The 144,179-nt window shown below is 42.4% G+C and overlaps 2 protein-coding genes across 11 annotated transcripts; both read left to right on the top strand.

The window, feature by feature from the left end:
• Nucleotides 1-1,032: 1,032 nt before the first annotated feature.
• Nucleotides 1,033-10,214, top strand: LOC128410264 (cytochrome c oxidase subunit 7A2, mitochondrial). The gene is made up of 4 exons (XM_053381289.1): nt 1,033-1,161; nt 2,655-2,744; nt 8,558-8,642; nt 9,987-10,214. Exons 1-4 carry the CDS (start codon nt 1,144-1,146, stop codon nt 10,043-10,045), a joined length of 252 nt encoding a protein of 83 aa, XP_053237264.1. The 5' UTR covers nt 1,033-1,143; the 3' UTR covers nt 10,046-10,214.
• A 13,977-nt stretch (nt 10,215-24,191) lies between these two features.
• Nucleotides 24,192-139,572, top strand: COL12A1 (collagen type XII alpha 1 chain). 10 transcript variants are annotated; one of them, XM_053381285.1, is made up of 67 exons: nt 28,245-28,531; nt 34,115-34,219; nt 42,051-42,167; nt 43,235-43,378; nt 44,000-44,056; nt 45,602-45,865; nt 46,888-47,052; nt 47,383-47,556; nt 47,668-47,958; nt 49,004-49,606; nt 50,373-50,648; nt 51,710-51,982; nt 52,700-52,972; nt 66,089-66,358; nt 67,853-68,119; nt 70,136-70,328; nt 71,616-71,737; nt 75,291-75,440; nt 75,595-75,714; nt 76,490-76,654; nt 76,797-76,943; nt 77,638-77,780; nt 78,204-78,333; nt 79,323-79,468; nt 79,754-79,883; nt 81,278-81,417; nt 82,454-82,583; nt 84,246-84,382; nt 87,182-87,314; nt 87,431-87,457; nt 88,357-88,499; nt 89,583-89,712; nt 91,950-92,089; nt 92,915-93,044; nt 94,570-94,712; nt 97,653-97,782; nt 98,012-98,154; nt 101,562-101,691; nt 102,094-102,213; nt 102,388-102,534; nt 103,048-103,164; nt 104,092-104,238; nt 104,964-105,038; nt 105,459-105,598; nt 106,567-106,690; nt 107,492-107,635; nt 108,233-108,397; nt 108,858-108,896; nt 109,021-109,159; nt 110,545-110,687; nt 111,856-111,965; nt 115,135-115,284; nt 116,220-116,297; nt 117,906-117,992; nt 119,368-119,421; nt 121,147-121,242; nt 121,809-121,862; nt 122,477-122,530; nt 123,760-123,813; nt 126,811-126,882; nt 132,171-132,206; nt 132,303-132,369; nt 133,896-134,084; nt 134,409-134,477; nt 135,360-135,530; nt 135,902-135,920; nt 138,506-138,594. In XM_053381285.1, the coding sequence occupies exons 2-66, from the start codon at nt 34,150-34,152 to the stop codon at nt 135,904-135,906; spliced, it is 9,192 nt and encodes a 3,063-aa protein (XP_053237260.1). In that variant the 5' UTR covers nt 28,245-28,531; nt 34,115-34,149; the 3' UTR covers nt 135,907-135,920; nt 138,506-138,594. The 10 variants fall into 10 exon arrangements, with proteins under 10 accessions (XP_053237256.1, XP_053237257.1, XP_053237260.1 ...); XM_053381286.1 differs by lacking the exon at nt 138,506-138,594 and adding an exon at nt 136,780-137,428; XM_053381281.1 differs by lacking the exons at nt 28,245-28,531; nt 135,902-135,920 and adding an exon at nt 24,192-24,216 and having other exon boundaries at nt 138,506-139,572.
• Nucleotides 139,573-144,179: the final 4,607 nt, after the last annotated feature.

Raw genomic sequence — 144,179 nt, 5'->3', positions numbered from 1 at the left:
TTCTGCCCATCCACCTCCTTCTGGGGGCTCTTCTTGCACCCTTAAAAGTTGCCCGCCAGGCAGCAAATCAGCAGAGGAACCAGCAGCGGCAGCTACAAAGCAAGTCCTTCGCCTCGTCAGTTTCCAGCAGTCAAGCGGCGCTTGCGGGTGGGGATGCTGCGGAAGGTTTAAGGGGCGGTGGCCGTTTTCTTGCATTTATGGGAATTATAATAACCGCCCTTGGAAGGTTGCAACTTCTGTGCAGTGTTTTTAAAAGGAAAGCAAAACCTCTCTTTAACAAACGTGCTAGGGAAGAACGCTATACCCACCCTATCCCTATAAAACAGCTACTCAAGAGGGGAAAGGGGGGCATAGCCATTTTCTGGTCAAGTCCTGAAGAAGAAGGGACCGGGAGGGGAGGAGAGTTGGGCCGGCATCTTTTTGCAGTTGAACCTGACCCTTCTCTTCAAAAGCGCAGTGGCGTAGCGTGGGGGTTCCGGGGGGGGGGCAGCCGCACCGGGCGCAACATCTGGGGGTTAGGGTTAGGGGGCGCAAATCCACGGGTTAGGGGGGCGCAAATCCATGGGTTGGGGGGGCAAATTACTTGCCTTGCCCCGGGTGCTGACAACCCACGCTACGCCACTGCAAAAGCGCCTCCCTCCCGGCTTCGGGAGAACTTGGCTGCCCTGCCCAGGGATGCGCTTAGGAGCCGGGCAAATCAAGCAAGGCGGCGGGACACTGCAGTTCACCCGCCAGCCCGCTTGTGGCGCTCTAGGTTTCCCTCTGGCTCACGACTCCGCAGCCTTCTCTGTCTCTCAGTGACAAGGGGGTTCATAGACTTTACAAATAAAGACGGCACCCGTCCTGGTTATATATGATACTTCCGATCTCAAACTGATCTGCCTTTCGCCGCTATGGAGATTTTTTTAAAAAAAGAATATTTAACCATAGAGGTGCCAACGGCTAGAAAGACTGGAACGACGGCTTGTTGATTAATACCGGAAGTTCTCGCTTTGGATGCGCGCGCGGTCGCCATGGTCGCTTAGGGATTGTGACGTCAGGCGGCGTCGAGCGGCGTCTCGCTTCCTGTTTCCGGTGCCCTTGTTCCTACGTTGAAGGCGACGGCGTAGACGAGGAGGAAGGTGAAGAGGAAGAGCTGCCAAGATGCTTCGGAACCTTTTGGTATGGCCGGAGGAGGAGGAGGAGGGTCTGGCCTGTGACTTGGGTGGCTTTTGCTGTTGGGAAAGTAGCCGCGGAAGCAGCGAGATAGACGAGTGAAGGGAGGCCCCTTTTATTGCATTTCCTGCGGTTGTGAACTGCCTTTTTCAAGGTTGCAAATTCCACGCAGTGTTAAAAGCGAAAAATGAAAACACAGCGTAGCAAATATGCAGCAAAAGTGAACCCGCACCCTCAGCAATTCCCACAAAAACAGCTATAATAAAATAGTATTTTTGTTTGTCGAAATGGCTGCTTAAAACTAAACTACGCCTATTTAAAAAGGAACCATACTTGAGTTAAGGTATCGGGGTTTGGAGGGGGGGTCGGGGGGGTCATATTGTGACTGGTTTGGGCCTTGTAAATGGTCAGGGGGCGGGATCTGGAAAACCTCTTTTAAGAAGGCTGGGGAGGGTGCCATGGAGGATGGGTTGAAGGGGAAATTTGCCAATATCAGGTTTCAGAAGTCTGCCCAATTTGGGGCAGTTATTTCCTCCACGGTGGCTGTCACACATTAATGGAGGAGAGGGCATCTGGGGAGGCGTTGGTGGGCTAAGGTGGCTTCCAGGAGGAGATGAGGCATTTTATTTCCATGGGTCTTAAGTTCACATATTGGGATCCAAGCCAATGTATTTTACTTTATATTTTCATTGGTTGGTAATGTTTGCCATGTCAAAGTCCTTTGATTTTCAAAGATAGGTGTTGGTCTATGGTCTCCCAGTTTGGTGGTTTGGGTATTGTTCACCTGGTGCACCAACTTCCTTTTTTACATGGTGCAGATTAAGAAGGGGAAATTGGGTTGGGAAAAGCAGGATTTCAACAAAGTAGCTGTTAGCTTTTGGCAGAAGCAACAGGTTTTTTGTTGGTATCTTAAAGAGGCATGTGACACAAGCTTGTGTTCCTTTCATCAGATTTATGTAGATTTACTGTATTTTCAGTTGGTAGAAATGTGGGGTGAAACAGTGGGGCCTAATGGCCATGCAATGAAAGAGGCAGCAATGCTCAGCACAGGTTAAATATATACAATAATAGCTGTTTTTACACATAATAGCAAAACATGATTAAGCTTTATGTAAGCAAGCCCTTGAACAATACACTCCCCACATCCAGCACTGACATATAAGATCAAACACTTCCTTTCATTCTTAACTAACTACAGTTTGGTAGGTTCAGAACAAAAATTATAGTGTTAAGTATGGCTTATTAAAACTAGCTAGGGTTGTTAGCCATAGTCTGAAGTAGGCTTGCCTCATTAAGCTATATCTAACATTTTCGTTTCAGAGAAAACTGTGATTATCATTCTGTGTACACTAGTGTGGTCACTAACTACATTTGGTCTAAACCACTAGTGTTTAGTTTACTTGCTTCCCAAGTAATTGTGCATATGAGTGTACCCTTAACAAAAGAAGCACTACTTCTAATAATAATTTAAAAAGAAATATTGTTTGTTTGTTTTGCAGACTCTTCGGCAAATTTCTCAGAAATCCATAAGCACTGCCTCCCGCAGGCAGGTTACAAACAAGGTTCCGGAATTACAGAAACATTTCCAGGTATGGTTGCATGCATACTTTGAGAACAAATGACAATGTAATGGAACCTCTTAATATTGTTTTTATCTATCTATCTATATAAATATATATGATTTTTTTTACGATGGATATACTTTACGTAGCACCACTAATGGCATTTAGCGTGCAAGCCATCTTTCTTTTTTTGATCTTTTAAGACCACACAGTCTGATTGCTTTGTGATAGCTGCTTATTTTCTCAGTAGTGCTAAATTATCTGAAATCCAATAGCATGCTTGTATGAATGAATTTATGCTTACGAATTCAATTAAGTTACATGTGAAAGATACAGCAATAGCTGTTGAAGACAAATCAGGATTTTAGCTTCTGGGAGTATCTTAAAAAATATAGGCAATGTCCTACCTGGCTAGCAAATTGTGACTAGTTAATAAATAATCTATGTGGTGCTGGGTATCATAAGTTAGAACTCAAACCTTTTTGTGTGTTCTATAGACAGCTGTACTAACAGTCTTTGATCATTCTCGGTTGTCATGCTGAACAGTACAGGGTAGAGGTGGGGAACCTGCAGCCCTCCAGATGGCATGACTGATGGTCAGGGTGGGCAGGAATCTGGATGGCTACAGATTTCTATCCCTAATGTAAGAAGACACTATTCTGCTTGCTATGAGTAAAAAATGTGCTGTAATATTTTTACTTGATAGTTTGTTTTATCATCTAGGTAGTCTGATTCATGACTTGGTTTTTCCAAAGTTGTGATTTCAGCTGTGTTGTCCTTAATGTTAATAATCAAATACTTTTCATAAAATAGTTTTTCTTGGCCCCCTCCCCCTGCATCCCAAGCCATGCCCACTAAAGCATCAGCCCATCTAAGTTGAGTAGTTCAAAATGGGACATCTTTTCAAAAGTGGTGGGTACATTGTGTTGGCATTTGACTAGTCAAAAATTGTTCAAGAATTTTAAAGGAATAAGTTATTTGATCAACCCCCTAACCAGTAAAACCCTAGCAAAGCATGCTAATTACAAAAAAGTATTTTCCTTCATTATTTTATTCTAGAAGACTTCAGAGTCTAGTCCCTCTCTCAGTCTTTGCAAAATAACAGCAAATTTCACACTGAATGTCATCTCCCTTGGCATGTGAAATGTGGCTAAACTTTTGCAGAAGGATTAAGCAAAGAGTGGTATGCCTTGATAAAACAGGTTCTTCCTTTCCTTGTGGCCATTGTGGAATCTGCTGGCTGATTACTTTACTTGCTCCCTGAGGGTGGCAGTGGCCCCACAAACTTTGCACTGCCTGAAAAGTGGCCTTGGGCAGTGACAGGTGGTCATTTAACTGAGAGGGAGAAAGTTGGTCTCTAATCTTGCTGGCTGATCTGTGTGCTAACTGGAAAATCAGAATCACAAGTAAGCAGTGTCACCATTGTCTATGAAATGATGTCTTCCATGACCCTTTAAGGCAGTATATTGCAGTGTGCATACATGCCTTCGTCCACAGTGCTGACGTTCACTGCACCGCTGCTGTCCTGTGCTACAGTGCTCACATTCCCTGCACTATGTAGGCTGCTGACTCAATCCTTATTGACTCTAGCTAATTTGCTGACCCTAATTTATGATTATGTATGCACATGCTTTGTGTTTCCTCTTTACTGTTGTGCTCCCATTTAGAGATGCCAGCAGTTTAGCAAATGGCCAGAGAACCAGGACATGTTGCTTAACTGGAAAGGATGAGGACAAAAATTCTTTATAGAGAGAATGCAGGTGATACCTGCTCCTAAAATTTATTCAGTAGATTTATAGCCTGTTTTCTGATTTGAGTTCTTACAACAGTTAATAGCATTTATGAAACACAGTAGGTGCACCTAAACTCACATGCTCACAAAACAACCAACCCCACTGAGCAGGAGCCAGCACCAAGCATTTTCCACAGAGTAGATGGGGTTGGGACAGTTTGACTGGAGCATACCCTCATAGTGGCTGAATGAGAGATCTGTGAGTGACACAAGCTCTGATAAGGGTTGAGGAGGGAACAGTTCCTTGCTTTCACGGTTGCTGGTTGATTAACCAGTTCTGCACTCAATGTATTGCCACTTACATAAGGGCATTCTTGACCCTTTAGAAAGTTTGATCATATTTGACTAGGGTTAATAATAATAATAATAATAATAATAATAATAATTTATTTATTTATACCCCGCCCTCCCCAGCCAAGGCCGGGCTCAGAGCGGCTTACAAGCAATAATAAAAACAAGATGAATGATTACAACTTAAAAACAAAAATAAAATACAACATTAAAATAACGGAACATTAAAATATTAAAATGTAGCCTCATCGCAGGAGGAGAAGGAAAAGAAAAAAGAAAGAGAGGGAGGGAGGGAATCAAATTGGCTCCAAGCCAAAGGCCAGGCGGAACAACTCTGTCTTACAGGCCCTGCGGAAAGAAATCAGATCCTGCAGGGCCCTGGTCTCATGAGGCAGAGCGTTCCACCAGGCCGGAGCCAGAGTTGAAAAGGCCCTGGCTCTGGTTGAAGCCAATCTAACTTCCTTAGGGCCTGGGACCACTAGGGTGTTGTTATTTATGGACCCTGAGGCTCTCCGTGGGGCATACCAGGAGAGGCGGTCCCGTAGGTACGAGGGTCCTAGGCCGTGAAGGGCTTTAAAGGTCAAAAGCAGCACCTTAAATCTGACCCTGTACTCCACCGGGAGCCAATGCAGCTTGAAAAGCACTGGGTGAATATGCTCCCATGGCAGAGACCCCGTGAGGAGCCTCGCTGCAGCATTCTGTACCCGCTGGAGTTTCTGGGACAGCTTCAAGGGCAGCCCCGCATAGAGCAAATTACAGTAGTCAAGCCTGGAGATGACCGTCGCATGGATCACTGTGGCCAGGTCGGGGCGGGAAAGGTAAGGGACCAACTGCTTGATGCGGCGAAGGTGGAAAAATGTCGCCTTGGCTGTTGCTGTAACTTGCGCCTCCATGGAAAGGGAGGCATCAAGGATTACACCCAAACTCTTAACGGAAGGCAATGGCACTAATTGGGCCCCCGCAAGAGAAGGGAGTGGTCCCTCATCCCCATGCCATCCCGACCTAGCCATAGGACCTCTGTCTTCAAAGGATTTAGTTTCAATCGGCTCCCACGAAACCATCCAGCCACAGCTTCCAAGCATCTGGTCAGTGTGTTCGGGGCCGAGTCGGTGTGGCCATCCATCAGCAGATAGAGCTGAGTGTCATCAGCATATTGGTAACAGCCCAGCCCAAAGCTCCGGATAATCTGGGCAAGGGGGCGCATAAAAAAGCATCGGGGAGAGAATTGCGCCCTACGGCACTCCACACACCAAGGAGTGGCGCGACGACATTTCCCTCCCTAGTTCCACCCTCTGTCCCCGACCAGAGATAAAAGAGCACAACCAGTTATGAGCTATGCCCTGTATCCCCACATCTGTGAGGCGGTGGTCCAGAAGATCATGATCGACCATGTCAAAGGCTGCTGACAAATCTAAAAGGATCAGCAGTCCTGACCCGCCTCGATCCAGTTGTCTACGGAGATCATCTGTTAGGGCAACCAGAGCCGTCTCCGTCCCAAAACCAGGACGGAAACTGGACTGAAATGGATCTAATGCCAATGTTTCCTCCAGAAACCTACCAAGCTGTTCAGCAACCGCTCTCTCAATTACCTTACCCAGGTATGGAAGATTTGAAACTGGGCAGTAATTGGATAGGTCTAAGGGATCTAATGAAGTTTTCTTTAAGAGTGGACACACCACTGCTTCCTTCAGATCCCCTGGGAATGTCCCCGTGTCAAGGGACAAATTGATAATTTCAACCAGGGGGGTCCGCACAACATCTGGACACTCCCTAATCAGCCAAGACGGGCACGGATCAAGGAGGCAGGTGGTGGGCCTGGCAACTTGGAGGAATCTATCCACATCAGTAGGGAGTATCCGATCGATATGGTCCAACACTGGACCTGAAGTCAGTCGAGGGGGCTCCAGTTCAGTCACTGTATCCAAATTGGCAGGGAGGTCACGGCGGTGCAACAGGACTTTCTCCACAAAAAAGCTCGCGAATGCCTCACAGCTGTGGGTCAAATTTGTGCTTAAATTTGGTTGTCCTCCTAAGGACGTTATTGACCTAATTATTCTAAAAAGTTGTGCCGGGCGAGAGCTAGCGGAAGCAATGGAAGCTGCAAAGTAAGATTTCTTAGCAGCTTTCGTAGCCATCTCATAGGCTTTCATAAGCGTCCTATAAGATGTTCTTGAGGCTCCATCACGAGTCCGTCGCCATACTCGCTCTAGCCGTCTGAGATCCCGCTTCATTTTCCGGAGCTCCTCAGTAAACCAAGGTGCCCGGTTTCGACGGGGTCGCAGAGGGCGCTTAGGCGCAATCTCATCAATGGCTGCCACGAGCCGGTTATTCCAGTCCTCAACAAGGTCATCTAATGAGTCGCCAGGAGGAGCAGGGTTCCGCAAGGCTTGTCGGAATCTATCAGGATCCATCAGTTTTCACGAACGAGCCCAAATAGGTTCGCCACCCGAGCCGGGGAGCAGCGGGAAGTCAATCTTGGCTTTCAGAGCGTAGTGATCAGACCATGGCACTTCCACAGCGGGGAACATGATCACATCTATGCCAGCCCCAAAGATCAGATCCAGCGTGTGGCCTGCTTGATGAGTGGGGCCCAAAACAAACTGGGAGAGCCCTAGTGTTGCCATGGAAGTCACTAGGTCCAGAGCCTGTGAGGAGGGAGCGGCATCGGCATGGACGTTGAAGTCTCCCAAAACCAGTAGGTTTGGGAACTCCAAGGCCCAGCCCGCCACCACCTCCAGCAGGTCTGACAGGGTGGCTGCAGGTATGCTGGGTGGTCGGTACACCAGCCCGACAGCCAAGCTCTCCTTGGTGCCCCACACGAGACCAACACATTCAATGCTGGAGATCGCCGGTGATGGCAGAGCTCTGAAAGAGCAATAATAAAAAGAATATTGTAACTAATCAGTTGAACGGTGTCCCAATACACTCTAAATTTAGGCTGCAGTCTAATGGGCTGCATACTTGGGACTTAAGATTTATTGAACTTGGTGGGATGTTTATGTAAACAAGCACAGGAATGGGCTGCAAATTGGCTGCTCATTAGAGCTAGTTGATTTATTCTTCCACTCCTTATTCTTCCACTCCTTGCCTTTCCTCTCTGGTTGCTTCCTTGCAGCTCATCTTAGCCTGCCTGTCCTGAGGAAGTATTGTATCTCTCCCCACCCCCCGAAATATTTAGGGTGTAAGGCTTATCCTTAGGAGAATACAGATGTGGGGGTTCACCTCTTCTGCTTTCCACCTCCACTCCACCCCATCCGGGAATCAACACAAGGTTTGGCTGCTTCTTCCTCCCCACCTTTCTCTGTCTAGGTAGCAGTTCCCAGGACCTTAGCCCATTTGCTTCACATGGTTCTATCCTTATTTCAGACATCATTATATATTGGTTTGTTGTGATGTTGAGCTGGTGATATACTGTGATGCTGAAAACCAGTTATCGCCCAGCCCTACTGCTCATATGACATATATAGCTGAACAGTAGAGTCTCTTTTTACAGTATATGGTAGCATGCTTTCAACAGAAAGTATTGGTGAACTTTCAATATCAGGTAGATGTTCCAAATTACAGTATTTAGCCTTGAATAACTGGCAACGATGCAGGAAATAACTTTTTGTACTTTTTGCCTGGACTTGAGTAAACAGAGCAGGAGTTAGCTTTCTAACATTGTAACTCTAGCAGAATAGGTTTCAATTTTAAAAAATAAAGCCTAAAAGAGATGAGTCTTAACACATGAATTCTGCATCTTTGTCGTTGCTATTAGGAAGATAATGGCATTCCAGTGTACCTAAAAGGTGGAACAATGGATGCAATGCTGTATCGAACCACCATGATCCTTTCCGTTTTTGGTAAGACTTTAACAGAGAAGCAGCAGAGCTGTCATAGATGTCTCTGGTTATGTGTTCATATTTCTAAGAGAGAAAGTACCACTCCTCTGCATAAATCTAAAACAGGAACTTGGGAACTTGGAAATTCTGTGCTGTATGTTACCGTGTTATTAAAAACATGCTTAGGAAAACCAGTATAAAAGCACAAGAGATACCAGACTGCTGTTTGTGAATATTCTCCACATTATTTTCTCCTCTTTCTGTTGTGAACATCACTTGAGTCTATAAGAGCTCTGTCTTAAAGGAACCCAGATCCCCACTCTGTTCAGTAGGCAAATTTGGATGAGCGTTTGCATTCAAGCTTGCATGTTTTCCTATGCCACTTTCCCATAATGCCTACTTTACTTAGCTATTTGACTGAGTGGGTTTCTGACGCCTTTGAGAATGCAGTCTTTACAATCATTTGTTGGGAACCTTTTTAAAGCCCAAAAACATGAGGCAGAAACTTCTGAATGGAAGCTCAGGTTAAAATGCAGCTGCCAGGAAAATGATGGGGGACCTGTGCCCCTCCATATGTTGTTGGACTACAGCTTCAGTAATCATTGACCTTGGCCAGAACTGATGGGGCCTAGAGTACAGTGATATATGGAGAGCTGCAGGTTCCTGATCCCTGTATTGAAAACAGCATGCTGGAAGCACTTTAATTTACCAGAATTTCTGAAAGCTCAAGAGTTTAAGATGGCAATTTTTATCATAAAACTTACGGCATTTTTAGAGTTTTGCCCAATAATAATAATTTATTTGTACCTCACCCATCTGACTGGGTTGCCCAAGCCATTTGGGCGGTTTCCAACATATATGACAACATAATAAAGCATTAAACCTTAAGAAACTTCCCTGTACAGGGCTGCCTTCAGATGTGTGTTCTACAGGATGGGTGCTACTACAGAGAAGACCCTCTGCCTGGTTCTCTGTAGCTTCACTTCTCTAAGTGAAGGAACCCTCAGTGCTGGATCTCAGTGTCCGGGCTGAACGCTGGGGTTGAAGACGCTCCTTCAGGTATACAGAGCCAAGGTCATTTAGGGCTTTAAAGGTCATCAGCAACACTTTGAATTGTGCTCAGAAATGTCATAATCCTCCCTTTATGTACTTAATTGGTCTGGCGATATAAAAGAAATGGGAAAACGGGCTCCTTTTAGCCTGAAGAAACTTAACATATATTGTGTCATTTTCTGTCAGTCTAATAAGATTAGAGCAAAAGAGTGGCATGAATACTTTAAAAAAAAGAGAGCTTATGCTAATAAATTGCCATCATCTAAAGCATTTGTGCTTGAACTGACCTAATGTTGTGTGTCTTCTCTTCAGGAACAGGCTATCTCCTTTATGTGCTCTTCAATGCAGCAATGCCCAAGAAAAACAATTGACCCCAGTTTACAGGATGCATCTTGGAGTAACACCTCTCCACACCATTCCAAAACACTCTTCAGGGACCTACTTTGTCCTTGTCATAAATGATGTCTGTGTTGGGGATCAATATTTATTGAGTTGAAATGTTCTATGCTGTGACCAATAAAGTAGTTTTACATTCCTGTGTGCTCGAATCTGTTGAAAGTTTATTTGCTGAATTTAATGTGTTTTTTGTGAAGCCTGCAGTTTAATCTCAAGCAGAAATAATAGGCTCAAGTTTGAATTTGTAGGGCTTGCTAATTTGCCATCCTTTTTGTCTTCAGGATCAAAAATAGCTAAACATGGATTAGGTAAATGTCATACTATAAACACAGTCTTAATATCATGGAACAAAATTCATCTCCTATAGCTCTTCACAGTTTAGCCAATTGAAGTTTATTTCACCAATAAGGACTCACTTATTTCCCTGAGTACTCGCACTATGATGTGATTTGCATAAAGCAATGTCTAAGCTAAGCACTTGGATTCTTCCTACAGACCATTACTTTTGCAATGAAAGGTGGGCTATATAAATTATTTCTAATCACGCTGTGAGCCAATTTTGAGGCAAAATGCAACCTAGCCATATGTGCCTTTAATCAGAAGTCTTGCTATGTTCAGTGAGCCTTACTCTTGAGTAAGGGTTCTGCAGGAACTTGGCAATGCTTATTAACTGCCTTTAGAAGAGCATGGAAGCTACAGTTAGTAGGAGGAAGATACCTTCCCTGTGTCACAATCAACTGAAGTATCACCACATGATGTCACTGTTGAATTTCTGTTTAAATACCGTTCCTCTAAATACATTTTCTTAAACCATTTAAAGTTATTAAACGATACAGTCATGTTTAAAGGTCCTGTTTTCTCACCTGCAATGGGACCATGCCAAATGTTGTTTTCTAATAAACTATAAAATTAGGTAATTGTTGTGAAGCCTAATTGAGAAAATGTTTTCTGTATTTGTCTGTTTTTCCAGCTGCTTTAATAGTGCTGTTATTATTTTCTTTCATGTGTGACATATATGAGAGAATGGATTTCGCCTGCATAACTCCTACTGAGTCAGATACCTGAAATTATGCTCAGACACATCACTGGCTGTGAAATCAGACAGTACATAAATAATTGTTGTGGTGAGACTCCTTTATGACTCAGTCGAAAGTCTCTCTCCTGTGTTACACATCATTTCGTGTGTATGCTTGTACACCGTTTTCTAGAAAGTCTCTTGCTTTTGTTAAGCTAGTCTGATTTTTTTTCTTTTGCAGAGGACAGAGGAGAGAGTCTAATGCACTTCAAATTGTAGATCGAGGGCCATGGGGAGAAGAATGACTTGAATCTAGGCTTAGAACTCAGTCCTGTTCATATCTGTTCAGAAGGAGGTCCTGTGGAATTCAATGGGGCTTACTCCCAGCTAAGAAGTTTGCAGCCTTAGTCATACAATACAGCAGAGCCACTGAAACCAATGTGATTTAAATCATTGTCTAAGGCAGCACCGCTTACCTGAGAGCATAGGAGCCAACTCCTAGGGGCCGAGATCTTTTCAGCCCCCACTAATAAAATATTTGAGGGGGCTGTCCCCCCCCCAAAGTTGATGAGCATTGTCATTCAAATGATGTCCATGCACCATGTCGTGTGAGCAATTATGCAGGGGGGAGCTTACTTTCCCCCCCGCCCCATGCAAGTTAGCACCCCTGCCTGAGAGTAAGTTCCCTTGCATGCAATAAAACTTATTTCTCACTATAAAAGCTATAGGTGGTTATGTTTTAAAAAATACATTTTAAAGATGCCCTGTCCCAAGCCGAATGAAGCCAAACCAAAAACAACCCTGGACCTAATTGCCCATAATATATCCATTTCTGTCAAAGGCGGGGAAAGCTATAGCTATTTTTAGATTTCCTAATATGGAATGGGGGGAAATGAAGCCCTGAATTAGGGCCTAAAGCAATAAATTGAGCAAATCTTGTTGGTGCACGCCCCTTGTACATATCAACTGAAGGAGCAGTTATGCAGCTTAGGAGCCATCTTTGTCCATGGTGGTCTCTATAGCAAAGACCACCAGCTTTTTAACTGGTAGCCCAATGCTGATAGGTGTTTTTCTGCCCCTCTCGTAATACTAGAATTCAGGACCAGCCAAAACTGGCTGGCAGCAGATTCTGGTCTGATAACAGGAAAGTACTTCTGTCTGTCTGTCTGTCTGCTTGTGACATTAGTATGCCTTTGCATATAACAAAAATAACAAGTGAAATTCAAAGTCACCAATTTTTCAAGAAGCCTCTTGGGTTCCACCCACTTTTTTCTTTAAGTCCGCATCTCCTCACTTTGTTTTCAGTTTGGTCTGGGACCGGGTGATTTTTGCCTCGGGTTTTACTCTGGGAAAGACCCCTGAAACCCCATGTTTTCCAAGTCATTCTTCTTGTAAGTAGTAGTCTGCTTTTGGTGTTATCCCTACCTTCAGCTCCACCCACCCATGGCAGAGAGTCAGCAAATTGTGAAGATAGGCAGGTGTGTTTTGTGCATATATCATACGATCAATAATTTCATGTGAGCACTAAACTAAAGGGGATGTAGAAAAAAAGATGGAACCTGCAAGAATGCGGGTCAGGTCAGCCACGCTGAGAACTGGAAGTGCAATGCTCAGAAACTGGAAATGATCCTTGAGGGGTAGGCGGCAAATAAAGGAGGTGAGATCAGATGGCCTCCAAAAACACTTCCAGGGAAAGTATGAGGAATCATATTTTCAGAGCAGTTTAGGAAGCGGAGATCTTGTCAAACCCAATTCAGTGGTAAACATCAGGTTTTAACTGGAGCAAGAAGTGTGAGGGGGAAAGCTCTCAGACCTGGCATAAGAGATTGACACAGAATATGATGATGGCATGGGTCAAACGAAAGTGTGGGTGGGCCCTTTGTTTTTTCACTAAATTCCCCCAATACATTTATCCTTTCCTCATGTGAGTAAGTTAGGGTTAAGGTGGCATTCTTCTGCACTTACCTAGAGGTAAACTCCACTGGGCACAGCGGGATTTAATTCTGTAGAAATATTCATAGGATTGCACTGCCCAGTTCATTGAATGCAGTGGATCAGACTAAACCATAAAAAGTGCACCTTTTAAAATTGAGATGTTGAAGCAACACTAGAATGGCATTGCAGGCAAATATGTTGCAGCACAAATGACTATTATTGCTTGTTAGGGTACCACCTGCTTAAATCAAATTAGGAAACTAGATGGAAAAAAAGTTTCAGCTGACCTGAGTTTTCCCTTTCTTCAAGTTCCATGGTCTGTCTGATTCTTCAGAAAAGTGTTATCTTTTGACTGTCTCGTCACAAGATGCTGTGCTGTCTTGTCTCTACGATGCATGGAATTTTGTTTTTGGTTCAAAAATGGTTGTTTAGCAATATGGTTTTGAATATTCACAGCTTCGGAATTCCACTGGTGGATTTTATTTATTTATTTTATTTATTTTTGCTGATGGAGCAAATCTGCCAGCACATCAAGTCAGGTCAGATCTCCTTGTGTGTTAAAACCTCAACATGTTTGGAGGACACAAAAACCAGATGACAAGGAAGAAACAGGTAAGAACGTGTTCTTTATGTGAAATAAGATCAAGGTTGTTCAGAGATTATGTGTAAGGTGATCAGAGAGAGAAAAATTTTACGAGGAGCATGGGTGTTTGAAGTTGGAAATAGAGGAGTAAAGAATTATGGGTGGAACATCTATGGGTATAGCTAACTCACTCAGACAAAAGTCATGGTCATTTAAACTTTATGGATGCCAAGCAGTTGTGAGTTAAGGTATGTACATCCAGTTTTACTTGTATAACAGACTGCATTCTTACACAAATACATAAGAACTCTTGCACTGTGAAAGCTATAGAAATACAGCTTTAGTTGTATGGTGTATGGTTGTATGGTTTAGTGTGATGGGAAAAGAGAGAAAACTGTGTACTTAGCATATTAAGTGAAGTGGAAAATGCCCCTCCCATTACAAAAAATATATATCTCAGTATGGAATAAGTAGAGGTTGCACAAAAGAGTAAATGGTGTCACTAACACTATTTATGATATTTAGATGTGTGGCCTGCCCCACCCCAAAGACTCAGTGGATCACAAATCCTAGAATGTAAAGTTGAAGGGACCCAGAGAGTCGTCTAATCCAATTGTCTGCAAAGCAGGAATCTGAACTAAAGCATCCATGACAAATGGCCATCCAACCTTTGCTTAAAAACCTCCAAGGAAGAAGACTCCATAATCTCCCGCAGGAGCCCATTTCACTGTTGAACAGCTCTAACTGTCAGAAAGTTCTTCCTGTCGAAATCTCCTTTCTTGTAACTTGAAGCCATTGGATCGAATCCTATCCTCCGGAGCAGGAGAAAACAAGCTTGCTCCATGTGACAGCCCTTGAGATGTTTGAAGATGGCTATCATATCTTGGTCTCCTCTTTTCCAGGCTAAAAATATCCAACTCCCTCAACCATTCCTCATAAAACTTGGTTTCCAGACTCTTGGTTATCCTCCTCTGCACATGCTCCAGCTTGGCAAAATCCTTAAATTGTGGCACCCAAATAGGACACGGTATTCCAGGTGTGGTCTGACCAAGGCAGAATAGAGCAGTACTGCTGCTTCCCTTGATCAGGACACTATACTTTTGTTGATGCAGCCTAGAATAGCATTAGCTTTTTTTTGCTGCTGTATCACACTATTGACTCATGTTAAGCTTGTGGTCTACTAAGACCCCTCAATCCTAACGGTTACCTCATCCAGACCACATTTCACCAGCTTCTCTGCAAGCATGTCATGGGGGACAAAGACCAGTATCAGCAAAATAATAAGATTTCATCTAATTTGAAGACTTTCCGCCAAAGGCCATCTTAAGCAGGCACTTAAAATTCTTCTGAAAAGTGCTGTAGCTAGAAGGATTTGCAATGCATGTCTGTGACATATTCTCTTTTCCTTCTAGGCTTTCTTTCAGCCGTTGAGCTTTAGGATGGAGAACCTGTAAGATTACAGCCAGATCCTGTTGGATTACAACTTCCATCACCCCTGACCATCAGCCATGCTGGCTAGGGCTGAGGAGAGTTGCAGTCCAACAGCACCTGCAGTTCCCCACCCCTGCTTCTGCAGACTACAGACTGGCGTGTTGTTAGCAGTTGTCACTCTCCGTGCAATGAGCTAAGAAACTCTTTTAAAAAAGCATAATAATTAGGAGCACATTAGAAAATGGAGCATACACTGCATAGCCGCAACTAATCCAGGTAGGTGTGACTCAAAAGGCAGATGTTACAAAAGCTATATATAGTTTCGGAATGTTGTGGACGGTATCCAAAGAACTACTTAGGTTCATACAAAGGCCCAGTAAAATGTTTTCCTTTTTTGTGCCTCCCCATATGTCACATTATTGTCTGTTTTTGAAAATCACGTCAGTTTCAGAAGTCCATTTGCCGTGTGGCAGGGGGAGAGGGTTAAGGTTTTGAGAAAAGCAAATTTAAAGTCAATTTGGACTCATCATACTAGTTTCATAGTTCTTTGGATCCTAGCCCATAAATCCAGTTTGATACTGAAATCCATAGGGTGAAAAATTGGACGACTTCTTCTTCTTCTTCTGTCACAGCAACAGCAGTGTTTAATTCCCATGTCCTGCCTCAGAAAATCCAAACTTTTTCTAGGGTATGAAACTGAGAAAGAGCAGCAGTCAAGGCATGTGACTTTTTTAAAAACAACATCCAAAAACAAAATGGTGGTTCCAGTGTGGTATAGTGCTTGGAACAGGACATGAGAGATGGAGTACGCATGTGCATTCAGCTGCCTAACTGCACCTGCGTGACCCAGGAGTTCACAGCTGCGGAGATAGTTGATCCGTTGTTTGGAGAGGTCACTTCCTGGTTTGCATGGAGAAACTGTTTTCAACGGAGCCCAGCAACAGGAACACACAGCTGTATTGAGGCAGCACCGGGTGTTGAATTTTTTTGCCCCTAACAATTTTGCACCAGGGCAACCACCCTGTAGACTCCCTCACGCTATGCCATTGCTTAGATACAGAGTTTCTATAGTGGAACTTTATTTATGAGATGCTCCCACTGGAGGAAGATGGGGAATGAGCTTCTCCAGCAGGTCAGTGTGCATCCCCAAAAGCGGCTCCAGGGGGTTGCAAGACTCTCCAGAGCAGTGTAGGAGGTAATGTGAAGGCTGATTAGGAACAGCTAATTGTCTACCCCTCGCCATTGTCCAGCAGGAGCTTATACATATTGAAGGAGTCCCTCTGTTCTGGATCCAATCCAATTTAAGTTCATTTTCAAAACTGTTTAAAACTCCCTAATGCTTCCCTGTCAAGTTGACTCATGTTGTGATTTCTGCCCCTCCTGTTATAATTTAAGCATTGGAAATGTTGCTCTTTTTTAAATGGAAAGATTGACCTTGTATTTCATCTTATCTATAGCTGTTTTATTTATAAATGGAAATGCATGACTAAAATATTTTACTGATCTGTGCTCAATGGAAAAAATGAGTATTGGAGGAGCCATGCTGGCGGCTGTCATTTTTCTCAGTGCTCTCTCTCATTTAATGTCATGAATTGGACACACTGCAAAATATTGTTTGAAGTCATCTCATCTCCATAGTACGGATGTTCTTATCTTTATAAAAGATACAATCTAGCTCAACGGGAAGTTAATGCTTTTGATGGAAGGAACTGCTGCACAACTCTCCATGGCTCCTGCATAGCTCATCCCGTTGGCCAATTTGAAAGGTCCCTTGTGGCTTCAAAAATGTGACATCATGAACCTAAATTTACACGGTGCTATAATCACATAGCAAAGCTAGGGTTGCAGCAGCGAGCATGTAAGCTTAGAAGCTTTCATGCCATATTTGGGTGTCTAAATTAATAAAAAGCTCTCCCCTATTGTGTGCTAAGTTCACACTCTTCCATTCACCGGGCAGCAGGCTTTCACAAAGCCATCCTTAGAATGCCATCCTGTGCTCCAAATGTGCTGGTTGGGGAGCTTTTGGATTTTGAAGCCACCAGCAGCCGTATATCTTGAGATACTCCCCAGTGTTGATGTCAGGGATATAGGGGCTTTATGCTGGTGTAACTGGCCTGTCAGCAGGGTGGGAGAACCAGGTGGCTTGGCCTGAGTTCTTGACATAAAATGCAAAGGTACTTAAACGATATACAATGGTACCTCTGGTTACAAACTTAATTCGTTCCGGAGGTCCGTTCTTAACCTGAAACTGTCCTTAACCTGAAGCACCACTTTAGCTAATGGGGCCTCCTGTGCTACCGCCGCATGATTTCTGTTCTCATCCTGAGGTAAAGTTCTTAACCCAACGTACTACTTCCGGGTTAGCGGAGTCTGTAACCCAAAGTGTTTGTAACCTGAGGTGTTTGTAACCCAAGGTACCACTATATCTTGTCCCCAACCCCCCCCCCCAAAAGCAGCAGCTGCTGCTGCAGTTCTCAAATTCCAGGAAAGGAGAGGTGAGCCCCTTTGGCCTCTTCCCTTTTGTGTTGACCCGCTTAGCTGCTTTGGGGTGATATGATTTGTCCCCCAGACCTCTGTTCAAGATTCCCCCCAGCCTGGATCCCTCCACCATCTCTTTCCTTGGCTAGAGACCACAACCCATCCAGACGCACCACAGATTACATTTCATGGTGGTGAAGGCAGGGGTAGCAGCACTGCACTATTAAGTGGAACCATTTTGGAAAACCAAGGACACGTTAGCTAGAGCATGTGCGTGAATGTTGGCACTACGATAACGGAGGTTCTCTAGGCAGCATGCCGTGTTGACGAACCCATTCTCCAGGAGGTTCCAAACTTAAACGTAATTTAATGCAGAGCAAGTTGCTGGTCTTACTTAAGTGGGAGGTGGCGGGGGGTGGGGTGGGGTGGGGAGAAGGAGAGCAAACCAGGATCTGCATCCATGGTGTTCTGTTCAGCTTCAGTGGAAAAATAGCATGGGTTGCATTCAGTGAAATTGTGTGAGGGAAATAACTTCTGCTTGGGCAATGGAACTCCACCCTCCGCCCATGGTGCTCTCACATTTTAACAGTGCCCAACACAATGCTAAAATTATATGCCCCCTGCCTCTCTTGCTTTGTTCTACAGCATTTTTGTGGCACCCCCTGCAGCGCAGCACCCAATGCGGCCGAACCGGATGCACTACCCTAAAACCGTCTCTGCACATGCACCCATAGCAGCTCCAGAGGGCTGAAATAATAATAATAATAATAATAATAATAATAATAATAATAATAATAGATTGCTTATTTGTACCCTGCCCAATGATGGATCTTCTCAATTTTGTGCCCCCTTCACTCAGTGCCGTGTTTGGGGAAACCACTTGCACGGCCTTAAATGCAGCTCAGGTCCAGTGTGTTTATCCAAAATGACTTTCCAACTATAGGTAGCTAAATGATGGAAAACAAATTCCTAAGGTAATTGCACTGAATAAGTAAGGAAGCACCACTGAGTTGAATCGGACTTGGTTCTAGGTAAGTGAGTAAAGGATTGAAGCCAAAGTCTGAAGTAACTGGCAAACCTTCTAGGCAAACTGATTTTGTAAAAGAGCTTTATATAGATTTTCATACATTTTTCATTCTGGGCATGCTGCGAAGTTAATTAAGTGTTAACTGTGTGTTTCATTGACACATACATCCAACTTTAAAATTTAAGCCTATTTTCTTAAACCATTGTGTTCATTTTAGAAGATTCAGAAAGGTAAGTCAGAGCCAATGCAAGTTATTTAATTACATGAAAACAAATGTTCACCTACAGACAAGTAAGTATTCATGAACATTGTCTTTTCTATTAGTGGAACTGTTTTGCCATGTTTTGTTTCCCAGGCTTTTGATTTATTAGTACGTTGGCGTATTCCTTTCAGAGCATTATGTAAAGGAAAGATCAGATTAAAAAGCCAGAATGGTATAATAAATTGTCACTAAGGGAAATAATTTTCCACTTTAAAAGAAAAAGAAGAGAGAACATCTACAACCCCCATGACTGTTAGTCTGTTAGTGTTCCAGCATCCTGTTTAAAAGATTAGGCTAATGCTGGAAGTTTGAACTTCATTATTCAGCATGTATATCTGAAGGAGCATCTCCACCCCCATCGTTCAGCCCGGGCACTGAGATCCAGCGCTGAGGGCCTTCTGGCAGTTCCCTCACTGTGAGAAACAAAGCTACAGGGAACCAGGCAGAGGGCCTTTTCGGCAGTGGCACCCTCCCTGTGGAACACTCTCCCATCAGATGTCAAAGAGACAAACAGCTATATGACATTCAGGAGACCAGAAGGCAGCCCTCTATCTGGAAGTTTTTAATGTCTGATGTTTCATTATGTTTTTGTATTCCATTGGAAGTCGCCCAGAGTGGTTAGGGCAACTCAATCAGATGGGTGGGACATAAGTAATACATCATCATCATCAATTCGCATTGGTTATTTTATGCAAATAGGGTAAAGAGTGCTGACACCTTATAGCAGGCACGTCCAACAGGTAGATCATGATCTACCGGTAGATCACTGGACGTCTGTGGTAGATCACTGGCTCCCTCTAAAGAAGCCCAATAACTTTGGCTCCCGTAAAAAAAGCTAAACATTTTAGCCCTGCAGCCCATAAAAAGAAGCTCAACAACTTTGACCTGAACCCACAAAAAGGGGGTAAATCACTGTCAGTTTTTAACTCTGCAAGTAGATCACAGTCTCTTGGGAGTTGGCTACCCCTGCCTTATAGGAATAAAATGTAAATATCTAAATGGCCCATGATGCAGTTGTCCTGATTGCTTTTTTAAGCTGCTAAAAAAAAAGCACCAAAAAGCATAGTTTGTTTCATTCCTTTTTTGTATTGCAAGAAAGTGTCTGGAAAGTGTCAATTAAAAAGACCTGAACATGGCAGCCATGGAAAAGGTGGGCTTCTCTCCTTGTCTGGGATACGTAGAGTGATAAAAAGTTTGTGATCACATAACATGCTACACCTTTCCAGGACATCACCTACAAAATCATAGTAAACTTGGATCAGGGGGGAGGAAAAACCACGATCAGGAGGACACTTCCCACCAGACTGGGACTGGTAGGGTGGAAGACAAGGAAAGCAGTAGTAAGTTTAAAGCCAAAGACAATGGCAGGTAGATTCAGCTAATTTTACTTTTGTCCCCATCTTCCTCATTGTTGAGTTCTATAAAGACAATGAGGAGGAGGAAGGAGCTGACAGTCACTGCCACTCTCTGGGCATCTTGCAAGAAGGCAGGCCAGTGGGAGCTGGCTGTGGGGAAACTGAGGTGCAGCAGTGCTCTGTTTGCTCTCTAGGAGACCAGCCTCCCCTGGTATTCCACTATGAGAAGGCACAGAATTTGTGTCGGTGTGAATATTCCTAATTGGCATGCCTATATGTTGGCCTGCCAAGCCAAACACTCCACTCATCATGGACGGTGGCCTGCCAGGAACAATCCTCCCCCCACCCCTGTTTTTGTCGTTCCAGGCAGGAATCACAAACAGAAGGCTTATCGAGCTCCTGATCAGCTGCTGGACACTGCCCCTGGCTACATTCTGCTCCATAGGGGAGATCACACATTGCTCAGGCCTGACAGATGAGAAAATACCCGTGGTTCCAAGCTACACGGCCAACTTGCACATGTCACCCTGAAAAAAGTTTTTAAGAAACATTGGAAAAGATGCTGTGAGAATAACTATCTTTCACTGGATTCAATTCCAGAGGCTTTTTCCTCCGTGAAGAAAAACATTCTTTTAAGTTTATCAAAATAGAAAATTAAGCATGTGGATATGTTAGATGTTACATCTAGATAAAAGTTCTCTGCCTGTCTTGTTTACTGAATAAGAAGAAAAATGTTGGAGCCACATGTTCCTTCCTAGAGAATCTTACAATACTTTATAAATGCATTTATTTGGAAGTAAGACGCATAGAGTTTAAGCAAATGACTTCTGCATAGGTGGATTAAGATTGCAAACTAACATCATTATCCAAAATTCAGGCAGACCAGAATATGCTGGTAAATGTTTGCGCATTTCAGGAATGCCTTCTGAATAGCACATTGTGTACTCAGCACGTAGGCACACAGTAAACAGAACAAAATAGTTTTCAGTAACGTCAAATATGTTTCATTAGACTAGAATTTCAGCATATTAAATGCAAAAAACCAACGTTTTGCTACAAATAGCCTTCGTTGCACATTTGATTGTGCTAAAATAGCCACAGGTGGGTTTACCTGGTCAAGTGGCTAAAGGATGTGGGAAATGAAAACCCAGGATAATGATGGGCTCCTAGAACATACATAGAAAGGCCGAGTTTGGGATTAACAGCAAACACACAGTAACAGCCTGGTAAAATACACAGCATATTCAGAAGTTTCTGTTCCTCACTTTTACTCATGCAACAAGGCAGCTATACTCAGGTGAGGGCTTTGCTGACTGATGGGTTTAGTTGATGCTACCTACTTGGGACAGACCCAATTGAAAGTCTAAACAAAGTCCTCTGAAATAATTTTTTGTATTAGGTACATATCAATGTTTACTTAGCACTGCCAATGTATGCAGTGTTTTACAGAGAAACATAAGCAGCTAAAAAGTTGTGATTTTTCCTTATCATGAAAGTGAAAAAATTGGAAGTTTGAAGTGCTTTTGAGTCATTTATAAATCATATTAACTTTCACCCTGAACATGCCTCTTGTGAAACAGTGTGGTGTAGATCTTAGGCAAGCATGGCAATATGGTTCATTCATTTGTTCTTTTAATAGCCTGGGAAAATCCATTCAAATGCTGCATATCAGAAACACATGTTTGAGAAGGTACCTAGATCCCTGTGCTTTAAGACTCCTGAAATGTAGTCAGACTATCACAGTCTTTTCTTTCTTTCTGAAGCTCTTTCCTCACTTAAGAGTGCTGCTTCCTTCTCCCAACTAATAATGTCCAAAGCAACCATCAATGCTTTGGGATTAACATGCTGGTTTATTTCAGGCTAAAGGCCTGTGCGTGGTTGTGCAATGCAGATCTACGTGTGTCCACCCATGGTTATCAATGTATCTTCAGATTGTGACACATTGCACAGTGATCTAGACAAGGTATTTTAAGCATTCTGAAGACTGGTTCAGCACACAGAAATGCACTGAAGTAATTTTCTTGGGTTGACTTGGGTGGGTGGGGAGAATAGTTGTGCGAACCACCCATAAAGCATGGTGTTGGTAAATCATAGCAATGGCAAGTATAGGAATGACTACAGAGCAGCCAGGTAGTCTGCAGAGTGCTTTGCAAAGGGCTTTGCAACGATTGACAATCAGGTGATGGTCAAGTCTTGTGAAGTCATTTCCCACAGGGCTTTGCAGGCACCACCAATCAGTTGACAGCCAAACAGGGAGGCTTGGTGGGTCCATGGGCTAATTCATGGGTAGACAAACTAAGGCCCAGGGGCCAGATCCGGCCCAATCACCTTCTAAATCCGGCCCACGGATGGTCCAGGAATCAGCGCCTTTTTACATGAGTAGAATGGGCTCTTTTATTTAAAATGCATCTCTGGGTTATTTGTGGGGCATAGGAATTTGTTCATTCCCCCCCCAAAAAAAATATAACCCCCCCCCAAGGTGTGAGGGACATTGGACCGGCTCCCTGCTGAAAAAGTTTGCTGACCCCTAATTAGTACGTCTTTGGGTAAGCTCAAAATTGTTGGAGCAAGCTCAGAAGGTTCCGATGTTGGGACAGTCTAAGTCCCCATGATGGATATATGATCTGATAGATTCCAGGTCAACGAAATAACTCAGGTTGCCTTGCAAATAGATATCTAGGCTGTTGGGAATAATGAGGTAGGCAATATATTTTTTGGGGGGGGCGTCCCCTGGAGCACAGGCTCTTGAATCAGTAGCTTGTTGGCATCCATCTGTCTCAAGAGACAATGGAGTGCACTTCTGGAGGTGAAGTCAAAGCAGACAATGAGACCCATCCCACCCCCTTGGCCTTGCCAATGTGGTTCAAAGGAAAGCAGAATTATACATTTGGCACCAGCTTGGCTGCAGGAGTTGCCGGAAAGAGGCACACAAGACACCAACTGCCTTAGGGGCTCCAATCTGTTCCAAACAAAAACATCATTCTACTAAGTCGATGCCCTCAGTAATATAGTTAGGAATATAGTGTGACAACCTATATGGTGTTTTTTTACACCCCCCCCCAAGCTGTAAAAGCTGCCAATGTAGGTGTACTGCATTGTACTGCAACCATCCTGAGATTTGGCATGATAGTTCATGCCCTCACAGGAGTCTATGGTACGTGTCAATGTCATCCAATTCTACCCCCGTTAACTTGGAGACTTTTCTTTAAGTTCTTGCCGTGTAGTGAGGGGGGTGGCGGAAGGAAATGCAGCTTTGATGCTGTTGCGCCAGGCAACAGCACCCCAAACCTAGCTGTTAGGTAAAGGCAAAGGGACCCCTGACCATTAGGTCCAGTCGTGGCCGACTCTGGGGTTGCAGCGCTCATCTCACTTTATTGGCCAAGGGAGCCGGCGTACAGCTTCCAGGTCATGTGGCCAGCATGACTAAACCACTTCTGGCAAACCAGAGCAGCGCACAGAAACACCATTTACCTTCCCACTGAAGAGGTACCTATTTATCTACTTCACTTTGACGTGCTTTCGAACTGCTAGGTTGGCAGGAGCAGGGACTGAGCAACGGGAGCTCACCCCGTTGCGGGGATTCGAACCGCCGACCTTCTGATCGGCAAGTCCTAGGCTCTGTGGTTTAGACCACAGCGACCCCCGCGTCCCAACCTAGCTGTTAGCAACCCGTTATTGCCAGATGGAAAGCTGAATGGATACGGCAAGATTTCCTGTTGATTGTAATAACAACAGTGGCCACTAGGGAGGGCTATTGGACAACAAATGGACCTTGCTCCGCTTTTCCCCTCCTACGCAGAATTCCGCGCAGAGGAGGGTTAAAGGGAAGCCCTTCTAAACGGTCCCTGGCAAAAAGGAAGCCCATTTCTGGTGCCTGAGTGGGAGCTCTCTGGATGTGGCAGTTCTGGGCAGCTGGGACCTCTCGATCTCGGAAGGGCGGCTTAGCTTTCCCTCGGCCAGCAGAGCGCGGTGGGCGCAGCAGATGCAGCAGCAGCAATACTGGAGATAATCTTGAGCCTTAACCCGCGCGGAGCAAAGGACCGAGGGCGGCGAGCAGCGCGTACGTGGTTGCTTTGAATGTCCAGGCGGGAGTCGGAAGGATCGGGGAGTCTGCGCCAGGAGACGAGGCTTGCTCGGCCCGGGCTCCCCTCTTTTTGCGTTTCTTCCCCTCTTTCCCCCTCCTGCACCCCTCTCTCCCGGGTCCGCCCGACTTGCAGGCGCTTCCGACGGGTCGCTCCTGAATGCCGCGGGGGGCGCGAAGAAAGGCGTCTTTTTTGATGCTGCGCCTCCTCGCCTCGGCGCCGCCTGTAGTACTGCGACGCGGCCCGGCGCTTGGGTGAGGGGCTGGGAATCAGAATAAGGCACACCTGCGCGGGGGCGGAGGCAGGCGCGCAGCGGAGCCTCCGGGCCCACTTTTTCCTGCTCGCCCCGCGCTTCCCGTCTTCTTTCCAAACCCAGGTAAGGTTGGGGGGGGCACTGGCTCGGGAGAAGGAGCCTCGCCTGATGCGTCGTTGGGACCGAGAGAAAGCACGGGCAGGGTAGCGGGAAACGGGCCTCGTTTCTCCCAGGTGCAAGGGAGGCGTATCTACACCATCCTGCGCGACTGGCTTTTGTAGTCGTTTAGTCGTGTCCGACTCTTCGTGACCCCATGGACCAGAGCACGCCAGACACTCCTGTCTTCCACTGCCTCCTGCAGTTTGGTCAGACTCATGCTGGTAGCTTCGAGATCACTGTCCAACCATCTCGTCCTCTGTCGTCCCCTTCTCCTTGTGCCCTCCATCTTTCCCAACTTCAGGGTCTTTTCCAGGGAGTCTTCTCTTCTCACGAGGCGGCCAAAGTATTGGAGCCTCAGCTTCGGGATCTGTCCTTCCAGTGAGCACTCAGGGCTGATTTCCTTCAGAATGGAGAGGTTTGATCTTCTTGCAGTCCATGGGACTCTCAAGAGTCTCCTCCAGCACCATAATTCAAAAGCGACTGGCTATAGGTAGGCAAAGGGCAGCAGCACCGCGAGGTGAGATGCTGCTGTGCGTCAGAGCCTTTGAGGGAGAGCTTCGGAGTGCCTGGCTGTCCACCTATCGTTTTTCTTCCAGGATCTCTTTCCCTTTCTCGCCCACTTTCCCTTTTCTGTAGCTGGATGCACGTTGCGGTTCAGGACTCGGCCCGCGCATCAAGGTGGACTTATTCTGAGATGTGCGCTGCGCCACCAGAGACATACAGAATTCTTTCGCTTCCCGGGTAGATTCTGGACACGAGCTTGGCCAAGATGAGTTGCGCCTGTGTCTCACGGAAGGGGATTATTTCAATTTTTTCGGCAGTGTTGCGAGGATTATAAACACCCCTTCTCCTATGGGATTTAGTGCAAATGCGCGCCATACATTGAAAGCGCTTCCATGATTGTTTTGGGGGCGAGGTCATGCGCCTCACACGTGCATCGAATGTGCTTTAACTATATGGTGTGGAATGGATCTGCCGCTGTGCGGAGCGACACCCTTTGCTGGGCTCTTGCGCTTCTCTGTTTTTAGCCTAAGGAGCGTGAGGAAGATAAACGCGTGCATTTCCCATCTTTCCAGGGCTGAGGCGGTAGACCCGTGTCTGGGCTGCACCAGGTGGAGGCCTAACTGATGGAATGCTTGTCCATCATCAAGTCAATGGATGGATCCCTGCACACAGAACGCTAGAGGCCCGGGAGAAGTGGTCTAGTGTTCCCCGCTCCCTTGCGCCCTCGTTTTCTATGAGCAGGGAGCAGGTCTCAGTCAGGCTGAGCCCTCAGCTCGCAGTCTGAAAAAAGCCAGGAGAGCTAGACCTTCAGAGAAGGCACAGGCCCGTAGACGAGCTTGTAGATGACTGTTCTGCAGCGTTCTCAAAAAGCATAGCTGTTCACTTTGGTTTTTTCACGGGCCGACGAGGCAATTGCTGGCGCTCCCTCTTCCCGTGCGGTCCTAATCATGGCTTTTCTACCCCGAAAGCGAAGAGCGGCTGCGTTAAAGGTTCTTCAGTGGAGCAGCCTAACCGCAGGCCGCTGGGTCCTGCCTAGGCGTCCTCTTGGTGGAAATAGGAGGTGGTGGATACAGTCCACTTTCCCCGTTGCCTCTCCGGGGATAAATCCTAGGGCACAAGCGGGCGGAAGCCACGGAGTTCCCAAAGCGCCGCTCGACTCGCTTCGGCTCTTCCTTTCTCACTGCATTGTTCTAGCAGGGAGACACAGTGGCAACCTTTCTTCTCTCTTCAACCTTTCCTTTCAGTGGCACATTGTATATGTCTAGGGATACTTTGGGCAGGGGCCAAACTAGGCTTTATTTCACCCGGGTCAAAGACCCAGTTTCGGCCGCGCTCTCGCGCACAGGCCGCCCCCCTGGAGGCTTCACAATGCGGACGGGTCGTAGCTCAGCGGCAGAGCATCTGTTCTGCAGGACCCAGATTCAATCCCCAGCATTTCCAGGTCGGCCTGGGAAATGTCCCCTGTCGGAACCCACAGAGAGCAGCTGCCAGTTAGTGGACGCAATACTGAACCAGACGGACTGATTCGGTCTGAGGCACCTTTTTTTTGAGGACGAGACTTTTTTGGTTTTTCTAATGCTTTGCTGTGGAAGGAAAGACCCCCTTCCCCGAATGGGCTGTAAAAATCGCACGAAGGGCTGTCAAGTAGTAGTAGTGTTTTTATTATTTGTACCCCGCCCATCTGACTGGGTTGCCCAGTGTGCTTTGCTGAGCTGATGACTGGAAGCGCTCTCGGAAGGCTTCCCCCCCCCCCCAACTTCCACGAATGTCGGGCTTCGCGCAGCTCCTCTCGTCAGGCTCTGTCCCGCCTTTCCCGCCCAAAATCGCGGGCTGCCCGGCCGGCCCACGTGCCGGCGAGCAGAAGCGCGCTCTCCCTCCGAGGAAAGGCGCGGGAGGCGAGGCGCCACATTCCAGGGTCTGAGGAAATGATGGCTGGTCAAACTTGGACGTTGCATTCCTGCTACTCCTTCCTTCTCCTTCCGCCTCAAACTAAACTAAATGAAGATTTAAGTCGGGTGGAAGCCCCGCTCCCTCCCCAGTGGGACTTGCGAGTCGACAGGAATCCAAGTACTTCAGCTGCAGCGCGCCAGTTTCAGCCAAAGAAATGCACTGGGCAGCCGCTTCCTGAGTTGTGTTTCTTTATTTTTTATAGGTGATGACTTCAAGGGTGGGTGAGTGCAGGGCGACCTTGCAGTAGAAGGATTAGTATACACTGGTTAGAAATGGGTGAGCAACGTGTGAAAGAGGGCGGCGTCAAAACCGGAGATGAGAAAACCCCCTGCGTTTTGGTCTCTCCTCAGGGCGTCCCTCAACGTTTCATTTCCCCGCCTGAGAACAGCATGCTCCGGGTTCCCAGCAAATTTCACACTCGAGTCGTGTGAGGGTTTTGTCCCCCTCTCTCCCCGATAGCAGGGAATGCAATCCTGTGCGCTTGGGACGGCCCGCTCACCAAGTGCAGATGACTGCTTTTCACTCAATTTCGCACCCGCGAGTTTGCAGAACTTTTGAATGCCCAAGGAGACTTTGGACTTTCTAGAAAGGCGCGTGTCTCACACCCCTTGACTCCCGAATGCGTGATCTCCACACACGAAATAATCCCCTCGCGCAAAATAATAATAATAATAAATGCTCCCAAGAAATTCAGGGTCACTTCAATTTCCCGCAAGCATTTCCACTTCAAACTTCTCTCAGTGAAGACCACATCTTTCCTCTTGTGGATTCAGGGACATCCCCTCCCCCCCCGCCAGCCTCCCGGGTGCGAGCTAAGCGCCGGAGGTCCCCAGCGGCTGGCTGCTTCGCTGTCCTGGGCTCCCATCCGGCCCCCGCCTCAGCCAGAAGCCACTGCCTCGCGGCTGCTGCTGCTTGGCTGGGGCGCGGAGGAGCCCAGAGAGCAGCAGCAGCTACGTGTGTTCTTGGCTGGGCGGCCGCTGCCCCCTCCCCGCCCCCGCCCCCCGCGCCTGCCTGCCTGCCTCCCCCTCCTTGCCCCCCTCCCGCGAGCCCTTCCGCGGTGGGGGCTGCGGCTGCGCTCGCGCGGGACTCCTCATGCCTCAGGAATGCGGCGAGGTATGCGCCCCTTTCCAAGCAGGCGAGCGGGCGCTGCTCGCTCTTCCCTACTAGCGAGGAGAGGGGAGAGGAGAGGAGCGCCTAGCTCATCCCGTGGCAGCCGTCCACCTTTTCCCGCCGCCGTTTCGTAACCGCTTACGAGAGGGGAGCGCGGAGTTGGGAGCAGCCCTCTCTTAAGGAGCGCGCTTGGCGAGAGGCTCTTCCCACTCGGAGAAGGCGAGGCTTGCCGGACGGAGCGACCCCTCGCAGCCCAGCAGCCGCCGCTCCTCTCGACGCCGCCACCGCTCCTGCCTCTGGCCGCGCCCTGCCTCAAGGTGCCCAGGACCTTTTCCCTCCGCTGCTGCCGCCGGCTCCGTCGCCGCCGCCCTCCCCGCCAGCCCAGGTCTGTGCGCGCGCGGCGGAGAGGGAGCCCTTTCTCGCCTCGTGCCGGCCGAGCCCTTGCAGCAGCAGCAGCCCGCGCGCGAAGGCGCCCCAGGCGAGAGGCGCTGCTGGTGCGCCGGGGCTGGAGGCGCGGGGGGCGAGCCAGAGCGCGCGGGCTCCCTGCGGTGGAAGCGTGGATTTTATAGGGCGCGCGCGCGGGGGGCGATGTCCTCGGATTTGATGGCAGGAGGTCGTCGAGGGTCTCCGGTCAGCTTTCCCCCTAAAGGGCAGATGATTCAGGAGGGAGGGAATCAAAGACGAGCGTGGCATCCGACGGCTTCTCATCAGCTCTTGCTTCTGCAGTTCTGGGCTCTGAAAAGGCTGCACACGCAAATAGTTACTGGTTTGCTGCCTTTTTCATTCCGTTGGCGATTGCTTAGAATAGTGGCGTTTAAAAAGAAAGGCGCGCACCGTTTGTCCCTGGGGATCTTTAGTTCCTGCGCCCCATTTTTATCAAGCTGAGTGGGAGTTGGGGGTGGGCAAGGAATCCCCCTCGACGTGGGCAAGGGAAATCCCTGGTCGCAACTGCTTCACACTGGCTGGGCGTCGGAAGCTCTTTCTCTGCCTCTCTGTCTCTCTCTCTCGCCCTCATACCGCGCCTTCTCTGGCTGTGTAACAGCTCCTTATATGTAAGTTTCTCCTTTCCAGTTGGTAGTTTTGTTGTGGGGGCAATCGCTCACGTTTGCAGGTTTGGACTCGAGTTTTTGTGTGTGCAAGATTGCGTTTTGTTTTCATTGTGTGCGAAATGATTCTCTGGCCGGGGATCGACGCGTCTGAAAGAGATCTGCTTCTGCTGCTTCTTTTTTCTCAAGGTCCGGGTGACTGCAAATAAACTGAAATAAATTCAGAGCGGCGGCGTTTCGTGGCTGCTGCCAACTCAAGAAAGGCAGCTCATAAATTGTGCAGTGGAAAGCAGAAAAGTCAGCGAAACTGTTGCTAAGCGATCGGATCAGCGTTTTGGCCAAACTAAAAAGAGAAACGTTTTAGAAGGGTGTTGGTGGTGGGAACTCCAGTCTGGAAGGAGCGGCCGGGGCGGGTTGGGGGCGCTGGGAATATATCTCCTTATAATGCTTTGGCTCCGCTCGGGTTCTTTGGGGGGCGAGTAGCTGCGTTGCTGCTTCTGCCCGGCAGGTGGCGCTGGAAGCTCAGAAAACACACCCCGGACAGAAGCCGCGTCCTCCTTCGAGCTCGCTGCTTTAAATGCCTCCTGGGTGCGCACCGGCCGAGGAGCAGACGCGCTCACGAGTGGAGCGCTGGAGAAGAGAGCGTGCGCGTGCATGTATGCAGGTAGGCAGCGAGAAGAGCAACGAACAAGCTCGCTCACGTTGGCTGGCTGCTACAGAAGCGAGAGATTGTCGGTTGCATTAGCACCGCCTGTGTGTATATTGGGGTGGGGGTATATTTATATATATTTAAAAGCATCCGTTGAGCAGGCGCTTCTGCTGCCTGTGCGCTTCTGTTGAGCGTCAGGTCTCGGGCAGGAACTGGGAAGGTATTGTCGAGTCTTGTCAGTTTCGCAGAGCGATTAAACGTACCTTCTGGCTGTGTATGTTTAAGAGAACAAAACAAAACATCTCTTTCCATAGCCCAGAAACTATTTCTTCCTCCTGAGCTGTTAATCGCCTAATGGTTTACGCCAACTGTTTTGCTTTGTGGTTTGGTCTTGGCAGCGCTATAAGTGATTCAAGTCTATTGCTTAATTACTCGCGCCTTTCCTTCTCGCGGGAATGGGTAAACGAAAAGCTGAAGCTAAAAGTTGCTGTTGGGTATTTCCTCTTTTTTAAAAAATACACCAGATCTCGGATGCTTCGTTTATACGGGTTACAAACGTCTCCGCTTCTCATTTTGGGCTATGTAAGAGCCTTTTAGTCTAGACTTGTGTGCGAAAGTTTCAGGGGTTGATACCGCTCAACACCCCACCCCACCCCCTTATTGCTTCAGAGTGAAGACAAGGATGCTCTGAAAACTCTGCAAGACCATTAAACTTGACTAGATTTGCCTATCAGGACAATGAACTTTGGCTCAAGGCCCAGTAGGAAGGCTACAGTTAAATGCAGAATTAGGCACACTGCCAACCTGATCCTATGGATGGGACTTACTCTCAAGTAAGTGTGCACTGGACTGCAGCATTGATCACTGTGGATTTAGAGTCTGTGCTGGATCTTCCAATCTCCCAGGTCTTAAGCAAGTAGATTTTTAAAAACCACCCATATAGCTTTTTTCCAGAGAGGAAATACAAAAATATCCTTGATGCTAAAATAAATATTTTACTGCTGCTTTTAAACATTTATAATGTGGTAAATGTGTTACGGGTGCCACCCAGCCTACAATAGATCGATAAATCAAGTATTGACAAGGAAAAGCATCACTTAACTCCCCCATACCCCCCAAAAAAACCCCTTCTTAGTATACAGTATGTTCTGCCTCAGTGCAAAATTCTGAGTTCTGAAACCGGTATAAATTACACAAATGTAATATTTGCATAGATTTTCTTACTTTGAAAATATGTTTTGCTGGATGCAGGGAAGAGCAATGCAGTGTACCTTGGCTACTAGACATCCTCTTAAGGCTTTCTCTCCCTTCTCCTCAGGAGATTTTATCAGACCATGGGACCCACAGTTTTGCGTCTGTGTTTTCAGCCAAAACAACACCCCGCCAACCACTTTTTTCTTTTGGTTAAAAGTGAAATCTGAGATTTGTAAAGCTTCTGAATTCCACGCCCTTTGCTGAATTCCGCACATTTCTCTTGCTTGCTTGGAATACACTCAGAATGCTCCGTTAACAATAAGTAGGGCTAGTTAATGAGTTCTTTCAGAACTGTTCAAAGGAATAAGTAGAGTTAAGTGGTTTGTAGATTTGCAGCCAACTGCATATTTCTAGACCAAATACATCTTCTGTTGCTCACCTCCATCCTGTGTTTTTAGAGTTCTCTTCCTTTCTCTGCATCTGTGTGAACAAAAAACCCCCGATCAAGCTGCTGCGTCAGAGGGGTGCTAGACCTAGGCGTTGGGTTTCATTGGTATGTTACATCCCCTTGTGTATAATTTGTTTCAGACCTTACTGCAGGCAGGCGAGGGGGACAGGATCAAGGAGCTGCATATTTGTAGGCAGAGTGTTTTTATTGCAGTTTCCAAATTACCCTAGACTTCTAAAGTCATCCTTAAGTGCTTCAACAGTTACGAAAAAGGAGCCAAATAAAATTCCCAGCTGAATTGGAGCCAGTGAAGGGGAAGGCTGGGAGAGAGATGAAACGTCTGAATTAGCAGTTGCTGGAACTCACGGCTGGCCTCTACATTTGCTCTGGGTCAGGGGCAGGAAGGAGGATACAGATGGAATCCCCCACCACTTCCAAGACCACGGATTTCATGCATGCCAGTTGAAGTGCTTTCGGTTATCTCTCCTATTGTTGGTGTGCATGTGTGAAGGGCAAAAAATGCTTCTTGCTCGTGTCTGTTTTTTTAGAAAATCTATAGATGACCATGCCAGGAAGTTGCATGCCAGTTTTTCTGGGATATTGGTGTCAGTTGCAAAGCACTTCTTTAAAAAAGCAGAAGTTGTGTATGCTTGGGAGGATGTGTCTTCCATTTAATAGCCTCTTTGGTCACTTTCTTTTAACAGGCGTTGCATTTTATAAGCTAGACATTTTTGCCCACACACTTCTGCCTCCCTAAGAATGAATTACCCTCCAGCCAGTCTAGTGGGCAAAGTTTTTGAAAGAGAAGGGAAGTGGAAGGGAGAAGGAAAAACAAACAAGCACCAAATCCTGCTTTCAGGCTCCCTTGCCTCCTAAGGATATGCTCCAGCCCTCCTATACCGCTCCCTAACGGATGCCTGTCTTTCTCAACACTGAGGGCTACAGAATCTCTACATTTCTCTGGAGATAATTTGTCAGGAGGCTTGGGGTTGTGGTGGGAAAAACCAGAAGTGGGCATGGCCAGAGCCAAAACTGGGTGTTGCCTACCTTTCTCTCCTTTTTGTCTCATTCTTTCTCTTTCTTTCTGATACTTCCTTCTCTCTCTGTCTCTCCATCTTCCTACCACCTACAAGGCTGCCAAAGAGGGACAGGTTGCTCTTGCCAAAAAGCCTAAACTTACTACTTAAAGAAGACTTTCTTTCCTCACTCAGTCTGTTTCAGCTTCACTCCATATTTCCCTCCTCCTCTCCTTCCTGGCTCTCCTCACCTGCATGAAATCTGGCCCTTGAGCCATACATTGCGGGTCTTCTGCAGCATCCACTGCAGTGCTACTGAGGTTCCCCTGATGCACCCCAAACTGGTTGTGCTCCCCTAAATCCACCACTGCACAGCTGGAAACCAATTCATGTAACTTTCAGCAGATCTTCTCCCTTCTGCCACTTTCTGGTCACTTCAAATACTTATTTTTACAAAAGACTGCGTGAAATTGACATGGATGATGGTTTTGCACTGCCAGTAGTAGATCAGATGGGATGAACAGGCAAGTTGGAAGGACTGGAATTTTCCCCACCCCACCCCACTGCCAATGCAAATTGAAGATATGGCATCCTAATCTAGATGGGAACTGAAGCCTGGGGATAGAGGGGTTACCTACTCCCTCCAGAGCCCTGCTACAGCATGCCAAAGGCCCTTCTAGTCCAATGTCTTGTTTTCACAGTGGCCAACCAGATGTCTATAGGAAGATGGAGGACCCGAGGGCAACAGCACTCTCCTCAATAGTGATTCCCAGAGCTGGTATTCAAAGGCATACATAGCCATCTTGGATTGTTTCCCCTGCCCCCAGTTCTAGTGAAAATTCCCTGCACTTATGGGCATCGATACATAGCTAATATATCTAGTTTGGCTCTAGCTGGCAAGACATTATGGATATTTAAAGGGAACATAGTATGTATGGTGGCAGTGTGCATGAAGCAGGGGAAAACCCCAGCTGATCATTAAAGCACTTTCAAATAGAGATGTGATCCATATCTTATGTATAAAGGTAAAGGGACCCCTGACCATTAGGTCCAGTCGTGGCCAACTCTGGGGTTGCGGCACTCATCTTGCTTTCTTGGCCGAGGGAGCCGGCGTACAGCTTCTGGGTCATGTGGCCAGCATGACTAAGCTGCTTCTGGCAAACCAGAGCAGCTCACGGAAACGCCGTTTACCTTCCCGCCGGAGTAGTACCTATTTATCTACTTGTACTTTGAGGTGCTTTTGAACTGCTAGGTTGGCAGGAGCTGGGACTGAGCAACGGGAGCTCACCCCATCGTGGGGATTCAAACCGCCAACCTTCTGATCGGCAAGTCCTAGGCTCTGTGGTTTAACCCACAGCGCCACCCGCGTCCCATCTTATGTATAACACTGGGTTAAAAAAAAAAGAGCTAAGAGGGAACAGAGGTGTATAGTAGCTGCTCAGTGCTCAGCAGCTTCCCTTCTGGTGCTATGTGATTTCTTCTCTTCATCCATTTAAACTACTGAAAGAAATGTATGCTGATTCTCTTCCTTCTTTTTCTTCCAATAGATTCATTCATGTGGTTGTGATCCAAATCGACAGCAATGAAGACGAGGCTTCCTGCAGCAGTTGCTGCCCTGTGTGCTCTTCTCCTCTGTGTGACAGAGGCTGAAGGTAAGTCATCCCTTCCTTTATTCCTTGGAAAAAAAGTGATGGTGCAGAATTAAAGAAGGAAACTATTTCTCTCTACGTGTGAGTGCTTCACCAAACCCCCTTTCCTCTCTCTCCCTTCCTCCCTCCATCCCTTTCCTTCCTTTCTGTGGTTTGTTTACTTCCAGAGAGCAACTCCAGCTGAGTAGCTCCACTCTCCTTCCTCTTCTCTGTTGTCTTCCCAGTGTGCTGTCCACACGGGATGTCTCCTTGCAACCAGAAGCTGGCCTCTGCCCTCCCGTGGCCTCCTTTCCTCTTTCCCTCCCTCCGGGGAGAAGGAGGACACCTGTACAAACTTGAACCTTCTCCTTAATAAGCCAGAGAAACCCTGGAGCGTTCACACACGCCCTCCTGATGCTTAATTGCTTTGCTTTGTACTGTGAATACATAATAGACACATGCACAGTTTCTCCCCCTTTCTCTTCTTAAAAAACAAACCCTTTATAAAATAAAGTACTCCAACAGAATCTGGCTACCTGTGCATCTTTGTCTGAATGGTGGTGGGGCTAAATGAGTGAGGAAGGTGGGAAGTCTTTCCTAATGAGTCAAACATGTGGGGCATTGCACTTGCTCCTGTGTAGGGAGCAATAACCAGATCCTTAGAATTAACATGACATTCCTGCCATTCTTTCTCACACAGAGGAGACTGGCTTTCAGCAAGGCACCTCAAAACTGTTTTGCTGCCTGGGATAAAGCTATTACAGGTTTTTCCAAACTTGTAGTCCAGCAACAGCTGGTGACCCAATTCCTGTCATCCCTAGCCAGCAGGACCAGTGGTTAGGGATGATGGGAATTGTAATCCAAAAACAGCTGGAGATCCAAGTTTGGGAAACTCTGGGCTATTGTTCCCCAGTGCCGGTAATGGCTGTTTACTGCAGGTGCTGCAGAGAATCGTTCCCAAGTCTCTTGAGGTCATGCCAAAGTGCCTGGCCAGGCAGCTGCTGGTGCCAGGAACTCAGAAAGCATGCAAATAGTCACACTCATTCTGGTGGTCCAGGAGGGCCTTGGGCATATGAGGGAGGGTGTGTGCATGTCATTCTGATGTCTCTCTCACACTGCCACCTGAGGCAAGTGGCTCCTTGAGGCTAAGGACAGTGCTGGTTGTGGTCCTCACAGTAAGTTTTGTCAGATTAGTAACTTGGAATCTTCATGCCAGAGCCTCAGAGGTCTTAGTCCTGGTTTAGAACGTGTGCTCATAAAGGAGAAAGAAAATCTGTAACCTGGGATTTCCCTTTCTCATCTCAGGCAGTGCTGAATGACCCCTGGCATATCCACTGTCCCAGGAGTGGGACTAACCTCTGGCTCTCCATATGGTGGAAGTCCAGCAACATCTGGAGTGCCATAGGTTTCTCATCCCCATGCTGCCATCACACACAACATCACACATAACATACTTTAAATAGGTGAAGGGTTTTCCCTTCTCTCCTTTCAACCTCTCAGATTATTAGTATTATTATTATTCCTTTTCAGTGGCAACACCAGTGGTGAACAGTCTACCTAAAGCTGGGATAGGGAACTTAGAGCCCTTCAGATTTTGCTGGATTCCCAACTCCCAACAGCCCAAGGTACACGGCCAATGGTCAAAGATGACGGGAGTTGTAATCCAACAACAAATCCATGCTTTGCTGCTGTGAAGGAGGGGATATTCAGATCAAACATGTGCACAGCAAACCATTGCTGACTGGGGAAATAGAAACAGAGCAAAGAAAACCTCTCCTTAATTTATCCATGAGCTCATCCATCACATTCTTCCACTCAAAACTCTTCATTGAGATTTGTTAACCACACAATTAGCATTGTACTGGGCAGCACTGAATGCTCATAAATTTTCATACAAGAGTAAAAATGTAGTCTGGTAACTTGTATGGACCCTCTTGATTCTTACACGTATATGAGAATTTTTGCATATCTGTTCTTAATCTGCATAGCTGACGAAAAAAACCTATGTACTGTTGCTGCTGCAGCCAGAGGGAGGTAGTAGCTAATATTGCCAGCACTGTGGATTTGTGCTGATGGGACTTTTCCAGTATCTTATTCTGTATAGATTGTAATTTGCTGCATCCAGTTTTGGAAGCTTCAAGTCTGTTTAAACTTTGGTCATCTCTGTTGTTGGCAACTGCACCCTTCTCTCTAGCCTTGCCTTGTCACATTTCGGTGCCATCACCACTATCCAAAACTCTGCTGCTTCTGTTTTCTCCCTACTATTAGATTCCACCCCCTGCATACACCCTGGGGCCTGGACCTTTCCTTTTCTTCTGTGTTCTTATGCTATGAAGTGCCATGTTCATTGATGATGCTCAAAAAATGACACGAATGAAATTTCCAGGATGCAGCCTCTAGCAATCTATGTGCAGCATATTTATCCTGGCAGTGCCCATAAATAGTGTTTAAAGAAAAAAATACTTTAGGTTAAGAAGAGACTTAGGGTAAACTGCATTTAGGCAATATGTTTACAAATCCTGGTGAGGGGCACATGTGGCCTCTCATTGTGGATGTGTTTCAAGACAAGCCTTTGATCCACTGGAGCAGATTTCAGACCTTTTGCATGCTCCATTCTTTCTTAATATTCCATGGAGGAGGGTGGTGGCCGTGCTGTGCCACTTCCCCATTTGATCTGTTGCGGGAGGTCCTGCTGGAGACTTCAGCTCCATAACATTATCCTGGCTACAGCCGAAGACACAAAGTAAAGGACTACTTGTGGACATAGCACCTCGATGCTGTCATGGCATGCAAGAGTACAAACTGAATGCATGCAACTTGGGAGTAGCGTGTGCCGCTCTGATGGGATATGCATCAAGTATGTATGAGGGTAACATTTATCTATCTCGTTCAAGTTGCTTGGGAGCCTTTGGAAATCTGTGTTGAAGGATAAGATGTGGTTTAACTGAATGTGTCGAAATCCAAACCAACATTCCAATCCATACATGACCTCAAATGTCTGACTTGTACTTATGGTTGGTTCTAACCTAAGGCCACAATTCCCAATCACTGACCACAGAAGTCATTGAGACTAGTTCAGTATAGGTGGTTTGACCTTTTTTTTTTTTTGCATGCAGATCTGAAATGATTACTGCTTTTCAGCTTCTAGCTGGCTCCTGTTTTTATTATAGGTTGCAACAAAACCAAAATATTGGTATCTCATAAAACAACACAGACATTGGGTTTTTTGCCCTGCTACAGACTGGTTTTAAAACAGTTCTTTCCCTCAAAGGAAACCTAGAAACTGTAATTCTTGGTGGGGAGGGACCGTGTCTGTTAAATGGGTATAAAACTGAAAGAAGCTTGCTGTTTTAGATGTATCTCCTAGCAGCCCAAAGCACTGTAATTTGATAAAAACGTGTAAACCCTCCCAGCTAAATCCAGACTGGTTTACTTGTTTCTACAAGGCAGTAATTAATTTTGAAATGTTTTCAGCACCCTCCCCCCCCCCCCCCGTTCTAGAATTACAGTTCTTTCTACCCCCAATGCAGAACCAACGTCTGGGTTATTCAGGCGAGCATGACAATATCCTTCTATGCAGTTCTGTGCCTTTTGGTGCACACTAGGACCTGCAGATGGGGATACTCATCTAGCATTAGAACATCAGCTGAACAGACACTGAACAGACTTTCAGAGAGGTGATAAATTTAAGGTAAGCCTCCATGAGTGGGTCTCTGACTGCTGGCCCTCCCCCCCCACCTCCCCAGCTGTCTATGCTTTAGGGGAGCATGTCTAAAGCTGTGCTCTTCATGTGTAGGTTGTTTCCTCTTTGATTTAGAGCTCTGATCATATGGAGTATAGAACCAGAAGGTGGAGGCACTTACCTGACTTCCCAGCAGGTGAGTTGTGGCTGCTGCCTACCTGCGGGGGGGAGGGGCAAGATGGTGGTGAGGTTGGGGAATGGCAGATGTGCTGGCTGAACCACCAAGGTAGTACATTACCTTTCTTGATGCCTTCCCCTCTTCCTCCTGGTAAGTAGCAGCAACTCACCTGCTGGGGGAATCATAGAATTGCAGTGTTGGAAGGGACCCCCCCAATGTTCATTTAGTCCCACCCCCTACAGTGCAGGAATGGTGCCTATAGGTGTCCCTGGGTGGTCTCGAACCACCAACTTTCTGATTAACAGCCAGAGGCAAGGACCCATTGCGTTACTGGGGGCATGTTAAGAAGTAAGCCAGTATACAACTACTTAGCAGCTATATAGCAAATTACCTCTTCCTTATTCCTTAAATATTAAATAAAAAAACACACATACACACACGACATGGGCATAGTCCACTATACATTTCTGTCATGGCTTGGTAGCTTGAGTCTAGCCTTCCTTTAAATATTGCTTTCCTATCTCGTTAGATATTCACAGGGAGTAGCCAGATAGTGTCACCTGTAAAAATGCTGTCTTTTGATTAATTTTTATTGCATTTGATACCCAAACCAATGTGAGAAATAGACAACCTCATGAAGGGCTTGTGTTCCTCATCTTAACTAGTCAGCGTATGTTTACAATGCTAACAGTTGTGTGAACTTGATCAATATAAAGACAACCTATTGCTTATGTTTATTTTTGTGAGAGAAATATGCGGAAAACAATATAAATCATACCCCTGTTCTTGGCTTTACCACAATACTTTCAGTGGTATAGAATAATTTGTGAGAGAACTGAACCTGGGAACAAGTTTCCTTGATTTCTGTGGGACTTGTTTCAGAGTAGACACGTGCAGGATTGCATTGTGGGCTCCTTTTTTCAGTGTATTTTATACACTGGTACAGCTATTTGACTAGAAACAATCACACAGTCAGGAAGGACTCAGAAGACTCTTCACAACGTAATAAAAAAGTAATTAAATTGGCTCATAGAATACTACATTTTATTAGTATATTACTTACTTTTGCTATTTTGAAGTCTGATTTCCTCAGTCATCCATAGTAGTGAAGTTAAAAGACAGGTTTGGATCCAATCAATCACTTTATGCATGATGAAGGGCTTGTGCATGTCTAGTGGGCTTCTGAGAAACAGAAGCAGACTACCTATGCTGCATCAGAAACTGCTTTAGAAACACCACTCTGTTTCAAAAGTGGCTAGGTATGATGCATAGGGGAATGCTGTTTGAGAAATAGAAGATCTTTTAGTTGCACAGAAATAGTTGCATGGTACTTTGGATCCTAGCCAGAGGCTGCAAGCCTGCCTTTTTGTAAGAAACCAATAGGTTCTAGATTCATTGACAAGAAGTATTTTTATTTTTTTTAAAAAAGTGTGCCCTTTGTCCAAATCTAGCAGAAGTATAGATTGCAATCCCATCACACTTCACTTTCAAGTAAGCCCTATTGAGCTTGGTTATTGAACTTTGAATTTCGTTGGAATAAACTCATGTATGATCAAGTCTGGAATAAACTCATGTATGATCCATACTCCTATGGAAGTAAATAATAATTGCGCCGTTGAATTTGCTACAAACAAACAGATGATCTCATATGAGAGTTAAAAGTGATGTTCACACTCTATATATATATATATGCCAAGTGCCACATCTGAGTTTTCACGAAGCAAATTACAGTCTTTTGAAATGTTAAAGACTTTTCCCCACAGTTAGTTTTTTCAGTTTATCTGGAATCCGGTCATTTGGATATCATCAAGGTGGGCTGCTGCTGTCCCTCAGCAGTTACAGCCTAAGACCTCTGCTGCTTCAGGTCAATTTACCTTCAAGGTTGGTGGTGCTATTTTTTTCCCATGTACTGATTATTTAAAAAAGAGCATGCTCAGGTCAGTTGTCTCTGCCTTTGCATTAAATTTGTCCTGAGCCATTGCTATGGAAACAATATTTTATAATGGTATTCTTTAAATTGTTGTGCATCCTACTATTAACATCTATTGCATGACTTTGGTACAGTATATAAATGTATGCTTTAAGTTTTGACTGCAGAAGTGTGACTGGCTTAAACAGAATGAAGAGTCAATTGTACATGCAGATTAATATTCTAATCTCACTGCCTGTGTATGGACAATAGGAAAAATAACATGTATTCTAGTTACTACTATATCTACTACAGCAACAGCACAAAGCCATATTATCCCATTTTCATTGGAAATGACCATACATTAAAAGACATTCAATATTTATTCAAGACCTCAAGCTCCCCCACATTTAATTGTATGAAATTTTATTATGCATTTTTAAAACTGTGAATCACTTGCAATGCACACTGATGAAGTGCTTCTGTGGTCAATGTAACTGCAGTGTCATAGGTGATGAGTGAATTATCTCCCTGGAAGTAGTTAACATTTTGTCACTGATTGCTCAGAGGCCCACTTTTCAGTATGTTGGGGTTTTTTTTTAATTTAAATAGGCCAAATTAAGTAAAAATGGACATCTTCCAAGAAAACCACAAGATATGGCTCATTCACAATGCTTGCCAAACAATCTGAGGTATTAAAGGAAAGTACAGCTGAATTTCATCTGCCTTTGTTAGACTTGTTTAAATAGTTATTTATAGAACGCCTACCATGCACTGACAGTGAATCAGTAAAATCCTGCATGACTCAGCATGAACAGTTTAACCATGAGAATATCATTATAAAATATTACTATGAAACGTCTTTGCGTAATGATCCTTGTACATGGAAGCTTCCGTCCATTGTGGGAAGCTAAACCAAAATAAAAAAATTGACTTTTCATATACATACATGCATGATGCTGCAAGATAGCATATGTAAACTATTCCTTTCTGTACTGTTCCGTTCATCGTCTCATTAGCTCCCACAAATTTATTTGCAGTCATTCGTTTGGACCACTGATGACCTTTTCCTTGTTTCCTCCCCCTCCCATACATTCTGTAAATAAATGTCTATAAATATACCTTGATGTTGTCTTTCCATAATTAACCATTGTTGTGTAAACGCCATACTGGCATTTTGTGTTAAAATGCCATTCTTTAGTATGGATACACCTGCTGCAAAGGGGACATGATAAAAGATAAACAAAAAGTTTACACCTCAGGAATAGTATAGCAAAGGTGGTGTAAACAGAAAATGTGTTTTTTTTAAAAAAAGTTATACATAATAGTTTAAATGTGATAGGTAATAATTTCTAATTTGTTAACCCCTTCATTCCCAATTTTATGTATAAGCAGATTCAAGATAAGCCACTCGGGCAGCTTTTTGGAACTGAGGGGTTAAACTCCAAGAACAAATATATGCATATATGGTATAAATTGAGCTCTGAACTGCTCAAATCTTTACCACATTCCAAAATACATATTTCTCTTTTTCTCTGCCAAGCTTTTATTTTATAAAAAAAAGTTTCAAATGTGCAGAGACCATTTTTAAAAAGACCGATAAATTCTTTGATGTCTTATTGAAAGGGATTATTGTGTTAATGTCAAGTGATCTCATGGTGTTGTAAGCAGGTTGTGATTTGGCATGCTTCTACGAATTGCACCCAGCATGTTAAAAACATTCTTTTAATTGTTATGTGAAATGTTTGCATATGTGGTTATTATCTGTGAACTCATTGTACATGTATCCAAATGTGTTTTCTATTGTGCTTGATTTTGCTGGCCATTCTTGAATGACTTGGCAATTCAAGAAACAAATGTTCTGTGCTGTCCTCTGTAATGTGTATTCTCTTTGATGTGTTTTGTCATATTCCATCAGCTTGTGTCCTTCCTTTGCCAACAGCATATCCTTATATGTGTTGGAAACAAATTTATGCAAAGACATATCTTAGCAAGCTTTGCTTAACATACATTTTTTAAAAATTTAACAAAATGTTCATTTGTTCAACATTTAAACACACTCTTGCTTGGTGTAAATCTTTTGCAGTTAATCCGCCGTCAGACTTGAATTTTAAAATTATAGATGAACATAATGTTCAAATGTCATGGACAAGACCATCTGATGCAATAGAAGGTTACAGGATAACAGTGACACCTGAAGCTGGTAAGTTTTGGCCTTCTAATAAGCTGAAACCTCAAATAATGCAGTCTTGCTCTATTTCATTCATTTTGCCTAGCTGATTTTTTTTTTTGGGGGGGTATGTCCAAATATAATATGAAAATACATACCAGGGGCAGCTTTAATTTGTCCTAAATGATTCCTGGTAATCATGTTCAGCATGGTTTCCTGGCAGGTGCACTAATTCTAGAGGGTGGAGGCATCATCCGCCCTCTTAATATTCCTTAAAGGTAAAGGGACCCCTGACCATTAGGTCCAGTTGTGACCGACTCTGGGGTTGCGGCGCTCATCTCGCTTTACTGGCTGAGGGAGCCGGCGTACAGCTTCTGGGTCATGTGGCCAGCATGACTAAGCCGCTTCTGGCAAACCAGAGCAGCACACGGAAACGCCGTTTACCTTCCCACTGGAGCGGTACCTATTTATCTACTTGCACTTTGACGTGCTTTCGAACTGCTAGGTTGGCAGGAGCAGGGAGCGAGCAATGGGAGCTCACCCCTTCAGGGGGATTCGAACTGCCGACCTTCTGATTGGCAAGTCCTAGGCTCTGTGGTTTAACCCACAGCCCCACCCGCATTCCTTAGCACAAGCCTAAGCCCCCACTAGCGAAATCACCTAGCCAAGTGCAGCATCAAACGCAGGCTCCTCCTAAGCATGAGACAAGGGGAGCAGCAGCTATTGAAGCTGTGAGGCGCTGGGCAAGGCCTCCTCCTGATCATGTTCCCACCGTGGCAGCGCCAGTCCCCAGTTTGGGAAACCCTGCTGAATGCGATAGAATGTGGCAGGGGTAACTGCCATTAGAGTAGCTGGGTAGTAGGCAGAAGGGCCATGACAGCTTTACCTCTGTGGCCACACTCTGATATCAGTGCAATTCAGCCACTTTCTGCTGGGCCACTGTACTATGGACATGCTACTATAGCTATTTCAGGAAAAGAAGTGACCGTGTAGTTTCTAAATTTCTTTCATTGTTAAATAGGTAAAAGCTCTCTTTTATTGTTTTGAATGAAACTTTGCAACTATGACGTGTTTATTGTTCTACATATATTGTGTTGCAGATGGACCTACTAGAGAATTTACCCTAGCACATAGCGCTACCCAAACTTTATTAACAGACCTTACACCTGATACTGAATACATTGTAACGATAAGTTCATATGATGACAGAGAAGAGAGCATATCTGTCTCTGGACAACTTACAAGTAAGTTCGCATTATTGATTTAGATGTATCCAGAGAGTCACAAAGGTCTCCCTCGGGAGGTAGTGGACTCTCCTTCCTTGGAGCTTTTTAAGCAGAGGTTGGATGGCCATCTGTCATCAATGCTTTAACTGAGATACCTGCATTGCAAGGAGCTAGACTTGATGACCCTTGAGTCCTTCCAGCTCTACAGTTCTATGGTTCTATGACCCTGGTATTATTTGGGCACAGTTTCCTGTCCCCATATGCTTCTGTCATGTAATGAGCAACAGTCACCTGAAGCATCCATCATTCCCCCCGCCTCCATAATAATATTTCAAAAACCTGAAGGCATGCAAGAAAACTGTCACTTGCAATGAGGTTATCAGATAAATGGGGTTATCAGTATGTTGGCTGAACCCACCCTTGCTATGACTTTGCTAGGCTTTCTCCACATGTTGACTTTTGTAGTAAATGTGCCCCCATCTGTTCTGAATTTGAAGGAGAATAATGGGATGTGAATCACTGGAGAAGCCCAAATGTTTTTTGGCCCTATTTACATACTCTCCCAGCACATCCTTAGATTCTGACAGTTTATCAGTGATATGGGATACTTCTTAATCCTATGTTATTTTGTTGTTCCAGTTCAAACAGGTGGTTTAGTAACAACAGAAAAGAAAATCGAAGAAGTTCAGTTACAGAGTAAGTGACTTTGCCCATTTAAAATCACTTAAAATGACATTAGGAACATGAGACAGTTCTTTCTAAGTCAGCACCACCAGTTGCCCATTGAGCTGTGCAAATTCTTCCTTTCCCTTTTCTCAATAGGTATGTCTACTGGACAGGGAAAAGAGTGTTTAGTTGCACCCTGTCCCAATCACTGTATTACAGACACTAGTCTGTATCACTCCTTGTGCTGACTGCTAGGTCTGGTAGTTAAGGAGGAAAACATTTATTTATTTATTTATTTGTTGGTTTGCTTGCTTGCTTACTTATTTTTGCAAGCTTTTGTTTCCTTAAACTCTTAAACTATCCATTTTCCTTTTCTCTTTTGATCTTCCTTTCTCCATTTATGGACAAAAGTGAATTTAGCCTGGTGAGCTATCAGCCTTTGTTTTATTCCTCAAGCTTTCCAACCATTTAAATTTTGGTTCAGAGTGTGGGAATTAGACTCTAGTTCCCATTTGCAGAGTATGCGGAAGACAGTCCTGGGTCGTTTGAACCTTTAAATTAATTCTCTTTTCCCCCTCCTATAAAAACTACACAAGACACTCTCTTTAAATATATAGAGTATTTACGTTTAAATAACACGTAACTTTTACTTAGTGTAGTTGCAGTTGCAGATTAAAATACACAATGCAGATGGGTGATACTTAAGTTGCTAAAACATTTTATATAGATTAAACCACTGATGGCCAAACTTGGCCCTACAGCTGTTTTGGGACTACAACTCCCATCATCCCTAACTAACGAGCAGTGGTCAGGGATGATGGGAATTGTAGTCCCAAAACAGCTGGAGGGCCAAATTTGGCCATCACTGGATTAAACTGTTACAGACTAACTAACTCTGAGGCAGACAGCAGCAGAACAGTTCATACCTGCTGCTCTGACTGTTAAGATTGCTCCTACTAACTGCCATAACTGTACCAACTGCCATAACTGCCACAGAGTGTATGATGTCATAGAGTTCTACTGCTCTTGCCATTAACTCTTTACATATGCATTTTGGATACTAACATTCCACACAGAGGACTTCATTACGGTTGCTGTAAATCAGGCATCCCCAAACTCGGCCCTCCAGCTGTTTTGGGACTACAGTTCTCATCGTCCCTGACCACTGGTCCTGTTAGCTAGGGATGATGGGAGTTGTAGTCCTAAAACAGCTGGAGGGCCGAGTTTGGGGATGCCTGCTGTAAATGAACAAGAATCTGATTCTAACTGTGAAGTGCCAACAAACAATTTTATTTTTAGTCATATATTGCCTGTATAGTAAGGGGCTTTATACATATTATAGGTTGGATCCAGAGATCCTGTGGGTGGAGTTTCACTTATGGAATCTCCTGCTTGTGGAAGGAGAGGAAATATGTGGATTCTTCCTCTGAAAATCTATCCCTTCTAGTCAGTGTGGGATGTGGTGCAGGAGTCAATGAAAATTGTCTCATATTTCTTTGTAGTGCATTACTTATGCTACATTACTTTTGTGGGTGTATGGCAATGGTCATTAATTTTGATAAAATTATATTTCAGGATGTTCCCTCAGTGCTGTTACAGATCTAGTTTTTCTTGTGGATGGCTCTTGGAGTGTGGGCAGAAATAACTTTAAATACATCTTGGATTTCATCGTTACCCTTGTGTCGGCCTTTGATATTGGAGAAGATAAGACAAGAGTTGGAATAGTTCAGTACAGCACTGATACAAGGACTGAGTTCAACTTAAATCAGTATTTCAAAAAGAGAGATCTCATTGAGGCAATAAAAGGAATACCATACAAAGGAGGCAATACAATGACAGGTATGGACTTTTAAATATTATAGTAATCAGGGATGTGCACCATTCTCAAAATTCACCTTGTATCAGTAATGTTGGAAAGCAACCTGATCTGTTTTGGATGCTCTCATTGTTTTTCTGATTTGACTTGTTATTTGGGTCCAAATTAGTTCTGTTAAATCTGAAGCTCACATTCCCTCCAATTGACTATAAGAGGAATCTAGAAACTGATGGATGAAAATTGCAGGCAATAGATCTGCCAAGCAATAGGCAGACCCAACCAGGTTTTTTGTATGCAGGGAACCCTTAAAATATATTGTGTTATTTTAAAAACTACATTTTTTCTTTTTTTCTGCCAGAATTAGAGACAGTTGGTAGGCATAGTTTCCCCTTCTGAGGGGATGAAGCCTGAGAATTATCATAATGATAACTGCAGTGGTTCTCTCATTATCATTTGGTAGGTGGGTAAAATAGAAATCACTTGTGTGAGTGTAGAAAAACAGAAGAATGAAAACAATTTTATTGTAGTGTTTATTTTAAATTTTGTTAGAAAACAGAAAGGATGCTAACACTCCTCCCCCAAATTATTGTGGTTTGAGTGCCCTGGAGAAATAATCACTTTGATTAAAACCAGGACTTGCCCTTCAACATGAAAATATCCTGTGACCTCTCTACCCATGCACTGCACTCTACACTTCCTCCACATTCAGGGTGTTTCCCTAATCAGTTTTTTAAAACAAATGCAGTGATTGCTTTAATTTTACAGCAAAATTCAGTGTCACAGAGCTTTAGGGAGTCTGATCCAGCTCAAGATGCATCATTAATGGTGCAATCCAATGTGGACATATGAAAACCTCATCAGAATCAACTCAGTTTGCCTTGTCATTTTGGGCTGGACACAGAGCTGAAAACATGGATGAGTTTCAAGAGCTTATAATTTTTCTTCATTGATTGTGCTGCCTTCTTGATTTTACAAATTTTGAATTTCATCTAAACTTGGAATATCTGTGGATTTTAAAATCACAACCCATTTTTCCAAATTTCAGGAGAAGCAATAGATTATCTGATTAAGGATACATTCATTGAATCTGCTGGAGCAAGAAAAGGCTTTCCTAAAGTGGCAATCGTCATAACCGACGGAAAATCTCAAGATGAAGTAGAAATCCCTGCAAGAGAACTTCAGGGCATAGGAGTTGAAGTGTTTTCTTTGGGTATGTCAGATTTCTGCAACAATTAAAGTATTAGTACAAATATTATGGAATTATATTAAAATTGTGTTAAAAGACCTGGGGAATAGTTTGGAAAAATGTATGCCTGCCAATTAAAGGATATAAAAGAAGTCACTATGTGAAGCTCTCTAGGGAGGTTGTCCCACAACCAGGAGTGGGGTTCTCTGCTGAAAAGGCCCTCTGAATCTCATATTGTGGGGGACACTCAACATTAGCTGGTGATGTTGGGGCCTGGGTAGGTAAAATGCTATCTGGAGCATTGGTGTATCACTGGCAAACATATTCACATATTGTTACTTTCTTCTTTTGAAGGAATCAAAGCTGCGGTCGCCAAAGAGCTGAAGTTAATTGCCTCTCAGCCCTCACTGACTCATGTTTTTAATGTGGCCAACTTTGATGGCATTGTGAATATACAGAATGAAATAATCTCGCAGGTGTGCTCAGGTGTTGATGAACAATTGGGTGAACTGGTCAGTGGAGAAGAAGGTAAGGGACATTTTAAAGTTTCACAAGAACTAGACTACTTGTGTACATAATCAAGCATTTCATCTCCTTGTTCTTGAGATCCAACTGGATCTTTGTTTTTATTTTTTTCAGCTATAGAGCCTGCCTCAAACCTGGTAGCTACGCAGGTCTCATCAAGATCCATTAGAATCACTTGGCATCCATCTCCTAGTGAAATAACTGGCTACAAGGTGGACCTCATTCCAATGATAGCTGGTGCCAAGCAACATTCATTGAGCGTAGGACCTCAGACTACTGCTTTTAATGTAAAAGACCTTTCACCAGACACTGAATACCAAATCAATGTGTATGCAATGAAAGGACTGACTCCCAGTGAGGCAGTGACTATTATGGAAAAAACTCAGGCAGTAAAAGTTCAAGTGGGTAAGTTATTGGCTACTAAGATTGCAGAATCGTGTTTGAATTGCATAAAAACAAAGCATTCTTGGGAAAAGATAGTTGATGTAAAAGACATAAAATATAATTTCATATTTTTCTTTCTAACTGTATTTTAGAAAAGCTTTGGGGACTGCTGTTGCAAGGCAAAAAAATGGGCTTCTATTAATTTATCTAAAATGCACAGAGAGAAATAAATGGAGGACAAAGGTTCATATCCTATACATACTTACCTAAGCATAAGTTCCACTCAACAATAGGACTTACTGCTGCGTACATATTTTACATGATATCAGAGAGAGAGAGTTTGATATCCCGCTTTATCACTACCCGAAGGAGTCTCAAAGCGGCTAACATTCTCCTTTCCCTTCCTCCCCCACAACAAACACTCTGTGAGGTGAGTGGGGCTGAGAGACTTCAAAGAAGTGTGACTGGCCCAAGTTCACCCAGCAGCTGCATGTGGAGGAGCGGAGATGCGAACCCGGTTCCCCAGATTGCAAGTTTATCGCTCTTAACCACAACACCACACTGGCTCTCAATGCCTAATAAGATATGGTTGGGCCTGATGCTGTCAACTGATGGCAGTGGTGCTGGCTTGGGATTTAGCAGATCCTGGACCAGTTCAGCCTCTCGGCTTCCACACTATGGAATATTAGAAATCTAACTTCTGTTTGCCATCATCTAACTTGTTGCAGAAATGGCATGGGAAATAAAGCCTATGTACTAGACTATTATTCATACCAGGAATCTCTACCCCAAAGTGTACACCCCCCCCAAAGCTGTATGACTGCCTATTTAGTAGGTGATATCGGAGCTCATGTAGTTAGCATAGTAGCTAAGAGAATGTGAATCTCTCTTCAAATCTTGCCACCCCTGTGAACACAAGAGGCAAGCTGCTGTCTCTGCCTCATCACCACCCCTGAAATATAGGAATAATTCATGATGGTGATATGTAATGCTTTGAACACTCTGAAGTGCTAAATATATATAAAAATACTAAGTGTTCTCCCCCCTCCCCCTTTCCTTTACACAGAATGCTCAGAAGGCGTGGATATAAAAGCTGATATTGTGCTTCTGGTTGATGGCTCCTACAGTATTGGCATCGCCAATTTTGTGAAAGTAAGAGCATTTTTGGAAGTGCTGGTTAAAAGCTTTGATGTTTCGCCAGCCAAAGTCCAAATCAGCCTTGTTCAGTACAGCAGGGATCCTCATACAGAATTCACTTTGAACAGATACACTAGAATTGAAGATGTACTTCATGCTATTAACACCTTCCCCTACAGAGGTGGATCTACAAACACAGGCAAAGCAATGACCTTTGTAAGGGAGAAAGTCTTTGTTCAAAGCAGAGGTGCAAGACCAAATGTCCCAAGGGTCATGATTCTTATTACTGATGGGAAATCGTCAGATGCCTTTAAAGATCCTGCTGACAGACTAAGAAATTCAGATGTAGAAATATTTGCAGTTGGTGTTAAAGATGCAGTACGATCAGAGTTGGAAGCAATTGCTTCAGAGCCTACAGAAACCCATGTGTACACAGTGGAAGATTTTGACGCTTTTCAAAGGATATCGTTTGAGCTTACACGGGCTATCTGCTTACGAATTGAACAGGAACTTGAGGCAATTAGGAAGAAAGGTGAGTCGCTCTTGCTGTGCAGAATTTTTAATTTAATATTGGTTGATGAAATATGAAATGGTATGCAAGTTTAAACAGAAAACTCTAAAACTGAATATAGAAAACACAGTACTAATTCTGAACTAGACACTGATACTACTAATTTAGTGAAACATAATTATGCAATGATAAATATCTCAAAACAATGCTAGTAAGTAAAATAAGAACCATTAAAGGAAATCATGCAAAAAAGTAAAAATACAGCATCAAAATATCATTAGAGAATCCCATGTATATTGCAGAAGTGCCCGCTATAATGCAATTGTGATAATTAACAATGTACACAAAACCACACACACCCAACTCAACAATCACACTCCCCTTATGCATAGCACATCACTCCATACTCTCAATTCCACTTATTCAGAAGCATTATAGCCTCCAGCTGTGGATGGAAAGCATAGCCCTCATGGCTAGCCAATGATAGCTTTATCCTCTCCCCAGCTCTGCCCCCTCCCCCAGTAGGCTTTTAGGCTAGGAGTGGGGAACCTGTGGGTTTCTAAGTGTTTGGCTGTAGTTTCCATCAGCCACACCTGTCATGGCCAATTAAGAGGAATAATGGGAGTGATTATCCAGAAACATATGGAGGCCACAGGTTCCTCTGTAACAGCCTGTTAAATCAAGATGTTTCTGTATATATAGCAACCAATTGTGTTTATACACCTTACTGGAAATTGAAAAGAGATTTTCTAAAGCCTTCATTTGTTCACTATGTGCTTTTTTTCAGCAATTCACTTGGGAGCAAGGGATCTGAAGTTTTCAGAAGTGACATCTAACAGCTTCAAAACGAGCTGGTCTCCAGCAGGACCTGGTGTTTTATCTTACCTTGTCAAGTACAAGGTGGCTATTGGCGAAGACGAATACTTTGTTTCTGTACCAGCTCCGCTTACTAGTACAGTTCTTACCAATTTACTACCACAAACCACATACACCGTCAGTGTGATTGCAGAATATGAAGATGGCGATGGACCTCCTTTGAATGGGGAAGAAACAACTTTAGAAGGTATTGTTCCTATTGTCCTACATCAATTCTCCTTCCTGAAAACCAAGATAGGGGCCCTATGTATGTGTTACCATAGAGATGTGTTTGCTGCCCCTGCCCCACCAAAATTAGCTCTTGGCTTTGGCACACACCAAGTAGCCATGGTTGAATATGAATCAGTATGTATTGTGTTCAGATAACAGCTGTCTAATGCAGAACTGTATATGAGGAACATACCAAGAGATTTACCATTGGTAAATGAGAAAAGGTACAAGGCTACAAGGTGTATTTACTAATCTAACAGATACATTAAAACCCTTTGGTCATTTGAGTTTCTTGGGTCCACTTCCCTGTGTTTTCTAGAGAGAGGCTATACATTGTATCTTTCTTATTTGGAAAGTCCTGTATCACAAACCAATTTGGCGTTCCTGAGGTGGTAGAACAAAGACGGATAACTCCATATTGAAGCTGATTTTTCAGCACTTCAAATGGATTAAATTTCATATTTATGGGAAATCCCACTTTCCTGCCAATGCCCTTTCTTTCTCATTCCTCCTACATATTGATAATACTATTTGATAATACTATTGATGTAGAAAGTAGTGGTTTTATTGTGCTATTTTTTGGGTGGAATCTCAAATGATGTCGAGGAACAGTATGTGCAGAATCCTCTGTATCCCAGTTCTGGTTGAAAGGCATAACTTAATATAGTACTATCCCCCCTCACCCAATGAGATAATCTGATTTAAAATTAAATTTATTGGTAAAATTTGGACCCTACCTTTCCACTGGTGTTCAAAGCAGCTAATATAAAAAATGTTGTGTGTTGCATTTTTGTTGCTTTGTATTGTGTAATCTGCTTTGAGCATTGTTTTAATAGGAAAGCAGGGTATAAATATTAAATCTAACCAGCAAAACATTAAATCTAACCAGCAAAATATTAAATCTAACCAGCAAAACAGCAATAAAATATAAGTAAAAAATCATAAAAACAAAGACAGATAAAATTTTATGAAAAACAATAAAAACAACCAGATAAAACCATTTCATTTGTGCTTTTATATTTTATATTTCTTTTATAGTCAGGGGATCACCACGAAACTTAAGAGTAACAGATGAGACAACGGATAGTTTCAAGGTTGGGTGGTCACCTGCTCCAGGCAATGTTCTCAGATACAGGCTTGCTTACAGGCCAGTCGCTGGTGGTGAGAGAAGACAAGTGACAGTCCCAGCAAATGAAAGAGCAACGACACTACAGAATCTGAAACCAGATACAAGATATGAAGTCTCTGTTACTGCCGAGTACCAGTCTGGGGCTGGAAAGCCACTCAACGGACATGGAAAAACCGAGGAAGGTAAGACATCAATGTAATGGTTTTGGGGACTCCACACAGAACTCAACAGCAGAAGTGTTGCTGTGACATATAAATATGATAGGAAGCAATAATAAACCCAGCTAGCTCCCTTGTGCATGCATCTCTGTGATTCAGGGTGTTTTGGCACTTGGTATATATTAGACCATTGTATTTAAAACATCAGGGTGTGAAGTGGGCTGAAGCTGATTCTTACCACGGCAGCAAAGCCTCAACCGACTATATTCTTTGTCTAGGGCAGGGGTGGGGAATCTGTAGTCCTCCAGGTTTGTTTGGACTCCCAACTCCCATGATCTCCGACATGGACCATGCTTTCTGGGGCTGATGGGAGTTGTGAACATCTGGAGGGCCACAGGTTCCCCATCCCTGTCTAGCCGTTTGAGGCACATTTTCCCCCATCTCTCAGATTTCATTCCATTTCATTTGCATTTCACTCCTGTCAAAAATGCACACGTTGCTCTGCTTTCACTCAGCTAAAAAGTGACCCCCTTCTTTATCAGGCTGCTTCAGGAGGTGGTTGTCCTGACTTGGCTCCCATATTTAAATGCTACCCTGTGTCGATTGATTGCTTTCCTAAAAGTTAATTGTGATTAATAGTTTACATCACGGATATTTCACAGGAAGCCTTAAAGATGGCTAATTATTATTGCAAGAAAGTTCTTTGTCTGTTTCTAATGTTCTTTTTTTAAACATGTGCAGTTTTGGGAAGACCAAGAGACTTGAAGGTTTCTGATGCTACGACATCCTCGTTGAGATTATCTTGGAGTCCAGCACCTGGCAAAGTACAGAGATACTTTGTGACGTATACTCCAGCAACAGGAGGTGAAACTAAGGAAGTGACCGTAAGCGGAACTACCACCAGTACAGTTCTCAGAGACCTGGAGCCAGGAACAAGATACGATTTGTCTGTGGCTGCGTTGTATGCATCTGGAGCAGGCGATGCTCTCCCTGGACAAGGAGTCACTCTTGAAGGTAAAAACAGCTGAATCACATACCTTGCTGCTGATGCTGGTAGTTGGTACTGAAGATACACTTGTGAACAGATATCCCTCTTGGATTATGACATGTGGAGACCTAGGATTTTATTTTTATTTTTTTGCCATAGTCATTTTCAGTTGTTTCTCTGCAACCTTTCTTTGTATAACCATTAATGTAGACATATGACTGAAAGACACCTTGGATCCCAAACCCCCTGGTACTCAGACGTTTTGGCTCCTGAACTCCGCAAACCTGGAAGTGAGTGTTTCGGTTTGCGAACGTTCGTTGGAACCTGAATGTCTGATGGGGCTTCCGTGGCTTCCGATTGGCTGCAGGAGCTTCCTGTAGCCAATCAAAAGCTGTGCTTTGGTTTCCAAACATTTTGGAAGTCAAATGGACTTATAGAACAGATTTCATTTGACTTCCAAGGTTTGACTGTACTGATATTGGACACATTCTTAGCATTTCACTGTTTGGATATATGATTCTTCCACTGATTGTGAATTGGTCCTAGGTCTTTTTCCAAGGCAAGGCTATGTTTCTGGGGAAAAGGAGGGGTACATTTGTGGGGAAGGGGCCATAGCTAAGTAACAGAGTGTGTTTTAGATGTATAAGGGTCCCTTTCATCTCCCCCTGGCTGTTGTATGCATAAGTCCTCTAAAAGGCCTGGAGGAGAAATGGATAAACCTGGCCGGGGGGCTGCCAGGCAGAGTGTACAAGGTTGGGCTAGATGAAACCATGGTAAGACATAAAGGCAGTTTCCTATGTTTATATTGCCATGCTTACCCCACAGTGGGGTGTGTGTGTGTGGAGCAGGGTGTGTGGCTCTGCTTGCCATTGTGCAACATAATGAACCACTTTATTTCTCTTTGCTTCTACTGTTTGCCAACACAGCTTTGCAGTGGTGCTCTGAATCTGTGTAGGTTTTTGGTTTTGTTAGTAAGGTGTCAGAAATAAAATGATAATGAATCATTATACTGTGGGATGCAGGTTACCACACAGGATGTGAGTTCTCAGTGATAATATTTTCATTGCTAATGATATGCGCAATGTCAAGGTAGTGCATGGGCACATTAATCATGTCAGAATTTTAAAAACAAAACAAAACATGTGGAGCTTTTCAAATCAGAAGTGTGCCATAGATTGGTTAAGCGAGTTAGAACCTTATCCTCCGTGATCCTAGCCAGCAAGAGGGAGGCTTTGTTTGCAGCTCCCTTTCAGAATGCAATATTTCTGCTTGTGAAGGATATAGCCTGGTGTGCAAAGAGAAGCGGTTTATTACAGTGCTATCCCATAGTGATCCCAGACATTTTCCAGGCTACAGGGGTATCTTGGGTTAAGAACTTAATTTGTTCTGGAGGTCTGTTCTTAACCTGAAACTGTTCTTAACCTGAGGTACCACTTTAGCTAATGGGGCCTCCCGCTGCCGCCGCACCACCGTGGCGTGATTTCTGTTCTCATCCTGAAGCAAATTTCTTAACCCGAGATACTATTTTTGGATTAGCGGAGTCTGTAACCTGAAGTGTCTGTAACCTGAGGTACCACTGTATTTATACAATTATTATTTTTTTATTCCATCAGAAATCATGAGCAATATCCTATCTCTCTTTGTATCCCCACTAGGGCTGGAGGAGAAATTTGATTCAGTTTGCATTTAGAGATAAATCTATCAAATTCACACATTCTGAAACAACAGGAAAACCAAAACGCATCCATCCTTCAAAATTCACACTTGTCCAAATTTTGTGATGCAGTTCTCTAACCAAATAATGCTTACAAAAATGCACACATGCTTGCAAAATGGGGCTTCCACCCCTCCTCCCACTATGCATGCCCTACGCCTTTCCCAAATATGCTCTGGAGGGTTGAGATATATTTTTTTTACTGCTCACAGTGCCGCAGAGTAAGTCTTTGAAGAGGCTCTAGCTTGTCTTCGTCATATCCAGTGCTATTTTTCTAGAAAAAGAGGTGCCAGAACTCACCATGAACGCTTCCCTTATTCTCATAGAATGGCAATGGTGCCCACCTGAGAGGGGCCAGAATTGAGTTCTAGTGAGTTCCAGCTTTTTAAAAGCCCTGGTCGTACCCACCCTGAGTTTTCCGCCAACTTCGCTGTAGTCACTGCCTCACATGTTTCATTGTCACCAGCTCCCTAGAGAACCAGGGGTTTGACTCCACCCTGCGAGAGGGGGTGCTAAGGAGCGATTGTGTCCACCGCCCTGGTCGTTTCTCCATTATACAGATCCGCCAACGCTTCAGCAGAATTGCCTGCCAAGGCAACAGGAAACTTCCCTTTGTGGTTCCCCCTGCTGATTTCACCCCTGCCAATTGTGTGCCAGCCCCCACTGCAGCCTGGCTTTTATGTCATCAACCCAGCTAGATGACCCAGTTCAGCTGGGGGTGGAGCAGGAGGGATTGTTCAGCAAGGGCTCCAATCCTGCAAGGAGAGAAGAATAGTTCAGGCATCCCTCTGGGAAGCAGGCAACGCCAGACAGGTGGCTCCTCTTCTGAAGTTCTTGGGTTCTCACTATCTCGCACAGGGGTGCGGCCATTTACATAGTAAAGATTATGCAATTCTTTACATACAGCGTTACATGCTGGATCAAGCCAAAGGCCCATGTAACCCATCCTCCTCCTTTAATAATGGCCAACCATATGTACACAGGAAGCCCACAAGCAGGACCTGAGTGCAACAGCTCTCTCCCTACTTGTGTTTCCTAGCAAGCAGTGCTTCCTTCTACAATGGAGGTAGAACATACCCATCCTTATCCTCCAAGAATTTGCCTAATCCTCCTTTAAAAGCATTCAGTTGGTGGCTATCCCTACTTCTTCTGGGTGAATTCCATAGTTTAACTATGCACTGCTTATGAATGGCTATTTCTTACAATCCCATTTTATGGGGTGAACTGCTATGCAGACACTCCCTTACAGATGCTTCCACATGCCCCCCCACCCACCAACCAGGGAGAGGAATGCAGAGAAACAGGAATTGCAGCAGTATCAAGAAATAAGGATAAACTTTGTATTATTGGGGGATTAAGAGTGCCAATAAAAATCTGACATAACATGTCAAAAGATTCAAGCACAATAAAATGAAACAAGGAAGCACATCCCAGGCCATATAAAACTGAGTTTTATTTCCAGACTCCTCCCCCCACCCCCATATCAAAGAAGGTAGTGAACAAACTTATTTACTCCTAATATATTCATAAATTGGAATCCTAAGAGGTCTTTGCACATGCACAATGCCATGTCTAGGGTGCATAATTTTCGATTTTTTTTCTGGGAGTAGCTCTTTTAAAACACACAATAAAACAATCCACTAAAATATCAAACAAAGAAATCCGATTAAAACAACACACTGATTTAAACAGAAAAATCAGGCCAAGAACTCAAGGGAATGCATAAAAAACATCCTCGATGCCCTAATCATTTATTCCCTAAATACTGAATAAAATAAACACCCAGCTGCTACATGTTAACTTTTTAATATAAACATCAATATGACCCTAATCAAAACCCTCCCTTCTCCCTCCAATCCTCCAATCTTTTTTTATCTCGGTTTATACGCATGTTTAACATAACTATTCAGCTTTATTGATAAGGCATAATGAAGTATACATCCTACATATATTTGGGTCTGTAGATGGCCTGGCTTCCATCTTCCAAACTTAAATCTCACATGTTGTGTGAACTTATCCATTATCGAAATATAACTTGGAAATCCCGCTTGCCTCTTTCGGTGGCAGATGATGATGACTTCTATAGTTTATATGAATAGTTTTTAGAATGTTCATCCTCTGGAATGTGTTTATTCTTCAGCTGGATAAGAAAGCTATGCAAACATGTTGTAGCTGAATTTTTGGAGCTCTTGAGAAGTTTTTGCTTCTGGATTGTTTTATGATGAAAAGTGAACAGAGCTCTGGCTGAGCACATAAAAAACAAAATGTCAAAAAAAAATATGATTAAATTGGAGTGCCAGAGGAGACACGGCGACGTTTTGAACTGGGCATGATGATTACAATTAACAGCACAGAAACAGAGCTAGTTTTCTCCCCAGCCCATCCTGTATACTCTTAGAGCAAGCTGCCTTCAAGGGGTGGGATGAAAAAATTGTAGGCTTATTGTGTTTGAGAGAACCAAGTTATAAGGATGGTCTTGAAAGAACAAGGGGTGGAAAGCAGAAAGTACTAGAATAGGATGGATTTTCACAAAGGGCTAATTAAAAAACCCTTGGTGATAAAAATAACATAAGAAAAGATAAAAGTTACTCCTAGCTTGATAACTTAATGGAAACTTGTAAGTGGGATGGACACATGTCCTACTTTTCAGAAGACAGTCTTCTGTTTAAAGGACTGTCCATTCCAGTTCTGGTTTAGAGAGAAAGAGCCATAAGAAGGGAGATAAAGTACCATAAAGCTGCCCATCAGCTGGACTGGACTGTGGACTGAACAGGTACCCAAGTTGTCAAGGCACAATCTTCCCTACCATGGTGAGATGTATTGTGTTTGCAATTATTTCTAGGTTTATTTCTATACTCATTAGTATGTGCAGATTTATGCAAGTTTGTCCTCTTGTTCTCTTTTTTTTTTTTGACAATGCAGTTCCTTTTTTCAAATGGTGATCTGGAAATGTCCAGCCCATGAATAAGAGATGCAGAATCTTATCACCTTCCTTTATATCTCCACTTCATTTGCTTAATTATTTATTATTAATAAATATTAACCTTTTGCTTTTTAATTTTCCTTCAATACCTGCTGTGGCCTTCTTTCCTCCTCCCATCAAACTTAACTGTCTCTCAGTCATCTTTTCTTAGCAAGCAAGGAGTTATTGGCACTGGCATTGGTCCAGCTGGAAAGCTATGACATGGCTAGAGGGCAGGCGAGGCCTATGAGGAGACACTTTGCGGGCTGTGCCACTGAGGCCCATCTGAAAGTGGCTCAAGCCCAACTGGTGGAAAACACTGGGGGGTATCCAGTGAACCAGTTCTGTTAGTGCAAGGATTTCTGTTTGTGCAACACAACTTTCCCTCCCTCTGTTTAGGGAATGTGGGAAGGAAAGGATGATCCAGTGTGCAGTCAGAAGTCTGTGTGCTAATGGAATTGGTTGGTTGGACACCTCCCACTGCCATAATTCATTTAACATAGAGTTTAGTTTAATGGAAGGTGACTGCTTGGAATGCTGTAACTGCCCAGAGGCCATTGTTGCACAACGTCACATTTCTAGCTATCTAGTTGCTTATGTTCCTAACTAGCTATGCATCTTGTCTTTCCCAACACTGAAAACTCTTCACTATTGAAACCTGAAATGGTGTCCCTGGCAGTCTGGCTTCATGGACAAAGGATGCATAACTTTGTAAGAGTGATCCGTGTTACAGCAGATGAACTTTTAGATCTCTGTACTGACCCCACAGAGTCACACACAAACTTACTTTATAGCGCTTCTAAATTCACCCCATAGTATGGGACTTGGTGTGTATGTCTGCATTCTTTGTCTACCCACCTAGGCCCTAATATAACTTTGTTCCCCACCACAAGAATATTCTGTTTCCTGGAAGCTGCTCACTGTCTGGGAGTTAGAAGCTGCTAAAAGTAATGTGTTTAAAATGTATAAAGAGTGTGTTCTCAGGGTCTTGTTAATAGTTAAGGCATAACTATGTTAAGTGATCCTGAGTGTACGTTCTTGCTTAATAACGTAAGGCAGAGGTTTTTTAACTTTTTGAGTCTGTGGCTCCCTTGACCAACTACATTCTTTTTGCGGCACCCCTGTGGTGCTCAGGAGCCCAGTTATGTCACCCCTTGCCTGAAGAGCTGGCAGCCTCTCACCCTTTTTTGAACACTCTCCCTTGTGGAGTGTTCCCTCAGCCAGCTCTCCTCTCCTCTTGGGAGTCCTCTGGACAGCTGCTGCTGCTGCCCCTGGTCTCTGAGCTGCCTCCTCACCCTGCCGCACAGTGCCCCACAGGTGCCTGGGAAGCACCACCTATTCAGCCCCAGAGGCACCATTCACCTGGGGAGCTTGTAGCCTGGCCTCCTGCAACCAACAGCTGTGTAAGCCTTTAAGAGGCAGAGACGCAAGAGGGCATCAGAGGAGAAGGAAGCAAGGAAGGAAGGAAGGAAGGAAGGAAGGAAGGAAGGAAGGAGGGAAGGAAGGAAGGAAAGAAAGAAAGAGGGACAGAGGCCAGTTTTGCCTGCTGCACCTCTGACCATCATTAAAGGCACCCCAGGGTGCCATGGCATACTGGATGAAAACCACTGACATAAGGGATGCCTCATGCTGGAAATCAGATTAAAGTTCATAGAGTTCAATACTCTGCAGAAATCCCAGTAACCAGCAGGTGCTAGTTAGAAGCTCTACCACAGGGTTTCCCAAAGTCGAGTCTCCAGCTGTTTTTGGACTACAATTCCCATCATCCCTAACCTCTGGTCCTGCTAGCTAGGAATGATGGGAGTTGTAGTCCAAAAACAGCTGGAGACCCAAATTTGGGAAAGCCTGGTCTACCAGAAATTGGCCAATGGTCCACCAGAGGACTACATTGTACCTGGCACACATCCTTCATGTAACCAATACTAAGATTTCATCCTGAAATGGAACATAGTATTGTTGTTATTATATGGCAGATGCACTGCCATATAATACCATATTGGTTTTCTACAAAGCTACTTACTGCTTTTCCTTGCAATTGTTGGTGCTGGATCAATTTCACATTTTGGCATAGTTAGCTTAAAAAATGAATTGGAATATTTCACCTCATCATTCTCCTTCCTATGCCCCAACCCCCCTTGGAGTTTTCCATTTCCCCCCTTTTTTTTCATAGCCTGAGCCAAAACCATGGGTCATACACTAGAAATAAAACATAATGATAAACACAGCAATTGTAATGAATGGAAACCCAGTAGATGGCTAACAATCAACTTTTTCTGAGAGCTACTGTTTTTCTAATCTGTTTTTCCCATGGAGAGGAGGTGGTAAGAGCAGTTCTGGCAAGAGCTAACTTGTTTGCCTTGAGGTATTAATGTCAAATGACAAGAACATGCTGTATACTATATCTGTTAAATAGATTAATTTAAACAGAATATAGGATTATTATTATTATTACTGCAATTTTGGGGGAAAAACTTCTGACAGAAACTATACTATTAACTGTAATTTGCATAACCATTCTTTGAAAAATTGACAAATGACCTATGTCTGAACATAATATTCCAGCATTGTCTTAAAGATATTACAAATATTGGATATCAGGGCCTCAGAATAACTGATCAAAGCAGAGGAACTAATTTACCATTTAAAGTACTCCATGTCATTAAAAGCAAGTCAGCAGAACAAGCACTCAAACATTTTATACTTGTTTTGTGAACAACCGCATTATGTTTTGAATTTAAATTAATGCACAGTGTAGTTTTTGTAGGAAAACGTTGATGTGTTTTGGCCAGTTTATTCAAGGAGATGATGTAGCCTACCTTTTGCAAATGCATTTAGCCTTCTGAGGTTACAAAACTTAGTTTAACAAAGTTATAAGTGTCCAATGCATCTCTCTGTAAATATTGGATAATTTTTCCTTTCCCCCCATAAAACTGAATAATGATTTATTCCTCCAATGCTGAAGGAAATAGCACCCTTCTTTTCAAACTCTGAGAACCGCAACGCTCAAAGAGCTCATCATATTTTATGTTTTAGTTACAGATTTTTTTTTGCAGCATGCCTTTTTAATTGTAGAGAGTTATCAATCTCTAGATATTCTCTATTCTTCTGATATTCTAACAGTTAATTAAAAATGTTCTAGAGATTGTGGACCTCCTACAGATTGAATTGGTACCAGCACAAGTGACATTTCTTTACAATGAAGTTTTTAGCATAACATAGGAACGTTACGTACATGTTTTGAGTCGCAAAGGGCTTGCACCACACAAAGAGACTCTGTTTCTTCTTAGGAGATTTAGTGCTGTCTCATGCATTATTTAAATTTTGCGTACTTAGTTTTTTGGATTCTGACATTTTCAAGAGACTTTTGCCAATTGTCAAACAATCACGTCACTTGTCCTTTCTGTGGGAATGCCATATTTCTAGGAAAAAACAAATCGGCCTAGAGGAAGTGATCCATTCTGCAATAAAAGTGTTACTGGCTTCTTACAAATGCCTCTAGAATAGAAAGGCATGTTGCATAACTGCTGGAATTTTATGCGGTAAGGAAATGGAGGCATTTCCATGTAACCTAAATGATCCCAGCTAGCAGAATGATAATGAATAAATTGAGGCTTCTGGGCCAGACTTCTCTTCTGTCTTAATTCCACAAATTATATATTATAGGCAGCCTCTACTCACCATGAAAGGTACACATTGTTTCCAGAGGATGCAGAACATCCTCCCTGGCACCTTTCCAGCAAGCAGTTTGCTTGGACCAGAAGGCATAGTGCCTCCTATCCATTTGCCAGTGCTAGGAATCAATGTTGTAATACTCCTTCCTTTTCCCCATAGCTTCTTGTGGATACTCCACACCCCTTTCTATTTTAACTTCCTTGTTCCTAGATTGAGGGCATCAGCCAGAGGTGCCAGGTATACAGTTCCTCCTTGTCTTGTTATAGTCCTGCTAACGTTGATCATTGCATTTGTGGTTGAAGCAGGTTCACCAAGACAAAGCATTGCATTTGCCGAACTGAAATTAATGGACTTAAGTTAGTCATCTCCATTGGTTTCTCTGGTTAGCCAGTTACAGGCTGCAGTGTCAGGGAAGCTAATATATAAAAAAGGATTTGCAGTAAATTAATTTGCCCAATTCATTCCAATGACCCTATTTTGGGCTGTTGCCAGAAATGATGTTCATATGGAGAGTAACAGTCCAATTCCTAGGCATGTCTACTCAGACATAAATCCCACTATATTTAATGTGGCTTACTCTCAAGGATTGTGCCTTGAACAAAAGGGAAGTTTGAGCCAGGTGGGGCTGGAAGGGATACTGGCTGCATACTACAAACCATACATTAAAAGCACTCACATCCTGGGAACTGGTTTGGTAAGGGTGCTGAGAATTGCAGCTCTGTGAGGGGTAAACTACTGTTTCAAGGATTCTTTGGGGGGGTGTACTTTAAATGTATGGAATGTACATAGTAAGAGAACGATCTCTGGGAGAAGAGGCATGGAGTTGTGCAGGGAGAACAGAGGAAGCCCTGTTAGAAGATTCACATGTAACTTTCTGTGCTTTCTGAGGCTTGTATAGATACAGATACTGCCCATCTAGTGACAGGAAGATGGGAGCCTAGAATAGGGAAACTACTTAAAGAAAGTTATTGTTTGTGGCTAGGTAAGGTGGAAACAGTGGATATGGAATTTTGGAAACATTTGCATCTAGCTGCAGCCAGGCCTTTATGAAGTGCTTCAAATATTTTCCATATTTTAATGTACCCATGCTGTGACACAGATGAAATGTTAATGATTTCTAGTGCATGAATAATGGAGACTTTGACTGCTCCTGGAGTGATTTGACACATTGACTCAATGCTAATAGTAGTTCTTGGCCTTTTTGCCTGCATTACAATGGAATAGCTTGTCATGTTGATAATGCTTGTAAATTCTATCACTTATCTATTTTTCAAAAGTATATGCTAATGTTTCAGCCAAGATAGACCGCTCCCCATGGCAATTTTGCCTCAGTGGACCTCCAGAGAAGACTGGGGTGGTGGTGGTGAGGAAGGAGGTCATTGTACTAGTGAATTCTATTCTGCAGTGAACTGACACCATTGTGTCTAAGCCTGAAAATCAACAATATAATGGGAGAAAACCAGTCAGTTGGATCAAAAGTCCCCTGAAACAGAAAGGTTTTTGTGATCTTTGTAAAACAAAACAAAAACAACGAAAGAGCGAGCTTGATAAAACATTGTAAGTTGTGCATTCAAAACAATATGTTGTGAAACTTAAACACCCCTGCTCTTCATATTTGGTAACTTCACTTCTGAAGGTTGTGGTAGTAAGAGCAGACCCTCATTGATGATCTTCACATATGGGAATCTAACTGGGATCCACTGGAACTGCTTCAGAATCAATGTAATATGCTCTTAGTGGTTGATACCTGCCTATAACTGGACTATCTCACTCTGGAGCAAATTCTGATATGTCTTTGCCTCAGTCTCACAGTGCATCTCAGATTTCTTTGGGACACTAATGACAAGGATGGAAACATCTGGCATGTTTCTAAGGAATAAGAACCCTTCAGAAGAAAAGAATACTGGTGAATACATTAGTGTGTGCTGACCACAAGACTTGGTTCAGACCTCAAGCTGGTGTTTCATAAAGCTGCTAGATTCAGTTTAGCTGATGATCTGCAACTGAGTCCCAGTTTGGAAAATCAAAACTTCATGCTGCTACCATTCACTCCTATGGGGAATTGAAAGAAAGGCTACAGGCTTTTTTTTCATTTTGACAGAATTGGGTGAAATTTACAGGCATAGTAGTCCTGCCTGATTGGAGAAAGTTAGCTAAAGTAGAGACAAATAGGTTCAGGGAATTTTATGCTGGACCTTTGCTTTTGTTTAAAGAACATTTAAAAAAACTTTTTAATTTTTTGGCAGGATTGAATAAAATTTGCAGGCACCGTGGCCTCTTTTGAAGTGCTGAATCCTGTCACATTTCAGAATGATGATTTTATTGCAAGGATCAACCCTTACAATTTTGAGATAGTTAAAAAAGGATTCATTTACCCTCCCCATTCTTGTTTTACGGGCATTTTGTATGTGTAAATAACCCACACCACAGCAGTACCCCTTGGTCAGAAACTTGCCAAGTTACAGAGAAATAGATCCAGGATTTTGTATTATTTTTTGATAGGTACCTTTGAAGTTGTTCTTTTTCTGGGGGAAGATTAAAAGAGATTTACTTCCCTTCCTGTGGTTTTATGGATAGCAATGTTAATATGAAAATGATGTACTTCAGGGTGCGGAATATGTGACCTGCCTTATGTTGTTGGACTCCAGTTTCCATCAGTCCTAGCCAATATGCACCATAGAAGTGCCCCTAGAAAAGTAACCTGCAAAATGTCAGAAGCATAGGTGAAGCGGCTAGGGAGTTATGATGAATGGGGAAAAAAAGATGGGCCAGGCTCTGGGGCCCAGAGACCCCCAGTGGTAGGCAGGGTGGGGATCCCTGTGTGGAGGCGCCTGGGACTATGCCCCCTGACCCTCCCCACACTATGTCCCTGCCCCCAGGAGCAAATTTGGGACTGTGTTCAGGGGAGGAGATGGGGGAAGTCCTGTTGCACAATGCCACAGGTTTTATTTAGTTGTAATTTAGGGGGATATTTATTTCCATGTAAAATGTGTTTAGCATCAGGCTGCTATTCAATATGTTTTTCATAAATGTATCATTTGACTTGCAAAGCAAGTCAACTTTCTTAGGAAAGGTGTCTGGTCAGCAGTTCCCAGTTATCTGAGGCCAGCATTTTCCACTTAGCCCTTGTGGCTTGCTTGGAAACTCACAGTAATAGTTCATTCAACAAAAACATGGTATTTTTAAAACCACAGAACATCTTGGGACTCCTGAATTATTATTATTATTATTAATTGACATATATTATACTTCATTGGAAATAAATCACTTCTTCTATCTAATGGTACATATCCTAGTTCAGTTGACAATTGTTTCAAACATACAGTTATTTTTGCAGTATGTCCAGTGTATAGATGTAGTCATCCAGATTTCCATAGTTAATTGTTGAAATATTATTATAACTGCAGATAGTTTAATACTGAAGGAACACTATAGCAGAGGCTTGTAGCCAATGTAAAGTGGCCTGTGTATTCATATTACTTTAAAATATGGAAAGAAAAGCCATTTATTTTGAGACATCTGTACTTTATATCAACACAATTTTTCCATATTTTTCCATTTGGATTTAAGTCATTTTTTTGAATGAATGAAAAAGCCATATTTTGAGAGCTGAAGCTTTACAGAAGAAAGTAAAAAAATTTAAAAAAAATTGTGTGTTTCTTTTGAAATCCAGCACCTTTCACTCTTCCAGGAAGGTTGTTCTCCTGGGGTTGTAGTCAAGCAAAGCTGGAAAAGCACTAACTAGGCTTTGTGAAGGAGGTGGGAGGACTCTAGGACCCTGTCAGTGCCTCACTCCTCTTTCTCAAAGCCCAGCACCTTGCTTACTGGGCTTTGAGAAGATGTCCCCAATGTCCCCTCAACTCAGTGCCCAGTGCGTGCACATCACTCATACACAGCCCTAAATCTGCCCTTGTTGGAAGTGAAGCATAGGAAATGGCCAATGGTAATAAGTAGCTATCCCCATAACTGACAGCAGGTTCGCACAGTCAGGTTAAGTAAAAATTTAAATAAAATGGATTGTATCCAATGCTGGCCTTACATCAGTGGATTGGATTTCTGTTAGTGTAACAGGACTTCCCCATATGCTCCTCCCCACTGCAGACCACCTGGAGCAGATTTTGAGGATGTATTGGGATCTGCAGGGGAGATGTCCACTCACAAAACATATACACAACTTTTAATAGACATCCGAAGTCAGCCTTGTATCAGGAAGTTTTTAATGTTTGACGTCTTACTTTGTTTTTGCATGTGCTGGAGGCCTCCCAGAGCAGCTGGGGAAACCCAGCCAGGTTGGCGGGCTATAAATAATAGAATTGTTGTTGTTGTTGTTTATTTGATACAACCCAATGTGAACTGAACTATCTGCTATTTTTGAAAACGGCAATGGCGTTTCAAAGTCTATGATCTTCATAATAGAGATGTGCCAAATTATTTGTACTGAGTAATTCAGACAGTTTGTATGCTTTATTTCAGAACAACAATTTATTGCAATATCTGTGAGAGTCACTAGATTTACACCCCCATTTTGAAGCAAAACTGCTTTGAGATCAGGAAAGTAGTTAAAATGGACTTCGGCCCAATGTATAGCTAAATTACATTATGTATATTCATTTAGTGTGTGCAAAAGTTTTCTCTTGACTTCAGACACCTGGAATTTGACTTCTAAATGAATGAATTTAATATGCATTAGTTTTGCTGTGTTTTATTTTATTTCATGGCCTGTACTGTTCTTGGTTTATTGCAGCATTTCTTTCCTGCATTTTAATTTACATTTCTTGCATTTCTCCCTTGCAGAACGTGGCTCCCCTCGTGACTTAGTTACCAGAGACATAACTGATACTACTATTGGAGTGTCATGGACAGCAGCTCCAGGATCAGTTAATCAGTACAGAATTATATGGAAATCACTTTATGATGATCAGTCTGGAGAGAAAACCGTTCCTGGAAATGTAATAAACACTGTACTGGAAAACCTTCAGCCTGAGACCAGATATAAAATTTCAGTCTTGGCTTCTTACAGAAGTGGAGAAGGAGCTCCTTTAGAGGGAGAAGCTACAACTGAAGGTAGATAGAATATAGAATCACTGGTAACAAAGATTCAAAACTTCTCATTTTATTATAATTTATAATTTAACGTTAATGGGAAATATCTAGTGTAGGGCCAGAAGACACGCAAGGAGATGTCCTCCTTGCACTCTGCATCTCCCAATCTGTGCTGTTGGGTTCCCCCAAACCCACAGAGCAGATTTTGGGGAAAGCATGGGGGCTTGCAGGGGGAAGAGAAGTAGAGCATGTGCATTGTACAGGTAAGTTTGCAATAGTGATGTTACCCAACGCACCTAATAATGGTAGGGACCATACTAGGATTAAAAAAGGCAGGACCTGCTGGAATTGCGCACTATCTATTTAGTTTTTAAATACCTAATTATTAGTTATACTATAATTCTGAATCCTGAAGAATTTGCACCCAAGTTTGGAATATGAAGCAATCCATGTTGCCTAGTTGAGTTCCAATTCAAGGATTTGTCGAAAAGGACATTAGCGTCTCAGAAGTGTATCCATAGATTTTTGTCTTGAAACTTGAACTGAGGTTTGGTTGTGGGTGTAGTTCAATGAGATTAGCAGATGGAGTGTAGGTGGGCTACCCCCTTCTTTTATCAGACAGTCCTTGCATTCATGACAGCAGAGAATTGTTCCTTTTGCTTGCTTCCATTCATCCCATGCCAGAAGCTATGGGTTGGAAAGTTCAAGCTTGTGCCAACTTTGCTGCTGCACCATCAAACATTAAAGTCATCCAGGAGGAGTTGACTTGCCCAGCAGTGCTGTAGTAATTAACAGAGCCACCTGCTATGGCTTCTTTTATTGTGCTGAATGAACCAACAGGAAATGGGAAACAGTGTTTAGTATGGCATAAAAGCAGAAATTCCAAAGTTGCAGGGAAACAGTATACCCCGTGTGAACCTGGAACTGTTTGTTCAAAGCACTGAGAGCCATTGTTGCATCATTTTAATTATATATGGGTGAAGATTCTGTGGTTGTGAGACGCCAAGAAGGCCTGGTCTTTCCAGAGCCAAATGCAAATATGGAGGAGCAGTTGGATTTTCTAAATATTGAGAGCACATTTCCCAAATTTGAAAATTTTTTGCTGTTAAAAGGGATATTTACCAACTTTCACATGGAGAGATAGTATAGAAGCATGGCATAGAATCATAGCATTGTAGAGTTGGAAGGGACAGCAAGGGTCATTTAGTCCAATCCCCTGCAATTTAGGAATCTTTTGTCCAATGTAGGGCTTGAACCCACAACCCTAAGGTTAAGAGTCTCATGCTCTACTGACTGAGCTACCGAGGCAGTATAAACCAGTGCTAATCTGGAAGGAAGTTTGCAGTTTTCCAAAAGTTCAGAATCCCAAACTTTGTGGGAGAGAAGCTGGACGTGTGCATACCTGCAATATTACAGAGGGTTGTAGCTGCAGTTTATATGTCAAGTTAAGTTTCACCAAAAACAAAAACAAACCACCCCAATATGTTTGCTTTCATTTTATTTTACACTGAAAAGTGTCTCCTAGCTCTAGGACCGTGAGAGTGGATGAAGAGAAAGAGACCACCATGAGAGTTACCTGGCAGCCTGCACCTGGAAAAGTTGTCAGCTACCGTGTAGTTTACCGGCCCCGTAGAGGAGGAAGACAAATGGTCGCAAAAGTGCCGCCTTCCTCCACCACCACCGTCCTGAAACGGCTCCAGCCACTGACTACTTACGACATCTCTGTCATTCCAATGTATAAAACTGGTGAAGGAAAACACAGACAAGGCGAAGGAACAACAGGTACATTGATTTCTCCGCTGCATGAATGTAGAGAGGGGTGTGTGTGTGTGTGTGTGTGTGTGTGTGTGTAAATTCATTCCTGCAACATGTACAGGTGAGTTTTTTAAAAGAGGCCCCATGCAACATGTGTACTCTGTATCCACAGAGCTTCTTTTAAAGGACTCACCCTGTATGAGCATTAGCAAGGCTGCCAAAGACTGTAAATGTTAGTTTAAGATGTCATATTTTGTCATCTCTGTGTGTGTTTACAATATTATTCTAGCTATTTTTAAACATGCTCCCTATCTGCTCCCAAGGTGACATGGGAGGGCCAACCTCGTCAGATGTGGTATAAGCCGCTTGTCTCCTGCAAACCACACAAGGATTCTGCTGATCTCTGTGTTAATTCTTGGTTAAGCCCAGCGACAGAAAGGGAGATTAGCAAAGTGGCACAAAGAGCAAACAGGGAATTTATATGGGCTTCTTTTGGCACACATTTTCAAGCAGCTTTATACCTCTTTTTAAAGTACTGCTTCCTGCATGCCTTGTTTAGCAGTATGGGAAGCTGCTTGACTGTGTGGCAATTAGAAATTACCTACTTGGATTTCTAACTGTTTTGTATGGAGTTTTAGTGGTGCTCAAAGCTTTCAACCTGAGCCAGAATTATTCGGTAACACTTAATCTTAGGAACATTTTCAATTCCAGGGCTCCACAATGGAATATGTATAAATTATGAATAAAGGACAGATAACTTGAGCAGATTCTCCTGGTAACCACCCCTTAACACACACCTGGAGAAAGTATTTTATAGAGCAACTTCCACAGGGTCTTGAACCCTCACACCTCTGATCTTAGAAATTAAGCGGTGTTTATGTTAAACTTCTATTGAGGCTGCTTCAGCCAAAGAAGAATAAATATTTTTAAATGGCTTTCCACTAGAGAGCTAGGTTTGATGCTCTTCTTTCAGAGGCTCTGATTATGAATCATCATAGGAGCTATTAATAGAGCACCCTTTTGCAGTAACAGTGGTTTGAAAGGATGTTATAATTATGTCTTGCTATCAGTGATCGAGGAAGTGGGCTCACATTATCTTCTCCCCTAAGACTCTTGAGTTTAGCGAGTTTAAAAAGCAAGAAGGTGCCTGTTTCATTCCCTACTAGAATCCATGGCTTTTGTTCTTTGAGATTAGATTGCTGCCCTTTTAGCTAAAAAACAAACAAACAAACAAACAAACAAACTGCAAATGAGAGAGCATTCAACCCACTAGGAAAAATTGGCTCAGGAAGGAATCTATTGCTTGTTAAACCAGTAGTATATTATTCCAGTGTTCTTTAATCTGCATTGGCTGCACTGCTTGCCAGTTTCCAGATACAGTGCAAAATTGATGAAGAGTGTTAACTAGCTTTAAGCTGCTCTAAATGGTTTGGAGCTTTAGAGACTAGTTCTCTGCTCCTGTTCCTCTTGGCATGGCAATGATTAGGTCATCTGAATTACTTCAAAAATGAGAATGGTTGAGAGTTTTGTGGCACCTTACAGGTGAATAGAAAACATAAGAGTTTACAGATTAGAGCCCCCTTCATCTGAAGCATAGAATGTAAGAGTTACAGTGTGTGACATTTCAATGAAAACCTAAAATGTATACAACTTTTTAAGTAATCACTTATAGCAGCTATAATGAGTGATAGCACCATCTCCATAGCTTTGCTCATTTAACAATCATAATGTGTGGGGGGCGGAAACCTATGGTGGAATCCATTTGGTAATATTGTGCATATGCAAGGGCTTTTGATCCAGTAGAGGGATCTGGTAATAGAAGAGGAAGGGAGGGGTGTTTTTTTTTACCATATCTCCTTCCTCCTATGCCACATTCTACCCTGTTCTGAAGGATCCCTCAACTCCTTGGAACCAGTTTTCTTGGGCTGTTAAGGCAAAGCATACAGGTGCTATAATGCATTCACTTTTTAAAAACTGAAATGAGGGTTTTATGGTTGAATATAGCAAACACTTAATTTCTTGGGTGTTGTTTGACTATTGCAGCTTCCCCATTTAAACCTCCCAGAAATCTGCACACTTCTGATTCTACGATGTCAAGTTTCCGTGTAACCTGGGAGCCAGCCCCCGGTGAAGTGACGGGTTATAAAGTAACTTTCCATCCAACTGGAGAAAGCAGGCGCCTTGGAGAATTAATAGTTGGGCCATATGACAACACTGTTGTATTGGAGGAGCTCAGGTATTGCCACTCATAATTTCCTTCCTTATCAGTATTTCTGCCCCCCCAATAGGTATTTTTCAGTCAACTGCATCTCTTTCAGCATATAATACCAATTCTATCATCCTATGTTTATTTTTTAAAGTCTATTTCATTAGCTGCCTTAGATGCCAAAGGCAGAAAGGCATGGTAGATATACTATTCAAATAAATGAATTAAAATATGACCCTCAAGAAAGCTTGTAAAACCCTTCTGCTGGGTCTGTAGTTGTCAGGGAACTGCCATCAGGGCAGGAGGGAGAGAGCAAAAGCCAGATGGATTATAGAGAGCCTCCAGGGATCGTGGGAAGTAGCTCCTCTTCAACGGAAGAGAATAAATGCAGCTCCAGTGGAGAGGAGGTGCAGGAGTCGGAAGTGGCGAGGCGGTCCCAGGACTCCTTGCCTGGGAGAAGCGGGGAGGGAAGGGGTCCTCCGCTGCCCACGCCCTCTTTGCGCAGAAAGCATTCGCGCAGAGAGGGGAGGTGCAGACTGGGCGTCAAGGAACTGCTTTGCTGGAGAAAGTTTAAGAACCGCCCACTCACGGATTCTGCCAGAGATTGAGTCAGCCACGGGAGAGTGGCGCTCCGGACTGATAAAGTTTATTTTGGCAGCCAAGCCATGTCTTCACAGCCAAGTAGGGAGATATTTGCCTGCTTGCTCCTGAGCAACCCCTTGGAAACATAACAGTAGTAGTTGTTAGCTGTCTTGATGGTCAAGCTTGGCTCAAAGCTAGGAGATACAGCTATAGATATTCAGTTGTAAGGACCAATCTCTTGCTTCAGTAATAGTTTTTTGCTCAGTGCCGTTTTTCTAGAAAAAGAGGTGCCGGAACTCACAATGAACACCTCCCTTGTTCTCTTAGAATGGCAATGGCGCTCACCTGAGAGGTGCCGGAAAGGAGTTCCTGTGAGTTCCCTGTGAAAAAGAAAGCTTTAGATTTCAGCTCCTAAAGACTTACCCGGCCTTAAAAATCCATGACAGGGAGAATCATCGTACTTTAGTGGTTAGTGTTTATGAACTCTGATCAAGAAGACCCAGGTTCCAATCTACACTTGGCCACAAAGCTTTTTTGAAGATCTTGTTGGGCCAGCCTAACCGACCTCATATCCTTCTTAGGATAAAATCAGTGGGGAGAGAGCCATGTATTCTGCCCTGAGCTCCTTTGAGAAATGGCAGGATTAAAAACAGAGTGAATTAATCTGTAAAGATGTCAAAGTGACCCATCCATTCCCAGTCTAATTTGCTTCATATATACATTTAAATCACGCAGGGCAGGCACTTCCTACAAAGTCAATGTTTTTGGAATGTTTGAAGGAGGTGAAAGTGCACCACTGATTGGAGAAGAAATGACTACCCTTTCAGATACTGCTGAGGTGCCCTTTTTACCTGAAGGTAAATATGGTTTTAATGAGAAGCCCGTTTCTTATTTGGATATTCTAGCTGTAGATCTTTACTTTTATAAAACTGGTAAAGCGAACATAATTAACTGATACAGTTATTTACTTGCAGGAGTAATTGCAAAAAGAAAAGGCTGCTTTTCATGAAGACCACTCCTTGGTCTTTAGTGACCATTTTTAAAGATAACTTCCCTCTTCGTTAGTTTCCATCTTTATGAAAAGGCTCTCTCTTGTTTGTGAAGACTTAAATGATTATTGCCCCATTTCACATTATAGCTATGCAGACTTATACAGTTACTCATGCATTGTCAAATACATGATATACACACACCATACAGCACTATATGAAGTCAATAAACAGCCCATATGGTGCCACCACTGTCCTTTTTCTGGAAATTAGAAAATGCTGTAGGAAGGATTTTGAAACCTTTCAAAGAATTTAGGGCAGGCATAGGCAAACTCGGCCCTCCAGATGTTTTGGGACTACAACTCCCATCATCCCTAGCTAACAGGGCCAGTGGTCAGGGATGATGGGAGTTGTAGTCCCAAAACATATGGAGGGCCGAGATTGCCCTATGCCTGATTTAGGGTGAATAAAATTTGGCCAGGATCTGAACAGCTATTTTATATGTGTCCAATGACTTCACCCATTGAATTTTTAAAAACATTTTTCTTTGATCCCTGTGGTGAATAACATACCATGTTTGAACATTCCCCAAATTTTCAAGAGGTTTACTCTATGGCAAGTGTTTGAAAAACTCCAAGCAAACATGGACATCTGGAATTACTGTCTTCAGTTCTTTGGATCTAGGACTGTTTCTGCACTGTTTCTGCTTGATAGTGCAATCTTAAATACATTTACTATGGAGTAAGCCCCAGTGCACACAGTGCAGCTTCTGAGTAAGCGTGCATATAATTCACTGTGCAATAGTTCACTGGCCAAAACTGAAACACTGTTGGGAGGTATATAATGCTGCAAGTGAAATGGGAAATACAGTGGTACCTCGGGTTAAGTACTTAATTCATTCTGGAGGTCCATTCTTAACCTGAAACTGTTCTTAACCTGAAGCACCACTTTAACTAATGGGGCCTCCTGCTGCTGCTGCACTGCTGGAGTATAATTTCTCATCATGAAGTAAAGTTCTTAACCCGAAGTACAGTCATACCTTGGGTTGAATACGCTTTGAGTTGAGCGCGTTCAAGTTGCGCTCCTCGGCAACCCGGAAGTAACGGAGCACGTTAATTCCAGGTTTTGCCACTTGCGCATGTGCAGACGCTCAAAATGATGTCACGTGCATGCGCAGAAGTGACGAAAAGCGACGCGTGTGTGTGCAGACGTGCCGTCGCTACTTACGTTTACTTCTAGATGCAAACAGGGCTCCGGAACAGATCCTGTTCGTTTCTAGAGGTACCACTGTAGTATTTCTGGGTTAGCAGAGTCTGTAACCTGAAGCGTATGTAACTTGAAGCGTATGTAACCCGAGGTACCACTGTAGTAGTTAACTCCTCCATATAGAAAATGAGCAGTGTTCTGAAACTTCACAACAGATAACACCCATTGGCCACTTGACTGACATGATAAGCTAAATGCAGTCCTCACCTCCATCCTATGATTTATTTTATTTTTTTTGCAAAGTTCTCTTGCTCCCTGCAAAAGAGGTAGAAAAATGAATTCCTCCTTTGAAGGGAGTGAAAGAAATGCAAGGTTCAGTGCAGCACTATAAAATAATTCCACTGAAGTCACTTATACTGAGTTATACTGTGTTCCATTCTTATGGAGGAAAGAACTTTTGAGGATGGAAAAGTCCATCCTTCACAGCAGGGAACCCTTGGATCCAACTCAGTAAGTACAGTCTGGCTAAAATTAGGTATTTTTCAGTCTCATTTATTCTTAGGGGACAGTTAAGCACATGGGCTTCTATTTGACTAAGTTTTACTTAGAGTAGGCTAATTGGAATGAATGAACATGACTTACGTCAATCTCAGTGGGTCCGCTTTGAGTAAAATGTAATTGAGCACTACCCTTACTTAACTCTCTCCCATTGAAATAAGTGCACCTTAAAAAGTTCCTAATGTTGGCAGGATAATACCCCGTTTATATCATTGCAATTTCCCTTTATTCCTGCAGTTATTCCCTACAACCTAAAATGCTTTTCTTTCTTTCTTTTTTAAATAAATGAGGTGAAGTGGCAGCCTTTATGGAAAATTGTGCTCATAAAGATCCATATGCTGCATTAAAACATATAGACTTTCTGCCATGGCTTTCTGGTTGGAGACTAAATTTACAAAAGATTTGATGGCATTGATATTTCCAATGTTTAAAATTAAGGCCAGACTCCAGACAACTGTGTGTGTTGCTTTGCATTCACAATTATCAGGGCTTTTCTGGTCCCCTCCTCTCACACAAGGCTCTTAGAATCCTGAACAGTGTTAGCAAGTGCATGAACTTTAATATATACCCTATTTCATGATTTATGATTGTGTTGATTAAAGACTAGTGTTGTATTTTCTATGCAGAAGAGGATCATGCTTTTAAATCCTCAGGTACCTGGAATAGTTCTATTCATGAATCTACAGTTTTGGATCAATTATGTGGAACATAGATGAAATCACTCTGATGAGTGTGCCTGATTTTACTCAATGGGATTTCTTCCATGTAAAGACCAGAAGCTATGATGGCATGAAGCCAGAAGGTTTTGCTGCTGGTAACATGATCTCCAGAGGAAAAAAGGAGGAAGAGCACACATACACCCATTCAAATGGCTAATGACAGGATCATATTTTAAACCCTTGTGTCTTTCTGCTTTGTATAAACACACTGTGATTTTCAGCATGTAGAAAGCAGTTCTTATTTTTATCCTACAAGTGGACAGTCCCCAATATTTTATTTACTTTCTCTCTGAAGCATTTAAAACTTTGTATAAATGTTTGGTTTTGTCACTTCTGATTCTTTTGTGTTTATGTGTGTTTCTGTATCTTATATGTGTTGTGTTCTTTCTCTTGTGTTAAATGTGTAAAAGTCTGCACCATCTTCATTAACAGACCACAAAACAGTATAAAATTAATTTTATCATTTATCTTCACATATTAAGTATATGGACTAATTTCTAAAGATTCTTGTTTAACACTCCTCAGATTTTATCAATGCTCACACATATTTAACTGGAGAAGATGTGCAATTTTGAAGTAGTCGTTGTCATTGGCTACCTAACTTAAGTTTATTTAGTTGTTCAATAATTTAGCTGTGTTGATTCTCACTGCACTTGGGCCCAGGCTAAGTAATATTCTAATAGATCATGTCAGTGTTACGGGCAGTGCTCACCAGAATATGCTTCATCTTTTAAAGGAAATATTAATAATACATAATCTCGGAAGTGTTATTGGTAGCGCTATGGAATGCTCCTAACGACTTTAAGTTCTAATTTATATAGAAGAACACTAGTCAGTTACTTAAGCCATGCATGCTGGACAATGTAAAAGAGGATAGGATAGAAAACAGCTGTTCATTTGCTGCAACTAACACACTTGTATTTTGATTGCTGTGACAGGCCTGGAATGCAAAACCAAAGTAGAAGCAGATATTGTGTTGCTGGTGGATGGCTCGTGGAGCATTGGTCGGCAAAATTTTAAAACAATCAGAAGCTTCATTGGTCGCATTGTTGAAGTTTTTGACATTGGTCCCGACAAAGTGCAGATTGGTAAGCCTCTGATGGTGTTTCCTGCTTGGCAGGGGGTTGGACTCGATGGCCCTTGTGGTCTCTTCCAACTCTATGATTCTATGAATGTCCTGAAATAATTTGGGGGTGTTGCTGTTTCGGGACCTTTTGCAACTAAGTTATATTTCTCTCCCAGCTCTTGCACAGTATAGTGGATCTCCTAGAACAGAATGGAACCTCAATGCACACAAAACCAAACAGAGTTTGATGGATGCTGTTGCCAACTTGCCTTATAAAGGAGGGAACACCCTCACAGGTAACATTCTGTTGCTGAGTTCATCATAAGGTACACTGGGGAAATTAATACAATGTTATATGGTCTGAAAAGATTTTTTGTTTTGAATATATTATACTGACTTTATAGAGTGGACAAACAAGTGGTTCTTTAATCTCCTCTGTTTATCTGCTGCCACTCAGTCTCTTCAAACAACACTCCACAGAATCTCTTCAGAACGCTTCCCCAATTTCCTCAGCCAAGACCTTCAGTCCCGTATAGTAGCCCTTAAGGAACAACAACAACAACAACAACAACAAAGTCTGTGCTACAGATATCTCACAGGGAGCATCACTGCACAATCTTACTCTGTATAAGTGATCTCCAAACTAGGAGGGTAGTCTATGGTTACCAGGCAGAAAGTTGTCTTGCCAGTGCAAGTAGATAAATAGGTACCACTGCTGCAGGAAAGTAAACAACGTTTCTGTGTGCTCCGACACTCGTCACAGTGTCTCATTACACCAGAAGTGCAATGTCATGCTGGCCACATGACTCGGAAAGCTGTGGACAAATGCTGGCTCCCTCAGCCTGAAGCGAGATGAGCACCACACCCTATACTCAAGTTTAATTGGACTTAACCGTCCAGGGGTCATTTACCTATGAGTGGTAACCATAACAGCTGGAATGAAGTAAGTACTTAGGGCAAAGCTTATGTTTCTCTTAATGAAAGTACCTATCCTACTTTAGGGACGTCTACCCTCTATGCTGGAATCTATGGCTAATGAATAATGGGTACCTGTGTGTGCTGTGATTTCAGGAGATGCTTTGAAATTCATCTTAAGCAACAACTTTAAGATTGAAGCTGGCATGAGGCCTGGAGCTCGCAAAATTGGTGTCCTCATCACAGACGGCAAATCACAAGATGATATAGTTGTGCCATCTCAGTCACTGAGAGATTTGGGAGTGGAGCTGTATGCTGTTGGTGAGTATTATGTGGAGAGGTGGGAAATATAGAAGTTGGTTGGAAAACTAAATCACTCATTCTCCTTTATATGAATTGGGAAACCGTCTAATGAAAATGCCTAGGTTATTTTAAAATGTTTTATTTTTGTGACCTTTTTAAGGTATCAAAAATGCTGATGAAAATGAACTGAAGCAGATCGCAACAGACCCTGATAACATTCATGTTTACAATGTTGGAGATTTCGGCCTCCTTGTTACGATTATTGATGACCTCACTAATAATTTATGCAATAGTGTAAGAGGTCCAGGTATGTTTCTCTTTCTAGTTTCGTTTTCAACTTCTTTTTACCTTTTAATTGATGCCTGCTGAATTTTTCCTAAATTACTTACTTGGAACTTTGTTTTTGCATTACCCCCATGGTGTGCTAGCTGTTAAAGCCCCTGAGCTCTCAGGTAGCATCTGAAGCTCTGGATCATGTGAGAAGCAGCAGTGTGGCAGCCCTTCACACATGCCAGCATTACCACATTTTCTGTGAATGGGGAAATGCTGAGTGAGAACAAGTCATAGGATGGACTTCTCCCACATGACCCAAGTCGCCAATGTTTAGTTTCACAGTCCAGGAAGGACATGCCCTCAGCATGTCATTTGTGATTTTTGCACATCAATTGGGTTTTTTGCTCTGAAGTTTTTACTGGCTGCAGCTTCTCAGTGCATGGACTTAGGTTTGCCATAACATCTCAAGTGTGATTACCACAGATTAAAGAATGCATCAGATTTTACTATAAATTATTTTATGCATATGAATCATATACATTTCAGTTCAGTAAGTAAATAGATCCAATACTTAAGTAAAAACAAGTTGAGTTGACGTATGCGGATGATACCCAGCTCTACCTCTTTTAAATTGGAACTAGTGAAGGCAGTGAATGTTTTGCATTTCCTTCTTTGGTAACCCTCCTAATGAAGATTTTATAGTATTGTTCCTTTTTTTTGCATCACAGCTGATTTGGCACTACCACCAACCAATCTAAGAACCTCTGAGGAGACACCTTATTCCTTCAGAGTATCATGGACACCACCTACTGAGAGCGTTGATAGATACAGGGTTGAATATTATCCTGCAGATGGAGGCCCACGAAAGGAGGTCAGCACTGGACACCCAATTTTATTATTTTTATTTATGTTTGTGTATACCACTGATTTTGCAGTGGCTCCGCTCCTTCCTCCTGGACCATGTCCAGAAAGTAGTGCTGGGGGATGAATGTTCAGACCCCTGGGCTCTCACTTGTGGGGTGCCTCAGGGCTCTGTCTTCTCCCCCATGCTTTTCAATATCTATATGAAGCCACTGGGAAAGATCATCGGTGGGGGGGCATTTGGACTGGGTGTTCACCAGTATGCGGATGATACCCAGCTCTACCTCTTTTAAATTGGAACTAGTGAAGGCAGTGAATGTCCTGTGTGAGTGTCTTTACTAGAAGTTGCTTTTGTTCTATCAGGGCCAAGAGCAGAAATAGCCGTAGATAGATTTATGCACAATTATGTCTCCCATTTCTTGTTTTCATGCAGGTCTTTGTAAGTCGTTCAGAGACGACTACAGTTCTGACTGGCCTCAAGCCCGAAACAAAGTATCTTGTGAATGTATATTCTGTGGTAGAAGGTACCAGTAGCGTACCTCTAGAGGGCGTTGATACAACTTGTAAGTGTCAATTCAAATTCAATTAAGATATGTGATAATTCATAAAACTTCCAAACTGTTTTTAAAACAAAGTTCTGCATAGAATGTTTGTGGGAATATGGAGTGGAGATGAGAGCTCCAAGCATATAAAAAACCTCTATGGATATTTTTAAAAATTGCAACCTCCTTGTAGATAGACATTACCTTACTGAACAACAAAATGATTCACTCTGGGAACTGTAGCTCTGTGAGGGGAATAGGGGGTCTCCTAACAAGTCTCAGCACCCTTAACAAAGTACTGTCCCCGGGATTCTTTTGGGCGGGGGAGCCATGACTGATTAAAGTGGTATGACACTACTTTAAATGTATATTGAAGAATGAACCTAAGATCAGAAAGAGAACATTGGGTATTTAATATTCTATGATATTATAAGCAATATGACAGGAGACTTTTGGTTCTTCAGTCCAGAGGGTAGAGTTATGAAAAGGATGAGTGCCAATCAAGCTGGGTGACCCTTAGAGTGTGATTCAGCTTTGTCAATATACATTTCAGATTTACCAATTTGGGATTGTGTCTGTGTAGATTAAGTCCAGAACAGATGAGATAAACTATCCCGGACAGTTATGTGTATTATGCTCTCATAGGATTAAAACACTGTTCACCGAAAGTCTTGTACAGTTTGTGACCCACTAACCTAAATTCAGACTATTAGCTATGCATCAGAACCTGCCAAGTACCTAACATCTCCCCTGTTCTTACAAACCCTGGGAGACTGCAAAAACAAGAGGTTTCTTAAGCCCTGTTTGGGTCAGTATGTACAGCTGGTGGGCTATGTTCAAACTAGTTGGTTATAAGTTGTGTGGGCCTGGTTTACTGCAAAAAGAATACAATAACTAAAAGCTACTCCCCATCTGAAAGCTGAAAGTTCAAACATGTTTTCAAAAATGAAGACATAAAATATGTTTATGGACACAAATAACTGATGTGAATCACATTTATGGTTCTGCAGTGCCAATCCCTTCAGTCAGAAACTTGAATGCGTATGACATCACCTCAACAACAATGCGCGTGCGATGGGAACCTGTCAGTGGAGCTACTGGCTATGTGCTGCTGTATGAACCTGTCAATGCCACAATACCAGCAACAGAGAAACAGGTAACAACAAACTTAAGAAAGAGAGACAGACAAACAGAGAGAACCTGAATTGGCTTCTATATGCCAAAGCAGTGAGACATTTATTTTGTGTGTGCATAGATTATAAAATAAAGCAGCTTGATTGGAAAGTTATATACAAAATGATATATGAATCAGGAAGTTGTAAATACATTATTAAACATGGAAGCTGATTTTTTTAAAAAAAAAATGTAAAGGCCTAAGCATTTTGTTTTTCTTTCTAGTGGCTTCTTCTAAACTTCCTTGTTTCTTTTTCTCTTTTTCCAGATGCGTGTTGGAGCATCAGTGAATGATGTACAGCTGCTTGACCTGATTCCCAACACTGAATACACTTTAACAATTCATTCAACTTTTGGTGACCTCATCAGTGATCCACTCACCACTCAGGAAGTCACATGTAGGAATAATATCTTGCTTGTTTTACATTTACCTCCTCTTGGTTTAGTAATGCCATGCTTCAGTATATTAAATGTATACTGTGATTTGTGTACAGGCAACTTCTCACTTGCCACTTGTGCGCGACCTTGCACATGCACAGCTCTCATCAACTGGATGTGCTGCGTGACTTTGTTGAGGCTGCTGAGTCTCCCTGCCTAATAGCTGACTTGTGGGATAGCGCAGCAGGAACAGCAACAGCCACTTTCCTGTGCACTACCTCCCTGGAGCCCAATGAGGATGTCCTCTGGACTCTGGGAAGAGTCTGCTCATGAGCTGGAGGAGCAGCAGCGCTTTGTTGAGGCTCCCCACCTAAAAACTGACACGCAGGAGAGAGCTGCTTTGCTGCACCTCAGTTGTTAGGCAGGGAGGGTCAGCACTCTCAACAAAGCCCTGCTGTTCCTCTGACTCATAAGGAGACTCCCAACAGAGCCCAAAGAGGCTGTCCTTGTTGGGCTCTGGGGAGGGTCTCTCATGAGCCATGAGGACTCTGCAGGGTTCTCCCCACTTATGCACATTTCACTTATGGATGTGGAGAGCCAGAACATTACCCCTGGGTAAGTGAGGTGTTGCCTGTACATAGTTACACTGGCAGAGGAACAGGAGTGCGGGGGGAGCGCATTCCCCCAGCAGCGCGATCCCGGTGGGGTGCCATTGCGGCCGCTCCCCCACCTGCACAGGGCACCACGCCCCTGCAGGCGACATGCCATGCCCCCAGGACGCTTGTCACGCCCCCAGGATGCACGTCAGCCCCACCCTCTCCTGCTCTCTGCCCCCCCCCCGGTGCCGGAGCATGAAGCTCCACCACTGCACCGTTATACCATTACTCAGTTATGTAGACACATTCTAGGGGCTTAGATTATTGTAACTAAACCCTTCCACTAGTACATAAAATGTGATAGTGCTACTGTACCCATACAGTGCTTGAAACTTGGCTGCTAAAAAACAATCACTCTCCAAAGATGTTCTGAAAAAGGCACATACCATGTTATTCTCCATGGGAAGCCTTTTGATATGGCTGTTCATATAGCACAGGCATAAGGCGTGTTAGGAATAGATGATAGTTTTTTTTTCCCTCTGGAGAATTGAAGGTTTTTATTAGAACAACCATTTCTTACTGTGTATATATACTTGCCCATTTTTACCTCCCATAAGCATGTTTTTCTGGTTTACATATTGTTTCAATAACTTGTAAAATCTGTTTGAAAGGTGGCATTCTCACTTCAATTCATTTTTTTAATATGAATGTAAAAGTTACATGAACTAGGAGATTTAAAGATAAATATTTGCTAAAATATAAACCTGTTTGGGGGATGGCATTTAATATTATTGCCGATATGTCTGATTATTCGACAGTACCTTTAAGTGGAGCAAAAAGCCTAATGATAAGAGATATTACTCACAGCAGCATGAGAGTCATTTGGGAACGTGCTCCAGGGAAAGTTCGGAAATACATATTGAGATACAAAGCAGCTGGGGAAGATGACGTGAAAGAGGTAGGTGAATTTTGGCTAATGTGTGAAGATAGCTTAAGTGGAGTATTACAGCATGACCACCTGCAGCAGTGTTATTAAGGAGCAATCAGATGCCTGAGTTCCTGATACGTAAAATTATTTCCCCTCTTAAACAAATTTAGATCCTTTGGTTTCAGTGGTACTGAACCAACATATATGGATTGTTCTTCTCTTAGAAGTTAGCATTGCTAAGCCACAGGATTCTTATGTTATAGATACAAGTGGTAAAAGAGTGACAATGGCTAGCATGTGTACTTTGCTTGCAAAACGAATATTTTTTTAAAAAAATAAAAAGTGACCAAGGAATATAGAAAAAAGCTATGTGAAACAAGCCAGTATGAGGATACAGTGGTACCTTGGGTTACATACGCTTCAGGTTACAGACTCCGCTAACCCAGAAGTAGTACCTCGGGTTAAGAACTTTGCTTCAGGATGAGAACAGAAATCATGTGGCGGCATTGCAGCAGCAGTGGGAGGCCCCATTAGCTAAAGTGGTGCTTCAGGTTAAGAACAGTTTCAGGTTAAGAACAGACTTCCAGAACGAATTAAGTACGTAACCAGAGGTACCACTGTACAGGGCTGAACGGCTGTGAATATTGTACCACAGCAAGACTGGTGAAACAGCTTGGCAAAAAGCACCATCACGAGCACTCATTAAATTGAAGGCTGGGAAAAGTTCAGGGCTTTGTCCTTATAGCAGCCTTCCCCAGCTTGGTCCCTCCATCTGTTTTCGGACAATAACTCCTGTTAGCTTCAGCCACTAGGGATGATGGTCCTAGATCATGGAGAAGGATAAAAGAAAATATATTCAGGTTAACACACTTTGATGCTGTTCATTTGTAAATACTGAAAACAGATTAGTACCAAGTTCACCACAAGTCGTCAGTGATATCTATCCACCAGGAATAGCTTTGTAAGGATAGTCCTGAACTGTCAACCACATAGAAAACAAAAGTATGAAAGTGATGTTGTAAGGAGAAAAGCAGCGTTTTAATAAATCTCTCTTATTTATGTCTAGTTGGAAGTGGATCCCTCTCAGACCAACACAGTTCTCCCTGATCTTTTTTCAAAAACACTCTATAATGTTGAGCTCGTTGCAGTATATGATGAAGGACCGTCTATGCCAGTAGCTGCAGAAGGCACCACTTGTAAGTCAACTCTATTGCTTAATAGGTTTTCTTAGATCAGGTGCAGAAAACCTTTGGCCCACCAAATGTCACTAAACTAGAACTCCCACCAGCCCCAGCAAGCATGGCCAAGGATGATAGGAATTGTAGTTTGGCAACATCTGGAGTACCAAAAATTCTCCATAGTTGTGTCAGTTTCTTAAAGAAATGTAGGGTTTAAAATGTTGAGTTTTTGGCCTAGACCGGAATGACTCTAGATGAGGAGACTTAGGTTGTTCTCCCAATCATCATCCTAGGTGGGAGGTGCCAGCAGGAAAACATGAAAAGATGAAGCAGCAGCTCCCACCTCTACAGTATATGTAGCAACCACGAATTGGGCAGTAACAAGCATGCTGCCATTAACATAGGAACTGTATTCACCCATGAGATCATGGATTCAAATCCAGACAGTATCCCAGGCAATAGCTCCTATCGGGCATGCTTCCAGAAATTGCATTGCAGAAGCGATTAATTAGCTCTCTGGCACAGCATCAGGATTGGCATAACGCCCACTGCGGTGACTAAACAGTGTCTTTGGTACAGTTTTCCTCAGGTATATTGTTGTGAATAGTGCCTTTGGTTCTCAAGGAGAAAGCTGCAAAGGATCACCTTTTGCATTTGCCAGTTCATGCCACTGCCCACAGGCATGGCAAACTCACATAACAGAGGGAGGACACTTTGTAGGGCACACCTGGCATGAACTTTTGCACCCCAGATCACTTGGAGGTCTGGTATTTAGGACTCATGAGGAACACAGGGAAAGAAAACACAAAGTTGGATGTGCAGTATGGGAAAAACAGCAACATAAATAATGACAATAACATAGGCGAGGACCAGAAACCTGAAGAGGTTTCATAAAGGCAGAGAAAAGGGCCAAAGGGGACAACATAGAATTGGCCATATCCCAGCTAGAACACTGTGGACACTGTCAGTCCATGTACACCGAGCCCCTGCACACCCACCTTAACAGAGTTCACTGGGGTAGGATTGTTCCAGTACTCATCTGCAGAGCACCACTCAGTTTATAAAGGAAGCATGTTCTTGAGACAGCTTATATCCACATACAGTCTCTATAGATAAAAATCACTATGATGCCGTTTCTGTGACTACCCCTGACTGGAAGCAGTTAAGATGTGACTAGAGACTTCATAACTGGCACAAACATGGGGTGGGTGGGGGAAGGATGTTGAACAGATAGAGAAGTGCACTATGGAAGATAAAGAAGAGGTTTTAAAACTCCTGTTTCCATGTACAGTATTGTAGTTTGAGTGAAAATGGGCTTGTTGAGCTCCTCAACTACCCATAGGCCCCAGGCGGATATCCAGTCTTGCCATATTCTGATTCTGGGCATGGCAGATGCAGTAGCATTCTGCAATGTGCAGACTGTGGAGCCAAAAGACTGAGCCTGACAATCCTACTGTAGGAAAAAAATCTCTGCTGTTCTAGAGAAATTAAGGATTTCACCCTATGAGTATATGGTATGTAACTGTTCTGTACATTCCCCATGTGGTTTGTGTCCAAACTCCAAACGTCTTATGTGGTGGATTAGTCTCTGCATATAACCTTGCATTTCCAGTGATGTTTAGTTTGCAGGGTTTTTCCTCTTGTGAGGTAATTTCTCACTTCCTTTTCCCTTCCTGGCAGTACCGGTACCAGCACCACAAAATCTAAGAACTGATCAAGTAACTAAGACAAGTTTCAGAGGTACTTGGGACCATGGAGCACCTGATGTAGCTCTCTACAGAGTAGAATGGGGACCACCAGGTGAAGAGAAACTACAGGTAAGAATTTTTCAATAACCCCAAAATCAATCACTTTAAACCCTTTTTGTGTGTTTAATGCTGTTTGCTGGAAATGTTAAACTGGTCACTGTGTTTTCTAAACCTTTGATACCTAGGGAACCGGTTTCTTCATTAAGTCTGGAGACACACTGAATCCTTTTGTATACAAAAGTGACTGTATGTGTTCTCCTCCTTGCAACTATAGATTAGCTCAGTTAATATTGCCTCCTGGCACCCCATCTTCCTCTCTATCCAGTTAGGGAGTTTTCAGGGATAGTATTGCACTTTTTGTGCAATGGTCCATTTGGCGATCAATTTTAGTGGATAGTATGGTGGCGCTGTAGGGACGCGGGTGGTGCTGTGGGTTAAACCACAGAGCCTAGGACTTGCCGCTAAGAAGGTCAGTGGTTTGAATCCCCACGACGGGATGAGCTCCTGTTGCTCGGTCCCTGCTCCTGCCAACCTAGCAGTTCAAAAGCACATCAAAGTGCAAGTAGATAAATAGGTACCGCTCCGGTGGGAAGGTAAATGGCGTTTTCGTGCACTGCTCTGGATTGCCAGAAGCGGCTTAGTCATGCTGGCCACATGACCCGGAAGCTGTACGCCAGCTCCCTCGGCCAATAAAGTGAGATGAGCGCCGAAACCCCAGAGTCGTCCGTGACTGGACCTAACGGTTAGGCGCCCCTTTACCTTTTTTATGGTGGGGTTGTACTGCTCACTTAACCACCCTCTGCCTGAGTTGCTGCTGTGTGCTGATCTTACTGCCATCTCTTCCCTCACCTTCTCCATTTCAGTGTGCAGAAGGAACTCACTTGGAGGGAGGTAAAGTGAATGATCCCCAACAGAGATTTAAAATCACAGAACATGCAGTAAAGTAAAGCATGGAAGTATAGGCTGTTAGATCTTTAAAATATCCCCTTCTAAATGGCTTCCAAAGTTACTTACTTCCTTTAGTATAGAAAGAGACCACAAGTTTGGTAAGTTAAAAATGGTTTACTTAAAAACTCTTCAGAGTTCAGATTCATGAGCTTTTCATGCAGTAGCAAGAAAAGACAGGCAATACAACTTAGTTACAAAAAGTAGTAAAATGTTTATAAATTATTTGTATAGAAACACAAAGATGGCTTGCTAAAGCCATGTGGTCTAAGCTTGGAGCATCTAGCTTTGACATCCTTACTAGAGTTCACGTGGTGGAAGAAAAAAAGAGCAAAGAGTTTGGTAAATGTTCCTCCAAGGGTGAAGAGGTGTGACTTAGCTAAGCCTGGCAGAGCAGCTTACTCTTCTTAACTCCTTCATGCATTACTTACAGTTAAGCATGTTGGTTATATGAGGCTGGTTTATCCGTCACTGCCCATATAAAATGGTTCATTATCACATAAAGCTGACCATAAAATCATGGTTGGATAAATTAGCCTGTGGACACGCTGTGTGCTGGTGCATGCAGCTCAAACAGTCCCCATCTTACTCACTGTCTTTCTATAATGGGGAAACAAATGACAGAGTGGCTGGCCTAGTGTTATGTGTGAATCAGAGCTTGTGGTTTCTTTGCATGGACAGGCGGAGTCCCCAGATCCCGCGCGGTCCCCCCGTCATGTGGAATAACGACTCAAGACAACGTGCTATGGGATTAAATTGGCCACAACTTTATTAAATTTCAAATGTGGGTAGACCTTGGCTCAGGCATTGGGCGTTCTCCCTCCCCAGTCCCCAGCCGGGGACCTAGGGAGCATCAGGGTTATCCAGTGTTTGTGTGGGGGATGGGCCGGCTCTGGAGAACATATCTTCAAGCAGAGATAGCCGCCCCCGTAACGCCGCCGCTGCAGGGGAGAGCAATGATGACCTTTCGGCGTACGGTCAAAGCCTCCCTTCAGAAAACCCCTTTAACGGGGAACCCTGGTATCGCCGCCGCAAAGAGGAAGATGGACTAAAGGATTCCGCCCAAGGCCTGATACCGCCAAAGTTGTGACGTTTTGCTACGGGAAAGGCGAAACCTGCCAATGCAGGGAAATTCCTTTCCGGCCCTTTAACAGCAACCTTAACGTAGCAGCGCCCGCATACCTGTGAAGAAAAGTTAACCTGCAAAACCTGTGAAGAAAAGTTAACCTGCAAAATAAGACATTAACTGAGGGTGGGTAGGGTGGGAGAAGCTCTGGAGCCAAGTGAGGATTCCCAGGTAAGATCCTCCCTCTATTGTGCGGGCAGGTAATCCCTCCCCTACCTGGCCTGGTCTCCTTGGCAACGCTTCCCCCAGGTGGGATTGGACAACTGACTGAGGTAGGCGGAGACCTCCAGGTATCTCACCTGAGAGAAGGCAAAGCCAAGCCTATGCTGTTGGAGCCGCTCCAGATCTAGGGGCTGCACGCGTCCACGCAAAGGGCGCCCCCCGTTTTAAGCGGGGAGCGGTCATTATGAATAAACTGGAAGCAGAAGCTTGGGTATGTTCATACACTTCCTAATTTCCCTCAGTGTAGTTTATGAAAAGTTTTCTGTCATAAAGTGGCCATTGGCAGAGGTGGGGGAGACTAATACTTCATAGGATGATGGTCTCCTTGCTCTGAAAGACATAGGGTTGTAGATTTATCCAACATGTTGGCTTAATTTTTCAAGGACATAACAACCTCTTCCTGTAGTGCACAACTGTGTATAAATCACTGTTGATCAATTGTCTGTAGATGGATTTCTGTATTTAAAGAACTTAAAAGATCTATTCTAGTCCATGAAAAATGTTAATTGTTAAATATATTGCCTCAATGAGTAACTTTCTTTCTCCTCCCCCCCCATCCCCTGTCACTTTCAAAGACAATTCTTAACGGTGATGAAAATACTCTAGTTTTTGAAAATTTGAACCCAGACACACTCTATGAGATTGGAGTTACTGCAATCTATCCCGATGAATCAGAGAGTGATGAACTGATTGGCAGTGAGACCACATGTAAGAAATTCTGAAATTCTGAAATTCATGGATTACAATTTGTAACAATAGTATTCAAATGAAAGACATGTTTTTAATGCAAACTTGCCCTGTTTGTGCTTCTCCCCCTCCTATAGTGCCCGAGGTGCCTCTGACAACAGCAGGTAAGAGCCTGAATTCATTAATAACATTTTATATATGAGGATTATACAGATACCAAAAGACAGAGCTAGTCCAAACCAAGCCAGGATGCAGAGAAGCCAATGTTTCTGTACAGTATACTTAGTGGTGACTCATAAAAGGGGAGAGAGGCAGAGGCAATGGTGTCATTCTGGCAGTGGCAGCACTTAGCTAGTCAGGGTGAGGTGGAGATGAGGTCAAGTGACCTCTGGGTTGGTGGCAGTGCATACACCGGTAGATCTTCTGCCATCCTAGAGTTCCCCCAATTCACCACTGCCACTTTGTTCCCCCTGCCCCTGCCCCGAGTTCACCATCACTACTGGGAAGATACTACTGTCTCAATCTCTACTGCTGAAAGTACTCCTGTGTGTACACAGGCTTTGTCCCTTCTTGAGTTTCTCTCATGCGTTGTGGGATGTTGCTCTGGAGGTTTGCCTGAACTTCAGCAGGCTTTTCCGAGGGTGTGTGGTTTGAGGTAATGCAGCCAGAAGAAAAAAGTTGCTGCCACTACCCTATGTCCACTGAAGTACTTTCCACCCATACAAAGGATAGGGTGGCTTTTTAAAAAAGTGACAACTTGGTGAATTAATAGCAACTTTTGTATATTTGGTGATGTTCTACTCCCCATTAATCATGTTTAGCTCCATGCAACATTTCCATTCAATTCTCCTTTGCCCCTTCTTGTATAAGTCATTTTGATATAATCTTGCCCAAATTCTGCAGTTGGGTGGATTTTATTGTTCTCAGCAGGCCCCTATATGTGTATTGTTATTCCAAGGTGGTGCTGCTGCTGATGATTTTCAGTAATGTCATGTAGAATGACTCATTATATGTTGTTTGTTATATCTATTTGCTAAACAACCCTTTAATAAATTCATTTCAGCTCCAACGGGTCCCCCAAGAAACCTTCAGGTATACAATGCAACGTCCAATAGCCTGACTGTCAAATGGGATCCTGCCATTGGACGAGTGCAGCGGTACAGGATCACCTATCGACCTACAACTGGCGATGGTGCTGAGCAATCGGTAACCAACTCTGAAACTATTCTCTAATAGGGGGGAAAGCAGCATTGTGCTCCTGAACAAATATCTGCTTTTGAAAACATGAGCTTGTCAGATTGTTTTGTTTTCATGTTCTACAGTTCTGCAGAAAAGTATTTATATTAAAAAATCAAAGAAAGTGGATTTGTTTCCTGTATAAGTAGAACCCACAAGATGACTCATGGTGGTCTTTCAGATGTAATCTGGCAAATATCAGTTTCTCAGAGCCTGCAGAACAAACAGTTGCCAGGGATTGCTTTTTACTGGGGTGTTCTGTCCAAAGGCTCTTTCAAACACTGCAGATTTCTGACATACCTCGGTGAAAAAGCATGCAGATTATTTTAAATTGTCATGTGTCACAGTTGTATGCAATATGGTTGGTCACTGTGGGAGCAGAATGCTGACTAGAGAGGCATTTGTTCTGCTCCAACAGGACTCTTGTATTCTTATTTTGCTGTGTGTATTCACAGCTTCCTAGTGTGTTTATATTACTTGTTCATTTATTACTTGTACATGCTTTTCTCTTTATGGAAATGCTTTTTATGTAGGAACTTTGTTGCGTCTGGTCTTTGTAAATGCTGACAATATCTGTCCAACTGGCCACAACAGAAGCCAAAGATATTTCTTTGGAGCCCATAGGCAAAGCATTTAGATCATGAGACAATGTGGGAATCATCATGTTTCGCTGTTCCAATAAACATCAAGGTTAATTTTCTTTGGGTAGCAGAATTGGCCTTATATGCCCTTTAGCTGTAGATTGAGGACTTGGAGATCTGTACTCACGAACTAATATGTAGAAATAAGAAAGATGATCCATAAAGAGCTCAGATCATTTAACATTTAATATTTTATTCACATGGGTTTAACAAATGACTAATGCAGTTCTGGTATTTTTTCTTTAATCCACTGAAGGAAAAAGTCAAACAATGTATATTGACTTAGGCAGACAGTATTGTTTGGAAAACAGAAACTTGTATACTTGTAGTATATACAAACTGTATCCTTTCAGCATCTTTGGAATTTAGCTGCCTGCTCCTTCAATTTACATTTCATTCCATTGTTTTTTAGACCACAGTAGGAGGGAGGCAGAACAGTGTTGTACTACAAAAGCTGCAACCTGAGACACGTTATAGTGTTACGGTTTCATCCATATATGCAGAAGGTGAAGGGGGACGAATGACAGGCAGTGGCAAAACCAGTAAGTAAAACAACTTTGGTTTTCTCATTTGTGAAGAATTATGCAAGAGTAATGCTAAATCACTTATAAAGTTGGCAGGCTTGGCTTTTCCTTTGTTGAAGTCCCCACAGATATTCATTTCTTTGTGTGCAACCCCCCCCCTTTTTTTGAGAAATGCCAAAACTTGCTCTGAAAGTGAAAATATCTTCTTCTTTTTTCATGTCTGATTTTATATTGATAATTATATATAATTTCATATTGAAAATATCTGTAATCCTTGTCTTAGAGGTTTGGCATCTTTTCTTTTTGTTTGTGTATAAAAGAGAGTGTGAGAGAGATAGTCTTTCTGGATGATTTTTTTTTATTGCACAATCATCACACAATTCTTACTCATCTGTGGTGCAACCTTCCAGACTTATTTTTCCAGGTTTGGACTGCTGAATGCATTTACACAGTTTTCAGGGAAACCTGCTGGTCAGTGACCTTGTTGTCACTGGTAATAGGTGGCAGAGTTCACATCCCAATACTCTGTTATTTTTGTTAAGCTTAAGGATGAATGTCTGTCAGCTATATCACTCAGACTGGGAGCACACATGGAGCCTGTTCTCCCAAAACCGTGCTCTTGATTAATTTGCCACAATTATCTTTTGAAATTTTCAAACTTTAGTTTTATGCGAAAGAGGAACATTCTGAATGTTCTGACATGGTTGACATGGTTGGCTAGAACAAGAGAGATGAATTTTATTAAGACAAATTATACTTCGTAGTTATCTAGAATAGAAATAATTTTTTTTCTTAACAGTGGGAGACAAGTAGATAAGTCACTAGTCCAAAGAGTGGAAGGCAACATGGTAGGAATAGTTCAAGGGTATGTGTCATAAGGGACACTGTATTGTTGAGAGTGGGGAAGAATATTTATTAGTCATATTTTAATCCTGTCTTTTCACTATGACCACAGGCCTTGGGGACAAATGTGGCCCCCAGGCATTCTATCTAGCCCTTGAGGCTCTCCCTAGGCCATTCCCTAAGCCATGTACCTTACTGGCTCTGCTCTATGCTTTCCTTAAATGTTCTTGCCTGGCTGGAATGTGTCTTTGCAGTGTGCTAATTCCTCTCGTTTGCCTGAACGGAGGGATAGAGATTTGTGTGTCTACTGAAGCCTCTGATTTTTGCATGGCTGGAATGTAGCTCACTAGACACAAATCCATTGCTTCTGCACTTTTGCCTCTAGCCCTGCCTGTTACTGGAGAGTTCCCCACAAGGGAAAGCAGCCCTTGGACCTGAAAATAAATCCCCCATCTACGGATGGGGGAGAAATTCAATTCAGTTGTCATTTAAAGGCTAAACTATCAAATTGGCCCTTTCCAAAACAATATGAGAACAGCCATCCTTTGAAATTCACATATATCCAAATTTTGCGTTGCAGTTCTCCAACCAATATTTTTGTTTTTGTTTTACCAAAATGCATCTATTGTAGAAAGTGTGAATAAAAATAAATGCATGAGTGAAAAAAACATACAAAAATGCAGTAGGGATAATTGTTTGCAAAAATGTGTACATTAATCAAAATGCATATAAAATCTATTTATTAAGAGAATTTTTAACTAAAACGTTGATGAATTTCATGAGGGTGTTTTTTTAAAAACAAACAAACAAATGAACACAAATTTCTGCAAAATGTGGAATTTAAGTTGGGAAAAGTGAGAAACAGAACTGAAACTGACAAATCCTTCCCTCTCTATCCCCATATCTGCATTATGGAGTTACATCAGTATTTTACAACTGGATAGCTCAGTTGGTTAGAGTGTGGTGCTGATAATGCCAAGGTTACAGGTTTGATTCCCATATGGGACAGTTAGAGTAGATGATCCCCAGGGTTCCTTCCAACTCTTTAATTCACATTTGCCCCATCCCTTGAGAGTGAAGACACAAAACAAGTGGCAACTCAGTCATGCCCTGAGCAGCATGCCAGGCTAACTGTTGGGTTGGAAGGATGAATAGCTGTTCTTTCCTTCCTAAGCCTCCCTGTGAGTCAAAGCAGCAGCAAGGAACTGCATCTCCTATTTTTCAACTCCCGTTGTGCTCAAGTATGGCAGACTAGATTAATCTTGCAAGTGTTTGTAAGTCCAAAGAGCAGTTTTTGGACAAAGTGTTACTTGTCACTGACCAAGGCTAGGCACAGCCACTCACATAAGAAGGCAACATGATGCACAATAGTAAGATTCTCTGAGCCTGACAATGAATTCTGTTTATCTCAGAACCTCTCAACACTGTGAAAAACCTCAGAGTCTATGATCCAACCACCAGCACATTGAATGTTCGATGGGATCATGCTGAAGGGAACCCTCGTCAGTACAAGTTGCTTTATGCACCAGTGGCGGGAGGTGCAGATGAACTGGTATTCCTTTTTACTTTTGTATACTTCATACTTGCCCTGATTCTATGATTCTGTGACTTGCAACTGTTTTTTGCTAGAGGTGGTTTCATAATTGGGCTGGGGCACCACTTAAAGCTGAATTTTCCATTCAGAAAATTGTGTATGGTACAACCCTCTTGGGACTGTATTACTTAAGTGTACAGGTGAGGAGTTCATATGTTTGACTCCTACTCTATGAGCATAGAGCAATGGCAAGCCAGGGAGAAAGCTAGGGCACAACCCTTTTTGTTGACATCTGGCTGGGCAGATTAAAACATGCAGCAACCCTTTCCCTGCATGCAGGAAACAGCTTGCTGGAGTGGACAGAGCTACTACTCTAGCCTCTTGGTGGGTAAATTTCTTTTGTTTACCAGCAAGGAGATGGGAAAGGTTACAGTGGTGCAGACACACTGGCAGGGCTGCCAGATTTGCTCTGCATTTGCACCACACCAGACTCCCCAGTACCATGCCCCTCTCCCTTCCAATAAGCAACAGTGACCCACCTGCCAGGTAGCGATTCCGCCTCACCTAGTGAGTTGCTGCTGTTGCATGCTGAACTTTCATAATTCTAGGAAGGTGTCTTGTTGTCCTTAAACAGCAGCAGCAGCAGCAACAACAACAACAACAACCACCACCACCACCACAAACCAGCCAGTACCCGATCCAAGCAATGCGTTGGTTGATGGAACCACGGGGCTAAGCTGGCTCGTCTTGTTGTCCTTTGAACATGAAGATCAGTCCTTACATGGTAGAAAGTAGCCCAATAAAACCATTCCCTCTTCCTTTTTTCCTTTTGTAACCCAACAGGCAACTGTTCCAGGCAACACAAATTATGCAGTTCTAAGAAATCTCCAGCCTGACACACAGTACAAAGTAACTGTGATTCCTGTTTACCCAGAAGGTGATGGAGGGCGAGCATCTGACAATGGGAAAACTTGTAAGTAACACTATGTTGTTTTGTCTTCTTCATAAAATATTGAGGCATTGGGCTTTGAGCCACAATTCAGTGCTGAGCTACTTAAACCCACTTATTTTAATTAACTTAGTTAACTGCACCATATTATACTATTGTACAGATAGTTAAGATGAAACCTTTTGAGGCCCTTTTGCACACACTTCCCTCTATGGACAGGGACCTGTGAAAGGGTATTTTGCAATTCTCTAATGCAGAGTAGGATAAGAACATGAATATAGATCCCTCTGAGTGATAAGGTCTCTGCCACCATGTTATGAGTTTTCAATGCAATCTTATTTGTGTCTGTGTAGTTCAGTGGGAAGTACTGCCAGGTTAAATATCTATAGGATTACACTATTTTACATCTCAACCCTATCCATGTTTACTTGGAAGTAAATGCAATTTTATTTGTTGGAACTTATTTCCAATTAACTGCGGTGTTAAAGAGAAAAAGCCTTTCCTCCTCCCAGGAAGGGAAGGGGTTGTGATCGGGAGACGATTCCTGCGTCATGCAGGGGGCGCCCCGCCCCCTGCTTCAACTCCAGGGCTGGCGTGCCACGCCCCTCCCCGGTTGGGCACCCAATAGGGAAGCTCAGCGGGGGCGTGGCTTGCTGCTCAAACGCAGCTGCGCCAGCCATCCCCACCATTGCACACACATTTTCTTCGAGTCACCCACCCTCCACTCCCTTTAGATTAGCTATTCCTGAGACTTTGCTATGGACCTCTGGTTGGTTGCCCTGTTTAACCAGGGGGCCTGGTAGGAGTTTTTTCCAATTGGCTAAATTGGCCCGGCCTCTTGGTTTTTTTCACCTACCTCATAGCAACCATCACAACTTTTGTGGTATTTGGCGGTTAGGCATTGGAATGTGTTGTTGGTGTTTTGGGGTGCAAGGTGTGGCCATCGCCTTCCCCAGCAATTTTGGGTATTCCGCTAAAGGAATCCAGCGGTCGTGGATCCTGTCCAATGCCCGTGTGGTGGGGGGCCATGGCATGACCCTCGGTGACATCAGGAAGAGAGCCTATAGTTGGATTAGCATCAACAGGCTTCCCCTACTGGTGGTTAACCCCTCCTCAGACTCACCCCTCTACGAGTGGGTGGAGTCTAATGTTCCGTGGTCCAATGCCTAAGCCAATACCTTCTCACATGCTGTAATCAATAAAGTTGTGGCCTTTACCTTACCCATTAACCTTACATTCTGTGTTCACGTGTCTTTATTCCCCAAGCGGGGATCGGGTCCTCAAATCACAATACAGGGTTGGAGAACTTCTAGCCCTCCAGATGTTGCTGGACTCAAGATTCCATCATCCCTGAACATTGGCCATGCTAGTTTGAGCTGATAGTAGTTGGAATCCCAACAACATCTGAAGTCCACTGATTCCCCACACCTTGGCATCAGCATTCTTAGAATAGTCCATTCATTTTATAGCCACTCTCTCCTGTTACCTGGCTCTGCAACTAAGGAGTTATTATTTAGTCCAAAACTATCTGACATTATTTTTGATTCAGTAATGAGAGGAACAGCAAGAGGCATCCAAGTTTACAACCCAACACCAAACAGCCTTAATGTCCAATGGGAACCTGCACCAGGACCAGTGCAGCAATACAGAGTTGTCTATGCTCCATTGGTTGGCACACGGCCATCAGAATCTGTAAGTAATTTAACCTCCTGGGCCTTTCCATATATGAATTATTGGGTATAAAGGCATACTACAGAGCGGGCGCACCACTGCCTCCTTCAGTTCCCCTGGGATATTCCCAGGGGAACTGAAGGAGGCTGTGGTGCGCCCGCTCTTAAAGAAAACATCATTAGATCCCTTAGATCTATCCAATTACCGCCTGGTTTTGAATCTTCTATTCCTGGGTAAGGTGATTGAAAGAGCGGTTGCTGAACAGCTTGGTAGGTTTCTGGATGAAACATCGGCTCTGGATCCATTCCAGTCCGGCTTCCGCGCTGGTCATGGGACCGAGACGACTCTGGTCGCCCTAACAGATGATCTCCGCAGGCCGCTGGATCGAGGCGGGTCGGGGCTGCTGATTCTTCTAGACCTGTCAGCAGCCTTTGACATGGTCGATCATGAACTCCTGGACCACCGCCTTGCCGACGTGGGGATCCAGGGCACAGTCCTTCAATGGCTGTGCTCGTTTCTCTCTGGTCGGGGACAGAGGGTGGCGCTTGGGGGGGAATTGTCATCGCGCCACTCCTTGGTGTGTGGAGTGCCTCAGGGTGCAATACTCTCCCCGATGCTTTTTAACATCTTTATGCGCCCCCTCGCCCAGCTTGTCCGGAGTTTTGGGCTGGGTTGCCATCAGTATGCCGATGACACCCAACTCTATCTGTTGATGGATGGCCATCCTGACTCGGCCCCAGACACACTGACCAGATGTCTGGAAGCTGTGGCTGGATGGTTACATGGGAGCCGGTTGAAGTTAAATCCTTCGAAGACAGAGGTCCTCTGGCTGGGACGGAACGATATGGGATTGAGGGGGCAACTCCCATCTCTTGCGGGGGTGCAATTAGTGCCAGCACCGTCTGTTAAGAGTTTGGGTGTAATCTTCGATACCTCCCTCTCTATGGAGGCGCAGATTACAGCTATAACAAAGGTGGCATTTTTTCATCTCCGCCAAGCTAAGCAGTTGGCCCCTTATCTCTCTCACCCTGACCTAGCCACTGTGATCCATGCAACGGTCACCTCCAGACTGGATTATTGTAACTCGCTCTACGTGGGGCTGCCCTTGAGACTGACCCAGAAACTCCAGCGGGTGCAGAATGCTGCGGCGAGACTCCTTATGGGGTCTTCGCTGCGAGATCACATTCATCCGGTACTATACCAGCTGCACCGGCTCCCGGTGGAGTACAGGATCAGGTTTAAGGTGCTGGTTTTAACCTTTAAAGCCCTATACGGCCTAGGACCCTCGTACCTATGGGACCACCTCTCCTGGTATGCCCCACAGAGGAACCTACGGTCTGCAAATAAAAACATCCTGAAGGGCCCAGGCCACAGAGAGGTTAGGCTGGCCTCAACTAGAGCCAGGGCTTTCTCGGCTGCGGCTCCAATCTGGTGGAACGCTCTGTCACAAGAGACCAGGGCGCTGCGGGACTTGACATCTTTCCACAGGGCCTGCAAGACAGAGTTGTTCCACCAGGCCTTTGGTCAGAGCGCAGCCTGACTCCCTCCTCTGGCAACCTGCACAGAATTTTGCTTAACGGTTGCCATCAATTTGATTTTAATTAATTTTTATAATGAAATGTTTTTAGAATGTTAGATTATTTGATTGTTTGATTATTTGATTGTTGTCAGCCACCCTGAGCCCGGCTTCGGCTGGGGAGGGCGGGATATAAATAAAATTTATTTATTATTATTATTATTATTTATTTCTGGTGAAAAAATAAATATCTATGTAAAGTGTCCTATTCCATCCTACTTCTCTGAATGTCATTCTGTATTTGCTGCACATATTTTTATTTAACTGTAAACATCGGTAGATCAAAATCAGAGAAGGTAAATGTTAAATGCAAGGTCAGGATCATTTGTTAGAAAACATTAAATTTCTAACTGCCAGTTTTATTTTCGACCTTTGTTGAAATCTGGGAGGAAAGTTAGTCAGCTTATTTTGGGAAGCAAACCAATTTCGCCACCTAATAACTCTCTCAGATGACTGCTTGGCTGCACCCTATAACATGCACTGAACTTGCTGCATGTTTGGGGGTAACTTTCTCTTACATGTATTTATGATTAAAGAATACATTTTCCCTCTTAAAATTCTCAGTATTCAGCACATACCCTGTTGTATTGCTTTTTGCCAACCTGGTGCCCTCCCGTTGATTCTGGAGCTGAAGGGAGTTGGAGTCCAAAACATCTGGAGGTCATCAGGTTAGGGATAGATGACAGCTGGGATAGCTCAGTTCATAGAGCATGAGTCTCTTAATATCAGGGTTGTGGTTAAAGCCCCATGTTGGGAAAAAGATTCTTGCATAGTAGGGGGTTGGACTAGATGATTGTCCCTTCCAACTCTACAACTCTATGATTCTATGATTTATGAATGGGCAACTTCATACATTATAGCTGCCTCATAAAGGATGGCGAGAAATGCTTCTGCATGATGGTGGCTCCATACAAGAACCATAGTGTGTAAAAACAGCTTACTGTGTAGACTGGCACCTGCCACAAAGTCCCCAACATAGTGGTGGTCTGTGGTACTGTGGAAAATTAAGTGGCAAGCACATTACAGCTCTGCTTGTTGCTGCTGTCAACAGGCAGCAAATAAGTCCACCGGTGGGCGGGCACTGGTTTGAGAAGAGGACAGCCAGAGGGCACTTTGCCAGGGTGCTACTTCAAATCTGGCCCTGGTTAATTTAGTCTGAGAAATTAAGGGAAGGATTTCATTTTTAAAAAAACAACCTTCCCCTAGTTCATTCAAAAATTACAGCAGCAACAACAAAAAAGCGTTCAAGCGTAAGGAAAGTTGTCTAAGAGCAAGATTGTTTGTGAAGAGCTCAAGAAGCTTTCTTCTCATACTATCAAGCTCAGATTTTTTTAAAAATTTAAAAGAAAACAGCAGTTTAAACTTCAGTGTTGCTTTCTTTTTAGGTTGTGGTACCAAGCAACACCCGCAATATTTTACTAGAGCGTTTGATTCCTGATACACCCTATTCTGTCAATGTTGTTGCTTTGTATGCTGATGGAGAAGGAGATCCAAGTCCTGGACAGGGAAGGACATGTAAGCAGAAAACACATGTTTTATTGCTAGGATATAGTTGTATGTTATGAATTATTATTCTCTCCAAGCTCTGCCGGTATTGTTCAGTTGTCACTTTTCTGCATTAGGTCTTACTTGCAGATAAGCTATTGCACGGCTTCATACAGTGAAGAAGGGTTACTTTCTAGACTTCAGTTTTCCAAATTTCACTTCATTTCGTGCCCTTATTTATCTCTCCTTTTTCTTTTAGTGCCTCGCAGTGGGCCCAGGAACATAAGAGTCTTTAATCCTACTACAAACAGCCTTTCCGTTCAATGGGAACATGCTGATGGACCAGTGCAGCAATACAGAATCATATATTCTCCCACGGTTGGAGATCCCATAGATGAATATGTAAGTGTTCTCATGAAGGCATGTTAGAAATATATCACAGCTTATTTACTTCAGTTTAAGTATTTTTGGCTTTAGCTTCCATAGGAAGTCAGTTTATCAGGAATTCTGCATGTTCACATTCCTATTGAATCGTTCTGTCCTACTTTGTAAGCTTGCATTTTCCTGTCCCATAGGTATTGATGGATTGAAAAATACATTACTTGTCTGCTGTTTGCAAAAATATGAGCATGTGCAATTAACCAAACCATAGTGTGTATAGTCTGTGTACAGACAATAGCTATCTTTGGAGATGGTGTTTTCTTTACACTCATTATTTCATATTTCCTGGGGATATCTCTGATATTTGACAGGCTTTAGTGGTGCTACAAAACCAAAACTAGGGGGGGATCTACTTTGTTTTTTGTTTTTCCCCTGAAGCCATAAGATCCACCCACCAGAGCGATGTGAAAAAGAATTCAAGAATGCCAAACCTTTGAGTCTGTTTTGAGCACCAGGCCTGAGCTCAGTAGTCCTTGCCCACCCACAGTAAAGGCACACCCTTTCAAGAATATTCCCCTCTCCCAGAATGTGTCCTCCTTTGGACAGAGTACACTCTTTCCTGTCTCTAAACATTTCCTCATTAGTTAGAAAAAGAAATGCACAGGTTTCTTATGGTGTAGCAAAGCTCCTCCCTCTTCTTTCGATATTTTTGCATAGATACCAGACTACTGAAATGGAATTAGTACTTCCTTAGCAGCAAGTGGTAAACTTTATTCTGAGCAACATTTGTCTGTACAGAGCTTTTTGGTACAATCCAGTGCAGATTTAAGCATACACAATGACATGTTCAAGGTCTTTGATACTAATGGACTTAAGTTTGCTGAACTCTGTGTTGGATTGTATCTTAAGTATAATCTTGCTTCCATTTGACAATTTCTAACTGGCCTTACAGTACACATTCCTCTTTTGTGGAGCTATATATTTCTGTGAGCCTGTTCTGTGCAGTTGGGGAGATCAATAGAGAGCGACCTTAATTGTCATCTGTGTCTAAAGACCATCATGTATCTGACTATTATGAGCGGTATTGGCAGTCTGCAGCTTTGATCTTTTTTTCTTTTTTCTTTTGGTTTGTTTGGAGTTCTGCCAAGATTTTTATAATTTGCAAGTGAACTTCCTTCTCCTTATTTGGCAGCACAACTTCGGTGAATGCCTGCAGAATTCTCTTAGAGATGCACAGCGCAGCCAAATTATTTCCCCATAGGGAGGTTGATGGCATGACTTCTGACTTCTGTGGAAACTTAGTTCAGCCCATAAAAACACCACCTAATTGTTCATGATGGTTACTTACTTCTGAATGATAATATATTTTGCTACAACTTGGCATTATACAGAAAGCACATTGTACTGAAAATGGTGCTCATGCAATAAAGAAATGGTGCTCTCCATTTCACTATGGGAATTTCACTCACTTGGGGGAGGGGAGAGAAATTAATGGCAAATCTTCCCAGAAACATGAAGAAATAAACATGAACTATTCAGAGGACATTTTAACCATCACATTTAAATATTACTTATGATGGTTCCCACCCCTCACCCTCCATAATTCTCATCTTTTATCATCTGGGCTGTGTACATATTACTGTCTTAAAATGTAGTTAAGTTGAGTCTTGTTCTCAGTTCTGATCAAAGCTGATTTGGAGCAGAGTGTATCAAACTCAGTATTTCATAAGAAACAACAGGATAGATTTAGGATATATATGGACTTTGGCTATCATGTGTACAATGCTTCCCAGACTACTATTGGGAGTATGGAGAATGCAGAACTAATGGGAGTATGTATACAGCCCTACTTTCTTCCAGGACTGTCTCTGTCTTACACATTTTAGATCAAATGCTTGTGTAATCCAGTTCTACTGAATTGGATGGAGTTATTTCAGACCACTAGTTTCTTACCAGAAGCAGAGATATGGTCCTCACATTCTCTGTCATTCTGTTTCCATTCAGACAAAAAGTTAAGGACAAGAGTTGTCACTTCTTCTTCAAACCATTGTCTTAAATATATTTTGAAGGAAACAATTTACAAAATGCAGTTACTAGACTTGATCCACAGATAGTCTCATCAGCTGCTTGTCTGCTACCCTTCCCTGCTGCCAGTCAAGACAGCACAGTACAACCATGGTAGTGTGATTATCTGGTTGGAAGGGATGAAGGAACAGAGTTTGTGAATTCAATCCCCCCCTTCCACTTTGCATTCCAAACTGGTGAATAGTTTACTGTCACAACTCCCCAGTCCCCTTAAAACATGCATTTTCCTCCCACATCTGCTGTTTTTCTAACAAAGGTGCAGATCTAAGAAAGCGATCTGAGTATGGAAATAAGCAGGGCTTAGTCATATGTGTACAGGACAGAACTAGTTGGTTCTACTGCACTTCTGCATTCTCTTCCTGCATCAGCCCCTGGTTGCAGGCTGTATCCTGATTTTTCTACACAGTCCTGTTATTTTCACATGCCGAAAGAAACTGTAGTTGTCACACACATTGGAGGCTCACTGCACCATCCCGAGGGGTTTTCTGGTCTGCCGCCACTCTCTACTGGTTGCTATTTTGCCATTCTTTCTCTAAATGTGCATGTACAACAGTAGTACCTTCCCCCACATGCAGTTTGTTCATATAAATGGATGTTGGGCTATCCTTGAAAGAAAGGCTTTGGTTTCCTGGACGTGTGCCAGACATGTTTGGCAATATGCTTGAGTGTTGCCAGATGCTGCTCTAAAAAAATTCTCATTGGTAACAAACATCACTTTATCCACATTACAATGGCATTTTAAAATATAAATATCATAAATTAATGTCCCATCTATTACCCTAGGCAGCCTAATTTTGATGGGGCTGAAATTATTATTTAAAAAATGTTTCTTTATTATAAATCCATGTGCTCCTCATCCTTTTCCTATTGTGTTCTTTTTACGTTATTTTCATTTCTATTCTTTTCTTTTCTAATCACACACACAAACACCTATATAAACATTACAGTGAAAATATTTTCTATCCCTGATGCCCATGCATTGGTTTGGATCCAGAACTGCCCTTCATTCATGGTAGGATCAGATCCTTCTGCTAGTGAAGGCTGGAGATGACAGAAATGATGCTCTCCATTTTCCCCCGTGCCACCTTCCAAATTGTTCCAGAAGCTCCCCATATGAACTATACAAGGAGCTTCAAGAGATATGGGGAATAAAAGAATGCTATGTATCCCTTTCCTCAGCAGGAGTGTTTTATGTGAGTGGAACCTTGCTAATGGGCCTTATGGAACCTATGAATAAAAGCATAGCTGCTTGTTCAGTGTGGAGTAGAACTCCAAGTTGTACTACTACAGCTTTGAGCAATTTACGGTTCTACAACATTTACTCGATTCCCATTATGTTCCAGACAACAGTGCCTGGCAGAAGAAATAATGTATTGCTACAGCCTTTGCAGTCAGATACACCCTACAAAATTACCGTTGTGGCAGTTTATGAAGATGGAGATGGTGGACAGTTGACAGGAAATGGAAAAACAGGTACATCTGATGTGCTGTTAAATAATATGCAAACAACTGAGGTGCAAATGGTCCTTAACTATCCCCCCCACCCAGAAGTGGTGGTAGAGGAGTTGTTGCCATGGTTGATATTTGCCAAATGGACCTTCATTTGAGATCCTATCTCAGCATTCCTCAAATATTTGCACATGCAACATGAAATGCTGTGTGTCTGCATAGGGAAAGATTGAATGTCCCAACACAGAGACATGGCAGAATTACAGCCATAACCTGGATCTTTGTGAACACTTTGGGTTATCTAATCACTATCACTGTCCAATCCATTCATCTGCCAGGAACTCAGTCTGCTAGATGTCATACAGGCATAGAAATAACATTTTATGCTACCATTCTAACTTTATACTCAATTTTTGTCTTCTTCAGTTGGGTTGCTTTCACCTCAGAACATACGCATTTCAGATGAATGGTACACACGGTTCAGAGTTGCCTGGGATCCTTCACCATCTCCTGTTCTTGGGTACAAAATTGTCTACAAACCTGTTGGTAAGGCTGAGCTTAAGATATTCAAGTACACTTGACATTATTTAATATTTGTTCATTTCAAGACTTAAACACTATGAGAATGTGACTGATATAAATGTGAAAATGAGTCTTCTCTCTGAGCTCTTGGAGATCTGCTCTCATTAAGACAAATGAAAATTCATTTTTTCCTTTAAGGTACCAATGAGCCCATGGAGGTGTTTGTTGGAGATGTGACTTCATATACATTGCACAACCTGTCTCCTAGTACTTCCTATGATGTAAATGTTTATGCTCAGTATGATTCTGGACTCAGTGCACCTCTGGTCGATCAAGGCACTACATGTAAGAATACTTTTCATGCTTTTGGTTTCACTGTATATTAACACAGAGGAGCCTTTTCTGGGCTAGTAGATGTGAGAAAAATAACCTCAAATGGGAGGTTCCATCAGTTAGAGCATGCCTACCCCATGGGACAGGTAGTGTTGGAGGATTATGCTGGGCTTTCAGAGAAACATGGCATTGTTCAGGAAATGTGCAGTTCTCGGTTACTGTGTGGGAACCTAACACCATTCTGCTATCTTGTGCTTTATGTTAGGGATGCAAATACATTTCTCATTATCATAAAATCACATACCCCAATTACTAAAACTGCAACTTGCTGTTGCTGAGAAAATGTGATTCTTGCCTCTCCCCAGTACACATACAGTACCTATTAGTTGCAGTGTGAGTTCAATAGCCTATTACTTGTGGTAGAATAAGTGATATTTTAAGAATAAAGACATTCGTCATAGTTTCATAATTTGCTTTTAGCTTTCATATTGTAGTTCATGGAAATTTTTCTTTCACGCTTTGCAGTGTATTTAAATGTCACTGACTTAACAAGTTATAATGTGGGATGGGACACTTTCTGCATCAAATGGACAGCTCATCGGGCAGCTACTTCTTACAGACTGAAGCTAAATCCAGCTGATGGTAAATATATATATATTGGGTTGTGCATGCAACTAATGTGAAGACTGTAACACATTTCCACCTAAACCTTGAAGAGCAAGGAATCTCCTGTCAGTGTGCCTCTCACAGACCCCTACTGTCATTTCTTGCATTCCTAGGTTCCTCTGAAGATGGATAACTTTAATAAATGGGTTGTGTTCCCAACCAGGGATACGGCAGATGATCTCGTTAGAGATCTTAATCATTGAAAGGCTGGAGGCAGCAGGAACACTTGGGGCAAATACCTGTAGCTCTCCATAAAACAGTACCAGTGTTTGATTGCTTATAGGAAGTGTTATGCTCCTCTTGTTCCCCTCCTTTCAACATATTCTGCCTCAGGCTGTTCCATAGTTGTCCTTCATTTAAATAATTTTTGCTCCTTGAGAGTTTAGTAGCTGAGTAGTATGGATAATATATCTTTCCCATTACAACATATGCCCCTCCTGTTTGTTGCAGGATATGAATATATATTTCTATACCACAGCTACTCCCACAGTATCTCTACTACAAAACAAGAAAAGTTTGTTGTTTTTTAATCCCCATTCCTTTTATTTTTCACAAATGTGGTACATGTGGACATTAAGAAACACTAGTGCAGATCAAAGGAAGGATTGAACTTAAATCTCGAAGCATGTTGCCTGCTAAGCATCCTTCTCCTCTGTTGTTATGGAGATCAGTTGTTCCACACCTTTCCCTTTTCATATCCTGGCACTGTTCTGTACCCGCCTGCAATCCAGATGCTCCAAACTTTCTTCCAAAAGTTCTGGAAGCTAAGCAGAACACTCCATTGACACAACCATTCCCTTCTTTGCTATATGTACTTTAGTTTTCCGCTTTCAGCCATTCAGCAAGCATTCATAAGCTTCTACGTTCTAAGCATTTAAAAGTCATTATTTTACCTATTTGCAGGATCCAGAGGACAAGAAATTACAGTGCGTGGAACAGAAACCAGTCACTGTTTCACTGGCCTTTCACCAGACACAGAGTATGATGCTACTGTGTTTGTTCAGACTCCAAACCTTGAGGGGCCTCCGGTGTCTACAAGAGAAAGAACATGTAAGTGGCAGATAACAATAAGAGTAGCAGTGGTGGTAATGTTGATTTAAAGTACATTGAATGAATGTGGTCAAAGTAATTGTGCTTGGAGATATTATCATTTTTGAGCTTGTAAAAACACTGCAGTATTTTTAAGGAATCCTAGAATTGTAGAGTTGGGAGGGACTCCGAGGGTCATCTAGTCCCCCTATAGAAATCTTTTGCCCAACTTGGGGCTTGAACCCAAGACCCTGAAATTAAGAGTCTCATGTTCTATTGACGGAGCTATCAGGCAGCATCTAGTTTTCCTTTGTTTCCTATTTGTGAGATTTCATGCATGAATTGGGCAACAGATATATTTTCCATGGGGGTGGGATCCTAAAACTTTTGGATTCTAACCTTCTCTTGTCTCAAAATCTTTCACCAATCATGTATTGTTGCCAGCCAGGTTCTTGGCACTTCTTGACCTCCTGCCAGGATTTTGCAGTCCCAGGTGGGATGATTAGAGTTCTTTGAGTACAAAAGGTGAATTACAAATGATTTTAAAACACCGCCTCTCTTATCTCTCTGTGTGCATACGAAGAACAATAGAAGTTTATTTTCTTAAAGATGGACATGTCAGATAAGTTGCAACCAAATGAACGTCTATCGATTGTATTTCTCTGCAGTGGATATTACTAATTGCAACTCACAAATTTAAGAATATTGAATACGTAAAATATTTTAATTCAGTATTTTTGTTTCAGTGATCAAGCCAACAGAACCACCAACTCAGCCACCAACTCCCCCTCCTCCTCCAACAATCCCACCAGCTCGAGATGGTAGGTGCTTACGAAAGCATTTATCTTATTTCTGCCATGTCTATGAAAGCAGGGCTTTGAGAGTACTGTTGAATAAAGGCTCTGATGTTACTATAATTTAGGGTGATCATGATAGCTTGTGAACAGAGAAGTAAGTTCTGTTTAAAACTGTGTTTGACTCTTCCCATATATTCCCTAGTCTTTTACGTTTCCAGAGCGTTCATGTTTGTGTTCTTAGTCTGAGTTCTATAAACATGTTTTGTGCATTTGAGCCTTTGAATGTATTTTTCATAAATTCCAATGGGGGAAATGGTTTTTTAGATGTATTCTATATGTTACATTGAAAAGCTTGACACATGCTGTTCTTCAAATTATCATCTCAGTTTCCTTAATTATTCTGTACGTGTCAAATGACTTAACTGAATCCAATGAACTTTTCAGTATGCAAGGGTGCCAAAGCAGATATAGTCTTCTTGACTGATGCTTCCTGGAGTATTGGAGATGACAATTTCCACAAAGTGCTGAAATTCGTTTTTAATACAGTTGGAGCCTTTGACCTAATCAACCCTGCTGGAATTCAGGTTTGTCTATTTTTCCTGTCTAGTAATAAACAAGAGAAACCAAGACTCTAAAGATTCTTAAAAGAAGCTGCTAGATTTCAATTTCAGCCAAAGCTAGAAAAGTGATTCAGTCTATAGCCCATGCTTCCAGATTCTGTCTTCATGCTTGCACTATGGATTGCATTATCCCCTTTCCATGACCATGAAAGAGTGGATCATAGGTGTTCTCCAGCTCATGGATGGGCATTTTGCTGATTCCGGGGATGAAGATACAGTAAGAGGGAGACACTTATGCTTCCCTAATGGCCATAAGCCCCAGTCACCATTGCCAGTAGCATCTCCGGGTACCATCTCAGCATCTCCGGGTACCACATTTATTATCCTTGCATTAGTCAATTCACTAGACCTTCAGTTTCCCCACCCTCAACAAATGGCAAAACTGGCTAGCTTGAGGCAAAACTGATTCTGACCCTCATAGGATTGAATATTCTTTAAAACAGTAGCACAGGTGCACAATATTTTGCTGCATTTTGCCCTTTACACCCTTCTACCCTGGACAAATTGCCACCCTGTCCTTGGTGGGTTGGCTCTTATCATTTTTCCTACTTGCAAGGCATTCAGAGTTTGGGTGGCCTGATTTTCAGCAATGTGGGGTGTATGTGTGTGCTTCCTTTACTTTGTAGTATGGTGAAATGCTTGTTAGACTGTAGAAACCGTACCTTGCAAATGACAGCTTGGCTGTTTGAAAAACCCTTTCATCACATGCATGTAATAACAGCCAATGAGCAGGTAAGCCTGTATGTGATGCAGACTGTTTAACTGGCTACCACACCCACAGCTTCCAAATCATGGACTAGATCATTCTTATATGTGCCAAAACCTTCATTAAAATTTCCTGCACTCCCATTCCCTCCCCCCCGTTGTATTGAACAAAATTGCATTGTTGGAGCATTCATCCCAATAATGCCAGATTTAATTTTTTGTTTCAGGTTTCTTTGGTGCAATATAGTGATGATCCAAAGTCTGAGTTCCATTTGAATACATATGATGATAAGGCACAAGCACTAGGAGCAATTCAGAATATTCGCTATAGAGGAGGGAACACAAAAACAGGTACTTGTGGGAGGATTTGAGTTCAGTTTTTTAAAAACAAACATGGTCTCTATGCTTCACAGATTTGGGATTGTATCCAACATCAGTCCTACTCAGAGGTGGAATCTAGACACATAGAAAAAAAAGTGAAAATGCTTTTTAAAAAAAAGTTTTTGAAAAATATATTGAATTTGCCATAGCTCACCATCTCCATCTAGGGCCACATTTGTATAATGCACTTTACAACACACTTAAAACATTTTATTTGCAGCTGTATAGCTGAGTCCAAGGGACATGGGTGGCACTGTGGGTTAAACCACTGAGCCGATCAGAAGGTCGTCAGTTCGAATCCCCACGATGGGGTGAGCTCCCGTCACTCGGTCCCTGCTCCTGCCAACCTAGCAGTTCGAAAGCACATCAAAGTGCAAGTAGATAAATAGTTACCACTCCAGCGGGAAGATAAATGGCGTTGCCGTGTGCAGCTCTGGTTCGCCAGAAGCAGCTTAGTCATGCTGGCCACATGACCTGGAAGCTGTACGCCGGCTCCCTCGGCCAATAAAGCGAGATGAGCGCCGCAATCCCGGAGTCAGCCACGACTGGACCTAATGGTCAGGGGTCCCTTTACCCTTTAGCTGAGTCCAAAATTCAGCCACTGAAAATAATGGACATGACTAACTTAGGCACATTAATTTCTCTCAGTCTGCTTTGAGTATAACTTAGTTGGATACAACCTTTTAATTTCATTCCAATGTTAATGTGTGTGCTACTAATATTATCATTTTTGTTTGATCACCGCAATGAATTTTGTTTCACCATCTGCAGGCAAAGCACTTACATTTATCAAAGATAAGGTCTTGACATGGGAAAGTGGTATGAGGAAAGGAGTTCCCAAGGTACTTGTTGTTGTAACTGATGGCCGGTCACAGGATGAAGTGAGGAAAGCTGCAGCTGTCATACAACATTCTGGTAAGTTGCTTTTACGTGCCATAACATTGTACAACTATAATTCCGCTAACTTCATCAAATGTCAGATTCTGTATTGTTAGGAAGGCTGTAATATACACAGTTCAAATAATCAGTGAACATTTATGAGCCTGATATCTGTAAACCACTTTATCCAGTATCACTTTGCAGTGGACTGAATCCAGTGCTGTTCATGTACAAGGAGGGCAGATTTCCACTTGCACATCAGGGGATCATTTGAAGAAGTTTTGGGAGGAAGGAGAAGCCGTGTAGAGCAAGTGGAAATCTGTTCAAGCAGTGTTGGATTTCACCCTGGGTAAACTCTGTTGTACATGTAAGCTTTTTATTTGAACATTTATTTATTTATAGAAATATCTACCTGCCTTTCTGATGCCCATGCACCACAGATTTAGTCACTTACCCTCTTCAGGATATGATGTTTTCTTTTTTTTAAAGGAAACGATAAATGTACACACTTTACACGTCTCCCTTGAGTTGTATGTCATCCCCTCATAACAGATTGCTTAGATGTTATCTTTGAGAAGAACATGTAGAAATATACTTGTGACGACACTAACTCAATCGATACTACATTTGCAGGTTTCAGTGTCTTTGTTGTTGGTGTGGCTGATGTTGATTACCATGAACTGGCCAAGATCGCCAGCAAACCCAGTGAACGCCATGTCTTTATAGTTGATGACTTTGATGCTTTTGAAAAGATTGAGGATAACCTCATCACCTTTGTTTGTGAGACAGCTACCTCAAGTAAGTCAAATGCCACTTCTCTCTAATCTTCTTGAGAATAAATTTACCTATTGGATTCTAGTGATCAAAGAGCCTTCCATGAGTGGAGGGACACAATTAGATACAATCCCCTGTATGCATTCTTTCCGGTACCACCCTTTCTAGCACATTCCCTCATGCCTCCTCCGCAAAAATCTGCTCTTTATGAAGAGGGGTGTCCAGATTGTCCTCTGATGCCGTGAGATGGGCTGCAATGGAAAGGGAATATCAACAGAAAGCCCCATGTACATACAACAGCTTATTAGGTGCATGCTGAAACTCTTAGAATACCAGGCAAAGCATCTGCGATATATAAGCTTGTCTAGTCTCACTCTGAAAACTACCAAAGGAGGAGATTCTGCAGTAACCCTGCGCACCTTCCAACAACAATGCTGCTGGCTCATTCATTATTTCATTTGACATGTTTCTTTTTCTGTTTCAGCTTGCCCTCTCATGTACTTGGATGGGTACACTTCTCCTGGTAAGAATTTATACACCAGTTTCCCAGCCTAGTAAAGTGTCTTCACATTTTCTAAATTCCACAAGTCTCTTTCCCTTTGAACATAATAATAATGATGAAAAACATGTTCTCCTTTATGATACAGGCTTCAGGATGCTGGAAGCTTACAACTTAACGGAGAAGTATTTTGCTTCAGTACCAGGCGTTTCCTTGCAGTCAGGATCCTACCCCAGTTATGTGGCATACAGGCTTAATAAAAATGCCTTTGTTAGCCAACCCACAATGTAAGCTGTGCTACCTTTCTTCTTTTCTTTTTTTAACTGGGGAAAGTTGACTGTGTGTGGTTACATGGAACACATAACTTTCTGGAATGATGAGTGATATATTTTGCTTAGTCTGCAACATTAAGAAATATGCTCAAAAGGAACTGCAACAACTTTCTTAAACAATGTACCACTTTTCTTATTGCTTAAAACATTTAGTATTTCCAGGCCTGCTTTGTTTCTTCATTCCCTATAGAGGCTTTTATTGACATGGCAATTGGAATCTGTTGCAATTATTCAGTTTCAAACTCTGCTATTAGTGGTTAGTGGTGGGGGAAAATTTAGCTATAGATGCATGATGGTAGTTGTTCCATACAGTATATTGCTAGCTGCTAGATATTCTTCACTCAGACTCACCAGCTCATTTGCCAATAGGAGAGGAATTCTGAAGGTTTATTAGAATAAAACAGTTGCATAGTTTGGAGAGGTTGAAGCTCCCAAGCCCTACAGAAACATGCCAGTTCTCTGTATATAGCCAAGACAAAGCCACAGTTTTTGAGGGGAGCAAATTGTACTAAGTGAGAGGAACTCATAGCTTTATTTACATTTGATTCCCCCCTCCCTGAATTGCTCTCCTTTTTGAATTGCCTCCCAAAAGTCATTATTGGCCTCTTATTCCTAGCTAGTTCCCCAACAATATTTCTGCTGCTACTCTTTCTCCTCTCCAGGCAAATTCTAAGGGTCCTGTTGTTTAATGACCCTGAAGATTACACTGCAGTTTCTGTCACCATTGCCTCTTACCCCTTACAGCAGGCATGGGGAAACTGGACTGGAGCTGATGGGAGTTGTAGTTTAGCAACATCTGAAGAGCCAAAAATTCCCCACATCTGCCTTATAGGCTCAGTCTATGGCCTGGATAGCTATCTCATTTGGTTATTGAAAAATTAGAATTTAATACAGTTCTAGTGAATGATTAAGAATCAAATTATGTATCCACCCCAAACAGTTCAGATTCATAATGCTTTTCATTACAGTGGGAAGGAAAAGCAGTCAAATAGGCAAACTGAAGAATATTGGGAAGTTTAAATAAGCCTTTTCTCCCTTTCTGGCGAGAGCTTCTTTAAGTCTTAAATGAAAAGGAGCCCCTCTCAGAATTTCTTCTTGAATCTTCTTCAGTACATCAGTCTTTGTGAGGTTTGAGTGGCGCGAGTGATCAACTGCTGCGCAAAGGTCTGTGTGTTCTGGATCTTGAGTGAACCACAATTTTGTTGTGAAATTTGTAATGCAGATGTCAGCGTGTTGACATTTTCCTACAGTCTTTTCTGTGTTTCAGATGAAACATTATGGAGTTCTTTAGCCTTTTTCATGCATTTTCAATGAGCAGTAATCTATGATTTCTTTAATAGGGAGATTCATCCAGATGGATTACCAAAGGCTTACACTATCATATTGTTATTCCGCCTTCTCCCGGACACCCCCACTGAACCATTCGCAATTTGGCAGATAACAGACAGAGATTACAAGCCACAAGTTGGAGTTGTTCTTGATTGTAAGAATGATTTCACCTGCTTATAGTATGAATAGAATCTCTAAATGGAACTTTATGGCTAAATTCCCATCCTTTCTTCTCCAATCTGTCAAGCTCAGAACGTTATTGAAATATTTATTGTTGCAATCCAATATTTGTTCAGTACCAGAGATCAACAGGGAAGAAAATTCTGAGGTAGACTGAAACTAATTTGCACAGTTATGTGCAATTTGCATAATATTTGCCTGGACCCTGCGTTTGCAAAACCACAGCTGATTGTGAAATCTTCTATTTGGATGAAATCATCCAGGAAATACTTTAATCTGAGGTTTAAAAATAGAAGTTCTTAGGAATGGATCAGCCACTAACTTTGAGAAAGATCTTGCCATTTTTATTATCTGAAATTATACTTTGCAAACTCTAGCAGTGAATATACTGCTCAACAAAGTACACCAACTAGAAGGATGTTAATTCAATGCTCATATATCGGCATAATCAAAGGCCAGGCAGAGTTCCAGCAGTAGATATATTGTTTGTTGGTCAGCATTTGTGAGCAGTCAACTAAGCCAGATGTTTCTCTAGTTCATCATATTCTGGTGGCATGTTAAAAGAATAAGTAAATACCAGGAAGGTTTGCTTTCATCTTTATACTGAAATAATCTTCCTTCAGAGTTAAACTGCCATAAATCATGCTACTTCTATGTGGTGTCTGAGTTTTGAGGGAGGGAAACTGGCAAGTTGGGAATTGCAAGAAGCCATTCATCTCTCAGCCACCTGCAGCAAGCATTGGCACCAGGTGTTTTAACACAGTGTTTGGCTTATCTCAAAGCATACTTACCCAAAGTGCTCCAGTAATTGGCTTGCATTCTATGCCAGTGAGCTTTGCTGTGTCCTATCCATTTAAAGTTTTATGATAGGTTGATATTTATTTGGGCCCCGAGACATCAAATAATGTACTTTACAATGTGTAATGACCATGAATCTGGTATTATTTCTGTTTATTTTTTATTAGTATACCTGAGACAAGTGGATAATAAACATTCATGATTTGGCCCTAGTAATACATTCTTTGTTGCTTGTGACAAGTTTAATCAAATTAGACTGCATATGTTACTGTGGGCATGGAGTGTTATAAAACTGTAACTAATTAACCATGCATATAGTCAATAAAAATTTTTTTCTCCCCCAGCATCCAGCAAAGTATTATCATTCTTTAACAAGGACACAAGAGGAGAGGTTCAGACAGTAACATTTGAAGGTGATGAAGTTAAGAAACTCTTTTATGGAAGTTTCCACAAGGTAAATGCTGACAATTGTGTGCAAATTGTTATGAACAAAAGCATTTTTCTTGAGAACAAAAACCATACTTGCTAGTTAGTAGATATAGATAGATTTAATAATTTATAAGTGAATTCAAGCAAATATTCTTGAGCTTATACTCTTAATGTAGATTCAATATTTATGATAGGTTAACATATTGAATATGTCCAGTTCAATGGGGCTTGATTGCAAGTAATTGAGTTCAGAATCGCAGCTAAAAGGTGGTAAATACTATAATATGGGCCTGCTATGATTTCTGAATGCCATTGCATTGTTTGTCATCAGTAGGAGATTGGGTAATTCATTAGAAAGAATGTTTCAAAGCTAAAGAGAAGGAACCTTCAGAGCTGGTCTACAATTGCACTTCCTGCATATATAATGATGATGATTAAAATTTGTATAACAAAGTTTATAACCATAGATCTTAGGGCGCTTCACAACATCCAGCACCCCATATTTTCTGTCATCTGCTTATTATGTGTAGCACAACTCAGCACATGAGTTTGGACAATTATGCAATGAATTATCATGTTTGTTTGTGTGTGTGTGCACATGAAATAAGTGACCTAGCTTTAGCAAAAGAGAAAAAAATTACAACAGATTTTGTATGGTAATTTTGATGTTAAAAAATATCCAATATTAAGAATATGCCAAACTTTTAAAAATTGGATCGAACCCTTCCAAAATATGTGGTGTTCATTCAATGAGTTATACGTTCACTCAATGAAAAATAGCTAACTTAATATTGGCTACTTGTGGAAAATTTGCTTTGGCACAGTTCTTTGGATGTTGAGTAGCATTGCTGTAGTGATAGTGGATGAATCCAGCAAGACTCTTTGGGAAAGTGTTGGCTTAGTAATACAGTAATTAAAGCAGTATCAAAGAACTCTTATAGAACCATATGGTGTTTATTCTGTGTCTCGCCATTATGAACCAAACTACATGTGATAGAAGTTCCCTTACTCTCCCTTGCAGCACTTTTAAAAAAAATTAAAAATAGCTGACACAGGAAGCTGGAATTGGGGGCAGATGGCTGACAGAAGGGAAGAGCTCCTAAATGCTTTTGCTTTCTGCTCTTTACATGCTGAAAATTGCCCCCTGCAGCTACTGTCTCATCACCAGGGGAAGAGATATAAGGTCCTCATATCTATTCCCTTCCCGGGAGAAAAGTATTGGGATGGGGTTACTTTGCACAGAACAGCAGAAGCAGGAATGGTCATGTAGCTTCTCCCTTCAGCCAGTCCTCAGTTTCTCACAGCTGCTTTAAAAATATGTAAAAAGAAATTAGCCTCTAATCTGTAGGTTGGCCCTCAGCCTTTGCCTTAGCTTTCCAGCAGAAGAAACGTATACTCACTTTCATTGATAAAGGGCAGGCTATAGATATTTTATATAAACCGACTACAAACATGGACAGATCTATATAGCTATAACACCATGGAGAGCTATTTAGATGCATCTACGCACGTTTTTGCAGCAATTTAGTGCCACATAATATAATAACAAATATTTATGGGATTTAATTCTGGATAAACAGATGTTTCACTTTTTATTTGTAATTGTCAAGAATGTTTAAGAAATCATAAATATAAACATCTATGATATACAGTTTTCTTTCCTGCTAAACATGACTTAATGCAGCTATAGAAATGACATTATAATTACAAATAAACTATCAGAAATTGCACCGAAATACAGATCCAGATCTTGAAGTGGTAAAATGGCAGGAAACCCTTGATGAGGTTTCAAGCAATTGAGGAGGGAACTTTAATAAACTTCTGTTTGAAAGCTGAACAGTGCTGGAATGTATTTCCATTTCTCAAGGATTTGTGGTCCAAATGTATTACTCAGCTCTTGGCGCTGTCCTGTGATATTTTGTTATATATGTATTCCAACAGAAGCATATCCCTTTTATCCAAGCAAGGCCTCTGCTAGATACTCTTTCATTCCAAAGTGTACAAAACAAACAGTATGGAAAATGTAACTGTTACAAAGCTAGCAGAAGTATAGTATTTTTTTTAAAAAAAAATTATTTACATTGGATAAGAGAGATGCGAAATGGAACTCTTAGTATACCTTTTGTGAAATGCTAGTACGTGATGGTAGCACAGCTTTTTCCAAAAAAAAATATGAGTAAGTAAATCTAATGTTTCAAGTTCTTAGTCTAGTCTTGTAAAAATGAGGAACATTATCCTCTCCACCCCATCCCATCTATTCCACCCAGTTTCTATGAATGGGAGAGATGTTTGGAACTCTTGTGCACTGGAACTTCTACTGGCTGTGGCTAAATCCAAGACATTGGACAGCTGCAGAAATAATGCTAAACCATATTTTAGGGACCACAAAAACATTTAACATTACAAGAATGAGCTTAGCTTTTGTCCTGTGTGCTCTCCCAGCTTCTGCACCTTTGCTGTGAGAAGGAATCTGGAAGCCTTCCCATCCACTTTTGATTAACTGTAGTTTTGTCATGTTGCCCAAATCTAGACAACTGATTATTAACTATAGTTAGGGAAACATGCTGACTTCAAACCATGGTGAAGGAGTTGATGAGCTAGTCTTATTTTTATTAGCCATAGTTAAATTTAACTACAGTCTGGGGTTTGGACAACACACTAAACTGTGGTTAATCTCAGAACAGAAGTGGAAGCTTTTGATCTCCTTGTGGTCATGCCAGAGGAGGAGAGGGGGTGGGGGGAGCGTGTGAGCCCATTTTGTTCAAATGCAACCACTGTTGTGTGGAAAGGAAAAATGGAAAAATAAAGTTCAGGGACAAGAAAGAACAAAACAAACCCACCCTCACTTAAATTCTTCTATGTACAGTATATCTTGTGAGAATGTTTTACTCATATGGTCATAGTTGGTCTTAGCCACCTCAACCATTTGTATAAATAATTACATACCTTGATCCAGACCTTAGTGCCTGAACCAATGCTCACCAACTTACTTGGGCACCCACTTTTAAGTCCCAAGAACAACTTTGTATATGGAGCTGTTGCATCTCTTAGTAAAGAAGCCCTTGCATGCGGAGGACCCATGCATAGATCAGTGCCCCTATTCCTTCAGAACAGTTAACAACTTTAAACAGCAAATCTAAGGTGTATAAAAAACATACATGCATTTAGTTATGTTTCTAATAAATTTTCTACAGGTTCATATTGTTGTAACTCCCACAAATGCTAAAATTTACATTGACTGCGTTGAAATAATGGAAAAACCAATTAAAGAGGGTGGAAATATCACAACTGATGGCTATGAAATACTGGGTAAACTACAGAAAGGTGACAGGAAAACAGCAACAGTAAGTAACAAGCTTTACTTTATATCAGTTCCAAGCACATGCAAAATGTATTTTGATATCCTTATTAAGAGTCTACTTACAACGTTTAGGATATACTTAATAACCATCAAGACTCAAGTGGCATCTTAAAAACAAATATATTGTGGCAGGAGTTTTCATAGTGATGCCCTACTTCACCAAATAATGCTCTTTGGATTACACACAGGACACTATCACAAATCACAAAAACTACTCATCTGCCCAGCTCTGGACCAATTTTATGCCATGAAGTCAGTCCCTTTTATATTGACTTAGAATAAATGTTCAGTCCAAGATGGATGAACTTGGTTGCTCCTTGTTACAATGTAAATGGTAAGTTTTAGTCAAAATTACCATATGAACCAAAAGCTGTAGCTCTGAGAAGTTGACTGGAGTATTCTCAGACCAAAATATAAATGTAAATAAACAAGTTAGCGTTTTCTGACCTCCATCAAAAAACCCCACAATGCATCTGTGTGCTTAATAAAGATATTCCCATGGCATTTGTTGTAGAATAGAAGTTGGCCTTCTGATCTAGTAGCCTCAACATATGAGTCAACAGTAGCATGACTCAGTCATGAAAGGGCTTGAGTCACATAATCTTTGGCTGGGAAAATATTTCTATTATCTGAACAACTTTCTCCCACTGCTATTTTTATGTACTAATATGTAAAGCTGCAAGACATTTATTGCTTTAAACAAATCTTATGTGTGCTTTGTTAAAAATGTCTTTGATCCAAAGTAAGCAATTAAGTGACCATTTATTCAATGTTGTCCTATGCTGTATTGCTGAATAGCATTTTACTGCCTTGGCTGAATGGCAAAAATGATTCTTGCATAATATCACCCTGCATAACTATTTTTTTGAAATTTCCTACTGATGTAACATTGAAGACATTTGTGTTTTTGTCTTACAGTTAGAGATCCAGAGCTTCGACATTGTATGTAATGCCGTTTGGACTAGCAGAGATAGGTGCTGTGACATTCCTTCTAGGGTAAATATAATATTTAAAGCCTCATGTCAACAATCTGAGCCAGTCCTACACAGAGGACAATGCGGAATAATGTTTGAAAGGTCCCTGTTGGGAATGACAAATTGCTTATGTGACTCTGAATCATCCTGAGACTCAGAGGGCAAGAATGCAGATACTTTACCAGAGCCATATTATAAATGCTGCTATTTTGAACTTAGGTGCAGTCAGGCCACATTTCAGTCCAATTTTATCCCTTACAGATATATTTCCCATACGTATGACAAGATTTGAGGGTTTATTTTTAAAATAAGCAATAAATTTACCCTATTCTACTCATACATATCCTCATAAATGCTGTTGGGGTTTTTTAAGTGAGTGTATGTTTGAGTCAAATTAGAGATGGAATAATGAGGTAGTTGGGCTATAGGATGGTGAAATAGTCATGTTTTAGTTACTGCTAGTGTAAATTAGCAGGCAAAACTCAAAAGGGTGAATTTGCACTAATCTGTAATGGGCTAAAGGTGGAAGAAAAGTTCAAATAAGGAAGGCAGAATGGTTGAGCGATGGTCAAGTGGAGGACACTGTGTGGCTTCTGCCCAGAGAGAGGAGAAAAGATGAAAAAGAGATGTAGTCTTACAAGAATAACAAATTGAAACCTTGTGCCCTGAAAAAATGTTTCTACTAAAATATGCTGGGCAATTTACTATCTTATTAAAGTTCTCCATGTTTTTTGTTTCAGTACCATTTTGAGACTTGCAACTTCTTATCGACTTCTGCCCCAAAGTTTGTGTTTAAGAAAACTCAATATCCATCTTCCCAAATGAGTGCAAACAGTGTCTACTCTGAGTAGACACATGCTCTCTTTTTCCAGGACACACCCTCTTTTTCATTGGTAGAGTCATCATAGCAATCCATAGTTAAAAGTAAAAGTTGGCAAAAGTGTCCTCTTTTTTTTTGTTCTTCAGAATGGTTTTCTGATACACCTTCCTTCTGAAACCCAAGCAGCCCTGAAAATCTGTTACAGAGGTTGGGAACACTCCAGAAAGTGGCACAGGGGACTTCTAGGGGAAAGAATGATTGGAGAATATTGTTTCTCCCATCTCTTCTGCTACCAGACACTTCTGTTGGATTATTAACTGTTTCAGAAGCAGGATGACAGCATTGAATTTTCCCTCATATCGATCACAGATTATATGGAAGCTATAACTCTGGATGCACCTTTAGAGAAACCCCCTATGGCACACATAAGCAACCTGAATTTCTTTAATTCATATGTGTAGATTACTATGTGTATGGTTAAATCGATTTATCTAAATCTGTTTTTAGTCCTAAGGATAAGTCCTACAATATAGGAAGTCATAAAAAGTGTAGCAAAACATCTGCTGAGTATTTTGCTCCATCCATGAGCAATGTGTATTTGGGACTAAGCAGCAAGACTTCCACACCAGCCATCATGGTTCCCAGGCAACCTTCAGTCTCAGTTCTCTCTCCTGTCTGTCTGCCTGCCCTTAAAAATATAATTTAAACATGCTACAGACAATAAAAAACATATTTGAAACCATTCTCTTGGTGATCACCCTTTAAAAAATATTCAAGGGAAATGACAGATGTTTGTCCTTTAATTTTCAGAGGGATGAAGCAAAATGCCCATCGTTACCAAATGCTTGCACATGCACACAAGACAGCGTGGGACCTCCAGGACCTCCAGGACCTGCTGTAAGCAAAATTATTGCATTGTGATTACCAGACATGTGACTCTGTAGAGTACCTCAGATTAACAAACTGGAATCCATAGAACTCCAATGACTTCAGGAAGCAGAGGCCAATGATGATGGCAACAACCTCTCTGTTCACACTAGCACAGGGAGCCAAATTAGCTGCAGCACCAGAATTAGTATAGCAACAGCTTTTGTCTGTTGATGCTCTAGCACAGGTGTAAGGAAATGGATCCCTTGCAAACAGCCCTGTATGGCACTTTGAAGTCCTCCTGACCATTGGCACTTCAGAAGCCTGGCATTTGGATTGGTGGCAAGTCTGAAGCACTGCATAAGATCAAAATGGGCTGGTGAGCCAACTGAGGAGGCCTGGTGGTTGATAATTATACAAAAGTATTGGGGGAGGTGGGTAGAAGAAGTGTTGCGGGGGGGGGGCATTTCCCTCTATTTCCTAACCACAGTGACTTCTACTACTATCATGCCAGTCAACGAAGAGCTGAAACTGATGAGATTGTATCGTCACACTTCTGATCAGATTAATTTCACTCCTAAGAGGTAATTTAAGGAAGGACAAAGAGAAATTTGTTGTTGAATGTGCTGCAGAAGGGGAAGTGCGCACCATTCAAAGTAAAAGTGTATTTTTAAAAGTGAGATCTTTCTCTTGAAATAGTGAGACATTACTGTCTGGGAGCAGATACCCTTCCACACTATATTTGTAGAGAGTTATACGATAATAGACATGCAGCATGAGGAGGTATATATTTACAATTTCTTTACTGTGTTAAAAATTATTAGCAAATGTTTAAAAACACCCCAGGCGTGCATGTGGGTTTTATTTTGTTTTTGTGCAATGGGAGTGTGCTTCTTGTCACCATGATGATGTTACTACCCAACACATTCCTACAATAATAACTGTACACATGACTATGGCAGCAATGCTTGTTGTACTATTGGGAGCTAAAATTGGCCATTCTAGGTACTGCTTTCAATACTGAAACCTTTACAGCAGTATTGATGCACTGCCAATAATCACTGTGTGTACATTGGGCAACAATATCACTGCTAAGTCTGGTGAAAAAAACACATCTATGCACAGCTAGACTTCATAGCTTTCTTTGTTGTTTTTAGTATTTTTATCATAGACTTGTAGTGTGCAGTTTGACGCCCGCAGCCCCACAATACGTTGATCTAAAGTTTGTTAGTCTCTATTTGTGCATTGAATGAGCCCATAATGAACCTTCTGCTTCACCATTCAGCTACTTGCGAGAAGTAATATAGCTACTTGCAAGAAGAAATTTGCATTCATATATGATTTTGGACTTCCACGTCTATCTATCCATCTATCTATACTCATTATTTGCATGTTTTTGTTTTAGGGAGGCCCAGGTGCTAAGGGACCAAGAGGCGAAAGAGGCTTAACTGGGCCCTCTGTGAGTATCATCTGGCCAAAACAAACAAGATGAATTTTAACAGGGAGAAATGTAAAGTATTGCACTTGGGCAAAAAAAATGAGAGGCACAAATACAAGATGGGTGACACCTGGCTTGAGAGCAGTACATGTGAAAAGGATCTAGGAGTCTTGGTTGAGCACAAACTTGACATGAGCCAACAGTGAGACGCGGCAGCTAAAAAAGCCAATGCAATTCTTGGCTGCAATAATAGGAGTATAGCATCTAGATCAAGGGAAGTAATAGTGCCACTGTATTCTGCTCTGGTCAGACCTCACCTGGAGTACTGTGTCCAGTTCTGGGCGCCACAGTTCAAGAAGGACACTGACAAACTGGAACGTGTCCAGAGGAGGGCAACCAAAATGGTCAAAGGCCTGGAAACGATGCCTTATGAGGAACGGCTAAGGGAGCTGGGCATGTTTAGCCTGGAGAAGAGGAGGTTAAGGGGTGATATGATAGCCATGTTCAAATATATAAAAGGATGTCACATAGAGGAGGGAGAAAGGTTGTTTTCTTCTGCTCCAGAGAAGCGGACACGGAGCAATGGATCCAAACTACAAGAAAGAAGATTCCACCTAAACATTAGGAAGAACTTCCTGACAGTAAGAGCTGTTCGACAGTGGAATTTGCTGCCAAGGAGTGTGGTGGAGTCTCCTTCTTTGGAGGTCTTTAAGCAGAGGCTTGACAACCATATGTCAGGAGTGCTCTGATGATGTTTCCTGCTTGGCAGGGGGTTGGACTCGATGGCCCTTGTGGTCTCTTCCAACTCTATGATTCTATGATTCTATGATTCTATGATCTGCCTAAAATACACACTTACGTGGATGTAAGTCCTATTGAACTCGGTGGGGCTTACTCCTGAGCAGATGTACACTGGATTGTTTTGTAACTGTTTTGTCTCCTCCCTTGGTTTTTTTTTTTTAAAAGACTTTTAACCAAGTAATTATTTAAAGTTAAAGTATCTGTATTTAGTTCTATATATTAGGACCACATCGTATGCTACATTTTTAGTATACTGTGAATGCAAGAAATATGTTTGCAAATATCTGTACCATCCCACACACCAGGGAGAAGTAATCTTACTGAAAATTCACTCTGTGACAGTTTTCCCTCTGAAATCAACTTCATTCATGTGAAATTATAATATCTGTATCTCACTTTGCTTCCCTTCAATTGCCTTCAGTTTCTATCATTAGTACACATGTGAGGAAGATATAAGAGAAAGGATGTCAGTTCTGCTGCATTGTTCTTCCCTGTCCCAGGAAGTTATGTGGGGTTGGTTCATCATCTATATTTTGTGGAGGAACCTGAGGCAATATTTGTCAACATCACAATGGAGGCACCAATATTTGTATCAAATAATGCCACCAAGCAATAATGCCGACACTCTTGGCTTATCATCTTTCACACCTTTAAACTACATAAGATTTTGATAAAGCTGCTACAGTGTGACAAGCTCACCAGCAAGGCAAAGTTTTACCTCAGCTGATGGCTACCAGTGTTTCTAAATGCACTAAAAAAAGAGTTTCGGCAAAGAGCCGAAACACAGTGGAACCCTCAGATTTCTAGACAGGCCTTTTATAAATGCTGTCACCTTGTGAAAACATATTATGTGAATCCATCTTTTACGTATGTTCTTTAAGATAACCACTTTGGAAGAATAAAAGGCTAGCTAGCAAATGGGTTTCTCTCTTTTTCTACTTTAAGGGGCCACCTGGTGCTCACGGAGATGTAGGACCTAGAGGCCCTCAAGGACCACCAGGACCACAGGGGCCAAATGGACTTTCCATTACAGGAGAACCAGTAAGTAAACAGGCATTCTAGTTTAGGAGAGAGCAAGATAGCCTGCATAGCATATTTAGTGCTCTCGGATACTCTTTAACTATTGCACTTTGACATTGTTCATCACATAGTAGAAAATACTGGGAATAAGTGCTTTAACACACGACATCATATTTACAAGCATTGCAATACTGGCAGATTACACAAAAAAATAATAGCCATACTATTGTTGTGGTGATTTAGAAGGAACATTGCTATGCCTTTCTGCATTTCCAGATAAATTCTTAAGCTTTCAAAAGGTTAGGCAATTATCTGGCATTCTCTGAACTATTTTCTGATAGTTAACCATGTCACTATTCTGAGAAACTAAATCATGTGTTGCAGGCTGTGTAGGTAAATCAGAGGAAAGAATGACAAAGGGGCTGGAAGAAACAGTTCAGCCTTCCCCAGGAGCCCCCCAGTCTGGTGAATGGGATGGGTTGTACACTGTGGGGCTGGGATTCAAGGGGGAATCACTCCAAGTCTTCCCAGCCCAACGTGCATGATGAATGGCACCTTCTAAAACTTGCAGTATTTCCTCCTCCTAGGGTCGTCAAGGGATGAAAGGTGATGCTGGAGAGCCAGGACTACCTGGTCGCTCAGTAAGTTTGCTTTTTAAAAAATAATATGGTCATGCTACTTATGCTGCACACGTCCCATAAGTGCTAACATATATTAAGTTCTCACTTGTAGCCTGGTATGCATAAGTTTCTGTTTAGTTTCACTTGCTCTTCAACAGATGAGACAAAATGCTATTGAAGTTCAAAATAATAAAATAAGACCACACAGGTACAAAACCACATCATGTATCAGCTGTGAATTGGTACTGAGAAATGGGACTTGGTTTTAAGGAAACAAAGAAGGCATCAAAGTTCCAGGAAAAACTGGGCAACAACACAAGAAAAAAGACTCTCAAGCTCAGAGGCCTCACTATCCATTTTTTACATCCCTTCATTTGGAGAACTGTTCCTTAATTCCTACTCCTTTCTACTTAACCTATTCCTGCTCCAGAATAGGACCTCTCCTCTTACTCTGTGGCTGCTAGGCTTACTCAGGAGTCTTTGGTGATGTACCTTGTCAAAAGGTTTTTGAAAGTCCAATTCAACTGTGTCAACCAGATCACCTCTGTCTCTATGCTTGTTGGTACTCTCAAATGTGTGTCTTGTATTGCATAACTCAATAATTCTCTCTGATTAATACTTTTCTTCTTCTGTAGGGATCTCCAGGCTTACCTGGCCCCCCTGGCCCAATGGGACCTCCAGGTGATAGGGTAAGCATTTTTGTTTTATATTTGTTGATGATCACAGTAGGTCTAGGGCTGTGCCATTGGTGGGCAAAGATTCCTAGTTACACAACAATTTCCTACATGGAAGTCTACTAGTTTTGAGTAGGACATCCTTTTTGAGTACCAAAAGTAGGTGAGCTGGTGAGGGGCTCCATTTCAATGCTTGTACATGAACTGTGTTTTAACTTACATTGTGTTTCTTCTTTATGTACTCATGGCAAAATAAATATATGGATGACACTGCTCCCTTTGACGGTGTATAAGCAATAGACACATATTTTTCCTACTTGGTAATTATTTTCATCATAGAACATTGTGTAAGGAGAAGCCACCTGGCTTGACTTTAGGAATAGCACAGGGTAGAACTTCCTCAGCAGGACTTCACAGGGTCGGGGTGAATGAATGAAGAGAGCCTGCCAAACCTACAAAAATAATCCCTAATGGATGGGTGCAGTTAAAAAATGGCAATCACCATCACCCAAATGCTTAAGGTTGGTTTGGTTGTATGTGAAAAGTTAAACTGTGCAGACCATCAAAGTAAAGACTCTGGCTAAGTTTAGATTGAGAGAGGAACAGTAAAGTTTTAGTATTAGAAATAAACTACTCTCCTGATATTGTCTGGTTATCTAAATCGCATAGTGCTTTCTCTTTGAAATTAATATGACAGCTATGACCACTACTCTTGATTAGTTAATATTTCTCTTTTTTGTGTGACTTTTTGGATGAGTGCTCATTATTCTCAGCCATTTTGGGGGGTGGGGTGAAGGGGCGCATGATGTGAACAGTGGGGGAAGCTCCATTGTGCAAGCAGACGTCCTTGCAGAAAGCTTCCGTTGAAAAGGCTGGTTAGGTGAATCCTGCCAACTAACAAAAAAGGCTGGATGTGAGAAAGCAAACAACAAGAGAAAGAGGGACAACAGAGTCTTAGGTGTAACACATGAGAAGATGATGATGTTGGAACTTCCTCACAAGTAATTGAGCTTTAGCATTCAGCATGAATTCTTAATCAGAGAAAAGCCTTGATATATTCATGTGATAACTAGTTGATGTTAGCGTAACTGAAGCACAGAACTAAATCACACCTAGGCTGGCAATATCTTTTAAACATATATATTAATAGTTAATGGACATTAGCCTAAACAAGTCATCATGGAATTAGCTTATCTTTTTAAAGAAACAAAACAATAATACATAAACTTTCACTTTTCAACTAGGGTTTCACTGGAAAAGATGGCCCAACTGGACCAAGAGGACCCCCTGGACCATTAGTAAGTGTTAGCTTGACTGTTTGTAGACTAACTGGGGGGCTTTGACATTGGGGAGGGATTAGCTTTGTAAAAGTCAGTTTGCTGTTATGGTTCTCCCTCTACCTCCTCATTGTTTGTGTTAGCAAATAACTACCTGAGCAGGTTAAATCATACAACTATGTAACCTCTTTTGCCCCAAACCCTAAAGGTTCCAAGGATCTTCAGACCATTTGGTGAGCCTGGTACTCATTCTAAGTTCAGGGCTCTCGTCAACATGCCTCTCTGTGGGTTTGGTACAGTAGTTTACCTGGACAGTAATGCTTATGGATCTGTAATATAAGGACCCTTACACACACACACACACACACACACCACTTTTTAGCTTGCCCAGAACTCTCCACCATGTCTTTCTTCCCTGTTGGGTGATGCTCATTTGAGGCAATGCTTCTCAGCTACTTACTTCTGTGCTGCCTTTTCCTTCCTTGTTCTTTCTCTGTTTCCCTGTTACCTTTACTTTTCCCCTTCCTTGTCTCTATATCCAATATCCCTCATGTCCTTGTCTTGACCCCCATCTCCTTTTCACCCTGGTCTGCTCCAATTATACTCCTCTGACACCATCTCCTCCTCCCCCTCCCGCCACAACTTTTATCATGCAGCTGGTTGGGCATTTCTGTCTTTCCCATGACATTGCCTTGACCCAACCCTTCCACTCTGCCTGCCTTACCCTTCTGGGCAGATCATCAAGCAGATGGAGCAACAGAGGAATCACTGCTCACAGCATTCACAACATACTATTATATAGGCATCATCTAAATGTAGACTCTTATGTAGCCAAAAGAAGTACCAACCATGCATGCACATACATACATACATACATACATACACACACACAAGGGGTGTGTGTGTGTGGTATCAACAGGCTTGGATGAACTGTAGGGCTCGTACATATACAAAAAACCTCAGGAAACAAAACTTAGCGGAAACTCTGCCCCCTAGCCCAATGATGACCAAGCATGCTCAGTGGCTATGGAATGCCGACTGATTCTTGAAGGGGAGGGAGGACAGAAAAAACCAGGGGAGGGGTAATATAAAGGAGTATCCTGGAAAAGGTCATGGCTGGCTGGCTGGCACACTTCATTTTGTTGCAGGCCTAATTGGTTTGATATAATTATGCATATTATTCAGTGCCAAATTTTGCTGTAATATCACTCTGGCAAAATGTGCACCCTTTTGACTCCCCTCTTGCATTCTAAGTCCTATTCCTATCAATCCTGTATTGTTTGTTATCCAGTTAGAAGATTTGATGACTACAGATAGTTATGCAGGAGGTTTTATTAAGAAAAAGATCTGGCTGTGTCTAATGTGGTCTGCACATGTTCATTATGCTGGAAAATAGTCAAAAGGAAATCATTTCGAGTACAGTTAAGCTTTGGGAATACTAGAAGCTTCATAATGTTTTATGAGGCTTGAAAATTTCTCTTATGGAATTTGTTCCTTTGATGTGATTAGAAAGATGTGAGTGTTTTGCTGCTGCTTGGAAAATCTGTTAAAAGAAAGCCTGCTAGTTGCTAGGACAATGCTTTTTCATGAAAAATCAATAGGCTAAGCATTAAAAATTATTTTCTTTTAAAAAAGGTAAAGGTAGCCCTGCCCGTACGGGCCAGTCTTGACAGACTCTAGGGTTGTGCGCCCATCTCACTCAAGAGGCCGGGGGCCAGCGCTGTCCGGAGACACTTCCGGGTCACATGGCCAGTGTGACATCGCTGCTCTGGCGAGCCAGAGCCGCACATGGAAACGCCGTTTACCTTCCCGCTATGAAGCGGTCCCTATTTATCTACTTGCACTTTGACGTGCTTTCAAACTGCTAGGTTGGCAGGCGCTGGGACCGAACAACGGGAGCACACCCCGCCGCGGGGATTCGAACCGCCGACCTTTCAATCGGCAAGCCCTAGGCGCTGAGGCTTTTACCCACAGCGCCACCCGTGTCCCCATTTTCTTTTAAGATGCTATTTAATTACTTCCATACTAATTGTTAAATAAGTAAGTGAAAGACCAATCCTTTGCTCCCTAGGAAGGTAACTCATGAGACTCCCTCTGCACTGACAGAGAAGATGGTAGTGGGCAGAGAGAGATGGCCAAGGATGCCAACTTCCAGGTGCAAAATATAGACATAGGACATATCCAGTGCTATTTTTCTAGAAAAAGAGGTGCTGGAACTCACAAGGAATGCCTCCCTTGTTCTCTTATAATAGCAATGGTGTCTACCGGAGAGGTGCTGAAACTGAGTTCCAATGAGTTCTGCCTGGAAAAAAACCATACATATACATATGAGCTCAAAGCATTTAAGACTCCTCAGATGAACCTTGGATCAACCAATTCACACTGTTGCAAAACATTTCAGAGAGCAAGACTGAAATTGGTTTTGAACTTAGTTCAAAACACACTGGGCTTAATTAACTTTTTTTTAACCTTTTTTTTAAACCTTTTTTAATTAACCTGGATATTTCCTTCCTTTTTATAGCAACTGAGTGTATCACCCAAGCTTCATCAACCTCAGCCCTCCAGATGTTTTGAGACTACAGTTCCCATCATCCCTGACCACTGGTCCTGCTAGCTAGAGATCATGGGAGTTGAAGGCCAAAAAACATCTGGAGGGCTGAGGTTGAGGAAGCCCGGTCTCACCTTTCCACATCTGTTGGGACCTAGAGCCAGTTCAGCAGTTCCTCACCAGTACAGATTGGGCAGGTTGTGGTGGTGGGACGGGGGTTGAGATGACCAGAAAAATAGAATTTTATTGCCAGATGCAAGCTTAACTTGTTCATAGAGCATTAAAGAAATAAAACAGAGACTCACTGTTTATGTTACAAGGTGTGTCAGATTGTGAGGAAATGAAAACAAATAGTAGTAGGAAAAGTTTTCACATGCATTCCCTGCATTTGGTGAGTATCATGTTTGTTGGATTTAACAGCCTATTATTATGTCCTCCTTAGTATACCTTTTCAATGTACATTTTTGCAGGGTTCCCCAGGAGTTCCTGGAGTTGCTGGCCCAACTGGAAAACCAGGAAAACCAGGAGATCGTGGCTCTCCGGTAAGATAACCAATGATTGGCATTTAGTGCATCTGTTATTAAAGATACCATCAAACGTTGAGAGAGTCATTGTGTGATGTGAGTCTGAGAAAAGTCTATCAGTACAACTAGCTAATATCTGAAAGTTAAGATGTTAAGTCTAATTTTCAGCAACTTCACTCCTTACAGCACATCTTTTTTTGCAATTTAAGTCAGGTCTGGAAATTGTGGTCAGGGCTTTCCACTAAAAAGAGAGCAGAAGCTGCACATGCCAAGGCTTATATTTCTGCACTATGTAAACATCTCAGAGCAAAATCAGCAGAATTACTGGAATTATTCTTTTTTAAGCACAGTCAAGTATGATGTGCTTCCCTAAGGTGGAAATTTTTATATGTAGCATTCTGGGAGCTTGTTGGTTTGAAAAAGTTTGAATGTTTACAGTGGAGCCTCGGTGTTGTGTTGTGGGTTCTGTCTAGAATCTTATACCAGATGAGGGATCAAGAGATTGTCCCAGCAGCATTGCCAGAGCCAATCTGTCTGATTTTGTCAAGGCTGCTATTAGAAAATTATGCATTTGGTACCAAAGGTTGCAACGTTTGCATCTACTACACTGGTCAGCATGGGAAGGCTCTCTCTCATTATCTTAGCTTGTATCAGTACCTTTGAGGCAATGAAGGGTTGTACTTCCTCTGAACGAGTGGGTACATAGTTTAGAAGTACTTCTGGATCGATTGCTTTCGCTTGAGGCTCAAGTGGCCTTGGTGGTGCAGAGTGCTTTCCGTCAGATACATGGCCCAACTGCACCTCTATCTGGACAGGGATAGCCTAACTACTATTGTCTGTGCTCTGGTAACTTCTAGGTTAGATTACTGCAATCTGTCATACATGGGGCTACCTCTGAAGATGGTTTGGAACTTCAGCCAGTGGTTAGGTTTCTCTCCAGGGCAAGACAGTTTGAGCATATAATGCCAATCCTAACCTGACAGCAGTGGCTGCCAGTTAGCTTCTGGACCTAATGCAAAGTGCTGGTTTTGACCTATAAAGCCTTAAATAGCTCAGAATCACCCTACCCCAATGACTGTCTCACTCCATATGAACCAACTCAGACCCTGTGTTCATCATCTTAAGCCCTTCTTTGTGTGCCTCCTGAGCAAGAGGTCAAGAGGGTGGCAACATGAGAACAGACCTTTTCTGCAGTGGCTTCCCATTTGTGGAATGCTCTCCCCAGGGTGGCTCGCATGCTGCCTTTGCCACACAGCTTTAGGCACCAGGCAAAAACAGTCCTATTCTCCCAAGCCTTTGGCCAATTACACAATCTAAGGCCTTTTAAAGTGGGGGAGGGGTATTATTTATGTTTGTTACTTTGTTGTGTATTTTTATGTTTTTATATTGTCTACCACCCTGTGATCTTTGGCCAAAGGGTGGTAAATTTTTAAATAATAATAGTAATTATAAAATAGTCTTGAAAAGGAGAAAGAGGAATTTTCTATATGGCCCCAGATAAGTCACATCAAGGTTTTTCTGCACCCCCCCCCCGCTTTTTAGAATGCCATGCAAATGTTTGCATCTAGTTTCTATGAGATTACGCAGTCTCATATTTGGAGTCAATTGGTCACATTAGCTTGTCCCACTGATTTCCTTAGATCTTAATTGTGACTAATTTTCTGTACTTAATGTCTCACATTAGCACTTATTATAAATGCTGTCTTAGTAAGGGAACAGGTTGGGTTACCAACTGGCCACCACCACCACCACCACCACCACCAACAGGGCTTGGCCTGCTTAATTGTCTAATAGTAGTTATATCCAAAGTCATAAACAGGTAAACCTCTGCACACCTTGAGAGGCATCATTGCTTCAAATTTCTGTGTATCAGTAATGGATGGTACGTTGGAGCTGTGCTGCATGCCTGAACTCCCTCCAGCTAAGTCACTGAGGTGGCAACAAGGTCAGTGCAGTGCAATTGAGTCAACAGGAGTGCTGCACTGGCTGCACCAGCACTTTGCACCACCCCAACCTTGCCACCAACATGCAGCAGTGACTCAGCTAGAAAGAGGTTGACCAAGTGGCACAGCCCTACTACACCATCTGCTACTGCTGCACATCAAGCTGCTGTTAAGAGGCAGAAGAGCAGTGACCAGTAAAAAGTTGGCTCCATTCAGCTTAGGAGCTCTGTATGTAATGATAACTTCAAGGCTTCTTCATAATAATGGAAAATAAATAAATAAATAAATAAATAAATAAATAAAAATATTTATACCCTGCCCATCTGGCTAGGTTTCCCCAGTCACTCTGGGTGGCTTCCAGCAAAATATGAAAACATAATAAAACATCAAACATTCAAAACTTCCTGATACAGGCCTCCTCCAGGTGTCTTCTGAAAGTTGTGTAATTCTTTATCTCCTTGACATCTGATGGGAGGGCATTCCACAGAGAGGGTGCCACTCCTGAGAAGGCCCTCTGCCTGGTTCCCTGTAACTTCTAATTAATATATATATATATATATGCTTCCCTTTATCCAAATATAATGTTTTCAGAGTGCAGTGTTTTGCTTTGGTTGTCCCACTCTCCCGCATACTGTTTCTCAGCTTTTCAGATCAAATCCCAGCAGGAATCTGGCATACAGTCTGTGCAGATGTTTTGTCAGACTCATGTGGTAGATGGGCTTTCAGCACCTATATGTATGCTATCAAGAAATGCCAAAGTGGCAACCTAAGCCCATGTGTGCAAGCGGTGGGCCAAATGTAGCCTGCAGAGTTTTAAAGGTCATCCAGACTTTTCCTGTAGCTACATGGCTGTGTTCCAAAGCAGCATTTCCTCACACAGCTTTACATATTTCTTGTGATAATGTAACCATCTAAGAATCTTTGTTAGCACTGGTAACACAAAGATCCAAATCACACACTTTTAAGCCAAGCATGGGAGAATAATATCATGGTCACAGGTACTATGAAATCATTTCAACATGAGTATGTCACCAAAAAAGTTTAGATAATTCTGGGCCATAGTGAACAGAGAGCTTTCCTGAGTTCATTGGCCTATCAGTGCATTTTTAAGTATCTCGTGAGAATTCTAAGTTGGTGAGAAGAAAAAGTTCTAAGTGGGTGATAAGAGAAAAATGATTTGTATGCATGTTTAGAAGACAGACAGACATACAGGAAGCAGCAGCAATATCCTACTTGCTTTGAGCTTTTGCTTTCCATGGGGACAAACTTGATAATTTGCTAATTAATTACCGTACAAAAAGAAAAGCCTATTCTTTAGACAAAGATAGCTATAACACAATAGACTAATTAATTCAATAAGGAGGAAGTATCTAAGCAAACAATGGTGTCTCTTAAGTATTTAGAATGAACAAGAACAAATAATGTAACTATACTTCATAGACACAAACATTATTTAAACAGCCTTCCCAGGGTCTCCCATTGGATCCATTTCTCACATGTGGTTGACATTACTTCTGGAAAGTAAATGCTGCCTCAGGCTAAGACAATCGACACATCATATTCTGTGTAAGGCTGGTCAAAATGACGAGAGAAGACATAAATTACTTGCCTGATCCGGGCATGTGGCAGCTCTGTACAGCTGCTAGCAATGTTGCTCTCCCAAAGAGATGTTTAGTGAATTAGAAGAGTCCTTTTCTTTCACACACTTGCTTGGACAACTCAGGTAAAGAGTTTAAGGGTCCCTTTATTTGCAAGAAGAGTGGTTGATGTTGCTGCACTGAAAGCAGCCTGGGGGATAACAAATAATCAGAGCCATATGTAAACAAACAGACTTTTGCATGTTTGGCAGCAGCACCCAGGGTCACCATGACCCTAAATTCTGCACATCTGAAATCATCCCTGGTGTAAACTTCTCACTTTCACAAATTAAATGTTCATGATCTCAGTGCAAGATTGTTGAAATGTTGCCATATTCAGTTATGCTCTAGTCCTGCAGAGTAATTTATTGGTGTGTCACTGAAGGAGCTTTTTAAAGAAACCACTTGTGGCCAGATTTGGTGATTACTTTTGCTGACAACAGAATATTAAGCATGATTAAATAATAACTAACGATTCACCTCTGGGAGCTTACCAGTGAAAATCTGTTTGGTTTAATAGCAATTTCTCTTTTGTTTGTTCATTTGAATGCCCAGAATTTCCACACATTTCTGATCATTTATTTCAAAAATTGGAGTCCCCACAGAAAGGAAAGGGAGGGAATTTAAAGGAAATTCAGCAGTTGAGGTTCTGGTATTACTGATGCCAATCTGCCTTCGTCATCAAATCAGCTTAGTACAACAAAAGTGGAGGACATTACTGTGGATGGTGCACTAGAGGTATAGGGTGAAACATCTCTGGTTTGAGATGTTTATTAAGTGCCTCTGGAAAGACTACAGAACTTGTTCAAATGACTAACATTTACTAGGGTGGGTTAATATTTTTCTGATAACAGTCCAAGGGTTCAGACAACACTGTCTCCTTTTTGGATGATTTGAAAAGGGAAGTCCATGTTGTTGACAGATGAAACAACGTTAACTGGTTTCAAATAGGTAATAAATAGATATGTGTGACAATTGTCATGTATTTTTGAATATCTGCAAATATACAGCTTAAATGCACTATGTTTACTGAAATTAACCAGGAGATAATTTAATTTTTAATTATTTTTGTCTCTCCCCTACCCCCCACGGCTATATACTCTAATGAAAATAATTATAAGGGCAACTTATTATCAAGTCATGTTTCTTTTCTTAAGAAGCCATGCTGGAAGATGTTTCAGTAAGGAATACAATAAAAATATTAATATAGGTTATGTTGTTCTTGGTCATGGTTTTATATTATGATGGTCCCAATTTTTTTGCAGACTGATGTTCATACTCACTGAAACATTAATACTGCCTGTTTCCTTCCTTAGCACTGTTATCTAAAAAGGATAGATAAACACCCAAAGTGTTGGTGGGGTGGTTAAATGAAGGCTATGTATTCTAGTAAATGAAAATAATCACCATAGCAACTTAGAGGTAGGCAGTTGTAGCTTATTGGTACACAAAATGTGGTGCATGTAGAAGTGCCCAGGTTTTGGCATTTCCAGGAAAGACTAAGAAAGTCTCTTGCCTGAAACCCTGTAGATTTACTGCCAGTCTGCTTAGATGACGCTGAGCTAGATGGACCAGTGGTCTGATTCAGTATAAGGCAGACACTTGGCTTTCATGGGCTGACCTTCCATGTTCAGGCCCTGGAGTGCCTGGCACACACTTTTGCAGTCACTCCTGTTAATACTCCCTCTTTCTGTGATGCACTCTGATGGAGTTTAATTTGTTACAGGGGCCAGCTGGAATAAAAGGCGAGAAAGGTGACAGAGTAAGTGCACCCTTAAAATGAATTTGTTTGCATTTTCTAATGCTTCCTACAAAAGAGCACATCATGTCTAATACATGTTCGGTTTCTTTTATTAAGGGAGACATTGCTTCCCAGAATATGATGCGAGCTGTTGCAAGACAAGTCTGTGAACAAATGATGAATGGTAAACAATGCTTTGAAATATGTGCAACAAAACACATGTTTCCGTGTACCATATTGTCAGACTCTGTTGTGAACTTAAAGCTTAAAGTCACATGGGTTAAGTGTTTCTCAAATTAGGCAGAGCCTAGGCTGGTGGGTGAAATTGCAAATGTTTGGCCTCTTGCTAGCTCGATCACCAAATCCAGCAGAGTCTGATCAGCTGAAAGCAACTCTGAGTTACCACAGGTGGGTACAAACCAATGGCTGTCACAACAAGCCTAGGTTTATTTGTCACTTTTCCCATTGGCATATTCAGTGTGGCAAACAAGAACTTCATCGTACCAAATCAACACAAAATTAGTCAGTGGTTGATATTCTGGATTGAAATATGGGTTTGAGTTTGATTCCTTGCTTTGCTGTCAGCTGCTGCCTTTGTGTAGCAGTAGTGATAATGATTAATGAAGGCTAGGTCTGATCCCACCTTATGCTGTTGCCACTTTGTGCTCTTCAGTGACAGTAGCAGTGATGACAAGTTCAGGTCCCATTCTCCAAATGCTGGCAAATACTGAATATGTTTTGCTGCTCCTTCTGGTGTTTGTCATACATGGTCTACTAGAGAATACAGAAATGAAAATAAATGGTTATGCTTAAAAGTAGAGGCATGGTCAAGTCCACTACAGGCATACTGCCCATACATAGAGGTATCATAGAGCATTAGAGCTTGTCTTCAAACTTGCCTTCTGTTGTGTACACTCAGTACATCTGGCCATTATGGGGGCTAGGAGACAGGTACATGACACCCATAGCTCTGCCTTACATTCTGTGCCTTACATTCCTAGGCAAGACCTTATTGATAAAATATGTGTTCTTCTGGGGAGCTAAGTTGTACTGGTTTCTGCTTTTTTATAATACCATCTTGCTGCCAACATTTCTCCTTTCATTGTATTTATTGGATCTACAGTTGCATAGAGTGGAACCTCACAAGCTCTATGCCTCCATGGGTAGAAAAGAGTGGAAGAGATTTTGGCTGACTGGGCCTCCCCACCCCCACATCCAACCATCTGTGTCCCTCCTAAAATAAACCCACACTCTTCTGGAAACTTGGGGAACCTCCAGAACAGGGTGAGGGGCTGAGTGTGTTGAGGCTGCAGGCCAGAGTGGGTATGGGAGAAAATCATGTTCTGTCTGTGGAAGCACCCAGTTTGCAGAGCAGGTGCCTACACTGGCTCTGACTCACTTCCACAAATAAATCTAACCCTATGGGTGGTATTACATGCTAATCCTACTCAGAGTAGACCCACTGAGGCTAATGGGCATGACTTACTCAGGCTCATCAATTTCAGTTTGCTAAGAGTGGAATTTAGTTGAATTTATTTATTTACGAGTTTATACTGTTTGTTAATCTTAGCCTAAAGTCGTGTACCAAATTAACCAATTGTAGTCAGGAAGGTGCTTTGTGGCACCAGGGAGCAGTATTCTGTTTTGTTTTTCACTTTACAGAAAATGGTATTGTGCATTCTTATATTATCCTGTTTTATTTCTCCAAAGCCAATATGGCCCAGTTTAACCAGAGGCTGAATCAAATACCAAATGATTACTATTCAAACCGTAACCAACCAGGACCATCAGGACCACCAGGGCCCCCTGGACCTGCTGGGCCACCAGGAGAACCTGGGTCTGGGGGCAGGCCAGGCTTCCCAGGCACACCTGGCATGCAAGGGCCAGCTGGAGAAAGAGGTGAGTTGTACTATATATGTATAAAGTGTGTGTGTGTGTGTGTGTGTGTGTGTGTGTGTTTCGTCATCCTAGGTCGGCTGCTGTCAAGCAGAGGAATCCTTTGCTAATGCTTCAGTCTAACATCCGCAGGACAGCCTTTAAACCAAACAGAATGTTTTAGTATAAAAATGGCCGGCATATGCTAAGTGGTTCATTGGATGAATAAGAGCAATATTTAAAAATGTGCTGTTAATTATATGCTTCACAAGCACGGAAAATTATTTCTTCAGCATCACTTTCACAATTACGTGGGGTGTTTCCCTTTTCTTTTTATGTGTGCTTTAGGGCTACCTGGAGAGAAAGGTGAAAGAGGGATTGGATCACAAGGGCCCCGAGGTTTGCCTGGGTCACCAGGTGAGTTTTCTGTATCACATGGCAGTAAAAAACCATAAAAGATAATATTGACAGGCTTTATTATGTATGCAAGTAAAATTTGATCAAAATGAGCATCAAGTCTTTTTAGCTTGTATCCAGCCAGACATCTTACATTTCCCCCCTCCTATTTCAGGGGAAACAAAATGTTATTTTAGCCTTTTGACTCAGAATTAAGTTTTATTTGCAATTGTTGTGCTCTCTTTCAGTTGTAAATTACTCTATAGTATAGTTACAATTTAAGATAGAATGCAGGGCCTTCACAGTTACTTTTTCTATCAGTACAATATTGATCATTTACCGATGTCCTGGCAAGAGTAGTCAGACTGTCTTGCCACTTCTGTCTTTAATTTACTAGTTGAAACATACCTTTCTTCATTACAAGATCCATAAGAATTTTGCAACAAATTTTAGCTCCACTTTGTTAAAGCTCTCAACATTTCTGTTAACCATGAATATAACTTGTTCCAAAAAAAACACCCCATGATCTCATCCATTCTAAAGCTGCAGGGTAGCAGAACTGAAGCAGCCCGACACTTTAACTGAAATTTAGTGTGCTTGTCTAATACCGAAGTGCCCCACGAGATCCCTGAATCGTACACAGGATGGATATAAACCACTAAGCTCAAATCTTGCCACAGCAGTTTTCTGTGCATAAAGACCTTAAAATTAGGGAAGCAACTAATGATGAGTTACATCTTGGGTTCCCTGCGGTCGCTTCATTGACACCATATGTAGAACCCAAATGGAAACATTTCTTAACCATATGTCTGAGTCTAGACTTCAGTTTTGACAGTCACTTTATCGGACTGCTGCATGTTGAATTATATAGATATATTATCTTCCTTTTCCTTCTATAATTAGGTCCACAAGGAGAATCCAGAGTTGGCCCTCCAGGTGCTACAGGCTCACGGGGACCACCTGGGCCTCCTGGCCGTCCTGGTAACTCAGGTATCAGAGGTCCCCCCGGGCCTCCTGGATACTGTGATTCATCCCAGTGTGCTAGCATTGCTTACAATGGTCAAGGATATCCAGGTAGGTTACTGAGAACTTAAACTTAATTTTGTACCTCATTGATATGCCAGTTCCGTCTGAATTGCTTTGTGGAAGGAGACCTTCTAGTATAATGAACTGAATCCAGCTCAGCTGTTCAGTAGTCATAACTGAGCAAGCCTAGAACTAATAATTCAGGTACTATTAAAAGTACTTTTGGGGGATTTACTGAACTACCCCAGTTTGATATGTGTTTTGTGTTAAGGGGAAAATATTACCTTTCAGAAGCAGTTTATTTCTAATAAATATAGTGTTAGAAAAGTATTATCTTTGCTTAAGGATTTAAATGACAATTTTCTTCTTCTTCTTCTCCTTGTGCTCCTCCTCCCATCAAACTACTTCTTCTGAACAAGGTTGACCTCTCCATCTAAAGTAAAAAGAACACAGTTGTTTGCCATTTTGTGTCTTTCTGATTAATGTTGGGATTATCTATACAAAATTAGTACCTGAAATCTAATATCCTGAGAACAAATGCTATTCTTTGGTACAGTGCAGACAACTGAAAAAAGTCACCATAGCACAATTTTGTGTTGGGTTAAATTCCATGGCATCTATGATTATATTACTCAATGGCACACATTTCTTCTGAGAAGAAGCAGTTTCAGACAGTGAACTGCCAAAGGAACAAAAATGCTGGATAGCTGTGGCCACTGGGGCACCAATGAAGCAATCCTATACGTGTCTACTCTGAAGTAAGCCCCACTGAGCTCATTGGTGCTTACTCCCAGATAACTGTATTGGATTGCAGCCAAAGTCACTGTAAACTGGGAAGGGGATGAGTCCCAAAATTGTGTGTGCCATATAAATCTAGGGCATCTCTCGAGAAAGGAGTTCAGGCTCACGGTATCAATAGTTTGTTGTGTGCACTGTAGCACCTTATAATTCATAAACTTGATATGTTGTTTGCCACTATCATAATGTGCATGTATACATGAATGAATATATATATATATATATATGTACACACAAATTCATGGACTTTGAGCTAATGAATGAAACAAATTTTAAAGAGTAATCATGCAGAACTTGCACAAGATCAACAATTTACATGAATTAAAAATAAATGGGAAACAATATTGCAGTGCTCTCCTTCCCAAGAGAAGCCTTGTATACATATATAGATATATGCGTATAATTTAACCCTCCATAGATGGATTTAGCTGAATGAATATATATATATTGCACAGCTGTTTGACCTTGGAAAACTAACATCCTCTTTGACCTGTTTCAGGTTCCGGCTAACACATTTTCTAAGTCGCCAGTGCTGCTTACAGTTTGAAAACAATGAAAATCCTGTTTCTGAGATGTTTGCGCACGTGCTTATTAGGAAGTGAATCTGTATGGATATTTCACATAGATAATGGCTAACTGAACACCATAAGATGGGGAGATTCTTTTTTTATACACTTACTAACAAGTCTTCTTGAACACGATAAAGGACAAAGATGTTGGTAATGCCAGAGGGGGAAAGTCCATCTTCCTATCCTTACTTTTCTCTCCAACCCCATACCTAAAAAGTCCCTAAAAGACTCAGTTGCATTGGAGACTTATAAAACTACTAACTAGTGAATTTAAGACCATGATACATTTAACTTCATGAAAGAGAAATGACTTAATGTAAATAGTAAACTAATTGTGGCTTGTAAATGATTTGTATGGGATCATGTCTGCTAAAATTAGTTAACATTACCATCATGCTTTCGCATTTAAGCCTGCTGCTGCTGCTTTTTACTGTGTGCTGCCATAACCACTCTGAAACTTGTTGAAGCCTCTCTCTCTCTGGTGCTTGTCTTCATCATTCTCATCATCATCTTCTTATCTGATTCAGGGCATGGGTTTTTTTGTATATGTAATCTTCTTTAAAGCACTCAAAAGCACAATTACTTTTGCTTCTGGTCCTCCTGCAGGGTTAGGTATTTCTCCAGCACAGCTATTATTCAGTCCAATATAAGGAACACTGTCATGAAATAATATTTACTGAATATGATCACCACTAGTCATACTTTTTGTAGGTGCCTGCCATAGTAGAAAACTATTTTTAAGAAACAAAAACAATGATACATGTGAGTTTTCCCTTCTTGACTCAACCTGCCAACTTCTTTAATTAGCTTTCAGTTAAGTGCTAATGTAAAGGATTAATAAATTGTGCACCAAGGTCTGATTCAACGGATGTTAACAGTGTTGAGATTTCATTGCAACAAGAAGTTGGTTGTGATTAACTTTTCCCATTGCTTTAATGTAACTTAGTTAAGACTTAAGCTGTAATGAAGCCTAAATGCTTCTTTAGAAAGTTCCCCAAATTTCAATGCATCATATTAACTAATTTTTATCCAAAACAGACCCACTGAAATTAATGGCATTGACTAAATAATTGTAATGGGTCCAATCTGAACAAAAGTTAGTTGAATATGACCCACTATTAGTTTTGAAACTCACATTTTAGACCAAGTTTCTTTTATACTTTTTCTCCTTACCCCCAAAGAAACTAAAAATAATGGTTGTATGTACTTTGCCACTTAGTCTCTAACATTAATTGTACACAGTCTTGTGCTTGCTTGCTTGGGATTGAAGTTCCTTTGAACTCAGGGAGACTTACTTTTGAGTAAATACGATTGGGTATCTGAGCTCTGGTGTACAGTTAGAGTGATCTTGCACAAGAAGCCCTTCTCATTCACTTCAAGGGCAAGGAGCAGTTGCACCAACAGCTCCCTTTTTCTGAAGGGAAAATCTTTATGTGTATTAGAATTCCTGCAGTAATCACTGGCTTAGTATCATTTACTTGGAAATAAGTTGTTTTTTTATGAAAACTCAGTTTGCAAGTAAATGTACTTAGGGTCATATAGATTTACACCCCAGAACCACTAAAATGAAAATATTTAATTTTTAAAAAAAATAATCTGTGGATTCAAAGGCATTTGATAACTATAATGTTCAATCGGACGACTATTTTCAACCAGAGCCATATGCACCTGAAAGTGGACCTTATCCGCCTGAAAGTGACCCCTACATAGTACCAGTGGAATCAGAAAGAAGAGATGATGAATATGAGGACTATGGAGCTGATATGCATTCACCTGGATACCCCGAGCATATGCGCTGGAAAAGATCGTTATCAAGAAAAGCAAAAACAAAACCATAAATGATTGACTTCCTTACCTTTCCCCTCTTTATGGCTGGTGGTTTTTGTTGTTGCTATTCTTACATATGTAGATTCATCGGGAATTGGTTGGGTGTGCCTATTTCTCCACCACCGTTTCCATTGCTTCTTCTGAGGGTATCATGCTTATGTGGGAATAGCAATAAAACGTTACCATAGATTTCATTCTTGCTCTTACAATGCTTGTAAAATACCTGAGCTTGCAGCAGCTTCATAGAACTTTAACAAGTGCATTAAAATTACCACAGGGCTGCGTTATCTTTAAGTAAATTAAAAGAAAGAAAACCCTACACAGTTGCTGCCAGCGATCTGAAGGCTGGATGCTTCAGCAATGGAGCTTGCTTTATGCTTTTTCACCTCATCCATTACTTAACTCACACAGTTCAGTCACATGACAAATCTGCAGTCTAGTGAAACAAAAAAACTCTGCTTTTGATGTGTTCAGTTTCTCCTATCCTTGCTCATATCTTGCAGGGCATATACTGCTCTTATACATCTCTTTAACAACCACAAATCTTAAATAATGTAGCTGACATCATTGTATCAACTGGATACAGGTTTTTTTTTTTAAAAGAAATAATGGCTTAAATCTCCTTTTAGAGACATTAACATTTATGCCAAATTGCAGTCAATCCTGCAGAGATGGAATTGCATGTTTGTGTTGTATATTTAGTATGATTCCCCTCCCCCCCAGAATATAATGTTTCGTAGTTATCAAAAAAAAAAAGCAGTTGGAAATTGTTTGCAAGACTATGGATATAGAATTGCTGCTTTTATATTTTAACTGCAAATTGTGAATTTCACTGCCTTATATTATTTATTTCTGAAACAAAAGAGGCATTTTTCAATAAAACTACTGAAAATTTATATAGGCTGTGAGTATTATTGCTGGGAGGCTTCCAACCTTCAGAGGTTTTATTGTCATGGGAAATAAATCGACAGAAACATTAAACTACTTTCAGAATAACCTTTTCACATATAAAACTTGCAGCACATTGCAGTTTAGAATGTTGAACAATGAATACTAGATTGTGTTACAGGCTGAGGTCAGCATTATATATCAAGCAGTAGTTTCCATACTCTGATGGTATAATACTTCATTTCCCCGCTCTATGGAGGCCCCAACCATGATAGAATTAAGATAGTGGTTCCAAACTCAGGCCATGTACATTTTTCACATAATCTATGAACCCATGGCCTCTATACAAGAATAATAGCTCTCACATTGCCACTTCTGCAGCCAGGATTTCCAAGACATTAGTCTTTAGAAAAGAATCCCATGCAGGTGAAAAGTGAAAAACAAAACTGGCAAGCATGTAAATGATTGAACTTTTCCCCCTTTTTTGATTGTATCGCCATTGAAAATTACCCCCTTTGAAGCTGCTTTTCCTTAATGGTTACACTTTTCCGTTACACTCCGAGACTAGTTTTAAAAGGGATTAGACAAATATAAAACAGAGAATAGATCTACCATTGGCTATTAGCGACAACAGATAAATGGACTCTCCAAGTAAAAAAATTGTGTCTCTGATAGGCGTGGAGGGCAAATTTGTTTCACTTTTCATTTTCATGCAAACCCACCTAAGTTACACTTCCTGAACCATAAAACAAAACAAAACGTAAAAGACCCCTGACAGTTAAGTCCAGTTGCGAATGACTCTGGGGTTGTGGCACTCATCTCGCTTTACTGACCGAGGGAGCCGATGTTTGTCCGCAGACAGTTTTTCTGGGTCATGTGGCTAGCATGACTAAGCCGCTTCTGGTGAACCAGAGCAGCGCACGGAAACGGCGTTTACCTTCCCGCCGGAGCGGTACCTATTTATCTACTTGCATTTTGACGTGCTTTTGAACTGCTAGGCTGGCAGGAGCAGGGACCGAGCAACGGGAGCTCACTCCATCGCAGGGATTCCAACCGCGACCTTCCGATCGGCAAGCCCAAGAGACCCAGTGGTATAGACCACAGCGCCACCCATGTCCCTGGTTCCTGAACAAATACACAACCCAAAATGCAGCTATCCTTTGATGGGTGAAATTGAGAGGGGGAGCTTATTAGAGGAAAGGTGGATTATAAATGAAATTGTGTGTATCTGCAGAGTGGATACATATGTACAGTAGGCATATGGGAACACAACCTTTGCTTTTCCCAATTATGGAGTGATATCCAGAGTTCATTTTACTTGGAGTACAGGCATTGCAATCAATTGACATACATGGGCATATGTTGAATATGAAAGAACTGTGGGTGATAACTAACATAAAGGAAAACTTATCTGAGAGAGGTTGCCCAGCTATCATGGAATTGCTTTGGATGCTACGCAGGGCTGGGGTTTGGGAAGACTGAATACAAATGACTTCTATCAATAATACCAGGAAAATAATATCAAGCAACACTCGCTATCAACAACACTCCTGATCTAACTGACTGCATCTTACATGTGCCATTTTCCCAGCCCACACTTCACCTATCCAAAGGAAGCAGGGCATGAAGACAAAGTGTCATATTGGAGTCTAGCATGCCTATTACTGCAGCCATGAATCTGAGCAGGGCACTGTTCCAGAGACATGCAGGTTTCCTTGATCATTCCTAGCCCTGCAACTGATGGTTGAAGCTGTCAGATGTGAGAGTGCTGGTCAACCAACTGGAAAGATGAGCTGGCCGTGACCCCCTTTCCTTCTGAAGATCCACCTGTATCAAATGCATGGAGTGCCATTTTCCATGCACACACTTTCCAATTCATTCCTTATTGTACACTTGTGGCTCCTGCTGGATTGGGTACATAAGAATATAATAACATGTTTCTGAATCAGACCAATCCTGTTCTCACAATGGCCAACCAAGATGTCTATGAGAAACCCTCAAGCAGGACTGAAGCACAAGAGCATTCTCCCCTCCAGTGGTTTTTAGCAATGGGTATTCAGCAGCATACTGCCTTTGAATGGTGAAGCAGAAGTAACCCTCATAGAATCAGAGTTGCAAGCGATCCCAAGGATCATCTAGTCTAACCCTCTGCAATGCAGGAATATGCAGCTGTCCCATACAGGGATCGAACCAGCAACCTTGCTGTTATCAGCACCATGCTCTAACCAACTGAGCTATCCAGGCTGAGATTAGTAGCCTTTAGTTTTAGCCAGAGTCACTAGATTATGCACTTATCTGAATCATAATTATGAAAGGCTTGTTGCTCAGTTTCCTCCAATATGATTTCTACTCTTGTTTCATCTTGTAGTGATCAAAGCCCACAGCTACACCTGAGAGCTTCATGCCAAATTACACCTTAGCTGTAGGCCACGAAACTGGTTCTTTTCCAAGTATTAGGAAAGAGACCCTTATGTGCAAGCAACCTATGAACATCTCTGGATTGGGGCCAAGATCTTCCACTCCGTCTCACACCAAATGCTCACCAACATAGCAAGTGCTGAACTTCCAAATATTCTTGAAACTAAATTGTAACAGTGAAATTACTTTTGGGCGTAAAGTTAATAGTTTCTGATATGCCCCACCCATTCCTAATTCTTCTCATCATAAGAAATATTTAACCTATTTCTTTAGATTCATCTTGGCCTGTAGAGTCATGTTACACTTAAATTCCTAGCTTTGCAGATTTTCCTCCCTACTCATCATGTTGCCTTTAGAGTATCCATCACTCTTCTCATGGTACTGCAATGCTATTCTAGGTACTAAGGGCCCATTCAACCCTGTCCATTTTCCACACACATAAAAGCAGTAACAAGACCCCAGTCAGGCCAATGATCAACTGGCTTGGTATTGTCTACACTGGCAGCAGCTCTCCATAGTGTCAGGCAGGAGCATTTTCCAACCCTACCTGGGAAATGTTGGAGACTGAACATGTCACCTTCTGTTTGCAAAGCAGATGTTCTTCCACTGGGCTACAGTCCTTCCTTGGCCTTCTCAGCCACACAATTGCACAGGGAAACATTGGCTTGAATCTAAGCCAAGCTCTGTACATGCAGATATAGATGGAATTATTCCCATGATCATGGCAGCATGAAATGATGCGTGAGCATAGTGCTGGCAGCTGCCTCTGTATACAGAAAAGTTCATATGAAACTTTCTGTATACAGTCACAGTCCCTTATCTCCTTGCATGCATGGGGAAATCTCACCGGGTGAACTCATACCCTCCAAGTGTCCCGTTTTAAGCATGACGCCACAGATTGACAGAATCAGAAGTCTGATTCCAATGCCGGATGTTCCGTTTTGACTCCTGTGCTCTGGCCGTGCCAGAGCGCAGGACCAAAAGACGGGTGTTTTCTGGTTCCACGCTGTAGCATGAGTCAGGTGCTCATACGCAGGACCAAAAAACAGAAGGAAAACTCCACGTGTCGCCACTCTTCTTCCTACTTCTGTCACAGCACTTCCAGAAGAATGTCTGCAGAAGAATGTTAGTGCTTGGCCGCCCTAATCCCCACAGCACCTGCCAGTGCTGTGCAGGCTGGCGTGACCTCACGCCAGGCCCTGCTGTGTCTCCTGACCAGGGGCCTAGGAAGGGAGGCAGTGGGGGGGCGACCCGGGTGTCATCCCTGACGGGGGTTACAAAATCCCCCTGGGTGGCTCGCCCTGCCCCCTGAGTGCCTGGCATGTGACAAGATGACCAAGCAACTAGCTCCGCTGCTGCTCCTGACGCCACACAGACCGGTGCATGAGGAATCCATTCTATTTATGGTTGTCACTTCAGAAAACCAAACTGCTCCTGCATTCTGTGTGCAGCTGTGCACATAGAAATCTAGCAGTGCAACGATTTCACTGTCTTCCATCAAAAGCTTTGCCTGTTGCATTTAGATCTGTTGGGTGGCTACAGCAGATGCAACAACAGCAAAGAAGCAGCATGTTATCCCTGTTGAGGATGGCAGCTCATGGCTACATGAGAAAATAAGCTGACGGGCAGCTGGATCTCCAGCTCATCCCCCTGCCTCCATGCACTATAAGAATAGAGAGAGCACTGCTCAGTGCTCTTTTATACCAGACTAAATGTTCTCTAGGGACGCGGGTGGCGCTGTGGGTTAAACCATAGAGCCTAGGACTTGACAATCAGAAGGTCAACGGTTCGAATCCCCGTGACGGGGTGAGCTCCCGTTGCTCGTTCCCTGCTACTGCCAACCTAGCAGTTCGAAAACACGTCAAAGTGCAAGTAGATAAATAGGTACCGCTCCAGCAGGAAGGTAAATGGCATTTCCGTGCGCTGCTCTGGTTTGCCAGAAGTGGCTTAGTCATGCTGGCCACATGACCCGGAAGCTGAATGCCGGCTCCCTCAGCCAATAAAGCGAGATGAGCGCTGCAACCCCAGAGTCGGTCACGACTGGACCTAATGGTCAGGGGTCCCTTTACCTTTTTAAATGTTCTCTCTTCTCCCATTGCCAGACAGCTCAGCTGCAGAAACCGAAGTACCCACCGGCTATATTTCTTAAAGAGAGCTTCACTTCCATAAAATAAACTATGATTAAACTATAAACAGC

This window comes from Podarcis raffonei, chromosome 3 (genome assembly GCF_027172205.1).
Source record: "Podarcis raffonei isolate rPodRaf1 chromosome 3, rPodRaf1.pri, whole genome shotgun sequence".
In the NCBI taxonomy this organism is placed as follows: Eukaryota; Metazoa; Chordata; class Lepidosauria; order Squamata; family Lacertidae; genus Podarcis; species Podarcis raffonei.
The sequence above is the reverse complement of the archived record's forward strand: the minus strand, read 5'-3'. Positions and strand labels throughout refer to the sequence as shown.

Excerpts from the sequence above, each read along its gene's own strand:
- COL12A1 (XM_053381281.1), top strand. The coding sequence starts at position 34,150 with ATGAAGACGAGGCTTCCTGCAGCAGTTGCTGCCCTGTGTGCTCTTCTC. Across the intron at positions 104,239-104,963 it reads GTCTACAAGAGAAAGAACAT|TGATCAAGCCAACAGAACCA; the intron begins GTAAGTGGCAGA and ends TTTTTGTTTCAG. Across the intron at positions 121,863-122,476 it reads CAGGACTACCTGGTCGCTCA|GGATCTCCAGGCTTACCTGG; the intron begins GTAAGTTTGCTT and ends CTTCTTCTGTAG.
- LOC128410264 (XM_053381289.1), top strand. Across the intron at positions 2,745-8,557 it reads AATTACAGAAACATTTCCAG|GAAGATAATGGCATTCCAGT; the intron begins GTATGGTTGCAT and ends CGTTGCTATTAG. Across the intron at positions 8,643-9,986 it reads CATGATCCTTTCCGTTTTTG|GAACAGGCTATCTCCTTTAT; the intron begins GTAAGACTTTAA and ends TCTTCTCTTCAG.